Source organism: Hibiscus syriacus, unplaced genomic scaffold (assembly GCF_006381635.1).
Source record: "Hibiscus syriacus cultivar Baekdansim isolate YM2019G1 unplaced genomic scaffold, ASM638163v2 tig00110327_pilon, whole genome shotgun sequence".
NCBI lineage: Eukaryota > Viridiplantae > Streptophyta > Magnoliopsida > Malvales > Malvaceae > Hibiscus > Hibiscus syriacus.
In genome coordinates, this window is record NW_024062684.1 from 584,397 (window position 1) to 722,794 (window position 138,398).

General features: G+C 34.6%; 21 protein-coding genes, 2 long non-coding RNA genes, 2 other non-coding genes and 6 pseudogenes across 34 annotated transcripts; 15 read left to right on the forward strand and 16 right to left on the reverse strand.

Annotated features, from left to right (window-relative positions):
• Positions 1–3,965: 3,965 nt before the first annotated feature.
• Positions 3,966–6,767, forward strand: LOC120118147 (squamosa promoter-binding-like protein 6). The gene is made up of 3 exons (XM_039138272.1): positions 3,966–5,018; positions 5,423–5,559; positions 6,065–6,767. The coding sequence occupies exons 1-3, from the start codon at positions 4,390–4,392 to the stop codon at positions 6,763–6,765; spliced, it is 1,467 nt and encodes a 488-aa protein (XP_038994203.1). The 5' UTR covers positions 3,966–4,389; the 3' UTR covers positions 6,766–6,767.
• Positions 6,768–9,193: 2,426 nt separating this feature from the next.
• Positions 9,194–10,679, reverse strand: LOC120118190 (protein CRABS CLAW-like). 2 transcript variants are annotated; one of them, XM_039138314.1, is made up of 7 exons: positions 10,400–10,679; positions 10,145–10,279; positions 9,940–10,027; positions 9,814–9,862; positions 9,646–9,721; positions 9,490–9,552; positions 9,194–9,380 (listed from the first exon to the last, which is right to left on the reverse strand). In XM_039138314.1, exons 1-7 carry the CDS (start codon positions 10,490–10,492, stop codon positions 9,354–9,356), a joined length of 531 nt encoding a protein of 176 aa, XP_038994245.1. In that variant the 5' UTR covers positions 10,493–10,679; the 3' UTR covers positions 9,194–9,353. The 2 variants fall into 2 exon arrangements, with proteins under 2 accessions (XP_038994245.1, XP_038994244.1); XM_039138313.1 differs by having other exon boundaries at positions 10,397–10,679.
• Positions 10,680–12,097: 1,418 nt separating this feature from the next.
• LOC120118232 lies at positions 12,098–14,076 on the reverse strand (annotated as a pseudogene).
• An 816-nt stretch (positions 14,077–14,892) lies between these two features.
• On the reverse strand, positions 14,893–17,272 carry LOC120118233 (annotated as a pseudogene).
• A 2,100-nt stretch (positions 17,273–19,372) lies between these two features.
• Positions 19,373–20,890, forward strand: LOC120118187 (cytochrome b5-like). The gene is made up of 3 exons (XM_039138309.1): positions 19,373–19,574; positions 20,346–20,412; positions 20,526–20,890. The coding sequence occupies exons 1-3, from the start codon at positions 19,488–19,490 to the stop codon at positions 20,777–20,779; spliced, it is 408 nt and encodes a 135-aa protein (XP_038994240.1). The 5' UTR covers positions 19,373–19,487; the 3' UTR covers positions 20,780–20,890.
• Positions 20,891–21,387: 497 nt separating this feature from the next.
• LOC120118148 (probable 6-phosphogluconolactonase 1) lies at positions 21,388–24,084 on the reverse strand. Of its 2 annotated transcripts, none has more exons than XM_039138273.1 (4): positions 23,999–24,084; positions 23,106–23,300; positions 22,891–23,026; positions 21,388–22,049 (listed from the first exon to the last, which is right to left on the reverse strand). In XM_039138273.1, exons 2-4 carry the CDS (start codon positions 23,276–23,278, stop codon positions 21,558–21,560), a joined length of 801 nt encoding a protein of 266 aa, XP_038994204.1. In that variant the 5' UTR covers positions 23,279–23,300; positions 23,999–24,084; the 3' UTR covers positions 21,388–21,557. The 2 variants fall into 2 exon arrangements, with proteins under 2 accessions (XP_038994204.1, XP_038994205.1); XM_039138274.1 differs by lacking the exon at positions 23,999–24,084 and adding an exon at positions 23,826–23,959.
• Positions 24,085–25,624: 1,540 nt separating this feature from the next.
• LOC120118234 lies at positions 25,625–27,378 on the reverse strand (annotated as a pseudogene).
• Positions 27,379–29,270: 1,892 nt separating this feature from the next.
• Positions 29,271–31,048, forward strand: LOC120118235 (zinc finger BED domain-containing protein RICESLEEPER 2-like). The gene is made up of 2 exons (XM_039138337.1): positions 29,271–30,001; positions 30,088–31,048. Exons 1-2 carry the CDS (start codon positions 29,271–29,273, stop codon positions 31,046–31,048), a joined length of 1,692 nt encoding a protein of 563 aa, XP_038994268.1.
• Positions 31,049–32,744: 1,696 nt separating this feature from the next.
• Positions 32,745–36,710, reverse strand: LOC120118151 (cytochrome P450 78A5-like). The gene is made up of 3 exons (XM_039138276.1): positions 35,739–36,710; positions 34,969–35,661; positions 32,745–32,757 (listed from the first exon to the last, which is right to left on the reverse strand). Exons 1-2 carry the CDS (start codon positions 36,678–36,680, stop codon positions 35,056–35,058), a joined length of 1,548 nt encoding a protein of 515 aa, XP_038994207.1. The 5' UTR covers positions 36,681–36,710; the 3' UTR covers positions 32,745–32,757; positions 34,969–35,055.
• A 3,956-nt stretch (positions 36,711–40,666) lies between these two features.
• LOC120118152 (protein SPIRAL1-like 1) lies at positions 40,667–44,998 on the reverse strand. Of its 2 annotated transcripts, none has more exons than XM_039138277.1 (3): positions 44,865–44,998; positions 40,989–41,250; positions 40,667–40,876 (listed from the first exon to the last, which is right to left on the reverse strand). In XM_039138277.1, exons 2-3 carry the CDS (start codon positions 41,235–41,237, stop codon positions 40,787–40,789), a joined length of 339 nt encoding a protein of 112 aa, XP_038994208.1. In that variant the 5' UTR covers positions 41,238–41,250; positions 44,865–44,998; the 3' UTR covers positions 40,667–40,786. The 2 variants fall into 2 exon arrangements, with proteins under 2 accessions (XP_038994208.1, XP_038994209.1); XM_039138278.1 differs by having other exon boundaries at positions 40,989–41,289; positions 44,865–44,989.
• Positions 42,102–43,948, forward strand: LOC120118153. Of its 2 annotated transcripts, XR_005515721.1 has the most exons (6): positions 42,102–42,285; positions 42,395–42,468; positions 42,558–42,777; positions 43,146–43,312; positions 43,449–43,563; positions 43,646–43,948. It is a non-coding gene; the product is annotated as an uncharacterized LOC120118153 (long non-coding RNA). The 2 variants fall into 2 exon arrangements; XR_005515720.1 differs by lacking the exon at positions 42,102–42,285 and having other exon boundaries at positions 42,292–42,468; positions 43,646–43,947.
• A 261-nt stretch (positions 44,999–45,259) lies between the features above and the next one.
• Positions 45,260–49,545, reverse strand: LOC120118150 (cell division control protein 48 homolog B-like). Its single transcript, XM_039138275.1, has 12 exons — positions 49,291–49,545; positions 49,156–49,200; positions 48,964–49,019; positions 48,689–48,838; positions 48,210–48,317; positions 47,639–47,738; positions 47,171–47,455; positions 46,936–47,105; positions 46,572–46,700; positions 46,155–46,242; positions 46,000–46,077; positions 45,260–45,829 (listed from the first exon to the last, which is right to left on the reverse strand). The coding sequence occupies exons 1-12, from the start codon at positions 49,474–49,476 to the stop codon at positions 45,365–45,367; spliced, it is 1,860 nt and encodes a 619-aa protein (XP_038994206.1). The 5' UTR covers positions 49,477–49,545; the 3' UTR covers positions 45,260–45,364.
• A 106-nt stretch (positions 49,546–49,651) lies between these two features.
• Positions 49,652–49,723, forward strand: TRNAT-CGU. The gene has a single exon. It is a non-coding gene; the product is annotated as a tRNA-Thr (tRNA).
• A 6,925-nt stretch (positions 49,724–56,648) lies between these two features.
• LOC120118157 (ninja-family protein AFP3-like) lies at positions 56,649–70,633 on the forward strand. 2 transcript variants are annotated; one of them, XM_039138285.1, is made up of 3 exons: positions 56,649–56,654; positions 68,804–69,321; positions 70,023–70,633. In XM_039138285.1, the coding sequence occupies exons 2-3, from the start codon at positions 68,838–68,840 to the stop codon at positions 70,394–70,396; spliced, it is 858 nt and encodes a 285-aa protein (XP_038994216.1). In that variant the 5' UTR covers positions 56,649–56,654; positions 68,804–68,837; the 3' UTR covers positions 70,397–70,633. The 2 variants fall into 2 exon arrangements, with proteins under 2 accessions (XP_038994216.1, XP_038994215.1); XM_039138284.1 differs by lacking the exon at positions 56,649–56,654 and having other exon boundaries at positions 68,710–69,321.
• On the forward strand, positions 59,794–60,141 carry LOC120118236 (epoxide hydrolase B-like). Its single transcript, XM_039138338.1, has one exon. The coding sequence runs from the start codon at positions 59,794–59,796 to the stop codon at positions 60,139–60,141; it is 348 nt and encodes a 115-aa protein (XP_038994269.1).
• Positions 66,654–67,001, forward strand: LOC120118238 (epoxide hydrolase B-like). The gene has a single exon (XM_039138339.1). It carries the CDS (start codon positions 66,654–66,656, stop codon positions 66,999–67,001), a length of 348 nt encoding a protein of 115 aa, XP_038994270.1.
• A 12,962-nt stretch (positions 70,634–83,595) lies between the features above and the next one.
• LOC120118239 lies at positions 83,596–84,135 on the reverse strand (the record flags this gene model as incomplete). The annotated part of the gene is made up of 2 exons (XM_039138340.1): positions 83,785–84,135; positions 83,596–83,745 (listed from the first exon to the last, which is right to left on the reverse strand). Coding segments are annotated over exons 1-2 (333 nt in total), but the record flags the coding sequence as incomplete, so codon positions are not given.
• A 2,414-nt stretch (positions 84,136–86,549) lies between these two features.
• On the reverse strand, positions 86,550–88,823 carry LOC120118154 (pentatricopeptide repeat-containing protein At1g69290-like). The gene has a single exon (XM_039138280.1). The coding sequence runs from the start codon at positions 88,785–88,787 to the stop codon at positions 86,820–86,822; it is 1,968 nt and encodes a 655-aa protein (XP_038994211.1). The 5' UTR covers positions 88,788–88,823; the 3' UTR covers positions 86,550–86,819.
• A 96-nt stretch (positions 88,824–88,919) lies between these two features.
• Positions 88,920–88,994, forward strand: TRNAN-GUU. The gene has a single exon. It is a non-coding gene; the product is annotated as a tRNA-Asn (tRNA).
• A 3,330-nt stretch (positions 88,995–92,324) lies between these two features.
• Positions 92,325–93,453, reverse strand: LOC120118155 (F-box/kelch-repeat protein At2g44130-like). The gene has a single exon (XM_039138281.1). The coding sequence runs from the start codon at positions 93,414–93,416 to the stop codon at positions 92,373–92,375; it is 1,044 nt and encodes a 347-aa protein (XP_038994212.1). The 5' UTR covers positions 93,417–93,453; the 3' UTR covers positions 92,325–92,372.
• Positions 93,454–98,256: 4,803 nt separating this feature from the next.
• On the reverse strand, positions 98,257–100,226 carry LOC120118160 (annotated as a pseudogene).
• A 2,498-nt stretch (positions 100,227–102,724) lies between these two features.
• LOC120118240 (14-3-3-like protein GF14 iota) lies at positions 102,725–105,473 on the forward strand. Its single transcript, XM_039138341.1, has 7 exons — positions 102,725–102,800; positions 102,878–103,184; positions 103,262–103,349; positions 103,409–103,518; positions 103,593–103,741; positions 104,954–105,018; positions 105,444–105,473. The coding sequence occupies exons 1-7, from the start codon at positions 102,725–102,727 to the stop codon at positions 105,471–105,473; spliced, it is 825 nt and encodes a 274-aa protein (XP_038994272.1).
• A 771-nt stretch (positions 105,474–106,244) lies between these two features.
• Positions 106,245–108,387, reverse strand: LOC120118161 (annotated as a pseudogene).
• Positions 108,388–110,897: 2,510 nt separating this feature from the next.
• LOC120118159 (PLASMODESMATA CALLOSE-BINDING PROTEIN 3-like) lies at positions 110,898–111,966 on the forward strand. Its single transcript, XM_039138286.1, has 4 exons — positions 110,898–111,021; positions 111,211–111,453; positions 111,526–111,556; positions 111,723–111,966. The coding sequence occupies exons 1-4, from the start codon at positions 110,970–110,972 to the stop codon at positions 111,961–111,963; spliced, it is 567 nt and encodes a 188-aa protein (XP_038994217.1). The 5' UTR covers positions 110,898–110,969; the 3' UTR covers positions 111,964–111,966.
• Positions 111,967–112,951: 985 nt separating this feature from the next.
• LOC120118156 (basic salivary proline-rich protein 4-like) lies at positions 112,952–115,168 on the reverse strand. 2 transcript variants are annotated; one of them, XM_039138282.1, is made up of 4 exons: positions 114,912–115,168; positions 114,210–114,755; positions 113,643–113,720; positions 112,952–113,341 (listed from the first exon to the last, which is right to left on the reverse strand). In XM_039138282.1, the coding sequence occupies exons 1-4, from the start codon at positions 115,101–115,103 to the stop codon at positions 113,126–113,128; spliced, it is 1,032 nt and encodes a 343-aa protein (XP_038994213.1). In that variant the 5' UTR covers positions 115,104–115,168; the 3' UTR covers positions 112,952–113,125. The 2 variants fall into 2 exon arrangements, with proteins under 2 accessions (XP_038994213.1, XP_038994214.1); XM_039138283.1 differs by lacking the exon at positions 113,643–113,720 and having other exon boundaries at positions 114,912–115,167.
• A 1,968-nt stretch (positions 115,169–117,136) lies between these two features.
• LOC120118193 (UDP-glucose 6-dehydrogenase 1-like) lies at positions 117,137–119,136 on the forward strand. The gene is made up of 2 exons (XM_039138315.1): positions 117,137–117,237; positions 117,575–119,136. The coding sequence occupies exon 2, from the start codon at positions 117,595–117,597 to the stop codon at positions 119,008–119,010; it is 1,416 nt and encodes a 471-aa protein (XP_038994246.1). The 5' UTR covers positions 117,137–117,237; positions 117,575–117,594; the 3' UTR covers positions 119,011–119,136.
• A 2,438-nt stretch (positions 119,137–121,574) lies between these two features.
• On the forward strand, positions 121,575–124,360 carry LOC120118163. 4 transcript variants are annotated; one of them, XM_039138289.1, is made up of 3 exons: positions 121,575–122,196; positions 122,524–122,681; positions 122,770–124,360. In XM_039138289.1, exons 2-3 carry the CDS (start codon positions 122,531–122,533, stop codon positions 124,188–124,190), a joined length of 1,572 nt encoding a protein of 523 aa, XP_038994220.1. In that variant the 5' UTR covers positions 121,575–122,196; positions 122,524–122,530; the 3' UTR covers positions 124,191–124,360. The 4 variants fall into 4 exon arrangements, with proteins under 4 accessions (XP_038994220.1, XP_038994219.1, XP_038994221.1 ...); XM_039138288.1 differs by lacking the exon at positions 121,575–122,196 and having other exon boundaries at positions 122,341–122,681; XM_039138290.1 differs by lacking the exon at positions 121,575–122,196 and having other exon boundaries at positions 122,341–122,651.
• Positions 124,361–125,712: 1,352 nt separating this feature from the next.
• LOC120118164 (zinc finger protein ZAT9-like) lies at positions 125,713–127,475 on the forward strand. The gene has a single exon (XM_039138292.1). The coding sequence runs from the start codon at positions 126,307–126,309 to the stop codon at positions 127,402–127,404; it is 1,098 nt and encodes a 365-aa protein (XP_038994223.1). The 5' UTR covers positions 125,713–126,306; the 3' UTR covers positions 127,405–127,475.
• A 1,497-nt stretch (positions 127,476–128,972) lies between these two features.
• LOC120118166 lies at positions 128,973–132,068 on the reverse strand (annotated as a pseudogene).
• A 1,492-nt stretch (positions 132,069–133,560) lies between these two features.
• Positions 133,561–134,339, reverse strand: LOC120118168. Its single transcript, XR_005515722.1, has 3 exons — positions 134,128–134,339; positions 133,777–134,006; positions 133,561–133,664 (listed from the first exon to the last, which is right to left on the reverse strand). It is a non-coding gene; the product is annotated as an uncharacterized LOC120118168 (long non-coding RNA).
• A 1,900-nt stretch (positions 134,340–136,239) lies between these two features.
• LOC120118165 (putative SNAP25 homologous protein SNAP30) lies at positions 136,240–137,938 on the forward strand. The gene is made up of 5 exons (XM_039138293.1): positions 136,240–136,686; positions 137,155–137,248; positions 137,348–137,484; positions 137,567–137,664; positions 137,763–137,938. Exons 1-5 carry the CDS (start codon positions 136,255–136,257, stop codon positions 137,857–137,859), a joined length of 858 nt encoding a protein of 285 aa, XP_038994224.1. The 5' UTR covers positions 136,240–136,254; the 3' UTR covers positions 137,860–137,938.
• The last annotated feature ends 460 nt before the right edge of the window (positions 137,939–138,398 follow it).

Consider the following 138,398-nt stretch of genomic DNA (forward strand, 5'->3'; position numbering starts at 1 on the left):
AATATTTTTAAAAACAATAATTGTTTAAATACTTAAAATTATAACGGATAATCGTTAATCACCAATTTTTAAAGAAAAAAAAATTAGATCCATTGTTTACCCGTTTATTTTGTGTGTGTGTGTGTATATATATATATATATATATGACTGAATGGGTGAATAGGTTGAGTGGATTGTTTTTTCCTAAAGCAAATAGCAGCTTTTGACTCACATTAATGGCTTTGGCAAGGAGATTAGATTGGTGATGGCCTGATGGGGACATATGCACCTTCCACCCTGTGAGTACTTTCTATATTACCCTTTTCCTTGGGAATTTATGCCCTAATACAGTATTAATATACGATTAAATAAATATATTATTGAAAATATTTTACTTTTAATTTTAATAAAAATTTATCTAAAACGTTATTTTTTTATCTAAAATATTAATATTTTTTAATATTTCTAGTAAAATATCTAATATTAATATTTTTCGTAGAAAAATAATATTTATTTTATCAGATATGTTAACAAATCCGATAAAGCGTCTAATAATAATATTTTCGGTAAAAATAATAATGTTTTAGGTAACTTTTTTATTGAAAATACTAAAAAAAATAATAACATTTTCAATAATATTTTTCCTTAATAGTATATTAAGTTACCGCACATTAGACTTTCCCCTTTTCCTTTCTTTTGGATTTTTCTTAAATTTTACTTTTACTATCTAACAATTAGGTTAAATTAGTGAAATAGCAATCTAAAAGAAAAATAAAAATTAAGAAAAATAGGATCATGATAAATTATTTAAGAAAATAAGATGAATGATACAATAATTTATTTTTCTTTTAATTTGATCTTATGATGTAAATAAAAATTACAATTATACTAAAACCGTTGATAATTACCATCGATCGTAACATATCAACGACAAATTAGAAAGGAACAAACATCATATTTTATTCTAAACTAAACACACTGTCATATTAAAACTCTTTTTAATTTTTTTTTATATTAAATCATGTAATTATAATTTTAATGGATTTTCAGAGTTTGTAATATAATTATAGTCAAAACATAAATATTATTAATTTTCTTAAAGTCATATTTTCACTTAAATTGATAATTTTTAAAAAATAGTTTTTGTACTTCTATTTTCTTACATTTTGAGCCTAAGATTTTAAAAAAAGAGCAAAATCGTCCTCAGCTCCGACGATTTTATCACTTACTATAACATTCATCCAATTTCACTTAATAATTTCATATAATCTCTATTTTTTTCAAGTTTAATATTTTTATCATTTACGGTAATAATTAAAAACATTTTAAACAACTTATTAGTATCCTTTTATATATGATTGTAAGCAGGGATGGACTGACGGAGTGCTGGGGTACGGTAACACTCCCATAAATTTTAAATTTTCTTATATATTAAGTATTTTCTTTGTATTTTATAAGAATTATTTAGTTTCGCACCCCTTAAATTTTTTATATAATTTTTTATATTTACACTCCTAACGTAAAATCTTATGTTCGTCTTACTCAAATTTGATTAAATTTTTAATTTAATTTTTTTACTATCAAATAAAGCTTGAAGTAGCTTAAATTATGGATTGAAAAGCAATAATAAAAAAAATCAGAGTATGAAATGCAGCTTTCAAAAGCATATGTTCTTATCCATCTGCAGAATGGACAAGTTGTTGCAGAAACACACAAGGGGAATGCCATTTCATGCAACATTGGTTCATAAAGGGCGAAAGGAAAGTTGTTTGTCAGGTTCGAGTGCCTCCCTGCCGAATGTACCCACTTTCTTGTTTCCCCCCCCCCCCTCCCCTCCCTCGGGTTAATTGCACCAAACCTCTTCAAATTACAATAACTTTTAAAACATTTTTATTAATCAATCGAAGAATTGTATTAATAAGATCTTTTCACCAGTTTAATCATCTCCTGGGTTACATGTTTTTTTTTCTTTGAAAGGGTAGATTTTGTATTCAAACAAGGTTACAAATACAAAACGAGACATAAATATTGGCACCAAAATACAATCGCGATAATCATAATAACACATGCATAACAACCTAGTTGCCAAATAATGAAAATGCTAAAACCAAGCATCAAAGTCACAAGGCGGTAGCAACAATTGAAGGTCCACAAACAGAAAGCCCCTACATACCAACCAGGAGAGCCGAAGCACGACTCACAACATCCTCATTAGTAACACAGCAACCATAGAATATTATAAGCTTGTAACAATCGACAAGTTTGGATTTAAATGTAAACACAAATCTAATGCGAAGACATGACAATTTGGATTTAACACGTTAAAAATAATAATTAGTTTCCTTTATTCTTAATAATCTTATATATTTTCTTTTAACGAAGTTGTTTATATGTTAAATATACTCGTACTTACAATTTGATCTACGACAGATTTGAACTAGCATCAAATTAACTGCTAGGATGAGTTTAGGGACCAAATCAAAATTTAGATAATATTATGGGGACATTTGGTAAATTTACCCTTGATTTTCAATACTTTTTAAAATTGGACACGTGTAAGCTCATCCGGTTGTACAAATGTCAAGCAGGGTCTGGACATATCCCAACATAGAAATAAATAATTCGTTCGTTTTTCCAGTGTCTTTTTATTTGTCGTTGCTGGAAAAAAACACAGCAGTCCTTATGTTTTGAGTAAACTACTTCAAAGGTCATTTAATTAAGTTCTAATGATATTTTTAGTCACTAAACTTTCAAATATTATATAATACTCATTATATTTATTGAACTATTACAAAATGATTTCTTTACATTTATTTTTTATGACCCTATTTTCTAGACCTCAAAAGACATGGTGACGTTGAATAAGTCAGGTTTAGGGTTTAAACCAACAAGTAATTCAATTTCCCTTCACGTCGAATTATTAGATCAAATTTTGGTTTGGTTGATTGTGGAAGAAATTATGTAAAGAAACTTGGATCCTTGTGGTTTCATTGCCAAATTAACAATTTCCCTACATTCAAAGTGTTGAAAACAATGGTAGCAAATTCAAATAAAATGAACTAATTTTTAGTTAGTTTAGTTGGTTTAGCCGGATGAATTGTTAATTATAAAATTAAAAATTTAAATCATGATATTATGAATAGAGAATTAAATTAGGATAATTATTTTTATAATAGATCTTTACAATACATAATCTGAATTAACTAATGAATAAATCAAATATGAATAGTTATATATCGACATTGTTCATATTATCAAGCAAAGAGTCTATATTGCAGAGGCCATACTATCGTGATTGCGTTTGGAGGGTTTATTAGCAAGATTAAATGCTTAATGTGTAAAAAAAAGGTTAAAGAATGTTATTTTAAGAATTAATACGAAATGAGTGTTATATTAAAAAATAATGTTTTGTTTGAAGGTTTTTTTAAATAATAATTAAAAATCCATGTTTTTGAGACAGAATATTAGAAATAGTAGGAGAGGAAATCATGTTGACTCACAGTGTATCTGCTCATACCTTGATTTACAAACCAAAAGTTTCTAATAATACTACAGCTTTACTTTCTCTCTGTCTTTCTTCTGGTTTATCATTTTCTTTCTTCTCTTTTTTCTCCGTGGTAAGCAAAGAAAGGAAAAATCTTGATAACCCTTTTTTAAATTTCGGGTTATGTTTGTTGTTTGATGGGTTTTTTGTTTGGTTTCCTAGAAAACTGTAGGAAAAGGAAAGAAAGTTGGGAATCTTGCGACATCCTTAATTGTTCTACTACAGTTTTCTTAACAGGGACTTAACGTTACACCACATGTGAATTCTTTTTGTCTGTTAATCTCTCTTAACGGGTTGTTTTCATCCTTTATTTTTTCTACCTTTTGTGTGTGTCGATTATGCTTTTGCAACTCTGTTTTCTTGGGATTCGAAATGTTAAAGAATTTGGAGCTTTGGGTTCTCTTAATCTCTTATGCTTCAGCTAACATGGTTATGCTTTTTTCAGTATTTTGTCTCTATGGGATTTGGATTTCAAAGAATCAACCTTTTTTCTGGGCAACTCAATTCATCAGCTTTACTTGGTTCAATCACCATGAACATGTTCATTGAGTTTCCATTTTCTTTCCTTTAAAAAAAAATTCCCCTTCACTTTCTCTGCAACCAAACATAGCTTTGATTTTCTCTCCTCTTTTTGATTCTCTTTTAATGTACTTTTTTAATTAAATGCTCAACGGGATATCTCCAACTTTCCTTTTTTGTAATGTAATGTTAAAATTGAACTAACACACTACTGAAATCAATGGTCCGTGTATCTTTATCACTCTCTTTAGTTTTTTCTTAGCACCTGATAAGCAGTTATTGTATTAATGATTTTTATTTTGAACTTCTTTACCAATTATATGTAGGAATTTACATTGCTCATACTGATGGAGTCTTGGAGCTATGGTTCTGAAGGAAAAAACTTTATTTTCACTGATGAAATGGATTTGGATGCTTTTGCCAGAAGCAGAAAAACAATGCTAAGTTGGGACCTCAAACCTTCTTCTACTGATATTGAAGTTTTGGAGAGCATGGATTTCATGGATTTTGGTATTGCTGATATGAACAAGAAACCCTTTTATGGTAACACCAGTACGGGGATTTTTGGAGCTGAGTTTGGTAATGATTCCACTACTAAAAGTGTAGTTTCCCCTTCTTGTATGGTTTCTTCTAGCTTATATTTTGGTGAAGAGGAATCTGGTTCCAAGCATTGTAGTTCTTTGATGGACTCCAACAGTCAAGAATCTTCACTCATTGATTTGAAGCTAGGGAGATTGACTGATCATAAAGATGCACATGAAGGAAAATTCGCAAAGGAAACTTCCATCGTTTCGAAGAAAGCTCGAACGACGAGGTCGCTTTCCCATACTCCTTGTTGTCAAGTTTATGGTTGCAACAAGGATCTTAGCTCTTCAAAAGATTACCACAAGAGGCATAAAGTTTGCGAAGCTCACTCTAAGACTGTCAAAGTTATTGTTAATGGAATTGAACAGAGATTTTGTCAACAGTGTAGCAGGTTGCTTGCTTTTTTTTAACTATCTTTTTCCTTTCAATTTTGCTATGCTTCTATGTAAAATTTAATGAATATCTTAGCATGTTTGTAGTTTAAGATCATATAAAGGATATCGTTTAACTATTGAAATCGATTTAGAGAATATTTTGTAAATGCAAATGAATAAGTACATGTGTTTATCCTTATAATCGTCATGTATTCCAGCCTGCATATAGGTTGATTCTTGCAGGCTGACTTTTTCTTTTTGGTGGAAGGTCCCCAAGTCTTTACTTCGTTGTCCTTTTCTAGAGATAACTCGACACCGAATATTAGGGTGGACATGCAACATAATTGTTCATTGTTTTGTACTTTAATGGCCTGCATTTCGATACATTTTTGGCTAACCGTAATTCTTGTTGCTACATCAGGTTTCATTTACTGGCTGAATTTGATGATGGTAAGCGGAGTTGTCGTAAACGCCTAGCAGGGCATAATGAGCGGAGAAGGAAGCTTCATTTCAATACCTTCTCTGGAAAATCACATAAGTTGCTGCATTCATACCAAGGTATGAACCATATCTTGCTTTTACATCTCCTGAGTCTCACGCATTTGAAGATATGTAGAACCAGTCATGTAATTTAAACAACCGACTTTACTCTCGGTTGCATTGGTACAGATAGTAACTTATTATTTGCTAGTAAACATGGCTAGGGCTAAGTCGATACAAACATTTTGTGCAAGCCCTCGAAAACTAATATCTGCATACTGGAAAGACAGAAATAATTGGCCTAAAAAATGCATCCTGTTTTAATTTCCAAACTTGTGGTCGTGTAATGCTTGATCAGGAGTTCCGTAAACTAAAAAGTACCATTGTATTCAGAAACATGCAATTGAAAGTCTAATGAGTTCATATATGCATTTTGGTATAGGTTCAATTCGATTTGCAGGTTAAAAATAGAAATACAGAGTTCTAGCAACCAAATTGTGTTAGCTTGCTTTGCTTCCTTCGATTGCTATAGAATTTAATTTTGCAAAATTGTAACATATTAGTAACCTATGTGGATTCTCAGGTAGCAAGTTTCTGGGGACGTCCGTATTGAAACAAGCACCTTTCGTTAACCCAAACACATTTCAAGTAGACTTTCTTCATCCCGAAAGACATGTCTACACTAATCAATGTCTGCAGGTTAAATCTGAAGAGAATCCAATGCATAGTTCTCAGTCGGCATTAGCAATCACAAACGGGCAGTTGCTATCATCATCTTTCTTTCATATGCATGGCATTGGGAGACAACATGTTTCTGGAACATTTTCATTAGCAACCGAAGCCTTCGATGCTCCTAGTGCAGCATCAATGGCTAAAGAGTTCTCTGGGGTTTCACGCTCAGATTGTGCTCTCTCTCTTCTGTCAGCTCAATCCCAGGATTTGTCGAGCCATGCGACAGGAATGCAAAAGAATATGACCGATCAAGTTGGCCATGTCCATAGTTGCTCCGAGAAATCTTCTGCGAATATCTTTTACACGTGTGAAACGAACCCCATGGTAATAAGCCATGCAGGCTCCATCTCTCGTGCTGGTCAAACTGCTAATTTCGATGTTCAAGTTCAAAACTCGGATCTTTTGCACAATAGTTATTGCCTTTCTCCCGAAAACGGAACCACTGTCGATTTGCTTCAACTTTCAACACATCTCCAAAGAGTGGAGCAACAACGGAACTCCATGCAAGTAAAGCAGGAAAACGACGAACTGTTTTATTTCCTCACCACATAATTTGTACGCGAGGGAGAAAGGTATATCCACAAACGTCGGTTTCTACCCTTTTTTCCTGCTTTCAAATATTCTCCATACATCTACAATGTTCTATTCTTCTTTCAGGTTTACAGGAAGAGTTGCAAACTTGCAATGCATTTCACAAATAGGCTTTTAGACATGTTCCAACACCATTGGTGGTACATCTCGTTTCCGGTCGGTATACAACAACGTGAAATCCTGGACATTGTAAATGTATGTCGGTGCAAGTTCGGTAGTATTTTGTTCTTTTGCTATATTACTCTAGTTCCTCTACTGATTCTATGTAGTTAACCTGGTTTAAACTTGATAAATATGATACTATTTGAGCTGGTTTAGTGATCCCATCACTTTGGTTGCACTGAAAGGGCAATATTCAAATGGACAAAGTAAGAGTCCAGTTGGAATAAAGGTCTCCCCTGCAAAAAAAAAGTTCAGACTTTGAATCATTTTGCACTAGCAAGTTGTATATATATAAAATGTGTAGAAGTTTGAGTGGTTCATGTTAATTGGAAGAAGATATGCTTGTCAGTGTGCTGCATGCATATCTTTGTTTGCTGCTTTTTCTGCAGGTTGATATTAATTTTAGTGTTTGAAGCATGTTGTTACTTTAGGGCTGAAAATTCGATAGTTTCGAACACGATACGTGCAGAGTGTGGGTTGTGAATTCAAAAGGTACAAAGAATGCAATGCAACCATGAAATCCCAGATGGGAATCTTATTTAACAATTACAACTTGGGTTTATGTTTACTTCCCACTTGGAACACCTCTTTCTTTTAAGGCCAACTGTAAATCATTCAACCCAACAATGGATTATGGATGTCTGAATTAAAAACAAAAGTGGTGGGGGCAAATAAATTAATTATGCGGTCAGTATATGTTTACATATGTATAGAGTTCTAAAAATTGACCTAACCCACCCATGGTCAGTATAGGTTTAAGAATGTCAAAAGTTCTAGAATATTTGAAAAAAAAATTAAAATTTTGATTTTTTTTTTGTATTTAGTAAGGTTCTTACATAGTAACCGGTAAATCTTATTGTTTCCTGAATAAGTTGATGTCATATGTTACATTATGATATTATTAGATGATATTTTTGAAATATTACTAATTTTAATAAATTTGAAATTATTTTAGAATTTCAACAAATTTTTTAAAAATTATTCTTTAAAAAATATATAAATTTGACGTGAAAGAACTATATTGTATCTTGTGACTGTAATGTCTTAAAAAATATTGTTCAGATTTAACGGAAAAAATTAATTAAAGACTTAATTAATTCAATCAATCAATTCAAGGGTTTAATTTATTTATTTTATCAATTCGAGATTTTAGCTTAATAAAAAAACAAAGACTTAATTAATTTTTTTTCCAAAAGTTTGAGATCATACATGCTACTATTGAAATATATTTATATTATTAACAATTTATAGAGTTGTTTTATTAATGCGTATTTATGAAAATTAATTACTTAATGAACATATGTTAATAATTTATTTTTGTTCGAAAATTCTAAAATTTACCTTTCATAATCTAAAAGGGTCTAATTATACTATTGGTCCCTCTATTATATTGAAATTTAGATTTATTTCCTTTTAATCTGTCATATACTTTATAATGTTTTAAATAAGATTATTAAAGTGTTAATAATATTAATGGTTGGATTATATGAACATGAAATATATAATAAGTAAATAAATATATATTGTTTACTATAAAAAATGGTTAGGTCATATTAAAATGATTTAATAATATTTTTAATTGATAATGGACTAATTAGATATTAATGTTAGCGTAATAGAATATTTATTAGGATTATAGTATCCAAATTACACATAAGTTAACTTTTATGATATACCATCTTAAAAAAATGAATCATTTTATATAAAATAATTATGTACTCATTTAGTTTGATTTTATTGCATACATATTTCAGACGTAGTTACTTGCATTCAAGACTTTTAGGAAAAACGTTATTCTCTTTTCTATCACGCTAAAACCACCTAATGAGTTCATATAAATAATAATATTTAATTTAAATTATATGATTAATTAATTTTGTCATTTGCAATTATATACATATTACATAAAAACATTTTTATTAATTGTATGTCTTCGGTTTAGATTTTAGATTGTATTTTAGACACAAACATTTATTTTGGAAATTATATACATTTGATTGTGTTTAATAAAACAATTATATTTTTGTTTAATTTTTGAAAATAGTAACATTATTTAAAGCATAAATATCATTATAACAAATTATATTTTGAAATTTTAACTTATTTAATATTTTTCAACTGAGTTAATTAACTCGTAATATCAATTATACGCCTAGTATATATATATATATATATATGTGTGTGTGTGTGTAAAATTTGTACCCAGGTGTGCATGAACTTCGCCAGAAACATGCATATACTTAAAATATTAAAAGATGATAGTTAAGAAAGTTTGAGATACAAATCAAAGTTACGTTAAATATGGATTAAATCTTCTTTGTAGCAGTCCAGTCAAGGCCAGCTGCATCTCAAGCTTTGCAACTTGCTGCACTAATATCTCTTCTTCTTCATTCCTTGAAAATTTGATTGAAACCCTAATTAAAATCATCAATCTGTCAGTCATGGGTTTATGGCTACTCGCTACCCCCAGAATCAAAACAATTTTAGTATGTGTGTGTGTGTATATATATGTTGTTTCCTTACATTGCTGCTGCTTTCAGAAACTGATGCTGCTGCTTGTGGAGAATTTGGGATATGCCTAGCCCACTGCATGTTACAGAACAAAAGTAATAAAATATACGAAAAAATCAAATTTATCTCGAAGAAAATGAGGAAATTGTACTGACAATTTGTTCATACATTTTTAGCCGCTGCACTGAAAGCTTCTCTATGTGGAATTTCAGGATTTGCTGCTTTAATGCGCTGTATCTCCTCCCTTTCAATATAAAATTTGTAAAATGTAATTATATATATACATATACATACAGAGGGAGAGATTTTTTCAGAGCAGAAAACAGCGTTGCTTACTTCATAAACCGATTATAAGCGGATGGGAGCCTGTGTTTCTTCTCAGGAGCTGCAAAAGATTAATTAAAAGCAAGTACTTTGAATAGCCGAGACTTGAGAGTATGTAATAAGTTATGGTTTATGTACGTTTTACAACAAATGGCGCTTTGGGAGACGATGGGTCGCTCGATGACGATGAATACGAAGTACCCTTCATGAAATCACCGCTGAAACTCTACTTTCCCCTCAACATATTGTGTACAAACAAATTAATCTCATTGATGATCATATCGAAAGCCGAAGTTTAATTCGATTGGTTCATGGCTTCATGCAGTTACACTTGTAAACGTACCTGGAGAGTGAGGGTAGTTTGGGGATCGAGGCATTCACCTTGCAACGGAGGCCTGGTGCTGAGAAAGGAGAGATTGCTGCAATGGCCGCATTTCACTGTCACCGTGTCTAACAACCTTTTGCATGGGATCCCAACCTATATATTCATAAAATAGTTCAAAAATAACCAAAATGAATTCATCATCATCATAAGAAACCCTAAGCTATATGTTCATCAAATAGTTCAAAAATAACCAAAATGAATTAAACTAACTACAGCCAGAACAGTGTTGCAGAAGTTGCAGCGGACATAGCAGAGATGCTCAGGTTGTGGAACCAAGTCCATTTCAACTTTCTCTTCAAGGTTCATACTATGAAAACACAAAAGAGACTCTGGTGCTATATATATAGCTAGCGAGGTAATTACTCAAGGGTGTGGTGTGGGTGCCTTCAGAAGAAATTTAAGGTTAGGGGTTTTGATCATATAGGAGGACCTGGCTAGCTATAAATGTAACCTTTGGTTAGAGATGATGGTGGGGAAACGAAGCCCTGTCAATAAAGAAGATTTAGTGTTTCTTCCGAGTATTTTAAGAGAAGTTTATAAAGTATCGTTCATTGGATAGCCGGTTTAAACTTCAATAATTAGTATTGTACTTCCTAAAAAGGATTGGAAAACTGAAGAGTTTATGCTTGGTGGGATTTGAACTTATGAGTTTAAATTTAGTCTATGTTCGATTTTAATTTCCGAATTTAATCGATTTAGTTTCTCATATCTTTGAGGAGAGTATCTATTAAGAGAAATTAAAGAGAATACTTCGGGTATTTGACTTGAATGATAAAAGTGGAGGAAATTTTGTTTTAAAGAGCAAACCCTAGCTCAGGCAAGGTAGCTATGAAGTACTGGCATCTTAGCCACAATGTAACTTGTGGATCAAGTCTTTGGGCTTGGCAATGGAGGATTCAACTATCTACACTTCAAATGTTTTCACTAGAGAAAGTGGGCATTAATAATCCATGAACCTGATAACCCATGATTTTCTGGAAAGAGTTTTGAATTAGAGACTGATATGGGGTACCTGTCCATGCATTCCATTATCTGCTGGTGCTATGTTAAAAATGGAAATCCGAAAGAGATCGATGCTGCAATCACATGTCAATGTCACACACACACACGCATTCTGTTGATAGGCACCACCAAGCAGTACTGACTACTGAAAGAGGGGAAAAGAAGTGGGGTTCCTTTGTCCTTTTGTGATGGGACGATTCCTCCATTACCAAACATGGCAAAAGCCTATCCTTGACACTTGTTTTCCTCGCCTTTCTTTGCTAGTATAAATCGACATTCCCAAGGGCCGAGGCTGTGCTTTTATCACTCAATGGCCTGCCCAGTACATGCTTGTTTGGTTTACTATATTTGTTCTTTGTTTACTCATGTCTGGTTTCTGCCTTCCACCGGTGTTTGATCTCTCTCCTTTCAACTCCAATTCTCAATACAAGCATTTGATTCGTTTTGGTTCACAACTCATTCGAGACTTGGTGTGATAGTTGTTGTGATTAACTGATATGGATATTGTGGATGATAATATTTTGGTTGTCATGGTTATAAGCCATTTTTCCCATTTTATTCGGATAAAAAATCGCAATTGATAGCTTATGGTAAAGTTTTTTTTTTTTCCATTTCAGATTTTCTTGACCATAGTTAACTGGACCACATTCATCATTTATAATTTCACCATAAATTATTGGTTATAACTCTTGTCTTAATTAAAAATGATGAATATGTTATAACCACCAAACTTAAATATTACTATCAGCGTATCAACATACGTCATAATTAAATTTACGGTCACCCTCTTTGTTATCTATATCAGGAAACTTTGAATCCTGATTGAAGACCTCCTCCCCCATTTATCTTGGGTAATGCCGGACACTTTTATTTCGACTTCGAATGACTCAATTGGGTATTTCTTAATGTTCAGAATGTTGCTAAAAAATTACACAAATTCAAATGTGTTAAGCTTTGAACACATTGATCAAACATGAACTGAGAAGTATTGAGTTCAATCCAAGTAGCCATGGCATCACCAAGCTTAAGGAAGTAAGGGTCCAGTTCACCAAGCTTAGATTTCACCTCACCAGCAAGTGCAAGGTAAGATTTCTGAACACTGGTGCAGACCTTTGGGAGCACAATTGATTGGAAAAATGGGATTGCTTCTTCTTTCCAGAATATGCCCTTGTACTCCTTTTTTAGGTTCACAAATGGGTTGCTTGCTTTGCTGTGCCAAATGTAGGGTAGCCCAGTTTTCACGCCCAATCCCAAATGGTCACATATAACCTTCATGCACCAGCCGGCCCACATATTGTCATATCGGCCGATCGGCTGTCCATCACGCATGAGTCCGAAATACATTGCCGGTCCGATGAGTTCGCGGTCCAAGGCTAGATTCATACCACACATGGGGAACAGAGTTCCCTTTTGGACTGTCATGATTGCATCAACAAACCTTAGCAAAAGAAAACAAGTAGTGAATAATAGTCCTAAACTACATATTAAACCCCAAATGACTCAAACCCCAAGTAAAACTTGGAGTAACCTAAATCTAAACATTTTAAATTAATCGATGATCTGAACCAGTTGATAAAATCCAGAATGATTTGATCCAACTGATATAAAATAGATTGATCCAACATAAAAATCAATCCAATTGATATGTTTATACGAAATACAAACATTAGAATTTGAACTTGACTCAAAGAATTTTATCCGACTAACATGAATATAAATATGAACGTGATTTAAAATAAATCAAACTCAAAATTATTTGAGTATAAAAATCTGATTTGATTTATGTGAATGTGACTCAATCAAAACCAACTTGGTCATTGAAAGTCCACCACCCAAACCAAAAAGATAATCCTAAGAATGAATTGGAAGTCGTAATGATATAAACTTAAACTTATTCGATAGTCCAAAATGGCCCAAATCTAAACATGAAGCCCAAATGTTAAATCTCAAAATTACTTAAATTCAAAATAAATTGACCGATGAAAGTTTGATTGGATGAGTTAAATTCAAAATTATTTAAATATGAAGTGGAAATTTAAATAGTGGTTCGTTATCGAAATAGTAATCATTGGATAGTGCTAAAATTATCATTCTAAACCGTTATTTTATAATTGTAATACCTACAATGACTATAATAGTACACTATTGTTGTGGTCGCCACAAATACAACATAATTGAAAACATAACTGCAATCCCAATTTAAATTCCTGATATGAAGTGATTTGTATTCGAAATTATTTTACATACCTAGTAATTCTCTCGTGAGGCTTGACATGCTGGGTTGGGGGCATCATAGTCAGGGATGTTAAGCCACAAGCCATGGTAAACAGCAGTCGGAGCACCTTCTCGGAGACTGAACGGATAACCACGTACAAAGTCCGAACCTTCTGTGTACGGATCATAGAGCGTGTTAAAGAAATGCGGAGTCGACGGCGTTAACAGGTTCTTTATGTGCTGCTCCAAGGCATTGATCGCCTTCCCCGACGGATCTTTGGCAACCTAAAATACATAGAAAAAATATATAGATTTTTTTTTTCATAGGGTAAGAGAGATACAAAAAGGAACGTACGAAGCAATCATCATCGATGGTGAAGATTTATCTTTTCTTGGAAACAAGGTAGCCGAAGCATCTACAAGCAGAGTCCTTAAAGGAAATGCAGGAAGCCTTGGGACCTAAGATCCTGTTAATGTCGTTTCTGTTGTAGAGTTCATAGTCGAAGCCATCGGGGACCTTGATTTTCTTCCAAGGGTCACCGTCTTGGACGATGATCAAATGGTATTGCTCGCAAAAGGGTCTCCACATTTCGAGGAAGTCGAGGTTTCGGATGGTCGGAATTACTATGTCCAGCTCATCTTTCAACAGCGGCGTGGGTTTTGCAGCTGCCATGGAAGGGAACCGAACACAGAGGAAACAGAGTTAAAAAAAAGGAACAGAAGGAACTTGGAATTCAAGTCTTCAACGATAAATAGAGATGATTTTTGTCTCTATATATAAAGGATAAAAATATGGGAAAATTATTACATAGATCCTCTGGATTTTGGTTACCCTTATAAAAATGGCGGTTGGGAAATGAAGAAGGTCATGCATCCATGCAATTTCCACGTTAGTCTCCCTTAACAGTTATAACGACATGTACACATTGTGACATGCTAAACCCTCCACTCTTTGAAAACGTTTTTGCTTCGCATGCCACGTGTTTGCTTTGCTTTTCACCTGATATTTCCCCTTTCTTCAATTTGTTTTATATACATTATATTATTCAAACTCTTCATTTTTCATAAAATAAAATATAGTGTCAGACACTTACAGTTGAGCCAGAATAACAAAACATGTACAGTATACAAGACGAGAGTGCAAATAAACGGGAAATATCTTACTTGGCTCTATGCTTTCCCACGGAACTAAGTCTATATTTAGGGGAGTTTATAATTTAAGGATTATGGCATACAAATAAATTTGGAAGTACAAGCCTCTCTCATGTTCTTAATACCTTCATCCCTCACTGCATAGGTAACTTTTGCAAGTACTGTGACCTTTGTTTTGATTTAATACAAAAGGACCTTTTACTATAAACATAAAATAACATTTAAATAATACTAGATTTGTTGTAATATTATAGATAGTACAGTTCGAATCCGGAATTCGTTATCGTCTTGTTACATGAAAAATACTATTTATTAAATGAGGAAGTTTTGGTTTTAATTCATTCATGGTAGTTTGATATGCTAACATGCAGTCCGTTTGGTGCTTCAACTCTTGAGAATTGATGGATTTCATTTCTACCAACTTCCTCCCACCTGCATTTCAAACAACATAACCCCCCCCCCCCCAATTTAACTATGATTAATATGAATTTGAAATTAAAAAAATTAATGAAAATGCAATTGTGGACTAACCTGTAACTGGTAACAAAATAGTGAAGGAAAATAGAAATTTGGAGTATGCCTTATTCCTTTCCAGGGCATAGCCTGCTGCCTCCTCCAAATATGAAGCAGTAATTGTGTGACTCCAAGCTCTTATCCTGCAAGTTCAGCTGAGTTATATAAGTGGTAAAACTAGAGCATCAAATTATATCGAATTAAATATAATGACTGAATCTTTAATTCGAGCAGAGTACAGAAACCGGAACTATAATTTAATCAAAATGAGCTACGGAAAGCATCAAGTTTATAGTAACTCACTAGCCATCTCCATGGATTGAAGGTAAAAGGCTCTGGATAAAGGAATGGATCATAGTTGATTTCCCTTGTATAAACATATATTCTCCATCCTCTCGGAATGGTAAACCCTGTCAAGCAACAACACATGAAAAATTATGTGTAGTGAGTTTTTACTCTAAAATTTAGGTCGAGTTCAAGGTGGATGGAACATCCTCAAATGTCGAGATGGAACAAAATCAAGTGAAATGCTTCGATTTTCGGGTTAGTGGTCAAGAAATCAACTCCCATGTCCATCTCTCCCCGAATCTGACACTCACCTCCAAGTCTAGGTAACATACTAACATAGTAAAAAAAGAATGCAGAATTTTAAGCTCAGAGATCCCTTTAACATACCATTCAACACCGTATCTTCTGTTGTCTTTATCAGTACCCCATTAACAACTGTAGCCAACCTTGAGGTTTCAAATATCACCTGCATGGAAAATAGACTTTAATTAGTTGTATGATGCAATGAAAAGTAGGCGTGCAAAGAGTCAAAATTCTGCTTACAGCACGAGTGAAACTCATAGACTTGTAATCATCCCAATCGATTGATTCGCCTGGTTTCTTCTTTTCTCGGAGAGCAAAATGTTCTTCCTAGGTAAGTAATACTAGAATCATCAAATACACCATAAATAATCAAGAAACCATATCAAAATTCCGAGCAGTCGAAAAAATTGTTACTCACTCTTAGTTCTTCGAGAGCTTTAGGATGATCATGGAGGTACTTGACAGCCATCATCGAAGTCGTCAAGACAGTCTCGTACAGTCTCGTAACCGGAGTATAGTATAGTAATTATCTGATCAATTATCTCTTCATCACTGAGAATGTACTTTGAATCTTTGCTACGAAGAAGGCGGCAAAGTATATCATCATAGGGTATTGAAGACGCTCTTCTTTGTCCCATAATCTGTTTCAACATCTTCACAATTCTTTTCCTGCCCTGATTGAATCAAAACTGAAATATCAGGCAAATTCTTTGAGAATCATACGGAAAAGTTGAAAAGTCTTGAAAATTATACCTTGAATCCATGATGGTAATTTGTCCCTGGAATGTTTATAGGCAGTGAAAGTGTTCCTACTAACAACTTATCAAACTCTGGTTTGAAAATCTCATAGAATGTAGTTGGTTCCTTTTCAACAATTTGCTTGAATGATACCCACAATGCCATCTGATGAGAGATAGATTTACCTAAATTAAGCATATTTCTAGTGTTAAAAAGCTCAAGATCACCATGATACAAACCTCATTGGTCGTTTCCTGGATATCAATGGTTTTCCCATGCCAATTCTGAAGGAAAAATCTTGTGAACTTGTCAATCTTTGGCAAAAGTTCATCTTTGATCACAAGAGGGCCTACGAGAGACAGCAACGAGCCTCGGATACGCTTGTGAGCAGCGCCATGCACGGCTGCGATGTTGCATTTCCCTAGAATATCAAGCATGGATTGAGGGTAACCGGGAACCAGCCCTTTGCCTTCATTCATAAGGATGTATCTATTGAGCTCAGGATCCACGGAAATAACAGTTGGACACCCCAATATGTGAGTCTTGAACACGGTTCCATACCTGTTCCAAAAAAACACAAAATGTAACATGTTTCGTACTTTGTAAGGGAACCACCAATTTATCATGATTGTTTCCATTAACCATGCAACTCAGTACAAAAAAAAAAAAAGCTTACTTTGCTCTCTGCTTTTTCATGCAACTCGGTCCATGTTTGAGAAACTCAGTGGTCTGACCCAAAACAGGCCAACCCATATTCCCTGGGGGCAACCCTTTTCTTCTACTATATCTTATCTCATTCCATTTCAACATGGCAAAGCAAATGCAGAGCCCCAAAGCAAGCAAACAAGCCACTATTACCACCACCAAGACTGCCATTGATGCTCCCAAGAAAAAGAAATGAACCTCAGAGAGAAAGAGAATGCTGTAAATGGTATGGCTTGTTTCAGGCTTTTAAAGAATGTTACATAAAGAGGGAGTGCTGCAAATGGTATGTGCTTTGACAACAACAACAAAGTTGGGTCCAAGAAAGAGACAAAAAGGCAAGTGCTATAATAGGCCAACCATGCACATACCTAATAAGCCCCTCCCTACTATTATCATTACCATATATAATAAATGTAACAGTAAAGATTTACAAGAACTAGACTGTAATCTTAACCAGAGAATCACTAGAGTCTTAATTGGAGGATCTTCTGCCAGAAAAACGTAGTCAAAGAAGTAATCTCTAGTTCACAACAACGACCGAGGACAACTCGGTTTCCATTTGACCCTATCTTATGCCAAACATCAATCACTTGGTATACATTATCCTATTGGATGACAAACCAAATTTGTGATCGTTGCCAATATGTTGAGTAGTACTGTGCGTTACCAAAAGAGACCCTTGGAATTGTTAATGAAAGACAGTTTTGTTGTTTTTTCAAACTCAGTTTCTGCAAATCTGAAGTGCCTAATGTCCTTGGGGTCATTGTTGAAATGTGCTAAAGGAATATAATGAAGTGGCAAAAGAAGAGTTCATAGAAATGGGTGCCAAAATATTTGATAGGGAACCATATCTTTTGCACAATATTTTAACTGTTCTACCTTTGACCTTTTGGATTATGTCTTTGATATATTAGTATTTAACTTCGAACATGAACTGTAAAACATATATTAAAATTAGAAGGAAAAAGGAAAAACAAGAAACAAAGGGAAAGGGTATGTTTTATAAGTTACATACAGGCCAAAGTGTAAGCCCCCGTGCGGGGAAAAACTAAAATGTCAGCCGGTCCAGTCCACCCCTAACGTCCGGTCCAATTGCTTTGGATTTCATTCTCTCCCGTTTGGTTTTTGATGTGATTTGTCATTGCCTTTCGCCCTCTTTCTGCTTCCGTTTGTTGGTGTTCTTTTGGAGGGGGTGGAATTGAGTATGTTTTGTTTTTGTTCGTGTATTTGATTTTAATATTTTTATTTTATATATAATTTTTTTTATAACTATTATATTATTTTTTTTATATATATTTAGGTACGTTATAATTTTAACTTTTTTCTTTATTTTTATTTGAAATCCCGTTACAATTAAAAGAAGAAGAAAAAACCTAATGAATAAACTATGTGGCAACTTGAAGAGTTTTGGTTGATTTTTTTTTTAGAACTTTGATCGAAAAGTTGAAGGGTTTGTTTGATGTAGATTATGGTTCTGAGCTCGAAATCCGTGTTTTTGGCCTTTAAGAATGTCTGTGGTATAGCATCGAAAACACTGCCAATCCTTTTGTCAAACCTCGAAACTTTCTTGACTTTTTCTTAAAATTTCTCGAGCCCTTGAACCAAAGTTGAAATCCTAAAGGATAGTGACTGCTAGTCTACGACTCTACCTTTAGATTAGCCAAACTGTATCAATCCTCATGTGATTCACTGCCAAACCACCTTGCAACATTTGTCAATAGCACTTTGAGATGGTAAATCTAAATTCTACGGATTTTGATTTGATCCCGTTTAATTTGAGATGGTAAATTTAGATCAACTCGAACTTTATAGAGAGTGATATAAGATTAGGTCTAGTTTGAATTTGTAGTGAAATTTTTTCTATCCAACCAAAATCAAGGTATTCTTCTATAAATTTAAAAATAATTACTATAATACTCTTTTTTTCTATAGTTTTTTTATATAAATTATGTCACTATTTTATTGAACAAAAATATTTTTGATATATTTATGTTAGGTCGGGTTGGATGTGAATTTTTAACCCAAAAGTTTGGATTAAATTAAAATTAAGTAGAGGAAATATACTCATCGAATCGAGTTGATTCTCAAGTTGATTCTCAAGTTGATTGAATTTAAATATAGGGTTTACAGCTTTATGGTTTTAAGTCAGGTGTAAGTTGCGAAGGCCCGTTGGGTTTATTATACGACAGGCCACCTCGCAGGCGGCCGGGTTGGTGGTGGTGGAGCCCACTCAGCCCAGCCTTCTTCATCCACGGCTCTGCTCTTCCCAAGTCTTCAAAGAACTGAGGAAAGAGTGCCCGCCATGCCCCCAATTTATTCATAAATAAGCTTTTACTAGTCCGAGACAGGCGCCAAAGGAATCTGAGAAGAAAAAACAGTCAAAGCCATGCCGACCCTTACAAAGCTTTACGCGATGCAGGAAGCCTCCCAGCACAATACCAAAGACGATTGCTGGGTCGTTATAGATGGCAAGGTTTTCCCGCCGCCCTTATCAATTTTCTGTTGGTCATTTTTACAATTAGATCTGTTCTGTTCGTAATTTTATGGCTGATCTCGAATGCTAATTACAAGTTGGTGTATCACTGTCTGCAAAGTTTAGGCCTTTTTTAGATAAAACTTGCAAGACCCGAGTTTTGAAATTTGATCATGTTTATGGGGTTTTGCTTGAAGGTAATGATTATGCTTGTTGGATTTAGTATTTGTATTTTCCCAGAAACTGAACAGCTTTGCATTATCATGTCTTGGATGAACATTATTTATTCAATATGCTCAATCTGTGATAAGCCTTGTCCTGGTGTCTTCCATGGGTTCATATTGATGGTGAAGAAATGTGAAGTTTTTGTTTCCCTCTTTCGCCTCCCGATTCAGCTCGATCTAATCACGTGGTATTCATATGCTCAGAGTGCCTAAAGAATCTAGCTCCACCTGAACGAAAGTGGGATCTTAATTGATCAATGTTCAACTAGCTTCAAGGGGTTTATTTACTAGTTTTAACAGCTGGGAAATGCAGGATGCAACTTGACATCATGTGCTATATGCACTCATTACTATGAATTTGCAATTGTTCCAACAGTTTGGATCAATTCAGTTGTAGTCATGTTAAATTGCAGTCGCACATAATCGTTACGCTCTATCTTCCTTTAAATCACCTGGAAATGTTGGTCAAAATGTCTTATTCGAGTGAAACAAACTCGTCCCTTAACTTGTCTCTCGATACAAAACGAATTGTCTTTCTCCTTTACAGGTATATGATGTTACTTCTTATTTGGACGAGCATCCAGGAGGTGATGATGTAGTGCTTGCAGCAACAGGTAATACCTGTTGTACTTTCGGGCTTTTTGTATCCTACTTAGGGAGGTGAGAGTGTGTAGATTATAAAATAATGAATCAGCTAAATGGCATGCTTCCAATGATTTCCTTGAAGGGAAAGACGCAACGGATGATTTTGAAGATGCTGGGCACAGCGAAAGCGCAAAGGAGCTCATGCAGAGCTTTTGCATCGGCGAACTCGATACGTCCTCCTCCCCAATCATTCCAGAACTTGAAATTTCCTCCAAGAAGGAAACCACTGAGTACCCTCAGAAGCTCATGGACTTGACAAAGCAGTATTGGACTATCCCGGTCGCAATTGTGGGCATCTCCGTGGTGGTTGGGTTCTTATACATGTATAAGAAGTAAACCAGTATGATGTTTCCCCCTATTGGCTACTGAAAGGAAATTGTTACCCAAATTTTGAATAATTAGATGATTGATATTGATCAAGAACATTTTGCCCGTTGTTATCTTTTTATTTTTGAAGGTAGGATTTTTAATGCCCGAAAATATGTCGAATACGAATAATGATTGAGATATATTTAAGTACTTTCCATTATTCAATGCTGGATGATTAGGAGTAGGTAAAGAAGCTAAATTTTAAACTGATGTGAAGAGGCAGATTAGGTATTTAAAGTATTTTAATCTCAATCATCGTCCATCCAATTATTAGTTGAATGCTTGAAGCTAACCTTTTTTAATCATATCGTAGAGCATTGTAAGTCATGAACTTTTCAATCATTCATCTTTAAAGAAAAGTATACTTTGATTATAGATTTAATTATGCTCCCAGTCCCTGTACTCTTTGAACTTTTCAAAATTTAATTCCTATAAATAAAAGTAGAGAGGTTATATTTCAAAAGTTGGGAAGTACGGGGATTAGAAGCATAATTAAACCTCAGTTATGCAAAATATGAAAAATGCTTTTGCACTAATAACCCAACTTTTATTTCCATCTCCTTACAAAAACGGGATTCAACTTCACCTCTCAAAAAGAAAAGAGAAGAAAAAGAAACCAAAATGGTGAACATATAACAAAACAGAAGGGGGAAAAGTAGGAAGTAATCGAGGACTACCGGTTGACGGGTTTGAAAACCCTCCACTACGTACAAACATACACTTTTGGCGAGAAACAAACTTGACCCTACTCGGAAAATCGGAGACTGTCCAGTTTCGAAGCAGCTGGTTTGTCCAAAAACCATACCAACTTTCCCTTCGTCGGTTGTACTAACCTTGCAGGCACTGATGGGTTGTCGGGTCCAATGTTATCGATTGCCAAGTGCACAGCCTCTGCTTTGCTCTCACCTGTCACGACGATTGCAACGTTGGATGCTGAATTGATGACAGGCAACGTGAATGTCATCCTCTCAGGTGGGGGTTTGGGGGAATCGGTGATAAACGTTACCCATTCGTCCTTCTCATCAAGCACTGCATGATTAGGAAACAGTGAGGCAACGTGACCATCAGGGCCCATGCCAAGAAGGATAAGGTCAAACTTGGGGCAGTCGCTAATGTCGGAAACACTGACCATCCTTGTTTTAACTAGCTGCCAGATAACGAATGTGTATTCATCAGCAGCTTCCTCTGCTGAAAATGAATCATTGATAGAATGAACATGGCTGGGAACAATCGGCACCTGCAGCAAATACATGGCATAAGCATAGGAACACATATGTAACGTGGCATAAACTTAACAAAACAAACGGAAGCATAATTCTTCAATCAACCTATCCATTGATGAAAGTATTGCTGAATCATAGAACTTTAAAATGGTGATACCATGACAGAAAATGTGGAAGGAAGCCCCTCTAAGCAATAGCAGAAAACAGTATCATCTTCGACACAAATGTCTTAAGCAGCTATTAGAGGAACTTCGAGATGGTACTGTGAACAAACAAAAAAGGAACTTCAAGAGATGCAAATCTCTCAGGATCGCATCATCAAGAAGCAGGATTGACCATATAAAACATGAAGGCGAATATATGCCAGAGCTGAATGGAAATTATTCCCAAGAGATGAGGATTTTTAGTAAAACCAAACATCTAGCTCCATTTAAAAGAAATAGATAATACTTTATATATATTCATGCCGGTAAACACTTGCACAAAGAGCAGAGGGAAAAAATCTCAATTTCAGACCTTCTAATGGCAAATATGATAACCACAACACAGTGAAGAAGTATTCAACAAGCAAACATCGGAATCACTGAAAATAAGGAACCTCGAACCCACTACTGAATGATCAGCCAGTGAAATATCAACTATTATACCAGTTAACACAAGCCTGTTCCAAACACAGAAAACAACATCATAGATAAGGAATTTTCTAGCACAGGCGTGTGTATTAACTAACCAGGGAAATCCAGGAACAGACAAACACCAAATGTACCAACATCACAACAACAAGCGTCTAATTCTTATCAAAAGTTCCCTTCATTCAGTTCTCGAAAAGAAAAAAGTATGAATCCATATATAAACCTTGGAAAGAAGGCCATCCTTTGCAAGCTTATAATTGCTATCCGAGTGGCTTTTCGCAACGACCCGTTCATCCGCCCAAAATATATACCATTTACCCCAGTCTACAGTCTTGTTATAAGGAGCTTCACAGAGTTTACAACACACCAAACGAAAAGAAAAGTTTAAAGACACCAAAAATCACAAAGACAAAACAAGGAAAAGTGATGGATTGATACCCCATTAAGCCGATGAGAGAACCCCCAGACAATGCAATAGCGAAGACACCCCTCTCTTTCACTGCAGCCTCTGATAGCTCAGCAATATAGTCAGCCAAATCAGTCCTTAGCTCATCCAAATTCTCAAGAATCCTCAATTCTCCTCTACCATTTTTAACCCCAGAAATTGCCATGCTTTTGACAATTTTACCAACTCTAACCTGAAAAAAAAGGGTACCAAATATCAAAATTAAGCATATAATAGAGACAATAACACACAAATCTCCATTAAAAACAATTTTATTTCACTAAAAAAAGACAAGATGAACAATGAAGAGAAAATGTAGCCATTAATCCTCGTAGCTCAAAGTCATTTTAAGTTAAAATTAATGAAGGATCACAACTTCAGATCATGCTAAAAAGTCAACAGAATCTATGATTCAAAAGTAAAAAAAGAAAAACCAATAACACAGTTTAAGATTCATTAAACATAACCCAAAAGCAACAAAGTGATACACAGCCAAAAGCAAATCACTTTATGCATGGAGTTTAAGAAATCGAAACTGAAGAGATGATCATCACAATCAGAGATCAAGCAAAAACCAAAACTTTAGCCAATTTGATGTGTCCCAAGCAGATGAATTTCATAGTAAAATCCGTTATAGTAAGAATATAAAAAGGAAAAACCAAAAAAATTGATTAAAGAAAAGCCTGAAAATTTTAAGAAAGGGAAATGCTTACAAAGAAGAACAAGCGAGAAAGGGACGAAAGGAAGGGTAGTTGCAGAGAAACAAGAATGAAGAAGGTAGATGGGTAATCAACAACAAATGAAACAATAATTATATAATAATAGTAATACAAAAACACAAAAATAAATAAAATCTGTTACAGAGAAGAAGCTGAGGAGAATTTACCTTCTGGGTTTCCACGTGCAACCAATGATATTCAAGGAAAACACACACACAAAATACTAAAAGAATTGTACCTCTGTGTGCGTGAGATTAAAAAGCAATTTATTCAAACATAAACAAACCCAAAATTTAAATTTATTTTCTTTTATCTATACTCTTTGTTTATCCTTATTTTCTATCTGTGAGAGGGATATGAAGCAGAGAAAATCTTTGTTTCCTAAATACTCTGCTATTATTACATAAATTGACGCCTGGGTTTTAGTTAATGTTAACAAACTGATATTAAATTAATCAATTTTTTGATTAAATGATTAAACTTTGATCCCCTTTTCCGAAAGAAAAACAGAGTCCCAAAGATCAAACCAAACACTTGTCCAACTCAGATGCTGACAAATATACCCATGGGACTTTTTGTCTTGTAAAAATAAAAGAATATATTTATTATTATTTATTTTACTAAATCTCTATTTCTTTTTCCCCCATTTAGAGAATTAAAAATCTGCAACCATTGTTTTGCTTTTCTTTGCATTTTCTTGTTTTTTTAAAAAAAAAATTTGGAATTTTTCTTTTTGGTCGTCCCCTCAAAACTGGATTCTTTAGTCTTTCTTGTTAAGTTGTCTGTGTATGAAAGAATAGAAGTAAATTTAATAGATATAAAATTATTAAATATTATTTCACTGGAATTTTCTATAAAAATTAAATCCCAAATATATTCACGGTTAGATGAAGAATTTGGAGCTTCCCAACAATGCTCTGTAGATTATATTTGATAATTACTAAATTCATTTTCCACTTCTATTGCTAAATTATTGTATTTAAAGAAAATCATGGAATAAACCAGACTTATTATACATGCATAATAATTGATGTTTGCTTAAGCTTTAATATATTATATTCCCTCACCTTTTGTTTAACTATTGAGTTCAATGAAGAGAACTTACCAAAGCTAATTTCGTGCGATATCCTTTTCAACCATATCACTACATTTTCCTTTTTTTTTCTTTCGATATTTTTCTTTTTTTTTCAATGTAAATATATAGACCGGAAAGGGTTAATTGTATTATTTTAATACGTATGACATTTAAAAAAAATAAATTTGAAGTTGTCTAAGTTAAACTCATCGTTTATTTTGGTGATTTTTTTGTGTGCAAATTAACTTTGACTTTGAGACTTCATATACGTCGTAGATTATCAAATAATAATCCAATATATATCTACAAAATAGAAGTCTACAAAAATTACGGCTGAAAAATGCAAAGAGTTCATAGCGTGCAGGGTTCTAAGTTGGACAAATTCCTTTCCCTGTTACTTTTTAAAAGTTATTTTAATTAGATATGTAATCCTTTTCATTATTCATATCCACACGGTGTTACTCGGACACGAACACAATAAAAAAAATAAGTCAGACACGAATTTATTCGGTTTCCTTTCAAGTTTTTCGATTGTCGAAAGATTCTTATAGGATCATATCTCTAATTTCTAAACATATGATGAACCCAAAGAAAACCGAAACAACATTAGTTTATGTTCACAGTAATTCTAAAGTTTGGTTTAATGATAATCTTCAATGTAACCATACTACTCGAGTACTACAAAGAAAGTGTTCATACCTTCTGTGCTTCAGTCCGTTCTTTGTTCACTGTTTGAGGTACATCATTGTCATCTTATGCTTATCGAAAGGCAGTCTTAATCTCCAATGCCTTTGTTTTCGGCTTAATGGTCTACCCTTGCTGTCGGGGTCCTGGTTCTCCTTCACATCTGCCAACTTTCACACACAGCTCTCTTGCTCACCCGAATCTAGTAAGAAGACCCCACTCTTTTCCGTATGATTAGACTCTGTGTCTTCAATATAACAAACTCTCATTGTCATATCTTTGAACCGGTCTAAATCATCCGGTACCTTTAGTAGTCTCTCTGCACCAGGAGATGATACCTTCATAACCAAACGTCCTTTTTAGATAATAAATATAATCCTACTTAATCAAGGTAAATTCATTCACAAATAGTAGAACCCATATCCGAGACTCAGCGCGTAAGAACTAGCCACTTATTACCTCAAGACCCAAATCATCTGGTATTTCTCTTCGCTCTCCGGCTTCATCTAATCTTTTCTTATATTCTTGACTATAACTCTGCAGTTCCTCCATGCTGGGACATCCTTTTAATATAGTAAACCCTAGTGATTCAACTTCCAAGTGCCAAGTTACATACATTATGCATCACAAGACGACTGTGAAATCCCACCGAAAATTTTTTATTTTCTAGAGAAAAAATAGGGTTGATTCAACCTTTTTCTAAGTAACTTGCCAAATTTCCTTCTTTCTTCATCAGATATCATTGAGTTGGGTCAAGCACAAAATGGTAAATGATAATTACTGAAATCCAACAAGTGGTTAAAACCGGACGCCGATTCACACAGACCTGTTCCAAGTAAAATATATATATATATAACTTTAGATTCTTCAAATCAATAACTAAAGGTGCTAAGGAAGAAAACTCACTCGTGTGACAATTTGTACCAAAAGTATCCACGAGGTGAAGTCTTGAAAACATAAAGTTTGAAGTCATCGCTAAACATCTTTAGTACATCATGGGCAATTGACAGAACAGATTCACCCAAGGAACACCTTGCAATACAACTCCACCACCGTCCCCTCCATCACCAAGCTACATTAATAAGAAAACAAGTCGTTACCAAAAGCAATGTACACTGTAGTGTATTCCTTCAAACAAAAATCTAAGAAACTACTAGAGGAACTGGACTATTTAATTAAAACAAAACATTACAATGGTCCGTGGATTCTCGCATCAATGTGAATGAAAAGAAGAAGAAAAGTAAGAAACTACAAAGGAAACCTGACTGTTTAATTAAAACAAAGCATTTGATGGTCCTTCCGGTGCTCATGAAACTAAGAAACTATAAATAATGTATACCTTGGGTTCGACGTCATAATCCTCTTCTTCCCACCCATCTGTGGTTTCTCCATCATCTTTATCTGTTTCATCTGCAAACAGCAACAAGTTCAAAAAAAGAAAAAAAAAACATTTACTGACACGGGAATTTTACCGAATGCCCAGAAGAAACAAGAATAATGAAACATACAAAAATATATAGGTCTTGTTCTTCTTCTTCTTCCCAGTGATCGTTTTTATTATGGACGGAGGTTGTGCTGTGTAGCAGACGGCGAGTGAAGGAAGAAGCAAAAGAGAAAATGGGGTTTAGTTCAAGGGAAGCAACAGCAGAACGAGAAGAAGAAGAAAAAGGATTAAGGGAAGTGGGGTGAGGTAAAGGAGAGAGCTTGCAGTATAGGAAAATGAAGCAACGATGCCCAGGAGAGGTCTTTGAGAGCTTCGTAATAGAGACCGGAATATAATTCCACCATTGCTCATTATTCTGTTTTACTTTTACCGTCTTCCTCCTCGGCTGCTTCTAGTTCTCACTTCATAAACCGACTTTCAGCACCTATTATTGGCTCAACTAATAACAATGGCGTTTCACTCTTTGTTTCAAGGTAAAATGTGATTATATATTTGTTTGTATAAATATTTAAATATCTCGTAAATATTATGTTTCAACTCAAAATCTATAACTATCATTCCATTTGATTTGTATAATAATTATTTTAAAAATTTTAATATTTACTTTATAACAATTCAATTAATTTAATAAATAAAATAATTATTTAAATATAATATACTAAAATCCATTAAACAACCTTATTAATAGGGATGGCAGACGGGTACAGTTTCGTAGATTTCATACTGCACCCGCTCCAATTGGGGCGGGGATGAATATAATTTTAGCGAGTAGTGGGCGGGTTTGGATTTAGAAAGTTGTACCCGTCGCGGGTAGTGGGTTTGAGACATTACCCGCCCCGCATCCGCCCACCTAGCTAAATATCCATTAAATTTTGGACCATTATGAATTTAGGTGTAATTTTATAGACTAATTTATAAATACTAATATTGTATAAGATATAACTTATAATTTGACCAAATATTAGAGATAAGTTAAGTTTATGCATAATTTTTTTCCTTTAAAACCTCTCATTAGTCATTACTTACTGCGCCGATCTTTCAAACCTCTGGTCTCCAATCTCCAGTTCAGGTATGTTTCTTCCCTTTTTACTTAAATTTAATTTTTGTAAAAACCATTATTGGCATCTTCAAAGGCAACCCTTCTCTAGGTTCTACGTATTTCTCAGTTTCATAGGCACCCCTTTGATAATTTTATCTTTATCTATTTTGGGGTTTTTGAGTTTTAACTCTTACCAAGCTTTACTTTTTTGTTCATATTCTTCTATGAGAAATATCTATGTTCTCTCCACAGTATTTTAGAGATGAAGTTATTTTATTCTTTAAAATTTTGCCTTTTGTAGTTGAAAGCTTCACCTTTTATGCTCCTTTTAGATGTGAATTTTGATGTTTGCACATGGTGGTTGGTTGTTTTCTTTAAGCCAAAAGCCCTGGTATGGGATTGGGATTTCAATTGAAACTCAATGTAAAGCTTGTAATAAACATGGCTTCCGGTAAAATTAAAGTATTAGACTTTAAGTCGGTTGTTGTATAGCTAATACAGCTTTATTGTGCTCTAGGATTCGGTAGCCTTAAGCTTCTTTGATTTTGAAAATGAAAGGGGGACAAGGAACCCGGTAGTACTTATGACAATTTATTTGATGAACTTTTAGTTGCTTGTTAATTAATTACTTCCGTAGTTATTTCTTTTTAAGCTCCTCTGCATTTCGTTTTAAGAGTTTAATTTTTATTTGCTCGTACTGATTTTTAATTATTTTTTAGATTCATCTCAATGTTTGTTTTAAGCTTAATTTCTTAATGTTCTGCAAATCAGTATCTTATCACTGAGCACCCACGTTTTAGGCTAACAGAGTCATATCGTTCTTTAATTACTGAGTTTCCTGGTCCTTCCGTTCTTTAATTGCCGAAGAAAAACAATGGAAGCATTAAGGGAGTTGTCATGGATCTTCTAACCGGAGAAAGTGCTTAAATTATTATGGATGATATCTCTTGACTTTTTATTATTTATAAACAAATAAAGTGTGTATCTAAACCTTGTCATTGTGAACTGATGCTTTGTGTTTTTAGTTTCGGGGTGCTTTAAGCCTGCTTTGTCATCTCTTAAGTTATAGTAATATTTTGCAAATAACGGGTTGTAAATATTTTGTTGTCTTTTGTCTGTTTGTGGATGTGTGATTAATATGTGTTTTATGAATCTTATATAACATGTTTTATTGTAATTGTAATTACATAATACATAATGACAGACAAAAATGAACAACACAATACTACAACCACCTCATCACCATCAATCTCAAAGCCAACCACTACAGCAAATTCTACCTCAATTTCTGACTGTGGTGACAAAAGTCCAAAGCAAACTGATGATGCAGATCTTATGGTCATTCCCTTAACTTTGAGGCATACATCAAGAACTTGGATTCACTTTACAAGAAAACGAGTTGGGAAGGAAATAAAAGTTGAATGTAACTATTGCAATAAACAACTTACTGGAGGACCAAGAGCGGGGACAAGTCACTTAACCGAGCATGCAAATAAATGTGTCAAAAGAAAATGCCTAGATATTCGACAAACAAGGCTATTTGGAACACAAGCTAAAGATGGTGGTTCGAATGACATTCTTTCTTTGGCACCATATGAATTCCGCCAAGATAAAGGGAGAAAAGTCTTGACAGAAATGATCATTTTGCATGAACACCCTCTTACCATTGTTGAACATTATGGCTTTAAGAAGTACTCCAATACACTTCAACCAGGCTTTAAAGTTTCGTGTCGTAATACAACCAAGAAAGATATCATGCAAAGATACGAGACTGAAAAAGAGGGCATAAGTGCATTGTTGAGAAAAATGAATAGTAGGATCGCCTTGACCACTGGCATGTGGACCTCAAGCAATCAAAGAAAGGGATACATGGTTGTCACTGCACACTTTATTGATAATGGATGGAAACTCCAAAGTCAAACACTTAGGTAATATTATTTTAGAAGTTTGTTCCTTTATGAAGTTTCACTTTCTTTTATTTCATGTGTTAATGCATGTCACATTAATATGATAGGTTTTTGTATGTCCCGGCACCTCACACGGCTGAGGTTCTTGCTGAACATTTGAAAGAATGCATCCACTCTTGGAATATTGATATCAGGTTGTCTTGTATAACTGTGGATAATCGCACAACTAATGATGCTATGATTGATATTTTGTGTCAAGAGTTTCCTTATGGCTCGCTAATGTTGCATGGACGTTTTCTTCATATGCGTTGTTGTGCTCATATACTTAATTTGATTATTCAAGATGGGTTGAGTTCTGAGATAAAAAATGGTCTTGATAGAATTAGGGATAGTGTTGCCTTTTGGACTGGTTCAGATAAAAGAAATCAAAATTTTGAACAAGTAGCTAAGCAAGTGGTTCCTGAATGTACAAAAAAGTTACAACTTGATTGCAAGACTAGGTGGAATTCGACTTATAACATGTTTATGGTTGCTTTAAATTATAAGGAGGTATTTGTTGTCTTGAGTGGTCGTGAAAGTTTGTTTAAGAATCTGCCACTTAATGATGATTGGCAAAAGGTGGAGAAAATTTGTGAATTATTGGAAGTGTTTAACGATATTATACTTGTATTTTCTGCCTCTAAATATCCCACAACAAACAATTATTTTCCATGTATTTGTGGGGTTAGAATAACAATGTCGAATTGGCTTTCATCGCCCTGTGATTATATAAGAAAGATGGTGCTAGTAATGTTGGAGAAGTACAACAAGTATTGGGCTGATGTTAATGGTCTTATGGGCGTGGCCACTATACTTGATCCGAGGTTCAAGCTGAAATTGATTTGTTTCTATTTTGAAAAATTTTATGACGCGTTTATTGTTCAAGCTGAGATTGATAGAATTGAAGGTCTTCTACATGAATTAGTGGATGAGTATGGATATAGAAATGGTAAGAACCAAGCAAGTAAGAGCAAAATCAAATATGTTGGTTTTTTCAATACCAAGGGTAAAGGAACAATGTTAAACTAGTTTGCTGAATTTGTAAAGTAAAATAATGATGCAATTTCAGAAAAAAATCTGATTTGGACATGTACTTAGAAACTGCTAACATACCATTTGTTGATGATTTTGATATTCTTAACTGGTGGAAAACAAATGGAAATAGTTATACAACTCTCCAACAAATAGCAAAGGATATTTTGAGCATTCATGTCTCCACTGTCCCATCAGAATCTGCATTCAGTACAGGTGGAAGAGTAATTGGTCCTTATCGTAGTCGACTACTTCCAGAGACGATTGAAGCATTAATGTGTGCTCAGAATTGGCTTTGGGCCGATATTAAAGGTAATATTATTATTTAGTTTATATTAGTTGTCAAATTGTGCTTAATTATCTTATTAAAGTTTAGTTACTAACTTATATTAATTTTACCTTCTATTATATATGTAGGTAGTAGTGAATTTAAATTGGAGCGCTCTCAATTGGAGGAAATAGAGAATGATGATTGTAATACTGGAGTATCAGATGTCACAAGTATTGCTTGAAATTTGAGAATGTTGTGCCAAATAACAAAAATATTATGTGTTTGTCATTTATGTTTCTAGGCTTTAATTATGTCTTTTATTATGGTGTTTTATGAGAATAATGATTGTAATATTGGAGTATATTAGATGTCACAAGTATTGTCTGAAATTTTAAAATGTTGTGCCAAAGAACAAAAACATTATGTGTTTGTCATTTATGTTTCTAGACTTTAATTATGTCTTTTATTATGGTGTTTTATGTACTTTAAGATCTATATTAACATTTAACTCAGATAATCCTTGGTTTATTTTATTATGTTTCTTAATGGACGTGTTTGTTTTATGTTTGTTGCTTATGTATAACTTAAGTTTGCTATCAGGCGGGTCTAGTCGGGTATGTCTCTAGTTGGGTAGTGGGTGTGGGGATGGATTTGAGAATGTACCCGTGTGGGCGGATGTGGATTTGAAAATTTTTACCCATCATGGGTGGTGGGCGGGTGGTGGATTGAAAAATATTATGTGGGTATGGGGATAGGGGAGGGGGTATCCGCACCCGACCCGCCCGTTTGCCATCTCTACTTATTAATATGAAGAAATTCTATTTCACCTAAAGATTCAGATTTAGATAATTGTATGTAACATTCAAATAATAATAATACTACTAATAATAATCATCATCATGTGTACTTAACCATTTGCAAAATCTTAAATTGGGGCATTTACTGAACTGTTGAATTTGGGCCTTTCCACGTTAAAACCAAGTTGTTTTCTTGGTAGACTCAGTGTCCAACTCCCTATTAACTGCACAAAATAGGCCCTAAAACGTCTGCATCCGTATATTATTTTATCAGAACAAAAAGGGTTAATTTCACTATACATGTCTAAATTATGGTATACAATTATAAACCGATTCATAAAGTTTGAAACATCTCAATTGAATCTTACAACTAATTGTTTGTTTCAATCAGGAATTTGTTTTCAAAAAGAAAATTTGAACCTACATGGATATTTTACATTGGTTTAGGAGCATATGATTCAAATTTGATAAAAAAAAATACACTTAAAGTGAAGGATGAATTGAAGTAATAAGAAAACCAAAGACTAAATCGTAAAATATCATTTTTTTATTTTTTAAATTGATAAAATTTGAACTCACTAATTCAAATTAAGTGAAATAATTTAAAAATAAATCAAATCAACTTTTATTCACCCATACTCTCAGTCTCAGCCAACCAAAGGTCTAAAGTTGAATAACTTTTGTAAGGGATGATCAAAAAGAAATCCCAACATCCTCTTTACCTAGATTATGGGATCACCCCCATATTATAATATATAATTATATGCGGGTAATTATTCAACACACCATCTTAAATTTGTTTTATAAAAAAAAAGTTATCTCAGTAATAATATATAGATCAATTGCATAGTAATTTGCACTAAGCTTTGTCTATATGCACTGATTTGCCCAATGTTTAGGTTTTCATACGTGCACCTTGAGACAATTAATGAGTTAAATATGTGTATAAATGCATACTTGTTTAGATATTTGGTTCTGATTATGTCTTATCTTTTATTTTGGGTGCATGTTCAAATCTTATTTTACCCTACATCAAAAGTGTTTGTGCAAGGGAATGATTGGAAGATTCTCTCCGAAAGAGAAATATATGGTTCCCCGGCCCTTTATTTACCACCCATATTCCCGTTGCTGATCTGCAATGTGTGTATATGTCTATGATGATTATGGTAATGAAACGAAGCTGCAAGTTCATATCATTCGATCATGCACGTCTCTTTTAATCATCTCATATACCATACTTATCATACTATAATTAGAGTAATCATTTGTTTCATTATTTAAAACATCATATTACCAACTTTACAATACTAACGCCAATAATCACATTCTTCATTTTTTAGAAATAAACTTAAATAATTCGACATTAAGTCTTCAACCTATAACATAAATACATGATATTACTGTCCTATGTTCTAGGCTAAAGGACAACTTAAAAGAGTAGGGAAAAAATAGAGAGGATAAATAGACAAAACCCAAATTTTACGAGTTTCCGTTCATAAAGAGTTAAAATGTTAGTTTTAATCTTATTATCTTACTAATCGTATTGAATTATCGTCTTATATGTTGATTATCAACAATATATTTTAAATCTACATTAAATGTGGATGTTTATATATATAATGAAGAATTTCGAGTAACATAATATAATATAGCTTTCTTAAAGCAACTTGAGAGCCGGTGAATGAGCTCGTAAATCTCCAGTAGCAACTAAAAGATTTGCATCAAACACTTTTTTATTAGTCTAAGATGAATACAAGATAATATATGTTCAAACATTCTCAATCATTTAATAATAAACGTTCATACACCCTACATATGCAATATTCAAACTCGGAAACTCGGAGAATAACAATAATACTCTAATTACGGTGGTCGTTTGATTTGTGCATTTAGATTAAACACTTAAAAGAAAAGATGAGATTTTATATTAGTCCATTCTTGAATGGTGTGTGTTTCATTCAAATGGATTGAACTACATAGATTATTAAATATAGCATTATTACGTAGTTTTTTTTTTTTTTGGCATGTTTCCCAGAGTTTTATCTCCCTGAGTTTGCATGGCTAATGGCTTGAATTACGGATATATTTATTTCATACAAATTATTTTACGAAAAATATTTTTATTATAGTTTAATAATTAATTTAAGAAGTTGATCAATGTAAAATTAATCAGTATAAATTAAAAGGAAAAAAGGTTTTTTGGTAAAATTACTTGCCAATATTTTGTTCGACACTTCGTTTTTTATATCTTATTAACTGTTTTTTTCAACTCTCACCTCTTCTTGTCTCATTATCATCGCTCTCTTTCCCACGTTTTATCAACTACTTTCAACGGTAATCTCATCATTGATTCTTAAAGACTATATATATATATATTGTCTAATTACAGAAGATTAATGGTGAAACTGATTTTTTTTTCCCAAAAAGAAAAACTCATAATATATCAAAACAACTAAACTCATTTTAAATTCATTTTTTTTTTATTTTTCATAGATTTGAGTCACTTTCTTCTTCATTGATAGATTATTTTTCTTATAAATATGGTGTTTATTAAACTAACATATTATTCATTTTTTATTATTTTATGATACATTAACCTACATAGATGTAAATGAATATTAAATCCATTGAATATGAAAATCTGAGAGAAATAATAAATTTGTACTAATATAAATAACTTAATATTTTTATCATAAAAAAAATTGTGCTCATTTTAAATAATAAGAGAAGAGATGTCATAAACGTCTTACTCGGTGGAAATATAGCCATCATTTTGTCCATAGTTTTCACAGTACATAAAAGGGCAGTCCCAAACTAGACAAAATATTATATATACCCTCCTAGCTTACCACTTCTTCAAATTATGACATCAAAAGCTTAAAAAGCAGACAAAACATAACCATAAATTCCTAAATGCAGCCCCAAGGGTTCAAGTATCAAGCAATCCTAGGCATTGCCTTGCAAACCAGTGGGCTCTTCATTTCCATGGAGAGTTTCAAATGTTCAACCAAGTCAACCCCTTTGTCCTCGCACGGAACCCATTTGAAAGCTTGAAGCAGCTGAGCTAACCAGAGATGAACGGTGGCCAACCCCATGGCTTTCCCTGGACAAACCCGTCGACCGGAACCGAAGGGAGCCAGCCTAAGATCAGGTCCCATAATGCTCACATCTTCTTCCATGAACCGCTCGGGCTTAAACTTTTCCGGCTCCGCCCAGAGCTTCTCGTTGTGTGTGATCGCCCACATGTTCACCATTGCCGTTGTGCCTGCTGGGATTAAATAGTCACCTATATGAGCATCATGGATGGCTAAACGTGCCCATGAGAGGAGAGGACCGGGTGGATGAACCCTGAGAGTTTCCTTCACTATGGCTTGAACATAAGGCAGGTTTTGGATATCGGAATCCGAAACCAGCTTCAAGTTCCCGACTACAAAATCGATCTCAGCTTGAGCCTTGGCTTGGATTTCTGGGTGTAAAACCACTCTAGCTAGAATCCATTCTAACAGGATTGCTACAGTATCAGTTCCCCTAAATATCATTTCCTGCAAATGATATAAAAATCATTGACCAAATCAACAATAAGAAAATATTGCGAGAAAGAAGAAAGTGAGAAGCTTACCCATAAGACAGCAATCATGTCTGACTCACCGAGTTGTTCATGTTTCTCCAAATCAAGCAATACATCAACAAAGTCCCCATCTTTGCTACCATCATCTCCATCAACCCTTTCCAGCCTATGTTCTTCTATGATCCTTCCAACGAAGACATTAACTTTTGACACCAGATTTCTACATCTTCTCCTCACACCTTGTAAATCAATCCAGTAAAGTAGAGGAAAATGGTCACTCCAATTGAATATTCCCAGCAACTCGTACCCTTCACTCACAAGCTCCTCAAGCTCAAACCCTTCATTAGTTTTCTCAAACTCATAGCTTTTACCAAACACAGTGGACATCACGTTGTTCAATGAACCAAAATGAAGCACCTTTTTAACCAAGACTTCACCTTTGGATTCCATCCAACATTTTATCTCTTCAACCATTTTAGCACCGATCTCACGCCTGAATCTTTCATGGGCAGCGATTCTCTTTGGACAGAATAAATGTGTGGCTGAGATACGTCTCAAGTTCCTCCAATACTCACCATAAGGAGCAAACCCCATTGCTCTATGAAACAACAGCTCGTAAGCCGACTCCTTGACCGGCCTATCGGCAAAAGCCGAGTTGTTGAGAATCTCCCTCGCGGTTTCCGGGTCACTGGAGACGATAAACCGAGTGAACCCGACGGAGAAAGCCATTAGCTTGAGTGCGTTAATGGCTTTAGCGAGTTTAGCCAAAACTCGGTGAGGGGTGGCGCCGGTGAACACAGTGAGTAACCCGAGAAGTGGGATCCCGAGGGGACCGGGGATGGCAACGCTCGCCTTCGACCTATAACGAGCCCATGCAAGCCCTCCTGGGGATAGCCATAAGGCAACTGCTCCGAGCAATAGAACAGCCCAGAGAAAGGCTTCGAAGCTCAACAGAGGTGATTGAAACAACAGTAAACCATGTCCGAACAACATTTCTGGCACTTCCTCTGATATGGGGTATTCAACATTAATTGACAAGCGGGGAGCAAAGGGTTTTACTTGAGCTTTCTCGGGAAAATGAAGAGTTTTACTTGGGATAGTGCAAGGGACGAAGGAGTTGAAGGGGTTTAAATAGAGAAGGGACGGTTAGCAAAAAGCAGATAATTTAACCATGGTAAAAGGACTAATCATGGTTAAAAAGTATATGAGGAAATTTCCGGTTAATTTATGGTTTTAGTCCTTCTATAATGCTTTCCAAATTTAATCATATATTTAGATTGGGTCAACTTCATAACTGCTATGCTCTTCTAATAACTTGCTGCTTAAAATCATGTCACAAATTTCAATATTCTAAAAAAAAAACTAAATTTCAAAAGAATGATTTGAGATACAAATATTTTTACTAAGAAAAGAGAGATAAATTCCAAGTAAGGTATGATGATTAAATTTGGAAAGCATTATAGAAGGACTAAAACCATAAATTAAATTACACAGGCCATTTAATTATAGGTTTAATAATAAATAAATTATTTTATTTTTAGAATTACAAATAAGTCACTTAATTAAAATAAAAGTATTATAAATAATAGCTCATGATATAATAATAATTTTAAATTTAAGAATTTATACAGTCTATCAATTCGATCCCAATTAAAAACAATTTAATGCATGCAACTCTTCATATTTAAATATTCTATTAATTTTAATTTTCCTGTGATATTATCAAAGTAAACGAGTCCATCAAATCAAAGCAATAGTTGAATAATTATATTTTGTCATTTTTTAAATATCTTAACTTGAAATATATTTAAATATTTCACTATTAATTTAATATAAAAATATATTTTACTCTTAATTTTATTTAAAAAATATATAATATTTTAATATATTTTTAAAAGTTAAGATAATAATAAAATATATTTTTAATTTAAAATAAGAATAAAATATATTTTTAAATAAATATAAGAATAAAATATTATATATTTTTAATTTAAAATAAGAGTAAAATATATATTTATATATTAGATTAATAAAATATTTAAATATATTTTAAGTTAATATATTTAAAAATATATTTTTAAGTGATGATAAATATAAAATATATATTTTTAAATTAAAATAAAAACAAAATATATTTAATAAATTAAGATAAAAATAAAAAATTTAATAAGTTAAACAAAAATAAAGAGATAATTTTAAATTTTAAGATATATAACATATTATTAATTTTTAGTAAAGCATTTGCATACTAAGATACAAGATATATACCATTTGTTATCCATAATATATCAAATAGTTACTTTAATTCAATGGTTTGGCTTGCATTACCTCACTCAATGGTCCTATGTTTGAATCCCCACTTGCTTTTTTGTTGCTTTATTTTCTTCCAACCAGAGGCACATGACACTTCATTAGTAGGTAAATTTATTTTAATTTATTAAAACTAAGATCAAATTGAAAGAATATATAAATAACATAGACTATTTGTGTAATTATACCATCCATGTAAGCATGTTAATGGATAACAGTTCACATGTGTTTTTTGTCACGCCTGTTAACGACGAGTGACCAATTTATAACAAACGATAACGTTAGTGACCGATTTATGACTTTTGAAATATCAGTGGTGAAAAAAAAATTATCCAAACATTAGTGACCATTAGAGTAGTTTACCCAATTGAGAACAAACAATTCCCATAATCTTTAAGAAAAGTGGGAATCCCACTTTTGCTATCAGACATTTTCCAAATGTGATTATATGATTCCAGGCTTCTCTTCTCTCCCTTCCATTCCCAGGCTACGTGTGTTTTGTGATTACGTAAGAAATATTTGACATGATGGGGATGAATCTTAGGCGTGTGATCTTTGTCCAAAGATGATAATGATCATCATGTTTACAGTTGCAGCAGAATAGAAGAGACCATTAGGGCTTTCACGTGGGTGTGCTTAGTGGGTATATTATCACATTATAAATTGGATTGATTTTCCTATTTACTGCTGAAAAATTCTTGCTCGTATTAATGCCATAATCTCACCATCTTACCTAATAACAGTTTTAAATTGTAATCGATTAGATTTGTTATACACTTTCTTAGAAACGATTCTACTAAATATAATTCTGATTTTATCATCTTAACAGTTGATAGATGAGGCAGTTTGATATGCACCATCACATCAACCAATGATTAATAAATTAGCATAACGCATCTAATAATCATCCTACTATATCTATTACTAATATATAACATTTTATCGCCCTCTCTTATTCGACATCATGATGAATTTTAAGTGATATTAGTAGTAAGAAAAATGTTATAAAGTTTTTAGATTAGAACAATAATGTCTATATAATGCGTATTGTCAATAGATTAAAAAAATTAAAGAAATATTATCTTATAATCATTCTAGATAATTTAAAAAAATCTTCTCATTATGTTCCTTATACAAGAGAGGGTTAAAAGAAAACATGTTTAAAACTCATCTTTTATCATCATCGTCAAATAATGATTTTTTAATCATATTTGAAAGAATATATTATTTAACCATCATCGTCTAATCTATTTTATAAGAGATAACCGCATACATTCATCATAAACTCACATTTTATCTGCTATCCATTAACAAAATCAAGAATTTACGCTAACAAAATGACGATAATCATGCTATTGAGAATGGAAAGTTGGAGAAAGATAATGTTGATAAACAATTGATATAAATATTATTATATGAAATTTAGTTAAGTTGATATTATTACTTAATAATAGGTGTTGAGAAAAACGAAATAAATTATGCGATGATGAATATAAAGATGAAGAAATAAGCAACGTGATGTATTAAAAGAATCCTTGATTTTCAAAGAAAATGGTACACAAGATGAGAAGAATGTTATGTATTGTTTGCTTTTCATAGGATACAATTCTTTTCTGTTTCATTTTTCATGGAATAAGATTTGCTCTACTGTCATGGATTCGTCATGAAGTTTATTTTCATTGTTGTTCATGGGCATAGGAGTGTCCTCGGTCCCCTAAACAAAGATAAAATTAGCTTTTAAGTCCTTCAAATGTTAAGAGGTTATAAATCAGTATAATTGTACAAATGATAAAATTAAGTTGAAAATGGTAAGTTCATCATACTGTAAAATTAGATATAAAAGGATGCATGTAACTCTGAAACCCTACAGCTGGAAGCCGATAACGAAGCAGCAAGAGTGGGAGAGAGAGAGAGAGAGACATCCGATGCAAGAACAACATAATTGATTCGCAGAGCTGTAAGATTTTTTTGTACGACGGATTACGACTGTGTGTTTTGTTTGGTTTCGGTGGCTAAACCCCATTGCTCCACCTCCGAACACCGCCAGCCCTTGTAACTTTCAATGCCACTCTTGCAAGTAAATGATCTCCTTTCTTTTACAATTTCTGATCACTCTGTTATTCACGTGATTACTGTGCTTATTGGTCCCACAAAAGAAAATTCTTTTTCAAAGGCAATGGCTCTTTCAGCGTGCTCATGGAACAAGTGATGAGGTAAAAGATTCAAAGGCAGCTCAGTCCCACTTGTTTAAGATTATTCATTGTTATAATATTAAGATACGCATTTAGTATAAAAAAAAAGGATTTAGGGTTTATAGTTCAATTTGATATTAATATAAATTTGATTTATAATAAATCATAAAAAGTATTTTTGTCAATTTAAAATTTTCTCTATATGTGCTTTTATATAATCCATTGAACTATAGCTAAAGTGATAAAAAAAAAACTTGTACGAAGTCTTTCATTAATATCAATTCCTACTTCTACATAACTCGTAACCCTACTCTTCTATCAAATTAATTTTTATCTTTTTTGTATTTAAAAATTGTGTACACATAATTATTTAAGATCAAATACATATATTCTTTTATTATTCATTTAAAATGAAAAATACTTAATTAAAATTTAATTTTTTGACTCTATTATCATCATAATAATAAAAAAATTAACTATTAAATCGAAATGTGATTAACTGCATAAAAGACCAAACTTTTGTCCAAAGGCACAATTTATGTTCGAACATTATATGACAAATCAACAAACAATACTCCCATTATCAAGGCACAATCTTCATTTACTACCTCCGTGCACCCCACCGAAAAGGTAGTCCAGAGAAGATCCGCCTCCAGGGGCAGAATGAACCTTGGTGGAAGGTCGACCCTGCATCCGTGACAAACACGTATTAGCATAGGATTTCGATGACAAATAACCGTCTCGTAAGCTTAAAATCTTAAAGGACTTGTAAAGCGATCATAATTTGTGGGCTATATACCGTAATGAAATTGCCAGTGTTCTGACCATCAGAACGCATGTAATTGTTTGTGGAAGAACTGTTATTAATACCAGCAGGAACTTGCTTGGTGACATCTACTGATTCAGGAGCAGAGGCAGGTTTAAGGACAGCTGGTGCTTCGACCGGAGCGGCTTGGGAGTTGTTTGTCACTGGTTTCGGAGCTTCTCCACTCCCAAACAGATAGCCCAATGAGCTCTGCCCACCACCACTGCCAACTCCACGACCCATCTTTTCTAACTTACTAGAACAGGGAAGAGACAAACAGCACAAAGTAAAGAGCCTAAAGTCCATCGAGTTAAAAAAAGTAGGAAGCCATAGGAGCAGATGAAGATGGTATGAATATAAATCAACTGAAATTATACCACTAGAGGACACGAGTTTTTCATTAGAAGCAGAAGACAGGAAGCAAACCAAGCATATGCTATTCCTAGACTTTATACCACTTTTCACTTCTGCAATGCAATGCTAGCCTGCTAGAGTTTAACAACACTACCAAACAAGATTAAAATTCCCAAATGATAGCCTGCCAGGCTTTAATAGCACTTCCAAACAAGATTTAACAACCCTTTTAACTTCTATAATGCAATGCTAGCTTTGCTAGGGCTTTGCCTCAAGGTTAGCTCCCCGAGTAAGACTCAATGAAATTCCCCAATACTCAGCCATTAAGAATAGCACTACACATTGTGAGATCCTGTAAACATTTGTTACGTTACAACATAAGTTGATTTCGAGTTTAGCACACTTCACTCAAAACCGAGCCGATTTGATGCACGGTAGCTCAATTGCATCCTTCAACAAATCACATCAGAAAAGTGAAAATCCTAAACATCTAGGTGTGTTCCGAATGTGCATCGAAGAAATTAAAAGATTATCATAAATTACTTAATCAAATCAAAATAAGACCATTTTTATTCCATAATTTCACTATTGTATGTCATTTTATCATATAATTACCCTCTAAAGATAAAATAAAGGCAAGTAACTTAGGGTCGGTTTGGAAAGGGAAAACATTTTACGGAAAATGTTTTCCCTATTTTCAGGTGTTTGGTTCGCGTAAAACTCTCAGGTCCACGTAAAACGTTTTACAGTCAATGGAAAACTTGGCTTAAACACGGTATTTCGACTTACCGTTTGGAAAAGGGTAAGTCGAAATCCAAAGCTTTCTCGCGGCCCTTGCTCCACAGAGAACACCGTAAATTCTTTCTCCCGTCCTTGCTCCACACCGGCGACTGTTTGGAATCCTTCTCATCGGTGAGGCGGACGGTCGTCTTCTCAGGTATGTCTCGTTTATTCTTCTCCCTTTTCTTTTTCCTTATAAGTCTCTCATTTATCAACTTCCCCTCATTTTTGCTTTTGAGCAAATAATGAATCTTTCAACTAAGCAGAGTGTTAATAGAGCTATGAATCCTTGGGCTCTTCATCTTCAAAAACTGGGTCTGGAGCTTAAATGTCCTCTCTGGTTTGTTCTCTCTCATTGTGCTGTGTTTTCTTTGTTTTTTTAATTTGAGGTTTTGAAGTTGATATTATTAAAAATTGTTATCTTGATAGTTTGAATTTGTTTAAACGACCATTGTTGATGATGTGCGAGCATCTGTTTTGCGAGTTAGTACCATTTCTCCTTCTATCTTTATCTTCGCTTCTGAAATTTTTTGGTTTTCATTGCTTTCTTTTCATTTTTTTTGGTTTTTAAATTGTTATAGTACGTGCATAGCCAGAACTGAGTTTGGCTCAAAGTGCCTTATTTGCAAAGACCAATCTGCAGATCGAGGTAATTTTCATTTAATTACTTCTATTTGTTTTTTTTTGGTAAAACTTTGTTGGGAGCTAAATAAGGTTAGTATCTGGGTTATCTTATTTCTAAACCCTATTATTTTTGTTTTGAACCATTTATAAGTTTTGAGTAGTTATTTTTTAAGTACTGTATCTTTGAATTGTTTGTGTTTTATCATGTTGAAAGGTAAAACTGATATATTTTTCAAGCATTGATTTCTTTTAATCGATCTTTTTCGTGTTGGAAATGGACGCATAGTATCTTACATGGAGATTATTTCGTTGATAAGATATCCTTGAATAGGCTTTTTATTTTAACAACAATGAACTCTTATTGTATATATTTATTGTTTAACCTTGTTGCAGTTCCTTTTGATCAAGTTTGCGAACATGATTGGTGCAACTGTATCCAAGTTTTGGAAGCCGGATGTCACTCATGTGATTGCTTCTACAGATGGGAATGGTGCATACACCAGGACACTTAAAAGTTCTCATGGCCATTTCAAACGGGAAGTGGATTCTTAATATAAATTGTAAGTTCAATTGTTCCTTTTTCCACTCTATATTCATAAGCATCTGTTTCTTTTACTTTGTTGGATGCGTGCTGGTTGAAGTTCAAACACTAAAACAATAAGTTGTATCGTCACCACTGATATGTAAGCTTTACAGGGGTAAAGGAGTGCTTGAAAGCCATGCATTCTTTGAGTGAGGAACCTTACAGTTAGTCTCGATAACCACAGGTGTTGTGATGGCCCTAAAACTGGCAGACTCGGTATAGAATGATGTAAGTTATGTCTGCTAGTTTTTAAAGTTGGCAACACTATTACCTTTTGCTTCGCAAGCAAAGTAACTTGTTCCTCTAGCAGGCACCATAGCTCTTCGATAGCTTTAACTTTTATTTTGTGGGCGATTTCGTGTCTGGTTACAAGGAAGATCTTCAAAATCTGGTTGTCACCGAGGGTGGTATTGTTCTGATGAGAATGGAGGAACTAATCGAACATAATAACAGCGGTGATCAGACATCTCAAGCAAAGATGGTTGTTGTGTATAACCTGGATGCTCCCCAAGGATCCGAGTTAGGAGAAGAGGTTTCAATTATTTGGCAGAGGGTTAGTGAAGCACAGGATTTAGCCTAAAAAATTAGAGGAACAAGTTACTTTTAAATGTGAACTTTAATGTGTTGTATTATTATTTACTTAGACAATATTTTAGCTCTAATGTGTTGTATAGATTTCAGTATTTGTATTGTTGGTTTGATGTGTTTAGCACTAATTATGAATTAGACTATATATTATTACGGTTGGATATTATTGTTGGTTTAATGTGATAAACCCTTTAATTATATATTTTGATAATATTATTATTAGTACAATGTTATGTACTATTGTTGTTTTAATTTGGTGTACTATTAATTAAACATTCTTAGGATTTATAAACTTTTATAATATATTTTTAATCGATTATTAATATTATCTAAAATATATATTTTTATAAAATATAATTATATATAAAAAATGAACCTTTAAAAATAATAAATAATAAAACATATTTAATATGTACAACTTCTTCGTTAAAAACAGATTCTGAAAACAGTTTTAAGGAAAATTATCCAAACAGTATAAAACATTTTACATACCATCCAAACACTAAAAAATGTTTTCTGATGTAAATCATTTTTCAGATTTTATTTTCCAGAAATTATTTTCAGTAAAACAAACATACCCTTATATTTTCGCAGAATTTCCAGTATAAGCAGGCATTAAACATAAAAAAAAGTAAAAGTAAGAAAACCTAATCATTTCCAGCTCCTCAAAAACGATCCAGTAATATGATTACAGCAGCATCGACACAGTCAAACAAAATAGAAGAAAGCAAACGTCATAATCCAAAACCCTTAAACTTTCTAATTGCACATCCATAACAAGAAAAATCAAACAAATCAACGAAACATAAAAATGAGCAGCCAAAGCCAAAAACAACAAATCATATCAAGAAATTGACGGTTGAACTCAGTGAGTACAACACGAAACCTTATAAACGCGAAGAAGAATAAGGAGAGATCTAGTGCTAGGGTTTTGAAACTACCTGAAAATGCCTTTGGAGATCAGATCTGGAGAAAAGAGAGTGGAAACAACAGTTGAGAGTAACAGCTACTGCCTACTGAAGCAGGACAACGAAATGCGAGCGTTTTTATATAGGACTGAATTTATTATTTTCTTTTTTCGAAATAATACTAATAAACTAATAATTTTAAAATTTTAAATTAAATGTAATCAGTTCACTGCTAAGTTCCGCTAATTCGTTTCCACTACTTTCTTGACAGATTTAATTGCAATATACACCCTCAACCTTCCTTTATATTTTCAATTGATCATTTAAGTTCAAATCATTTTAATAAATCTCAAATTATCATCAGCATACTATTGATTTTTAGTTGAAAGAAAAAAAATAAACTTTGAACAAATAAAATAAAAAGTTTTCATAAATTAACAAATGTTACAAAAAAAATACAAACTGGTTATATAAGATGACATCAGCATACTATTGATTTTTACGTAACCACTGCATCATATGGAGTTTGCTCATTAATCATTATGCTTGAATATATATCTGCCAGCAACAAGTAATATGACACCCAGAACACCGATTTCAATCGGAAATGTCCGGCTCAATGAACTTCTACTTTTTTGCCCAACAGCTTCTCGTCGGGTACTAGGTTCCGTCTTGGCGGCAGCGACTGGGGATGACATTAAGCCATGGTTCTTCATAAATGATGAATAAGATTCAATTTCATCTCTTGTTAGTGCTGGTTTTAGGGATTTCTTCGCTGTTTCGAAATGCTGATTGCCGACTTTGGCGGCAGATATGTTTTCCCTCAGAGCTACTATTCCAGCTTCCCGACACAAACCCTCCAATTCGGCTCCTGTGAAGAGCTCTGTATCTTCTGCTATTATTCTCAGATCAACGTCATCCCCAATTTTCATGTTGCGTGTATGTACTCTGAGGATCTCGTACCGAGCTTCCATATCGGGTGGTGGTACGTAGAGCACCTACATTTTCATGATAATAGAAGTTAGAAAGTTAATGAGCTTAGGTGTTTTCTAATGCCTGACACATAACTAGAACCTTTGGAACATCTAACTCGATATTCCTATGGCTAGCAAGGATCGAAAAACAGTGACGTCAAAAGTCAGACAAGTGATATAATAGGGTTCTTTACCAAATCAAATCTTCCAGGTCGCATGAGTGCAGGATCAATTGCATGAGGTCGATTGGTAGCAGCTAAAACGAGAATCCCCTGAAAAAGATTCGACTCAAAACCACACAAAGAAGACATCCAACGAACATGATAAAGTTTACAGGACTATCACTTACGTTTGCCTGTTCTAAACCATCCATTTCAGTCAGTAAAGTGGATAGAAGCCTCTCTCCAACAACGCTACTGTTCTTCGAACTCCCACCACTGCTGTTTAAGGGAGAAGACATAAGAAATCGGTTTGAAGTATAAGAAATTTTAAAGCAAAATGATAAGAAGAATTCTAGACACCAAGCTTGAATGTAATCTCAGGTTCACTTGATACATTCATTAGCTTACAAAGTACATCACCGAATAAAAGAATTATGTCAGTCTAATTGTCATGACCAAAATAGCACATGAAAAACATAATTTGACACTTTTGCAGAAGTTTGCGCGCACAAAAAATTAGAATACGATAAAATCAAGATTTTACAGAAAGTGCTTTTGCGTCCTTCCATGACAGCACTCTATTGAGTGAAATGCAACATACTAACCGTTTAGCAGCAACAACATCAGCTTCATCAAAGAAAATTATGCTTGGTGCTGCCAGACGCGCTCTACGAAATGTATTTCGCAACAAAGATTCACCCTCTCCAACATACATAGAGTATAGCTCTGCACCACTGATTCATAAATTATGAGTAGATCAGTAGCAAACTGTTAAGTCTTTAAACAGGCACAAGACTGAAGCCGAGAGGCTAAAAGGCTAAATGCGAACATATCAAACATATTAAAAACATAACACTACAGACTAGAACAAGATAGTTTGTCGAAGCTTAATTAACCACTGACAAAATCTCAAGGCCTTCCATACATGTTTATGGATTGCAGAATTTCATATGACAAAGATAATCTAACCTCAAAGAGAAAAAAGAAGCTTGGGCAGCATGAGCGGCAGCTTTAGCAAGAGTCGTTTTTGAGCATCCAGGAGGTCCATGCAGAAGAACTCCACGCATAGGTGATATCCCAAGCCTTGCAAAGGCAGCTGAATGTTTTATAGGCCACTCAACAGCTTGCTGGAGCTTTTTCTGTTCACGAATTAAGTAAAATCAAATCCAAGATTCCCAATGCAAAACAAACATGAAATGCTCACCTTCAAATCTTTGAGTCCTCCGATATCATCCCAAGACACATTCGGAACATCCACTGTTACACCTCTTGTTATGCTTGGGCCAACGACAGACTTAGCATGCGTCCAGTCTTCCACTGTTAAGCTAACTGCACCTAGATTTTCACCTGCATCTGTAGACCTTTTAACTGCGGGCATGGTTGCCTCGCGACATAAAGCTTCCAAATCAGCTCCAACATAACCATTGCAAGATGCAGCTATAGCTTGTAAGTCAACACTGGGATCCAAAGGAACCTTCTTCGTGTAAAGCTGAAAAAAAATGAGTACAAAACTTTAAGACTTCAAGCATTCTGAAACAGGATGCCAATCAAGCAACTAGTACGATGACAACTCATGCTTACAAATTTTCATACATTTAAAGCTTCTGACTGATTAAAGTAAGCGAAGTAACATGTATATGGAACATAATAAATGCAAGGGAACCAGCCTTACCTTGAGAATTTGAAACCTTTCTTCTTCATTAGGTGTGGTAACTTCAACTTCGTCATCAAAACGCCCTGACCTTCTTAGAGCTGGGTCGATTGCGTCCACTCTTGATGCACAAAAATAACGATCAGCAATGACTCATAGAAAGTTCAACCTAAAATGTTAAAGGACCGACTGCAGCTAGCTTTCTGTGACTTAACCACCAGACCATCAGTTATGACATTATACACTGATTCTTTTAGCAAAATCAGGAATTAAACAAAGTAGATAACTGACTACAAAATTTATAAGCCTAATACATTTAAATTTATAAATATAGCATTAAAGCCCACAACAAATGAAGGATGAGAATGCTTAATAAGCCACTTGGAGAAATGTTTACCTAAAGTAGTGGAAACTGGAGAGTGGTCAGCATAATACATTACTATATATAAGCATAAGAAGAAAAGAAATGTAAATAACATATGAATCATTATATAAAATCTCCATAAGCTTTACAATAAGTTCCTTATAAACAAAGCCGACCATTACACTTACAAATAGAACCGAGCCTTGTAACTTGTGTTAGAGAACCAACCTGTTAGTTGATGCAACCACCACAACTTGTGGCACAGAACTTGGCGAGGGTTTATTGGAGTCCATCAGTGTAAGAAGCTGAGAAGCTAGACGAACATCCTGCTCGCGTCTGCATTAGATGCGTAGTTACTTCCACGATACTTGATGCGTGATTCAGAAAAGTTTCATTTGGTTACATGCAAAATGCAATGCACAGATAAACCATATATCCTCACAAACACTATTATGCATCGATTTTTGCAATTACAATCAAAATATGATTGCTTTTTTTTCTACAAGAAAACCATCAGTAGCAACAAATAGGACGATGTTGATAAAGGAAATGGAATTAGAACTATTTGTTTAACACAATATCCAAGTATAAGCCATCGACTATGATACATTCGGATACGATTACCAAAAGAAAGATGCAGATTAATATGAGCAATTTTCTCAAAATAAAAAGAAATCACTCATTCTAGCTCCGACCTTTTACGATACCTTGAATCACGTCGAGGGCAGAGAGCATCTATTTCATCTATGAAAATAACTGATGGTTTGCCTGAACTTGCATGCGAAGATGCCTTTGAAAAAGCTTCCCGCAAAATTTTCTCACTTTCTCCAGCATGTGCTCTGTGAACAGAATGTGGACTGCAAGACAACCAAAAAAAATATAACAAACCCAAACTCGAAAATGACAAAAAAAAAACTATTCAAACACTTACACACGTATGCAATTCTGTATCATAACAAGATAAATGCAAATACTGCAGTACCTGAGAATAATTAAATGGGCACCGGATTCTCGAACAATTGCACGTACCAAGCTTGTCTACCATTGCAAAGAAAACCAAATTACTTCCAAAGATAAACACAAACATCATGTCTGAGTTTTCAAATTTCAAAAAAACTGATTACAAATTTGAAGAATAGAGAAAGAAAGATATATGGATATGACAGTTACTTACCTTCCCGGTGCCTGGGGGACCATATAGGAGCAAACCACGAGGCCACTGAAAGAAAACTCAGAAATCAATAACTCAAAACCAAAGTTAAATCTTACGAAATTTATTTTAAATCCAACAAAGATAGAAGCTGGATACTTTGAGACCAAGTTTCTTTGCTTCACAAGAGTAGAGAAGAGGGAAAACGATAAGTTCTCTCAAGGCTTGAATAGACTTGGCGTTCCCGCCAATAGCTTCTTCAGCTTTCCACTGCCCCTCGCTTACGCTACTGATCTCACCGTTACCGATACTGCTGTTGTTATTGCTGCTACTAACAGTAGCCATTGAAGCGCTGTAGTCAGCAACTTTGAAGAAGGAAAGAAGGAGAAGACAAAGTTGGGGGCGTTTTGAGGTTTTCGTGGTAAGTAAATTTCTGTTGATGTTAGGGTATATTGTTAATTTGATCGCACCAGTATTTATTAATTAAAAAACAATACTCAACGAGGAAATACCAGCAGTTGCCTCCGTAGCATAGTGGTAGTGCGTTCGCTTCGTAAGCGAAAGGTCGCGAGTTCGATCCTCGCCGGGGGCTGGATTAGTATTTTCAATTCAATTTTCCTGTCATTCCCCGCTACCTTCATTTTTCATTGTTTGGACAAAACATAACAAAATGCTAAATATATCTTTTTGTACTTAACTTTTGCATTTATGTGCAATCGGGTACTTAACTTTCTTTATTTTCAATTTGGTATTTGTTTTATCTTCGTTGTAGGGCATGCTAGATTGCACTTTTGGAGTTCTTCACAATTTTCAAAGTTTTATATCCTCCGCTAGCTATGATCCTTAGAAATTTCAAATTCCTTTATATTTTTTTATCTATTTTTTTATTTTTTTTATTAATTAACTACTTTCTTACCCCTTAAAATTTTAATATAACTTCTTAAGTTCGTACCAACTAACATAAATTTATGCGTCAATTCATATTCTCATGATGTAGTCTATGATAAACCCACGTAATTTGTGATCTATTATCTGACAAATAAATATGTTTTATCTGTTGATCTTTAAGTAATCATTATGACTCCATATTTAACACCAACACTAAAAATTAATAAATTGAACAACCAATCTTGCATAAGTTTGACAATAATATTTTGAAGCCCTATATCCTTCACTAAGAGCCATTTGACAAACATCTTGTAATTTGGGTATGCGTTGTATCAACCCATAATTAAAAATAAAGTCTTCAACCCACCAATAATAACATATGATTTTTGATTGTATCTCACAATACCATCAAACTTGAGAACAAAACAATTGAATGGAAGGTTCAAGTAATGTATCCAGTATGGGCCTTTAGCCACATGATGAACCAATAAATATAAAGATTACAATAGAAGCACGAATAATATAATCAACAACAAATCTGCAAAAAAAAAAATCACCAGTCATATTCTTCGTTCATCAAAATTAAGCCAAGCAAGTAAAAAGATAAGAAGAATACAATTTAACCGTCCAACATCTTTATGGGTGAATAGGGATGCCACTGTCATCTCCTAGGCCTCGTCACTCACCCTCTGTTTTTGTCGTATTGCGGCACTGCCGATCATGTCTCACTCTTTCCCTGTTACCAACCAACACGTGTCATACCTTTTCTGTAGGAGAATCTTTCCAACATTTTGTCTACTCACTGACGTGTCCTCCTACCAATTTATCATATTCTAGATATATACTTACCGGCATTTGGATCATATTATGTGAGATTATCGGTTAATGGAACGTGATTCCCTATTTGGATGGTGAGGATTCTTAATTTCGGTAATAAGTTATTTTTAATAATGGTATTTTAGGAGTTTATTATCGAAAATGTGATTTATTATTCGTTTAGGTATTGTTACATTTTCAGCGTTTTAGATTAAAATATCTTTAAATTTTTTTCTCAAAAATATTTTTCTTCTATCATTGAATAAAAAAAAATCTACGAATGTTAAATTACAAATTTATCCTTAAACTATTTTATATTTATAAAAAAAATCCATAATTAGAATTTTATATGAAGTTTAGGTGTTAAAATAAAATTGTACACTTTCATTAAATCTATTTTTCTTTTTAATTTTGTAAAAATAAAATAAAATTTATGAATTTAATTTTTTTTAAAAATATATATAAATTAATTATAGTATAATTCAACTTGTTAAAAAAACAAATATATAATAAGGACAATTTAATAAAATATACATTCTAGTAATCTTTTAATTCTTTAATTAAACACTGTAATATTACATTACTGCTAAATGAACTAAACACAATAATGTAACATTCCCAGTAATGTGTTAAGTAATGTTACGTTCCAGTAATTCTTTTTCTATCGATAATCTTATATTATATGAACCGTACCCTAAAAGTTGATCCTAAATCCCTAAATCGATTGATTTCAAGCTCAAATTAGAAAATAAAATAAGCTTTTAATTTAACAACAGCTCAGCTATGTCATCATTTAAATTAGAAAATACAAATACATATTAAAGTTCTAACACGTGGCTTTTATGTGCCAAAAACCATCCTTAGGACAATGGTAGTGGGGCAAGTGGGGACTAAATGTGGTAATTTCTTTAGACCATAATAGCAAAAGTACCATTGGTGGGGACCACGACCCTTTTGGTTATGAGAAAATCGCCTCAGTGACCAAAAAAAAGTTATAATATACGATTTTAACCAACTTTTTTTGGATTTGCCAAAATGACCAACAAAATCGCAACGCGAAATAAATATCGCAACGCGATCCCCAGAATCGCAAATCAGTTTCCAGAATCGCAAATCAGTTTCCAAAATCGCAACGCGATTCTTGAAAATCGCGATGCGATAGTACAAATTCGCATTGCGATTTTCCAAAATCGCAACGCGAATATGAAAATCGCAACGCGAACACATAAATCGCAACGCGTATCCGTAAATCGCAACGTGTATCCGTAAATCGCAACGCGTATGGGTAAATCGCAATGCGTATCCGTATATCGCAACGCGTATCCGTAAATCGCAACGATAATACATAAAATCGCAACGCGTATCCGTAAATCGCAACGCGATATTTAAAGCGCCATTATAATCGCTACGCGTATTTTATTTTCAAATTACAAAAAGAATATTAAGACAAAATCCCGTAATCGCAACTCATAACCTAAAACCTAAAATCACAACTCAGTCCCATCTCCATCTCTCACTCTCTACGGCGAAGAAATCCGTCCCCATCTCCGAAGATTTCCGTCCCCATCTCCGGCGAAATCCCTCACAACCATTCACGGTCAGAAATCCCTCACAATATTCAGAAATGGAAAATCAACCTCCGAGGGTTAGTTTTTTAATTATTTTTATTTTGAAATGTTTGCATTATTGTAGGTTTTTCATATTGAAACTGATGATAAGTTTACTGGTCATTTCAATAATAGATTAACCATTTCACTTAGATTTCATTTCGCGTTACGATTCTGTCGTTGCGATTTTCATTTCGCGTTGCTATTCTCTCGTTGCGATTTTCAAGTTAGTATTTGTCTTTGTCTTTGTTCTGTCTTTTGGTTGAAGTAATGCAATCCATTCAAGTTTCAATTTGCAGAAGAGTCGCAACGAGATAATGAAAATCGCAACGAGAGAATGACTGTCGCAACGAGAGAATCGCAACGCGAAATGGAAATCGCAACGAGAGAATCGCAACGCGAAACCAAAATCGCATTGCGATTTTCATTTCGCGTTGCGATTCTCTCGTTGCGATTTTCATTTCGCGTTGCGATTCTCTCGTTGCGATTGTCATCTCGCGTTGCGATTCTCTCGTTGCGATTTTCATTTCAACCAAAAGACAAAACAGTGTTGCAAATTTTAGTTTAAAGAATAAACTACTACTTTTTATGTTTATTGTTTTTGGTATATCTTCACAGTGTAGTTTTTGGTATATCTAACTTGGTATGTTTATTGTTTTTGTAGAAATTTTTTTTCGGCTCAATTGACCTTGAGAAATAAAGTTAGCCTGGCCACTACAATTGCAAAGAAGCTTTCACCTGCTCAAAGACAATTGTTTGAGGAAACCTGCTTCGGGCCATGGCTGAGAGTACAGCATCCGGGTGGAGATGCTAATTTGACCCATTTGTGGCTTCAGACCATGACATCAAATCTACCCGACAGTATACAACGTGGTGAGGAAGAGATATGGTTTCATTTTCCACCAGCGTATACTTGCTTTGGGCGGAAGGAGTTCTGCTTAATCACTGGTCTACGATTCGGACACGATGATGTAGGCCGGTACACTCGTCATATCGCCCGCCCATCATGGTTATCCCGGGTTTTTCCGGATGAGTCAATGGAGAAGCCGAACCTACATGTCGACGACCTGAAGAAATTATTTAATAAGAAGCTGGTTTCACTCGGATGGAAGACGTCGATGTTGTCCGAGTATGCCTTCTACTACTTGTGTATGCCGGCTTTTTAGGCAGAGAGGCCAGACAACCTATTCATCGGGAGCTAATAATATTGGTAGAGGACCTGAATGCATGGAATCTGTTTCCGTGGGGTTCGTATATATGGAAAGCTACCTGGACTAAGTTGTCGTCTGCCTTTGATGACCGCAAAAGTTTGCGGGGCGATGGGTCCAAATACACTTTGTCAGGCTTTGTTTGGGCCTTTAAGGTAAGAATTTCTATATAATGTTTCTAAAATTATAATTAATTATTTAACAATTACTAATTTTGTTATTATATTGTTTGTAGATTTGGATATTCGAGGCTTTCCCCAGCATGCGTACATATGCAATAAAAACGTCAAATGATATTCCCAGGGCTATTTCCTGGAAGAGGAAAACTCTGTTGGATTGGGAAGACTTAATACCATATGCCACAATAAATAATGTAAGTTAACACAAATACTTTCATATAATATAAACAAGTTATTAATAGTAGACGTTTAACTTTGTTTGAGTTTTTATATTTAGGAGGCCAACATTCCATTACAAAGACTGACACCCACGGAGGAAGAGCTTGCCACTGATTGGTGGCAAGCTAGTCAGAATTTTTTTGATGGCACGGATGATGAGCAGCATCCACTTCCTCCAATTCGAGAGCCATCACCTCACCTAGAGCCATCACCCGATCGACCCGACTATACATCTCTAGAACGAGAGCCATCACCTATCCCGTCACATCATCGAGCCTCTTCTCCACCATCACCTCATGATAGGCGACCGGCAAAGATGCCACGACTCCTATCTCCCTGTTCTCCACCTCCACCTCAACGGGATGAGTCAAGGGAGTTACGTGATGAGGTCAATGCCTTGCGTGAGGAGATCGGTACTCTACGCGATAACGATGGTGCATGGCGTGTGGAGGTGTCAACTTTACGTGGTGAGGTTGCCGCTCTACGTGAGATGATAGTATCGTTGCAGAATGAGGTTCATACTCTACGCAACGAGGTAAGTTTAAGATTTTCCATATTTAACTTAATGATAAATTTACTCGTAATTTCACTTAGATTAGCCATTTCACTTAGATTGCTTAGTAAATTTGTTCGGTTGCTGCCAATTCTGCTAAACTGTGTATTCTTTAACACTGTGAAATAGTATTTGTCTTTGTTTTGTCTTTTGGTTGAAAGTAAATTTGTTCGGTTGCTGCCAATTCTGCTAAACTGTGTATTCTTTAACACTGTGAAATATTTGTCTTTGTTTTGTCTTTTGGTTGAAAGTAAATTTGTTCGGTTGCTGCCAATTCTGCTAAACTGTGTATTCTTTAACACTGTGAAAATAGTATTTGTCTTTGTTTGTCTTTTGGTTGAAAGTAAATTTGTTCGGTTGCTGCCAATTCTGCTAAACTGTGTATTCTTTAACACTGTGAAATAGTATTTGTCTTTGTTTTGTCTTTGGTTGAAAGTAAATTTATCCATTCAAGTTTCAATTTGCAGAAGAATTTATAGTTTACTTTCGCAACACGAAACTTAAAATCGCAACGCGAAACCAAAATCGCAACGCGAAATGAAAATCGCAACGACAGAATCGCAACGCGAAACCAAAATCGCAACGACAAGATCGCAACGCGAAACCAAAATCGCATTGCGATTTTCATTTCGCGTTGCGATTCTTTCGTTGCGATTTTCATTTCGCATTGCGATTCTGTCGTTGCGATTTTCATTTCGCGTTGCGATTTTGGTTTCGCGTTGCGATTTTAAGTTTCGTGTTGCGAAAGTAAACTATTTCTTCTTCTGCAAATTGAAACTTGAATGGATTGCATTACTTCAACCAATAGACAAATCAAAGACAAATACTAACTTCAGGGTATTAGTTTGAAACATATTTTTCTTTGTTATCTGATGCATTTTGTGAAGTATGATAGAATAATGACTTGGGTGAATACAATGCAAGTTTGAAACATATTTGTCTTTGTTTTCACTGTTTAAATATCATGTCTGTTTATTTACTGATTTTTGTATTTAATTATTTAGCGGCCCGATAGAGTGGATGCTTTACGTCGGGTTATGCTTGCACGACGGAGTTCACGCATCAGACAGCGTGCACGTGCTATTAAGTCTCCGTACACCCCAATAGTGCGAAGACACCGCAAGAAGAAGCCCGACTCGCCTGTCATCCCTCAAGAGTCCACTCCTATCGTTGAAGAGGCCCCCCATATCATTCCTCGAGAGTCCCCTCCCACCGTTCAAGAGGCAACTGTCATCGTTGAAGAGGTCCCTCCCACCATTCCAGAGCCCGATTCACATGGGGTAATATATCGAAGTATTGAGAAACCCCCACCGGTTCCGGACATGATGGATGAGAGTTGGCTCTCGTATGAGTTACCGGCCAGTACCATACCGGTATCTGAAGAGGAGAGGGAACAACTACCGGACACAATTTTGGATAACACCCTTTGGGCTAAGACCGCAGTTGATTTTTATCTACATGAGCGGAGCAAGGGGTGTTTCACTGACATATGCAAGCTCACCGATGATATCTTTTTGTTGCTTGAACGGCCTTGGTGGGGCGTATTATTAGGGGTCGAAGACAATGGCTATTTCGATGGGGGGGTAAGTCTTATATTTTTCTTATATTTCAATTTGATTAATTTTTTTTTTAAATTTATGTAAGTCACTAATATATGTCTTTTTTTGTAAAACAGCATATCGATGCGTGGGTGACACGTCTTCTAATAATAAGAAAACTTAAGAAAATAAAAATATACGATATACAATAATGCCGACGTCTTTTCACGCCGTTCACTTGAAGAATGCACGAGATGAATCATTTGATTTGGGCAATGGACAAGCTAAACTTTATCCTGCATGGTGGGAGGTCGATAAGGTTAGTATTTTTATCAATAAAAGTCCTAACTTGAAACATTTTGCAATCTTTTATTCTCTTTGCAATCATACGCCACGTACAGTTTTTGTCAATCATACACCTTGTTTCGAAACGATCTTTGCTTGATTTGTTAACTTTTAGTTGATAGCCATCTTCCACACATTTCGTATATAAAGCTATCTTCAAGTCTTCCTTTGTATCAAAACAATCATCTTTCTTGATACGAATAACTTTTGTGTAACAATCAACTGCTTTCTTTATCAACTCTTCTTCCGGTATCTGAAGTAATTCTGGCATATTCCAGTTATACGCCCGTGGCATTTTCTTTTCTTCGGGGACTTTTTCTTCTTCTTTTTCTTCTTCAGGATTATATGAATTACAGAATGGATGTTCAACATGTTCATTCACAGTCGTAACTTCCTCCTCATTATCATCAACATTACATTCTTCGGCAACGGCTGTTTCATCATCAAAATTCGGGTATTGACCAATATCAATATCATTACACGCATGGTCTGTTTCTTCTTCTGAAACATCATCAAAATCCGTGTATTGACCAATATCAAAGTCCGGATATTGACCAAGACCAAATTTCGAATACTGACTAGTACTCACAATTTTTTCTGTTGGCTCATCATCGTCTAACTGGTCAATACGAAAACCGGAATTTGGTGCTGAAAGTTGATTGGGATTTGGATTAGAGAAAGGTTGTGGGTTTTGAGAAAAACTTAGTTGATTACTACCCGCTACTGACCCAACAATACTACTTCTAGGTTCAACAACATACAATGTAACATCATCTTGTGAAACACTAATGTAAGCAATGAATCGTTCAACATCTTCATTGTCGGTTAACAAATAAACTTTACCATTTCTCTGATAAGATAGCCTAAATCCACTTAGGGGCTCTAAATTCAATTTATTTGAAACACGTAGCATTAGAGTTTCATAAGTTAACTTTTGTAAAGACAATTTTAGTTGAAGATTTATGGGTAAAGGCATATATTGTAAAACACCATTAACATTATCCCATGACCCTCCAAAACACAAATCTATCCAAACATGATCAACATTAGATGATTTCATGGTTGTAACTAAACAAACGAGATGCGAAACTAAGACCTGTTGCCGGATGGGGAAGGATGTCGTTGGATATAGGAACGGATGTCGCCGGAGAGAGTGATAGATGGAGATGGAATGAGTTGCGATTTAGGGATTTAGTTTATGATTTCAGTGTTATATACCCAAAATTTCAGTGTTGTGATTTACAGATTCTCGTTGCGATTTACGGATTATCGTTGCGATTTACAGATTCTCGTTGCGATTTACGGATTATCGTTGCGATTTACGGATACGCGTTGCGATTTACGGATTATCGTTGCGATTTACGGATACGCGTTGCGATTTACGGATACGCATTGCGATTTACGGATACGCGTTGCGATTTACGGATACACGTTGCGGTTTACGGATACGCGTTGCGATTTACGGATACGCGTTGCGATATACGGATACGCATTGCGATTTACCCATACGCGTTGCGATTTACGGATACACGTTGCGATTTACGGATACGCGTTGCGATTTATGTGTTCGCGTTGCGATTTTCATATTCGCGTTGCGATTATGGAAAATCGCAATGCGAATTTGTACTATCGCATCGCGATTTTCAAGAATCGCATTGCGATTCTGGAAACTGATTTGCGATTCTGGGGATCGCGTTGCGATTTTTATTTCGCGTTGCGATTTTGTTGGTCATTTTGGCAAATCCAAAAAAAGTTGGTTAAAATCGTATATTATAACTTTTTTTTGGTCACTGAGGCGATTTTCTCTTTGGTTATTTACTTGCCTCGTTTACTTAATATAAACGAGAACCCACGTGGAGATTTGTCAAACATCTAAACCAAAATACCACGTGTTATCGCCACCTGTCCCTTTACAAAAAAGCTTTTCTCTTTCGCCTGTCATTTTCAGGTAATTATACTCAGTTTTAAAATACGATTAAAAAAATATCTTATTAAAAATTTAAATATTTTTGATAAAATAATATCTAAAAAAATATTTTTCTTATCGGAAATTTTAATGTCGTTACTTAATTTTTTTGTAGGAAAATAATATTTTTAATATTAATATTTTTATAAAAAATAATAATGTTTTAAATAACGCTTTATCGAAAATATTAAATATTTTAAGCATCATCTAATATTAACATTTTTGATAAAAAATATTTTAGATAGTACTTTACTAAATTTTTTAAAAAATATTAATATATTTACTAATATATTTCTTTAATCGTATATTAAATTTATCGTACCTTAAACATCCCATATTTCTCAAAGGTATTTACTTTAATAAAATACTTATTTCCTTTTCCCCATTTAATAAATCAATTTCTTTGATTGAACGAGAATCTATGTTTATGAGTCAAATTATGGTTTTTGTCCTTTTATTTTCCTAAATTTTATATATAGTCATTATATTTTAATTTAACATAATTTAACTCTTGTAAAATTGTTAAGGCTTAATATATAATCTGTTAATCAAATTTACTATTTTTAATGTCGTTACTTAATTTTTTGTAAGAAAAATAATATTTTTAATATAAATATTTTTATAAAAAATAATAATATTTTAAATTACGCTTTATCGAAAATATTAAATATTTTAAGCATCATCTAATATTAACATTTTTGATAAAAAATATTTTAAATAGTGCTTTACCAAATTTTTTTAAAAATATTAATATTTTCACTAATATATTTCTTTAATCGTATATTAAATTTATCGTACCTTAAACATCCCATATTTCTCAAAGGTATTTACTTTAATAAAATACTTATTTCCTTTTCCCCCTGTAGACACCCGTTTTTGTCCGAGTTTAAAAAAATATTATTTATTTATTATTACTATTACTATTATTATTTATTATTATTATTATTATTTATTATTTATTTTTTATTTTTGTAGGTGCCATATTCAACCCCACCATTCTGTTAAATCCCTAAAAATCTGGCTAGTGCAACTAAACTCAACCGAACGTGGACTCCCGGGAACGTGCGCGCCCACCACCTCGCATGTCCAGTGCAACTAACCTCGCATGTTTGCTTCTTTTTCGCTTAAAAAAGGGAAAGTGGGAAGCTGGCCTTGACTTTAAATAATGTTGGGGGAGAAGACATGAAGGGGATACGAAATACGGGGGGCAGTTTTCAGCAAAAAGGAGGGGAACATCAGGGGAACTTTGATTCAATCTTTTTCATTCTCACCTGCGACTCGTGCCTTGGAAAACCCAGCTTTCCCTCAAGGCTTACCTACTCCTGGGAAAAAGGGGAGGCTCAATGATTCTTCTCCTCCATGACCTCCCCGAGCTTTGGTATTCATGGCGTCACCAAATCGTGTCTTTATCTTCCATGGGTTACCGAGACGTTGCCCCGGACTTAAGAGGCTTTGGTGACTCGGATGCCCCCGACACAGTGGCGAGTTACACTTGTTTCAACATAGTCGGCGATGTGGTTGAGCTGATAAACTTGGTGGCTCCCGATGAACGCAAGGTGTTTGTGGTGGGGCATGACTGGGGAGCTTACATGGCTTGGTACTTGCGGATGTTTAGGCCTGGTAAAGTGAAAGCTGTGGTGAATTTGAGTGTGTCGTTTATTCGGCTTGGTCGGGAAATCAACCCCCATTGATGCCTGGAGAGCTATCTACGGCAACGATCATTATGTCTCGAGGTTTCAGGAAGTTGGAGAAATGGTGAAACGCTTTGAACTGATTTTCCTTTATTTTTTTTGCTTACGTTTGATATGATACATTGTGAATGTGTTGTTTTCGTAAACGTTTATGCTTGATTTATTAGATCTATTGGTATTTACTGCCCATTTGCAGTTGAAATTCCCAGATCCAATGTTTTTCTTTTACTTTTTATATTTCTAGCAAGCTTATGCATAACGAGGCAATATTTATGTTTATTTATTTGCAACGTTGAATTGTATCTGCTGAAATATTTTACCCTATACTGAAATACGTACATACTTGCATCCATACCTATATACGTGAAAGGTTTTGTTATGTTTATATATGCAGTGCGTTTTAGTTAATTGTTTAGTATGTTATATTGTTTTTATTAGACGATGTCTGATTAAAATTCATTTGATGTTTATTTTCCTGTATCTATGTGTAAACACTCAATTTCGTCCCGGTTTCTTTTTTATATTTGATATTTCTTTATTATTTTTATTTTACAATCTAACACTTTTGACCATTTTTAGAGAAATTTCAACTGATTAAAGGTAAGTAATTCGAATCGAGTTTTTTAAATTTAAATTTCAATTTTCGCATTTAAAGACAATCGACAAATTAATTGGTACCGAAAGGGCGGTTCAAGGGTGCTAATCCTTCCTTGACCGTAACCGACTCCCGAGCCCGACATATTTCTGGTGAAACGCAGATCAGGTAAGATGGTGTCCGGCCCACCTAAATTCGTTTTAAAGTGGTCGGTGGCGACTCTAACCCAATCAATTCAAGTCGAAGCCCAATTCTGGGGCCCAACCGAAAGACGGTTGCGACAGCTTGGCGACTCTGCTGGGGACAGGTAAGTGAGTCAGGCCAGAATTAATTTTCAGTTGTCTTTTTATGCGAAAATAGTAAATTTAACTTATTTATTCGATTCCATTTATTTACCTTTGATTATCCTTCAAGTAAATAGTTGTACTAACGTTTGTTCAATGATTTCAGATTTTTTTAAAATTTTCATCTTTGGCTCTATACCCGAGTTCCAAACCCTTTTAAGTGGGGGTGAAAGCGACGCATTCGTGTGAATTTATTCACCGCATATGCCTAGCAAGTAGCCTTCGGGATTCATATACCTTATGTCTTCGTGTGAATTTATTCACCGTGCGGGCATAAGGGAATGTTTCCTCTCGAGTTTAACTTAGTCCACATAAGCTTGTAATGGGCTTAGGACTAAGGGTCTGGCAAGCCCAAGGGGACACCAGCAAGGAGAACTCGAGTACCTTTTTAGAACCTAAACCGGGAGATTATGGAGAATTAGAGCCCACCCCAAAACCTCATTCCAAACCCTATGCTGCTTTATTTCCTACTTTACTTTCTGTTCGAAGCATGTGAACTAGGCAAATATGCGGTTAGGATTTGTTTGAAATTAGCATGCGGGATAGAGATCATGTCTGGGTAGGAATACTAAGCATGTTCGGGTAGATATCATGTGGGGTAGGACTTTTCATTTTCATCTTTTTTTTATTATTATCCTTATCTCACTAACTTTTTTTCTCCTTTCATTTTTGTTCTTTTGCATTTTTTTTTATCATTCACATCATTAAAACGAGGTGTTGATCCACAAAAAATGTGTTTGTTAAAACATGAATAATCTGTATTAATGGACAAAGGGGTTATAATACAAAGAGATAAAAAGCTCAGAAGTCCAACCGGTATCAAAAAATAATTAGAGGCAAAGGTTTCAGGGGCAAGACGAGGAAATAGTTATTGACCCGGAGAGTCCTTTCAAAAATTACGAGAACAAGATGGTGAAACCCTAGCTAAGCTGGAGACCATTGTTGATGAATTCCAAAAATAAGTCGACAAACTTCGGATGGAGGGCTCCAATGGCACTTTCGTTTGGAACGAGCTCGGCATAGAGTGAAGGCCGGAGATGCAGTCATTCGAGACATTTTTTGGGGCAAGCAACTAATCACCCGCACAAGTTTAGCCAAAGGAGTCGGAATGGTTCGACAGGATATTCAACCGATGAAAAAGCGGAAGACGAATCAACTTTCCAGAGACTGTGCGGGATCTATACCATCAAAAAGTTTTTTGTCTCTTCAGACGTAACATTTTTGTCCCCAGTGAGGATTATTCAGAATAATAGGCACATTTTTCGGATCAATGCCTCGGACATTTCATGCATCATGCATTTAAACATTTTGCATTTTGTTCATTTCTTTACATTCACATTAATTATCTTCACATGTTTCATCAAAAATGGGAACATTTCGACCCTATTCCCATGACCTACAAAGAGCTCTACAAATAACTTTTTGACACACACATGTGGTGTCACCGTATCCAGGGAAATCCATGAAGCCCCGTACCCCAGGTAGTATGATGAGACGCTCGTTGCGAAAATCATAGCGGAGTCCCAGGGCACACTATTGAGAATTACTCCACAATCAAGAGAATCATACAGAAAATACGTAACAAGAATCGGATCAACTTCAACAATTTGGGGGCATCCAAGTGAGGAAGATCATTTCATCATTTGAGGCATTCTGTTTGAATCTGTTTTTTCATCATTTCTTAAGTTTTTGTAAGGACTTTTGAATAAATTTATGTTACTTTAAAGATGATAAGCAATGGATCACATTTGCAAACTTGCAATTCTTTGAATATCATTTGAATTAAGAAACTCTGTGAATGGTTCAAAGTTACGGATCTTTAACAAAATAACATGTTTTAAAACAATGAATTTGACTTTACCCAGAATATACACTCAAACACCATACCCTGCTCTTGTAATTAACCAATATACCCTTTTCCTTTCATAAGGTGCGGACAGCACGGGGCATCATTTGCATATGACAATTACTATGTTTTTTATTTAAGACGTTCAATGACGATGATGATCTTTACAAATGAAAGAGTCGAGTAGGTGAATCCAGTTTAGGTCAGTTGCTTGAAAATTGAACTCTAAAGATGAGATTCCTTGACTTTCAAAAAACACCTAGGCTATAACAGGTTCTTCTTAACAATCTTAGGAAATTAAATCCGTAAAAACTGAGCTATTTCGCTAAGGCAATTGGTTATAGAGGAAACTTGAAAGCCCTGGCCTTATGATTAGATTACGTTCAAACCATGACATTGCTCGGACACTTGGCAATTCGGTGTTTGCTCCACTGCTCTTGTCAGGCTGAAGACTCTGTGATGAGATGAACCCTTCAGTTAACTTGATAACTGTGATTATAATATTAAGCTGTCCCTCTAAAGCAATTGGTTAAACGCCTCGGCTTTATGGATTCAGCTAGTCAGATAACGACAAATTAAATCAAATTTATCTAAGCAAGAAATTTTCGGTAAAATGGACTAAGGGAGTTAAGGAACACCTGTTATAGTCAACTACACACGAGCACTCAAGAATTTCATTTTTAGACCGATGTTTTTGCACTGCCTTTATTAGAGGAGCCTACAAAGCTTGAATAAATAAAAGATTTCAGAGGACTGAAATAAAAGGTCTAGTAAGTGATCATGCTAGTTGTGTCATTTTGTCCGCACCCAATTAAAGTGCCAAAGCATGTTGCGATATTTCAAAAAAAATGACATTTTTTTCCAAAACCTTATAATGGAGGCCAAGCTAAAGCCAACCCATCCATTTGACACTGGTCCAAGAGCTGTAACTCTGAAAATGTTAAAAGAGCTATTGATTCCTTTGATATTCTTTGAACTCATGTTTATAATTTGATTTAATTGCGAATAATATTTTACAGCCTTTTTATCGTTTTCTCTCCTGAAACAAGAAAAATGAGAAAAATATTTTCAAACAGAACAATCTCAGATATGAAATGTCTGTAAAGCCCAAGCTCGAGAAGCAAATGGGGCACGATCGATTCCATGGACCAGATTGGCAGACAAATCACGAAGAGATAACACATAATTCATTCATGTTGCATGCATCTTAGATATACTTAGGTGCGTCACATTCATCATTTTAACATACACGTTTTTGCAGCTTTTAGAGTCAAGTTTTGACTTCAGGATGAAGGATACTCGATTCTCAAGCGCCTTCAAAGAAGGATGGTGGTTGTTTAACTCAGCAGTAAGGAGCTACACCTCAACCGACTTGATATCTCAGAACCAATTTCAGATAGGTTCGAGAACCAGTTCAAAACAAATCCAGTTCGACTCAAACTCATCCATGAGCATCATGTTTCCAGTTAAAACTTTCAAGCCAGATTTCAATTCCACGACGGAAGATATCCGACTCAAAAATTGGCGAAAAGGGTCATCATTCATTTAAAGGAAATTTACAGCACAGCTTAAGTCAAGAAAAGTTATTTGTCAACAAACAACTTCTCAATTTCAGAGCCAATTTCAACTTCACAACGAAGGATATTGGACTCGAGACAACGCAAGTTCAACTTCACGACGAAGGGACCGCTGGTTGTCAACAAACAATTTCCCAATTTTGGAGCCAATTTCAAACTTCACAATGAAGGATATTGGACTCCAGACAACGTAAGTTCAACTTCACGACGAAGGGACCGCTGGTTGTCAATAAACAACTTCTCAATTTCGGAGCCAATTTCAACTTCACAGCGAAGGATATTGGACTCCAGACAACGTAAGTTCAACTTCACAACGAAGGGACCGCTGGTTGTCAACAAACAACTTCTCAATTTCAGAGCCAATTTCAACTTCACAACGAAGGATATTGGACTCGAGATAACGCAAGTTCAACTTCATGACGAAGGGACCGCTGGTTGTCAACAAACAACTTCTCAATTTCAGAGCCAATTTCAACTTCACAACGAAGGATATTGGACTCCAGACAACGTAAGTTCAACTTCACGACGAAGGGACCGCTGGTTGTCAATAAACAACTTCTCAATTTCAGAGCCAATTTCAAACTTCACAACGAAGGATATTGGACTCCAGACAACGTAAGTTCAACTTCACGACGAAGGGACCGCTGGTTGTCAATAAACAACTTCTCAATTTCAGAGCCAATTTCAAACTTCACAACAAAGGATATTGGACTCCAGACAACGCAAGTTCAACTTCACGACGAAGGGACCGCTGGTTGTCAACAAACAATTTCCCAATTTCGGAGCCAATTTCAACTTCACAACGAAGGATATTGGACTCCAAACAACGTAAGTTCAACTTCACGACGAAGGGACCGCTGGTTGTCAATAAACAACTTCTCAATTTCAGAGCCAATTTCAACTTCACAATGAAGGATATTGGACTCCAGACAACGCAAGTTCAACTTCACGACGAAGGGACCGCTGGTTGTCAATAAACAACTTCTCAATTTCAGAGCCAATTTCAACTTCACAACGAAGGATATTGGACTCCAGACAACGCAAGTTCAACTTCACGACGAAGGGACCGCTGGTTGTCAATAAACAACTTCTCAATTTCAGAGCCAATTTCAACTTCACAACGAAGGATATTGGACTCCAGACAACGTAAGTTCAACTTCACGACGAAGGGACCGCTGGTTGTCAATAAACAACTTCTCAATTTCAGAGCCAATTTCAACTTCACAACGAAGGATATTGGACTCCAGACAACACAAGTTCTACTTCACAACGAAGGGACCACTGGTTGTCAATAAACAATTTTCCAGTTTCAGAACCAATTTCAACTTCACATCGGAGGATATTGGACTCGGAACAATACTTGGATTTCAACTTCACGACGAAGGATATCCAATTCCAAGGCTCAACTTCACGACGAATGGGTCATATACGATTCCAACTTCACAACGAAGGGTATCGTACCCCAACAGTTTGACCCAACTTCACGATGATGGAGTCATCTCTATCACAATAACCGTATCACCCCTAGATGACCAGACCTTTTCATCACCTATGAGTAGTGTCGTTCCCCAAATCAAATCAGAAAAAGGAAAACCGGACAAAAAACTGGTTGTCTTTTTCATCTTTGCCCTATCCTTGTTAACACAAGAATGTGCAAAGAGGGGCAGCTGTAGACACCCGTTTTTGTCCGAGTTTAAAAAAATATTATTTATTTATCATTACTATTACTATTATTATTTATTATTATTATTATTATTTATTATTTATTTTTTATTTTTGTAGGTGCCATATTCAACCCCACCATTCTGTTAAATCCCTAAAAATCTGGCTAGTGCAACTAAACTCAACCGAACGTGGACTCCCGGGAACGTGCGCGCCCACCACCTCGCATGTCCAGTGCAACTAACCTCGCATGTTTGCTTCTTTTTCGCTAAAAAAAGGGAAAGTGGGAAGCTGGCCTTGACTTTAAATAATGTTGGGGGAGAAGACATGAAGGGGATACGAAATACGGGGGGCAGTTTTCAGCAAAAAGGAGGGGAACATCAGGGGAACTTTGATTCAATCTTTTTCATTCTCACCTGCGACTCGTGCCTTGGAAAACCCAGCTTTCCCTCAAGGCTTACCTACTCCTGGGAAAAAGGGGAGGCTCAATGATTCTTCTCCTCCATGACCTCCCCGAGCTTTGGTATTCATGGCGTCACCAAATCGTGTCTTTATCTTCCATGGGTTACCGAGACGTTGCCCCGGACTTAAGAGGCTTTGGTGACTCGGATTCCCCCGACACAGTGGCGAGTTACACTTGTTTTAACATAGTCGGCGATGTGGTTGAGCTGATAAACTTGGTGGCTCCCGATGAACGCAAGGTGTTTGTGGTGGGGCATGACTGGGGAGCTTACATGGCTTGGTACTTGCGGATGTTTAGGCCTGGCAAAGTGAAAGCTGTGGTGAATTTGAGTGTGTCGTTTATTCGGCTTGGTCGGGAAATCAACCCCCATTGATGCCTGGAGAGCTATCTACGGCAACGATCATTATGTCTCGAGGTTTCAGGAAGTTGGAGAAATGGTGAAACGCTTTGAACTGATTTTCCTTTATTTTTTTTTTGCTTACGTTTGATATGATACATTGCGAATGTGTTGTTTTCGTAAACGTTTATGCTTGATTTATTAGATCTATTGGTATTTACTGCCCATTTGCAGTTGAAATTCCCAGATCCAATGTTTTTCTTTTACTTTTTATATTTCTAGCAAGCTTAAGCATAACGAGGCAATATTTATGTTTATTTATTTGCAACGTTGAATTGTATCTGTTGAAATATTTTACCCTATACTGAAATACGTACATACTTGCATCCATACCTATATACGTGAAAGGTTTTGTTATGTTTATATATGCAGTGCGTTTTAGTTAATTGTTTAGTATGTTATATTGTTTTTATTAGACGATGTCTGATTAAAATTCATTTGATGTTTATTTTCCTGTATCTATGTGTAAACACTCAATTTCGTCCCGGTTTCTTTTTTATATTTGATATTTCTTTATTATTTTTATTTTACAATCTAACACTTTTGACCATTTTTAGAGAAATTTCAACTGATTAAAGGTAAGTAATTCGAATCGAGTTTTTTAAATTTAAATTTCAATTTTCGCATTTAAAGACAATCGACAAATTAATTGGTACCGAAAGGGCGGTTCAAGGGTGCTAATCCTTCCTTGACCGTAACCGACTCCCGAGCCCGACATATTTCTGGTGAAACGCAGATCAGGTAAGATGGTGTCCGGCCCACCTAAATTCGTTTTAAAGTGGTCGGTGGCGACTCTAACCCAATCAATTCAAGTCGAAGCCCAATTCCGGGGTCCAACCGAAAGACGGTTGCGACACCCCCTTTAATAAATCAATTTCTTTGATTGAACGAGAATCTATGTTTATGAGTCAAATTATGGTTTTTGTCCTTTTATTTTCCTAAATTTTAGATATAGTCATTATATTTTAATTTAACATAATTTAACTCTTGTAAAATTGTTAAGGCTTAATATATAATCTGTTAATCAAATTTACTATTTTTAATGTGAGATATGAATTTTTATCTAATTTGGTATCTTAAATTTATCATTTTTCTAACATGATACATGTATTTTTATCCTATTTGATATTTAAATTTGATACTAATTTTTTTCTCTAATATAGTACATCAAAGAGGTGACACTTTTGCCATATGTCACAACCTCATTGTCTTTTTTAATATACCATCATTATACATAAAAATTATCTAATTCAAAACATGTCAACTTTAAAGACTAAATTATATTAAATAATTTATAAATACCATATTAGAAAAGGTGAAAAATTTAAGTATCAACTCATATATTTAATTATTTTAAATAATTTACATCATTGGCTTTTCCAGTTTGAAATATTGACCTATTTTTTCTTAAATAGAGAATTTTCTCATCAGTCTTCACCATTTAAAGGATTAAGTGAAGTTGTGAATCATTTAAATTAAAAATAACTTTATAAAAATAAATAATAATAAATTTCCGATCAGTATATAAGAAGATTAATTAAAATGGTTATATATTTGTCTGATTAATGATATTATAAAAATAAATAATTAAATTATGTCAGACAAAGTTAAAGAGATTATATTCAAGATTTTGAGTATAGTATAGGGACCAAAACCAGAATTTGACCCTTTTCTTATACATGGTTAATGCTAACTCAGATCAAGGACTGGGTTTTGCTTCTGTTTCATAGGCGAAGACAATAGCTTTATTTTCAACAAGGAAAAGAAGAAGAAAAAAGTGTCTTTTTTGTTGGGTGTTCTATTCTCTATCTCATGTTTCCGTCAAAAATGGGGTCACAAGCAACTGAAAACACAAGTAGTAGTGTCAGTAGCAGCAGCAAAGAAATGGGGAATCTTTCTTTGCAAACAGAGAATTACCCCAAAAATCTATTACAAAGATTCATCCCAAGGGAGACCCAATCTTCAACGAGAAGTGAAGAAGAAGCAGAAGAGCAAGTGGAGCTGAATCTTGGGTTATCATTGGGAGGTAGATTTGGGGTCGATAAGCATGCAAACAAGTTGAAAAGGTCATCTTCAATTGCTGGTTCGATACCAATTTTTAGAGAAATCGATGGTGCCAATACTACTCCGCCATCTGTTCCTCGCCCAACTCTCATGAGAGCCTCTTCTTTGCCTACTGAGACCGAAGAAGAGTGGAGGAAGAGAAAAGAGTTGCAGACCCTAAGAAGGATGGCAGCTAAGAGGAGAAGATGTGAGAAGCAAAGGAGTTCAAGAGAGGAGAATAAAGCACTTCAGGGTACTTTCTGCAGCATTATATATGGGGGATTGTAGGTTTCTTTGTTTAGATTTTTTGATTTTATGTAGCTTCATTTGGTTGAGGATTTGATAACATTGCTTATAATTGTCACTAAACTTGTTTGATGTTCTTAAATATCTGCTAAACTTGTTGCTAGATCATATCATTGTTATGAGGAATGTTGCTTAAGATTCAACTTTATTTTTAAGCTATTGTATTGTATGCATTTTTTGTGCTCGGCACAAATTACCGGTTGCTGGTTAAACACACTGTGAATCATCATTAGAAGAGAGATAACTGATTAGTGTACTAGATTAAGGTTTAATCGATATTGTGAGGAGAGCAATCATCCTTGATTATTCAATAAGTGTGTGTTTACAGTTGTAATCGTCCTTGATCGGAGTTGCTTTCGATGCTCTTTGGATTTGCTGGTGAATTCCTTGAGAGTGATTGCATGGTTTTGAATACCCTGAATGTCACTTGAGCTGTTTTAGTTGATGTTTGGTGATAAAATGTGGAAGATTTTTAAATCCAACTCATACATGCTGAACTTGTTTCGACCAATTTGATATATAGTAGCTAGCGACCTAACCATTTGGCATGTTGGACATTGGTGTTGAGAATCTATGATCAAAATACCGATTACTCATTTGGTAAGGATCAGCTGGTTTTAATGCTTCCTATGATCACATTCATTGCAGGAGCTAGAAGTAGTGGTGAAGCAAGAAGCTCCGGTAGTTCCCTATCCTCGCAAGATCCTGGCAATCGAGAGGCTACAGGTTCTTCGTGGACAGAGACTGGCGAAACTCTACATAAGACGATTGAAAATAAGGGTAAAGAACGAGGGAACTTGATGGAAGATATGCCTTGTGTTTTCACAAAGGGAGAAGGTCCTAACGGGAAAAGAGTAGATGGCATTTTATACAAGTATGGAAAGGGAGAGGAAGTGAGGATAATGTGTGTATGCCATGGCAGTTTTTTGTCTCCGGCAGAGTTTGTCAACCATGCAGGTGGTGGCGATGTGGATCACCCTCTTAGGCATATAGTTATAAACCCTTCCTCTGCTCCCCTTTAGTAATGTCTGCAATAGTTGATTTATTCTTGCTGGTGTTTCATTGGACCAATTTTCGATTGCCCCTCTTTGGATTCTGTGGTTTCCTAGAAAAAATATATATTTATTGCAAATAAGGAAAATATATTGCAATGGTAAACCTGCCTCAGTCCACATTACAACTGCAAAGTTTGTTATGATTTGTACACTTGAACTGTTCCTTCCGGATCAAGTCATGCACCTAGAAACTGTATTATCTTATTCACCCTTCGGCCAACTTGACTCATAGCCGGCCTGTTTGTGAGACTATTGACTGTACGCTTGATGGCTAAGGGATACCAAATGATCACGAGGATCTGTTGCAGAGCATGCAGGCCCATGAGACGATATCGAAACCCTTTAGATACGAGGAGAATGAAGGATAAAAAGATTCTGAAAGCTTTCTCATCTGATATCAACTCGAGCAGCATGATGCCATAGCTGTAAACATCAGCCTTTTCGGATGCGTGGCAGGTCATAGCTTACTTGGATGCAACAAGTCCGAATGTGCCAGCTACACCGGTTGTTGCATGGATTTCAGAGGTTCCCAAAAGCATTGCAACCACTGTCCAACTATATGTTGCTCTGATTGACATCCCGATCCAGCACCTTCGAGGTGCATTCTTCGTGTAGATAAGCAAGTGCATGGGCGAAAATGTAGTTTTACCATTTTACCAACATATAATTTAATATTTTTAAAGGGGACAAATAGCAAAGTTTCTGCTTTTGGGGATAATAGTGATGGGGTAGGTAGGGACTGGATTATAAATCTGGAAATTTCTTTAGACCCATAATAGCAAAAATGCCATTGGAGACCACCTGCCTCGGTTGGTTTACTTCAATGAGAAATCTCAGCAACAGTAAACCTGTCTCGGCCAACATTACAACTGCTAAGTTTGTTACACTTGAGCTTTTCCTTGTAGATAAAGTCATGCACCTAGAAATTATATTATCTTATTGAAGAAGGTTGAATTCGTTTCAGCCTTCGGACAACTCGACTCATAGTGGGCCTGCTTGTGAAACTATGGACTGTACACGTGATGGCTAAGTGCAGCAGTTCTACCAAATGATCACGAGGACCTGTTTCCCATAACCGTGTAGTGAACACATCCTTTGCCTCACCCTGTCGCAGGCTCGCAGCAGCATGTAGGCCCAGGAGACGATGTTGAAACCGTTTGCATGCGAGGAGAATGAAGGATCGAAAGCTTTCTTATCTGATATCAACTCGAGCAGCACAATGCCGTAGCTGTAAACATCGATTCAAGATGCTCTAGATACCGACAATTACTTCCGAAACGAGCAAGAATCGACCTGTTTAGCCGATTACTAGACAAATGAAGCCCCTTCAAATTATGGAAAATACGAAAGTAATCAGGTATAGACCCTATTCCCAGCTAAATTCAGAACCCCCAAGTCCACAAGTTTTGACAATGACCCCGGAATCTCCCCTTCGAGTTCATTAAACCCGAGACTCAAAACCTTCAAATTTCTCAACCCCACAAATTCATGAGGCAGCTTCCCAATAAATGAATTCCCTTCAAGGTCAAGTTGTTCTAATTTCTCCAAACCTCAGATTTCTGAAGGAATTTCATCACCAAATTCGTTAAAAGAAAGAGATAAAACTCTAAGCTCAGTAAGTTTCCCAATCAAAGGTGACAAGTTCCCCATCAATTTCCGCTTTGAACATGTTCTTCTCCTCAATCCAAAACCAATAAATGGAAACTTAAGAGAGCTTTGAAGATCAACTAAAGCAACCTCGAGTAAAGTTATTACCTTCACAACAACCACCGGATAAGTCAATGGAGATGACCCGAGACCTTGAATTGCATGAAACACCAAACCAAGAGCAGTGGTTCGGGTTCTTTGAAAAATCCCAGCTTGAAAGTTTCCCAGATGGATCAAAAACAGAGCTTTTGAACGCCAACAAGATCCTTCTCTCGGGAACCAACTTCCCTGAAACCAAGCAGAAGACAACAAACAAGACCAAACCTTTACACAACAGATGACTTCTCTCATGTTTGTTTCCCAACAAAGAAAGGATCCATCTGTGCTTGAACCAGTCCACCAAAAGTCCCAAACAAACCACTCTTTCTGCTTCCCGGAGGAATAAAAAACTGATTTTTTTCCCCTGGAAACAAATAACAAAAATATTGAGAGGGTCTTTGGAGATGAAACATGCGTTTCTCTGTTTAATTTTTGCTTTATGGGGTCGTGGTGTTGGAAAATTTCGCTATCTTTCTCCCTTTTTGTTACCACATTTTAGTCTTTTTTTTTCCCAGGAAATGAAGGGGTGGAGGGGCCACCACGTAGGGTAAACGGGTGAGGGGAAGGGGTGATGGGGTCCATTTACCGGTCAATTAATGCATCATAACCTTCAATGCACAGCGGCTCCGGGGAAGACCACATGGAAACTTGTGGGGTCCTCTTTGTTTCTCTTACGTGGAATATCTTGCCCACTCACTAGAAGCTTGCGGTGTCGTTAACTTTTCACCGGAAAATAAGCAAAAAGGTAAAAATGAAAACTACGTGGGAACTTCAATTATATTTATAGTGTGTACGTATATTGTTAGTAGATTAAAAAAATATTAATTTAACTTCATACAATTTAAAAATAATAATATTATGTTAATTTATAGTTGTATGTTCTATGTAAGTGACAAGGAAATAAAATAAAATAAAATACATTATATTATATTTGTTGGAATTTTTTATATAAATAATGTTAACAATTATTATAATGTAACATTTAGCTGTAAACATGTGAAGATGGGATGGGCAAATTGAAATCTTAAAAGACACCGCCACACACCATTACAACTAAATCTTATGACATTAAATGTTTGATTGGGTCATCTCATCTTTGATTGGTGGATCAAAGGCTTCCATTTAATTTTATGAGTAAATTACACGTGTAGTACTTAGTTTATTAGTTTCGTTTTGTTTGATACTTAAATTTTTATTTGTTTTATAATTATACCTAACATTTATTTTTTATTTGAAATGACCATCAAGCTCAGTTGGTAGAGCACAAGGTTCTTAACCTTGAGGTCGTGGGATCGAGTCCTATGGAGGGCATTTCATAATTTGGAGGTCTCCTACGGAAGCTGCTCTCAACCTAGTGTTGGGGGGCAGCCTACTATCTTACATCCCCTTATCCCATTACATATGGGAACAAGGGACAACCATTTTTTTATTTATTTTTTTATTTCATTTTCGTATCTCACCATTAAAAACTTAACATAATTGTTGCACGTGACATTTTATGGGTAAATTATATTATTCATCACTTAACTATCTTCTCACTCCTATTTTGGTCACTAAAGTTTAAATTTTTTAATTTAACCACTGAAGTTTCAAGTTGCTCATGTTTTAATCACACTAATTTATTTTATTAATAAATTTTATGACATGACATTTTTTATTATTATTTATTTTATATAATTTAATTAAAAAATAAATTTGAAAGTTAGAGTCATTAAGTTATGACTAATTTGAAAGTTAAATAATTAAATTAAAAAATTAAATTTTAGTGACCAAAATAAAACTGAAAACATAGTTGAGTGATGAATGATATAATTTACCTATAAAAAGTGTCATGTCGCAGAAGTTTTGCTACGTTGTAACGACTAGGTACCAAAAAGAAACAAAAAGTAAACGTTAGGGATGATTTTGAAACAAATGAAAGTTTAAGAACTAAAACAAAAAAATTGATAGTTTGAGTACTAAACATATAGTTTATCCTAATTATCTCTAAATACATATAAAGGATCATTATAGTAATTTTCTAGGTTGAGTCAAGTTAGGACTTTTTATACCTTGAACTTGATTCATCTCTAATCCCAACTCTTCTCTACAAAACTTATTCTGACCCGTCCTAAATTTGAATTCTAATAAAAGTTGGAATCTATAAGTTTTTATCGGAACCTATCATATTTGAATATTTTGGTCATATTTAAATATAATATTAATATTTTAATAACTCAAATAAAGGTTTCTTTAAGTTCGAGGATTACTATAAAATTCAAAATTTTGTTCATGTTCCTGACATTAGCATTCATTAAATCGGCATTCACGATGCCCGTTGTAGACACTAATTTTTTGCCCAACAATACTATCCTCGTATTTCTCGGTAACAAGAATAACAACCAAGTCAAAATACTAAATCAAGGCATTTGAGTCCAAGTGGGACTCTAAAACTGAATAAAGGAGCGTTTCAGTTTGAATAGGACTCTACAAATCTATCTAAAAATAGCCAGTTTCATAGCTATAAATTGAGGCAAAAATAAGGAGGAATGGGGGGAACGGAGATCAACCCATAACCAAGCTAGAGAGTGAGGGAAACCAACAAGACACGAGAGAGGGGATACTCATCTTTGGACGATCTTCACCGAAAAGAAGAGAGGTCGTCGGAAATAAGGTGCCGAAGCTTCATCTCCAGATCCGCATCGGCCTAGTCGACGTTTGACAGAGCAAGTGCCTGATTCAAGCTCATAAGGCTACTGTTGGAAAAGTGATTTTCATAACCTTAAGCTTAAGGTTATATGTATGTTCTGGAACGCATAATTTAGTGGGAGGGGACCCACAAGCTAATAACATTGATTTGTGTATATTGACGTGTTTTCCCTTTAATTATTGTGTTTTCCCTTTAAATCTATTTGTGTAAATTGAAGAGTTTTGGATTTTCTAAGGGTTAATCCTTGTTTAGTCATGCCATCTTTCAACTTCATTTATTTTGGTACTTTTTATTGATTGGTTTATTTATTTTATTTTATATTTTTTTTATTTTTTACTAACGTTTATTTATCTGTTTTATCTTTTTATTATATTAATATTTTTTTATTTTTTTTATATATATATTTTTTAATCTAACAATATTTTTGACTTTAGGGATACTTTTCAACTAATCAAAGGTAAGCAATTCGAATCGGTTTTTTTTTAAATTCTAATTTAAATTTTAATTTTTCGCAATTAAGACAACTGATAAATTAATTGGTACCGAAAGGGCGATTCAAGGGTGCTAATCCTTCCTTGACCGTAACCGACTCCCGAACCCGATACGTTTCTGGTACAACGCAGATCAGGAAAGATGGTGTCCGGCCCACCTAAATTCGTTTTAAAGTGGTCGGTGGCGACTCCAATCCATTTCCCTAAGTCGAAGCCCAATCCCGGGGGCCCAACCGGAAAGACGGTTGCGACAGCTTGGCGACTCCGCTGGGGACCAGGTAAGTGAGTCAGGCCGAAATTAATTTTTGGTTTTTTTTTATGTGAAAATGTTAAATTTTAATTTTAATTTATTTATTCGATTCCAATTATTTATCTTTGATTATTTTGTTTCAAATAAATAGTTGTACTGATGTTTTTTAATGATTTCAAATTTTTTTCAAAATTGTCATCTCTAAGCTCTAAACCCGAGCTCCAAACCCGTTTTAAGTGGGGGTGAAAGCGACGCATTCGTGTGAATTTATTCACCGCATATGCCTAGCAAGTAGCCTTCAGGATTCATATACCTTATGTCTTCGTGTGAATTTATTCACCGTGCGGGCATAAGGGAATGTTTCCTCTCGAGTTTAACTTAGTCTACACAAGCCTGTGATGGGTTTAGGACTAAGGGTCTGGTAAGCCCAAGGGGGCACCAGCAAGGAGAACTCGGGTACCGTGTTTTAGAACCTAAACTGGGAGACTTTGAAGGAGTTAGAGCCTACCCCAAAACCTCATTTCAAACCCTAGGATGCTGGAATTATTTCCTGCTTTACTTTCTGTTCAAAGCATGTGAACTAGAAATTTATGCGGTTGGGACTTGTTCAAAATCAACATGCGGGATAGAGATCATGTCCGGGTAGGAATAATAAGCATGTGGGGTAGGACTTTTCATTTTCATTTTCATTTTTTTATTATCCTTGTCTCACTAACTTTTTTTCTCCTTTCATTTTCTGTTCTTTTGCATTTTTTTTGATCATTCGCATCATTAAAACGAGGTGTTGATCCACAAAAAATGTGTTTGTTAAACGTAAATAGTCTACATTAATGGACAAAGGGGTTATAATACAACGAGATAAAAAGCTTAGAAGTCCAACCGGGATTAAAGAATACTTAGAGGAAAAGGTTGCAGGGGCAAGACGAGGAAATGGTTATTGACCCGGAGAATCCTTTCGAAAATTACGAGAATAAGATGGTGAAACCCTAGCTAAGCTAGAGACCATTATTGATGAATTCCAAAAACAAGTCGACAAACTTCGGATGGAAGGCTCCAAAGACACTTTCGTTTGGAACGAGCTCGGCATAGAGTGAAGGCCGGAGATGCAGTCATTCGAGACCTTTTTTGGGGCAAACAACTCGTCACCCGCACAAGTTTAGCCAAAGGAGCTGGAACGGTTCGACAGGATATTCAACCGGTGAAGAAGCGGAAGACGAATCAACTTGCCAGAGGCTGTGCGGGATCTATACCATCAAAAAGTTTTTGTCTCTTCAGACGTAACATTTTTGTCCCCAATAAGGATTATTCAGAATAATAGGCACATTTTTCGGATCAATGCCTCGGACATTTCATGCTTCATGCATTTAAACATTTTGCATATTGTTCATTTCTTTACATTCACATTAACTATCTTCACATGATTCATCAAAAAATGAGAACACTTCGACCCTATGACATATAAGGAGCTTTACCAACAGTTGTTTGACGCACATGTGGTGTCACCATATCCAGAGAAATCCATGAAGCCCCGTACCCCAGGTAGTATGATGAGAACGCTCATTGCAGCGGAGTCCTAGGGCACACTATCGAGAATTACTCCACAATCAAGAGAATCATACAGAAAATACGTAACAAGAATCGGATCGACTTCAACAACTTGGGGGCATCCAAGTGAGGAAGACCATTTCATCATTTGAGCCATTCTGTTTGGATTTGTTTTTTCATTCTTTTCTCAAGTTTTTGCAAGGTCTTTTAAATAAATTTATGTTGTTTTAATGATGGCGAGCAATAAATCACATTTGCAAACTTGCAATTCTTTGAATATCATTTGAATTAAGAAACTCTGTTAATGGTCCAAAGTTACGGATCTTTGACAAAGTAACATGATTTTTAAAAAAAGGACTTTGACCTTATCCAAAATATACCCTCAAACACCATACCCTGCTCTTGTAATTAACCAATATACTATTTTTCTTTTCATAAGGTGCGGACAACAATTACTATGTTTTTTATTTAAGACGTTCAATGACGATGATGATCTTTACAAATGAAAGAGTCGAGTAGGTGTATCCAGTTTAGGTCAGTTGCTTGAAAATTGAACTCTAAAGATGAGATTCCTTGACTTTCAAAAAACACCTAGGTTATAACAGGTTCTTCTTGACAATCTTAGGAAACTAAATCCGTAAAAACTGAGCTATTCCGCTAAGGCAATTGGTTATAGAGGAAACTTGAAAGCCCTGGCCTTATGAGTAGATTACGTTCAAACCATGACATTGCTCGGACACTTGGCAATTCGGTGTTTGCTCCACTGCTCTTGTCAGGCTGAAGACTCTGTGATGAGATGAACCCTTCAGTTAACTTGATAACTGTGATTATAATATTAAGTTGTCCCTCTAAAGCAATTGGTTAAACGCCCCGGCTTTATGGATTCAGCTAGTCAGATAACGACAAATTAAATCAAATTTATCTAAGCAAGAAATTTTCGGTAAAATGGAATAAGGGAGTTAAGGAACACCTGTTATAGTCAACTACACACGAGCACTCAAGAATTTCATTTTTAGACCGATGTTTTTGCACTGCCTTTGTTAGAGGAGCCTACAAAACTTGAACAAATAGAAGATTTCAGAGGACTGAAATAAAAGGTCTAGTAAGTGATCATGCTAGTTGCGTCATTTTGTCCGCACCCAATTGAAGTGCCAAAGCATGTTGTGATATTTCAAAAAAAAAAATGACATTTTTTACCAAAACCTTAGAAAGGAGGCCAAGCTAAAGCCAACCCATCCATTTGAACGCTGGTCAAAGAGCTGTAACTCTGAAAACGTTAAAAGAGTCATTGATTCCTTTGATATTCTTTGAACTCACGTTTATAATTTGATTCAATTACGAATAATATTTTACAACATTTTTATCGTTTTCTCTCCTGAAACAAGAAAAATGAGAAAAACATTTTCAAACAGAACAATCTCAGATATGAAATGTCTGTAAAGCCCAAGCTCGAGAGGCAAATGGGGCACGATCGATTCCATGGACCAGATTGGCAGACAAAGCACGAAGAGATAACACATAATTCATTCATGTTACATGCATCTTAGACATAATTAGGTGCATCACATTCCTCATTTTAGCATACATGATTTTTGCAGCTTTTAGAGTCAAGGATAATTGATTCGTAAGCGCCTTTAAAGAACGATGGTGGTTGCTTAGCTCGGCAGCAAGAAGCTACCGATTGAAAATTTTCTCTCGAACTCACAATTTGCTCGAGAGTAAATTTCAACTTCTCAATGAAGGATCTTGAATCCAAGACAACACAAGCTCAACTTCATGACGAAGGGGCGGCTGATTGTCAACAAACACTTCCCAATTTCAGAGCCAATTTCAACTTCACATCGAAGGATATTGGACTCCAGACAACGTATGTTCAACTTCACGACGAAGGGACCGCTGGTTGTCAACAAATTTTCCCGATTTCAGGGCCAATTTTAACTTCACAGCGAAGGATATTGGACTCCAGACAACGCAAGTTCAACTTCACGACGAAGGGACCGCTGCTTGTCAACAATAATTTCATAATTTCAGAGCCAATTTCAACTTCACAGCGAAGGATATTGGACTCCAGACAACGCAAGTTCAACTTCACGACGAAGGGACCGCTGCTTGTCAACAATAATTTCATAATTTCAGAGCCAATTTCAACTTCACAGCGAAGGATATTGGACTCCTGACAACGCAAGTTCAACTTCACGACGAAGGGACCGCTGCTTGTCAACAATAATTTCATAATTTCAGAGCCAATTTCAACTTCACAGCGAAGGATATTGGACTCCTGACAACGCAAGTTCAACTTCACGACGAAGGGACCGCTGGTTGTCAATAAAAAAAATTCCCAATTTCAGAGCCAATTTCAACTTCACAGCGAAGGATATTGGACTCCAGACAACGCAAGTTCAACTTCACGACGAAGGGACCGCTGGTTGTCAACAAACAATTTTCCAATTCTAGAGTCAATTTCAACTTCACAGCGAAGGATAGTGGACTCCAGACAACACAAGTTCAACTTCACGACGAAGGGACCACTGGTTGTCAACAAACAACTTCTCAATTTCAGAGCCAATTTCAACTTCACAACGAAGGATATTGGACTCCAGACAACGCAAGTTCAACTTCACGACGAAGGGACCCCTGGTTGTCAATAAACAATTTCATAATTTCAGAGCCAATTTCAACTTCACATCGAATGATATTGGACTCCAGACAACGTATGTTCAACTTCACGACGAAGGGACCGCTGGTTGTCAACAAATTTTCCCGATTTCAGAGCCAATTTCAACTTCACAGCGAAGGATATTGGACTCCAGACAACGCAAGTTCAACTTCACGACGAAGGGACCGCTGCTTGTCAACAACAACTTCCCAATCTCAGAGCCAATTTCAACTTCACAACGAAGGATATTGGACTCCAGACAACGCAAGTTCAACTTCACGACGAAGGGACCGCTGCTTGTCAACAAAATTTCATTCAGAATCAATTTCAACTTCACAACGAAGGATGTTGGACTCGAGACAACACAAGTTCAACTTCACAACGAAGGGACGGCTGGTTGTCAACAACCAATTTCCCGGTTCCAGAGCCAATTTCAACTTCACGACGGAGGATATTGGACTTGGAACAATGCTACTTACTTGGATTTCAACTTCACGACGAAGGATATCCAATTCCAGACTCAACTTCACGACGAAGGGGTCACCAACGGTTTCAACTTCACAACGAAGGGAATCGTGCACACAAGCAACATCCATCTTTAGATTGGATTTTAACTTCACGGTGAAGGATATTCAACTCAAAGAATGAGTGTCTGTCAACACACTTTCCAGTTTCAGAGTCAATTTCAACTTCGCAGCGAAGGATATTGGCCTCGAAACAACGCAACTTACATTGGATTTCAACTTCACGACGAAGGATATCCCATTCTCAGGCTCAACTTCACGACAAAGGGGCCATATACATATACAACTTCACAACGAAGGGTATTATACCCTAATAGGTTGACCTTACTTCACGACGAATGAGTCATCTGTAACACATCAACACCAAAGTCTTCAGGTCAAGTTCCACCTTCACGACGAAGTATCTTGAGCCAGAAGACGATCCAGGAGTCACTTTCCAAAAGCTTTGAGTTTGATTTCAACTTCACAACGAAGGATATCGTACTCAGAAGTTTCCAGTTCAACTCGACCTCACGACGAGGGAGTCATTTTGTGACTCAATTTAAATTAACAGATCAGTCATTGCATCGGATTTCAACTCTACGGCAGAAGACGTTCGATATGGACAAAATTTGTGTCTTTTTATCTTTGTCCTATTTTTCGTTCCACGAAAAAGGACAAAGAGGGGCAGCTGTAGACACTAATTTTTTGCCCAACAATACTATCCTCGTATTTCTCGGTAACAAGAATAACAACCAAGTCAAAATACTAAATCAAGGCATTTGAGTCCAAGTGGGACTCTAAAACTGAATAAAGGAGCGTTTCAGTTTGAATAGGACTCTACAAATCTATCTAAAAATAGCCAGTTTCATGGCTATAAATTGAGGCAAAAATAAGGAGGAATGGGGGGAACGGAGATCAACCCATAACCAAGCTAGAGAGTGAGGGAAACCAACAAGACACGAGAGAGGGGATACTCATCTTTGGACGATCTTCACCGAAAAGAAGAGAGGTCGTCGGAAATAAGGTGCCGAAGCTTCATCTCCAGATCCGCATCGGCCTAGTCGACGTTTGACAGAGCAAGTGCCTGATTCAAGCTCATAAGGCTACTGTTGGAAAAGTGATTTTCATAACCTTAAGCTTAAGGTTATATGTATGTTCTGGAACGCATAATTTAGTGGGAGGGGACCCACAAGCTAATAACATTGATTTGTGTATATTGACGTGTTTTCCCTTTAATTATTGTGTTTTCCCTTTAAATCTGTTTGTGTAAATTGAAGAGTTTTGGATTTTCTAAGGGTTAATCCTTGTTTAGTCATGCCATCTTTCAACTTCATTTATTTTGGTACTTTTTATTGATTGGTTTATTTATTTTATTTTATTTTTTTATTTTTTACTAACGTTTATTTATCTGTTTTATCTTTTTATTATATTAATATTTTTTTCTTTTTTATATATATATATTTTTTAATCTAACAATATTTTTGACTTTAGGGATACTTTTCAACTAATCAAAGGTAAGCAATTCGAATTTTTTTTTAAAATTCTAATTTAAATTTTAATTTTTCGCAATTAAGACAACTGATAAATTAATTGGTACCGAAAGGGCGATTCAAGGGTGCTAATCCTTCCTTGACCGTAACCGACTCCCGAACCCGATACGTTTCTGGTACAACGCAGGAAAGATGGTGTCCGGCCCACCTAAATTCGTTTTAAAGTGGTCGGTGGCGACTCCAATCCATTTCCCTAAGTCGAAGCCCAATCCCGGGGCCCAACCGGAAAGACGGTTGCGACACCCGTAATGCGATTAAAAATAGAACGTGATCGGAATTTAAATCTTGGATTCGGATAGTTCAAAAAATGCATCACTAATGTGAAGATAAAGCAGTTGGTGGAAATAAATCTAATGATGCTAATGTATCAACGAACTAGAGATTAAATTTACAGAGCTATATATTCAACATAAAAACTACCTCAAAATCAGTAATCCATCTTCAAAACCATATGTATCGGAGAAGATGATTCTCCCTTTCCCAGCCATTGCTTCATTTGACATTTCTCTTTGTTTTCATTGGCAAAGGACTCGATCTCCGACATAATTACGCTATGATACAAGAAAATACATGCGGAAGTTCATGATGAGAGAGCCTTACCTGTTCCAGTGCGACACCAATGCCAATTGCAGCATTGCCATTGCTGTCGACAGCAAGGAAAACAAGAACAGTTGTCGAGCCAAGAAGACGGTTTCGAGGGTACTGCAGATTCCCGGGGCTCTTGTTCTTGTTCGACTTCCTCTTGTTGCTGCTGCTGTTCGTCTTGGGGCTGTTTCTGCTGATGTTGGTCCCCTTTTTCTTTATTGGAAACAACATATTTGTCACCTTCCAGACTGCAATGAGAGTGTATATTGTTTATGACAGTCGAAACTTATGGCATTCATGAGCTGATATGGGTGCATTGAGTACAATATGCAGCAAAAATGCACGGAAATTCCAAAAGAAACATCACTTTCTCGTGGATCGGTTTTTTTCTAATACATCATACATGATTAGCATAGAGGTAATGAGAAACATAAACAGAACAAGAGTGACGGTACCATATGATGGCCGTGCATCTTTATCCTGCAACGAAAACGGAGTATATTCCTCATCGAGCAAGCATTAGGCTTGAAATTTCTATACGATTATACATGTAAAGGTTATATATGTATTCATGGAGAACAAGAAACCGTATCAGGTTATACATCTTGTTTTGCATGGAGAAAAAGTAATATTGAGTACATTATGCAGCAATAAAGTGCAAGGAAATTTTCAAATAGAAAGATTTCTTTCTCATAGTTCCGTTTATATCTAATACTCCATATATGGTAGACATAGAGGTAAGGAGAAAGAGAGAAGCATACAGGGAACAAGAGTGATGATACCATCTTTTTATGCTATGATTCCGACAGGAGCAGAATGCCCTGCTAGGCTGCTACAATCGGAATAGTAGCATGATGGCCATGCACCCTTCTTCTTGTATGAATTCCTCATTGAGCAAGCATTAGGCATGAAATTTCTATATGACTATACATAAATGTTAAGGTTATATATGTATCAGGTTAACATTAACAGCTACATAGACTCCAAGGCATCTTGTTTAAAGCATGTATAACAAGGTGAGCATATGATAGTCAAAAATAGGATAATTGCTGATAGAGAATGTCATTAACTTACACTGGAAAGGCAAAGGAATATTCACTGGTTCCAGTTTCATTAGAACGACGAGAAGTGCTGGGTGAGTTCCAGAATGTCGTTTCCCCGTTTTGTTCTTCAGCACTTGGGTATGTTTTATCCTCTGCGGTATAATCTGATATCTTGTCAAATTCAAAACTCGTTTTGTCAGGCTCCACTGCATATGCAACTGGTGAAGTAATTAATGTAAATAACTCATCTTTGAAAAATTCCCCATATTTTAAGCTTAGAAAATGATCTCTGGAGAAACTAGTGTTCCCTACTTGGATGCTAAACAATGAATCGTTAGAAGCAGTACTCCAATCTGCAGGATTTGTTGATTCACTTTTATCAAAGACCGAAGACGGGATCCTATAAGGATCGAATCCTTTTAGGACTCTGTCCATCACTTGGATTGGAGGAGATTGTGTCAGTGTTGATTCATCCATATGACTAGGAACTTTAGATTCAGGTGTTGAACCACCAGATACATGATGTTCATCATCATGTTCAGCATAAGAAGTCGTAGCTGTGCCTGATCTGGTCTCTGATAGGTTTGTATTAGCTTCAACCTGATCATCTATAGATGAACCAGGTGAGGATGAAGAGGACGACAGCCTCAGCCGTTCAGATGAGATACTTTTATTACTTTCATTTGCATCAGACACATCTGGGTTAACGTAAAAAGGGTCACATTTTCTTCCTCCTGGATATGCTTCTAAAGGTTTACTTCCAGTTTCAACATCAAGTTCTAGTTGTTCGTTTAATTGATCACTAATTCCAGTACTCTCACTCGAATCCCTCCTATTTCTGTTTCCGGCGATAAGTTCTGGTTGTCTCAATGAATCCTCATTGATTCCACTCCCAACACTTCCTTCTACGTCTATTTCTGAACTCTTACTGGCTCCATTCTCATGGTCAATGTCCATAACTTGAAAGGAACCAAGTGAAATCCCAAATTAGGTCACCATTTCCATGAGCAGTTAAGAGATTGACATTTCAACAGCTCCAAGCATTACCTAGTAACATAAAAACCCAGGAAGCTATAAAATGAAATTTCTTTTTGAAGAATATATATATGTATACACACAGAGCCTAAGCAATGCATCAAAGCTTAACATTTCACAAAACAAAATATTTTATAACATTAATTCAGGAAAAAATAATGAATGCATTCTTCAAATTGAAGTTTTTAACACCCTTTTTATCAGGAAATTGGGGAAACACTCATACAAACATGAAACCGCTGGAAATTTAAAATCGTATATATGAGAAAGAAATCGAAGAAATTTCGCTATCGAATTTGAAACTTGTAAAATTCGATAACATTTTTTTCACTAAATTCATCGAACGAACAAATTTGTCTCCGCATTATTGAAGAAAAATGAAATTAAGTTCCAAATTAACGAGCATTTTCATCACGAAGATAAGTTGCACTGTTACAGTTATCATCAAATCACTATATGAAATAATGTTTATAACAGAAAATTTTCAAAATAATAATAATAATAATAAAGAAAATAATCGAGAGAGTAAAAACAAAAACAAAAACAAAACTGACTTCGGAACATTAAAGCCCCTGCTGAAATCAAACTCGTCGGAGGCAGCCTCTGACCTCAACCGCCTTTCTGTTTTCAACAAGTATTTGAAATTCGTATTTGCATATTAAATTTTTAAATAAATAAAAAGAAACCAGAGATTAACAAAAAAGAAAACAGAAATTAAAATGAAAGAAAAGAAGAAAAGAAAAGAAAATGGTGAAGATAGACTGGATGTGGAACTGTGGATGGAGTAGCGTTATTTTCTGAAATTTCTGATTTTATTTTGTATTTTGTAACTAATTTCACCACATCTACGTTTCGCGCCATCTTTTATCAATTTATTCATTACTTGTCTAATTCTCAATTTCATCCTTCCACTTTATAAAATTTAAATGTTAGTCCTTCCATAGTTCCATTTTGATTTATTAGAATTTAATCACCATGCTCTACAAAAACTGAGAAATTTCTTTTGTTGGTAAACATATAAACTTGAATCATATTTTTGCTAGTTCTTTATATATAAATTGTTGGATCGTTAATTTTTAAGTCTGTGATTTAACAATAGTGTCTAATAGGAGTAGTATTTTTTTTTAATTGGACTAATTTCTCAATGAATGATTAAATTCGGAGTCAAGTCGAATCAGACCTTCTCTCAAGACTAAATTTTTATTATTATTATTCACGAGACTTGATCGAGACCTCGCTTAATGGACATTTCAAGTTCATTGTCTCTAGACCCAACTGAAAGCAAGTAATGGGATTGTTGAAGAAAGCGAAGAAAAGTATTGGAAAACTCTATTCTACTGCAAAAGGAAGAAAATGACTCGTCCATACCAACAAATCCACACAAACCTCCACTGGTTTCACAGTCCTTACATGCAGGAGTACAGTAAGAATCATTATACTGCAAAGATACCGAATTTTCACTTCATGGGATCCCCTTCATCTCAGAACTCGTATATCGATGTGGATGATGAACACTGGAGCTTCGGAAGCTCCAAAGAATAGCCTGAGTCTATTCCCCTCAATGAATCATAAACACAAAAGGTGGATGTGGGTGCATTTTGTGGCAACCCTATTCCATTCACCCCTTTTCAAGAATACAAACACGATAACCAAACCAGTATTGCACTAGTCCTCACTTTGATCAAACAAGGGATACGTCGTAGAGAAACTGAGCAGGACAATGACATTGGAACCTGTTAAGAGTGAACGGGCTCATTAGAACCAAGCTAAAGCTTCTGGAATTCTGCAATGAAGAGCAAGTTGACATGAGAGGGTCTGCAACAACAATAGTGCTGGTCAGGTAGTCGATGGAAGAAAGTGTAAATGCCATTGCCAGTTGAGAATTGTAGAGTACCAGCATAACATTTTACCTATCTAGCAAAATATGGGGGAAAACAAATTTTACTTTTTCATTGCATTTTCAAACTGATTACACTGAGTCGGGACTTCCAAATTCTCTCAGTATAGAGCAAATAATCTCTGTCATATTCTAAAAGAAGGAAATGTAATTCACCGATTCACCTATCGACTATGGTATAGAATAAATTGATAGAAGACCAGGAGATGTTTCCTCCCAAATAAGGCTTCTGGTTTCTAGGCATCTCAGTATTTCAAGTGAGCTTCGAGTTTCCAGGACATCTACATATTTCAAGTGAACAAAGTAGCACAAAGTTCATGGTGATATTGATGCCTTGAGACAAGTAGAACTCCGTCAGCTTTGATGTTTCTCTCAGTTTCAGAAATACTACCGATATTTATGCATTCAAACCAGCCCAGTTCTTGAAAGCAATAAGTGCCTCCATCTTCCTGAAGCTCCTCCTCCTCAACTTTGACACTTTAAGCTTCTTATGCTTCTCCATGAATGCTTGCTTGTACCTCCACTTATCCACAAAAATTTTCATTTCTTGAGACCTCTCCACGACTTGCATCACTGCATCGAAGAAACCTCCTTTAACGAGAGCATATAGGAACGCATCAACCAAGTTGTGATCAAACTTGATGCCCTTCCCTTTATCACCCGAAATTTTCCATTTAATCTCGTTCCATAGCATCAAAACACTGAAATATTTCTCTGCAGTCACATAACCATTAATGAGGGACAAATATGTTTGATCATTTGGCTCAAACTGCAGGAAAGTCATCCTTCTGAAAGTCCTCCTAGCATCTTCCAACCTCCCAGCTTTACAGAAAGCATGAATAATTGAGTTCCAGTCATGAGTTTTTATTTCAATGCGAGGGTCTTCAACAACTTCATCTAGGAATGCGGCCATCAATTCGGGTCTTTGGTTCTCCATCAGACCCGTCATTATAGTAAGATAACTCCCTTTCAAGTCATGTATCCTTGCATCTCTCATATCCCTAAACAATGTAAAAGCAGATGGAAAATCCTGACTCGTCATCGATGCTTCTATTAGCATGTCATACATTCCTGCATCCAACTGAAGCCCTGAAGTACTAATATCCATTACTAATTGAGTTGCTTCGGCAGTTCTAAGATCCTTGCTGTAAGCTTTTAAGATAGGCACATACACTCCAAGCCCCACGGAACCACCCTGAGCATTCATTTCATCAACAACGCTATGTGCCTTATCTGATAAACCGAGATTAATACAAGCGCTAATGATGCCATATCCAATAGACTTGTCAACCTCAAGCACATGAAACTCCAACTTTTGAGCTTCAATGATCAACCTAGCTAAACTCTTCACAACTCCATTCTGAATATACCCTTTAACCACTTGACAAAAAGTTTCATCATTGAAATGCAAATCTTTCCCATTACCTTCCCTCAAACTACGCAAAATCGTAGCTGAAACTAAGTCTATGTAGCCCGACTTAACGTACCCACCAATCAAGCTATTGTAAAGCACTTGTTTATTTGAAAAGCCGAATTCGGACATAAGATTTTCTAGCTCATCTATCTTCTTTTCAAGCCCTTTCAATGCAAACAAATATGAAAGGAAACCAAAACTAGATTCATCTGGCCGAATACCTAAGACAGACATAGTTGCCACTACTTTTTCAGCATCCGAAACCGATTCAAGTTCATAGCAGCAACATTCTAGAGCAGCATTACAAGCAGCCAAATCAGGTTTCAAATAATTCAACCTTTCATCAATTGCAATCCTACAAGATTCCTCAAAAACCCTCAAAAACGCAACAAGTCTACCACTTTTCCTACTAATATCAACAAGTATATTACCCCACAAGCCAAAAGGGACAAAATACCTGTTCTTGAACATGCATTTTACAAGAGCAAAAGCAGGGGCGGCGGTGTTGGCCACACTCATGGAACTCAAAAGGGTAGTCACGGTTTCGAAAGACAGCAACTTTGGGTCCTTTTCGATCACAAAAACCACAGAGGCAAATGCCCTTTTCAGATTTTGGGTGTCTTTCAAGGATGATAAGTGGGTAATAAGGGAGTTCGTGAGGGGCTTACTGGGAAAACTGCAGCAAGCGGTGAGGATTTTAAATGATTTCCAGGCTTCATCGATGTTTTGGGTGACAAGGGATTTCTCAAGGGTGGTTTCTAGAGTGTTTTTTTGGTCTTCAGTTAGGGTTTTGGTTTGAGAATTTGTAGAGTCCTGGGTTTGTTTTGATTGCTCGTTTGGTCTTAAGGCAAAAATTGAAGGTTGAAGAAAAGAGTAAAGGGTGGGGATTTCAGTTGTAGAGGATGAAGAGAAAGCTCTGAAAGATGTTGAAAACACTGCTTTTCTCCACATCTCAGCGTACAAACTGCAAAGATTGTATCGCTCTCGTTCTATCATTGATTACACATAAACTGCGAATTGTAGCGGCACTGTTATTTGTTAACTATGTGGATAATTTAATTTTAAATCGATATGTTCAACCTAGCTGGTATAGCTCAGTTGGTTAGAGCGTGTGGCTGTTAACCGACAAGGTCGGAGGTTCAAGCCCTCCTTCTAGCGTTTACAAATATTTGTGATAGTTGCAAAGAAATCACTATCAGCAACCATTACCGTTGAAACATTTCACGCGGAAACTGTTTTGCATATCGTAGAACTTCTTGAGTTACCACGCTGGCTTGATCTTGATGCATTGAGTTCAGAAGTTCTTAATCAGTTTTACGATTCAACAGCTCTAGATATCTCATATGGCCGATTTTACGATAATAAATGATCTCTTCATTCGGACAGTCTATCATGGATGGATAAGCATTATGAAAGTTAGTTGACAGAGCAATACAGTTCTTTTTGCAGTCTTTGAAAAGCTGATCTACTTGAGACTATGCAACACACCGTGTTCTGTATATTGGTTTCTATTTCGATGCATCTACCAGCAGTGTGAGATTAAAAGTGTGCCATGATTGTTCGTTGCCAAGTTGAATGCTGGTGAGGAGAGGGAGAAGAAAACTCCAGAGAAGTTCAGTAGTACTTGAACTGGTAATCCTTGCTGACCTAAAGTTTCATTTTTTTCTGGTTTACACTACATTTGTAGGGGTTTTCAACATGCATTTGAACTATGCTTTCTACCCAAGGAATGGTCAAGTTCTACTCGATATTCAACTTCTCCTGAACCATGCACAGAATCTAGAGTCTATGTTTATGGTTTTCGAATCAATATCTGCCAGTGTTCCCTCGAAAATGATTCGAGAATGTTTGACCGACAACAATAGCAAGAGCCATCATATGAAGGGTAGCTTTGAGTTTAGAGTATGTATCAGTTTCAAACATGTTTGCAGGAAGGAACACAAGAGACAATGGCAACAATGATCGGCACAGCGTATGGGAAACAGGAACTGACAATGTTCCATATGTATGGCAAGTTTGGTTAACGTATCGACTAACATCTTCAAACAGACACTATGTAGCTTCACCTCCTCAATTGGTGAGAACAAGTGGTAATCAGTAGTAATTATTTTATGATTTGGTTCTGATTCTTTTATGAACAAATGATTTGGTTCTGCATCAAATTCCCATGAGAATATGTAGAGAACAAATGATACAGCAATCAAATATCAGGATTCGAACACCGAACTAGCTGATTACCACTTCTCCTAGCGGCTATAGGAACCAACAGGCCAAAGGGGGGGGGGGGAGGACTCACCTGAGAAAGTTGAGAGAAGAAATTGGGTCTGTCGACCGTACTGTCTCCTATTTGACCAAACGTTAAAGCTATAACAACAGCAGCCGAAAGATTTGTGATTGTATAATCAAGGTAAGTGTGTTGAGGGAGGCGTCCTCGTCTCTCGAGCAGAGTGATAATTGCAGGCCATGTGCCCAAGAAGAAAAGAGCTAAAAGCATGCATGCTATGGCGCCTCCTTTGCTCTCCACTACGTACATGATGGTCTTCAACGAGAAAGCTCTGGTTCTGGTATGATCCTGAAATGGCTAAAAGCATGAAAACATGCTAGTTTTAAAGGCATTATCTTCTACCAAGCTCACCAATGGGGTCTGTGAAAGAGAATCTTAAAAAAAAGTATCTTTTAAACCTACGTTGAATTCTGGATCTGCAACAAAATAATAGAATATAAACTAGTGGTTGCTCCAAAGTAGGTATTTTGACAGTTTCTGCATAAAAATAAAGTAGCGTACTTGGTTACAGCAGATTCATTTGACCTCTACCAGTTTTAGATATGCTCGCGTTTCTTCCTTCTCTTCACCACAGAGTGGGAGAAGTATTGAAATTGTATACTGTGAAAGTCAATAAGACCGGAGAGATGGACTGAATACTGATTTTTATATGACTCCAACATGAGTGGTGAATAAAATTATGTCTCAAAAAATTTGAATTTTTTAAATTCTATTTATTAGAATTGAGTTATTTAAACTATTTGAGTTTATTTTAATATTTGTTCTAATTTCAAATTTAAATTAAACTTGGATTTATAAATTTCAAATAATCAAAAATTAAAACTACATCGTTTTGACTTTTAACAAATTAATTTAATTATTTTATGATTTGGTTCTGATTCTTTTATTTCTTTAAATTTACTTAATTAAATTTGAATCACATCCTCCTCAATCATCATAGAATATAATGTAGCTTCAATTTTTCTTTTTAACAATAAGTTTCTTCAATTTCGTGTTTTATCAATCATATAATAATATAACTTGACCTAATAATTTCATTAACAATAAATGTGATTAGTAGATACAATAGGTTGAGATGAAATTAGAATGTTTAAAAAGTTTGGGAATTAATTTAAAATGAATGTCATAGTTTAGGGATAAAACTAAAATATTTAAAAGGTTACGGATTATTTTAAAATAAAAAATCATAATTTAAGATCATATGAACATGCATTGATGAAGCAATATTCTTTGGGGTTTGTGGCCATGTCATGTTACATAATTGGAAAGAACATGTTCATACGCAAACTGTAATGGAATGCGAATAAAATTAGGGGATCCAGGTTGGCCATGTCTGGTAATACATCATCCCTTAATGAAAAAAGTTTCTATACACGGCCGTCTGATTGGTGTATAACTCCAAAGTCAAACATAACATAACAGAGAAATACAGCTGCCTATTTAATGTTTAAGGACACCATTAACGACCATCACAGCAACACCAAGTGTTATCATCTTTAGAAGATGACACAGTACGAAATTCTCTGTAATTGGAGGTAGAGATTGAAGGAACAAATGCAAAGATAGGTATATTTTAGTATTGGAACCTATAATATTTTCTGTCAGCCCACCTATTCTGTTGGTTGAATAAATAATGCCAATATTTAATTTTATTCGATTGTATTAACTTTAAATTTTTAGAATCAAATTCCAAATTTTATATAATAATAAAACCTTGTATGCATGGACATTTGACTCAAAATTAATAAGTTTTAATTCGTTGTTAAGATTAAACTTTTAATTGATAATTTAAATTTGTGTCGAATCAAATAATATCTAATTGAGTTGAAATGATAAAATATTTAATTTAACTCGAAAATAATAATAATATAATATATATTTAGATGTAATTATTATAATATTCATCTTTCTATATATTTTTTTTTTGGGTGGATATGAATTTTAAAGTATAAAAACCATCAGATATAAATATTAAAATCGGATTAGGGTGGAATGAAAAACCCAACCCATCTGTCAGTCAGCCTGGAATGAGCAGTGAACCCAAAAAGCTTAAATCGATGGTTGTAACACAAGTTTGAGTCTCTTTGTAAACTATTACCTTTGACCATATTAAAGCTATAAAAACGTATATTCATAATATTATTATCTAGAATAAGAAAAAGACTGATTTATGTACATCAAAATTGAAAGTGAACAAAATTGTAGTAGTAAAACAGAAATTAGCAACAGTTTTGCATTGTTTTCTGCCTTAATCAGATTTCCGCACAACAGCCCGACTGGACAAACCCTGAAAACTCATCAGGCACACTGATTTTTTTCAATTTACCATTTTGCTCCCCCTTGAGTTCCACCATATAAAACCCGTGCGGTCCACCTTGATACTCCGACCCGGTGACCAAGACCAGATCCCCAAGCGTAATCCCGCGCGACCCGACCCGAACGACAGGGTCCAACTCCGCCCAGTCTATCAATTTCCCGTCTTTTCCAATCCCAGCACTCGATCTCGGGCACCGACCTGGTTCCCAAACACCTTCCGCCACCCTCCATTGACCCGACTTGAACTCGTAAACGTCAGCACTCCCGTCGAACTGACCTTGACTCTCCGTACCGTACCCACTCACAACCCAGAATTCGTCTTCCCCGATCACTACGCCTTCACACTCGTCACGCTCTTTACTCAGCTCACCCAGCTGAGTCCACTCGTCGTTTATCAAATCATAAACCCACGCCGTTCTCAGCGCGTTCTTGTTCTCGTCATGCCCGCCCGCAATATAGACACGACCCGAACATGCTCCAACCGCAAAGAAAGACCTTTTCGATGGCATATCCTTCCCTTGACTCCATTGCTGAGCCGTGAAATCGTAGATAAAAACGTCGGTAACCGGGTCGTAGCTCACTGGGTTCCACCCGCCCAACACCACAAGCTTCCCCTCACAGCTTGCTAATTGACAAAACGAAGGCAACCCGATTGGGTATTTGGGAACAGGGGGAAGTTTGTACCAACACCTATTCACTGATTCAAACACGGCAACTACATAACTCGGTAACTCACCCGGTATTTTAGGTCCGTTCACGGTTCCACCGCTAATGGCTTGAACCAAGCAAGCGACTTTCTGGGTGTACCCTAATTTTTTTCGGTGATAGTAAAAATCTTGGCTTTGGAGCAAATCCCTCCATCGGTGACAGACTCGGGAGGCGACTCTATGAGCTGTGTAAGGTAGCCGAGTTAAGCACTCAAGACTGAGTTCATCGGGTAAACCCGGAACCAACTCGGTCGAAATATCACAACTTTGCATTTCTCAAGTTTCTAGAAGCTTTCAGTCCCAAAGGCCATGGAAGCATTGCAAACCAAACTGTCATCCGCATCTTATTTATAACAGACGGTTTGATAACGGACAAAATCCACAGCGCTGCTTGATGACACGTGTTCGTTGCACGGAATTTTTGTACAACTTGATCTGATCTTTTGATTGCTGGTTACGATACAGCGGATATGTATCAACAAGAACCTACAAGTGGCGCCAGCTGATTATTGGTTAGGCTCATGATATCCATTGCCTGATTCCGCTTCTGATTGCTCTGATCAACGTGGTGGTAAAGAGATAAACGTCTCTCGCACGTGCTTACGTGTCTCCAAGTTTATTCAAAACAAATTTATTATTTTATGTCGTTTTTCATATTAGTTTCTTTAAAATATTATAAATTCCGAGTTTAAAAATAATTTTTACTTTTTGAATTCAAATTCAGATTTATCTTTGAATGAGTAATTCATATTTCAAATTTCAAAGTTTAAGGACACGGTAAAAATATTATATGATGCAAGCATTTGTATTTCTTTAAAATGAATTTATTACATACTATCTATAAACATTATATATGTGCCATTTTCTCAAATAGATCAATTTAAAATATTTAAAAAATATAACTAAGTAAAATCATCAAAATTCAAATTAAACTAATTGAGAGTATCAAAATTTTCAATTTAAATAGATAATAGTCAATGCCTTTATCAAATTTATCTTCGTCTATAAACGATTTTATTAAAATTATCTTTATCCGTCGACACTTTTATCTATTTGTAACTTTACTAATCTGATACCGTACTTTGACTTGAAATCTATTTTTAACATTTATTGCATCTAATTTTATTTCTTATGTTATTTGACATTGAAACAATTTTGTTTATAATAATAAATTGAAGACAAAGTCATTAGTCATTTCATGTATTGCTTTTGTTAAAAGGTTTAACACTTTTTTAACGAAATGTTTTTCTAGAAACGTCGAATTTTATATTCTTCTTTTTTGAAAATTATCTTAGACAAATGACAAAATTAATATACGACGGGCTAGCCACGATGTGGAAAGTTTCCTAGAATATCTTGGTATGGCAATTGGTAAATGCATGCCCAATTGACAATTTGCTTTTGAGATTCTTAATGTGGAAGATATGAATAAGAAAATGATGGTCCAATTAACTATAATGCGACATCGGAAATAAAATAGTAAATTATACAAATAGTCTCCCAATTATAAGATATTATTTTGTTGAGTTTCTCGATTATTAAAATGATCGTCTAAACTATTTATATGTTTCAAATTTATCATTTTTTGTTAAAAAATTGATGACAAACTGAGTTAGACGTTAACATGCTGATTGAGATATGACAATCATATTTTAGTGGTGTCTATAAGCACCGTTGCTGCATTCAAGTACTAATTGATGACATAATGTTTCGAGCATTAACTCAACAACATAATATAAATGAAGACTCGATCCACAAACTACAACTCAAACGATTTTGGAATCATATTTTATCATATCATAGTCAGCAAATTAATATAAAGCTCAGGCGACCGTCAATTTTAATAGAAAATGATGAGTTTGAAACATATAAATAGTTTGATGACTATTTGAAACTTTTAATAGTCAAATGACTAAACAAAACAATACATCATAATTGAAAGGTTATTTGTGTATTTTACTTTAAATAAAATTAATATATTTATTTAATAAAGTCTCCATTCAGGAGCAAACTTTGAATTTTAAAATATTATTTGAATATAATATAATGATACTATATAAATTTTATCTAAATTTAAATTGTAATAAATCGAAGTAAAACTTAAGTTTAAATTAATTTAGTGATAAATTGTAAATGATTTACATTTGATGATGCTAAACATAAGATGTCGAAAATTCCCAAAATTTTCAACACCCCACCCCTGTCATACAAAAATGTTATAATAAATATCCTAAATTGAAGATGGGAGTTATATCCAAGTCAAGTAGTTAGCACTTAATGACAAATGCAGCTTCAACTATTTTCTCCTTTTTCTAGAATCTTAGGAGAAAATTATTTGGTAAAATATACATTCGGGTACTTGATTTTAATTTCATCATTCAATTTGATACTTTCTTTTTATCAAATCAGAGTGCATGAATTTGGATTATCTTATACAATTTACCACGAGGTTTAACATAGTTGAACATTTTAAGAGGTAAGGTTCAAATTAGAATTAGAATTTAATTATTTAGTTCAAATTGATAAACTTTTTTCCCCTTCAGATTCGAACTTAAAGTATCAATTTAAACTAAAATATAAAATTTAAATACCAATTTTAAATTCAATATCAACTTCAGACCGGAAAGACTAATATAATAGTTATTAGCATGATCTAAATATATATTAGACAAAACATATATTTACGAGTAAAACAATTTTGTGGACAATACTAAATAATTGAAATTAGTTAACAGGTCAGATAGCTTACTTGCCCAATTATTTATAGATAAAATTCTTTTAAAATGTATTTTTTTTATAAATAAATAAACCCAAAGGTCAAAGAGAATTACTTATAAATCAATGCCATGTGCTTAATACATGAGATTAAATATGTTTTATTTTTCACTACTGATGTATAACAAAAGTTAACAAATATCGATGGTCTTATTTGATGGATGATCAGTGTAGGTAAAATCGCATTTAGGGGATCAAAATCAAATAATTAATTCGAATCATAAACATAAATGAAAGGATATATATATTTTTTATATTTTGTAATGATAATAATAATAAAGTATGTAATTTTTAATATTTTAAATAATAAAGAAATAAATCCCATATTTCATGTTTGATTCAATCGAGTCGAGTTTTTTTTTTTGAATATTTTTATTTCCATTCATGATGAATGTATCTGATATTTTAATTTTATACGTAGAAGTCAGCTTTTGCAATAATGTTGCTTTGGAGGATTCAAATTTTTGTAAGATTTGCAAGTTCATCCTTTGCTGAAAGGCAAAAAGTGGTCCCCAAAGCTCCCATTTGCTTTGTAATGCAATTGGGCCACCGTCCCCGTTTTACTTTTTAAAACGTAGGGGACCAATAATGTTCTTCTAGAAACATTTTATTTTAATATACTAATAATTCATTTTACTTGTAAAATTAATTTAGTTATTTCTAACCTTTAAATTTAAAGGCCCTTCCAAAATAAATATATATTTTTTCAAATAAAAAAATAAATAATTCAATATAAGTTATTTTAACATAATTCTTTTGTTCCCCCAACATCTTAATTCCTAAAAATATACATTTAAAATTTTGATTTCATCCTTGACCGAACTCTTTATCACTTGAATTGAGAGAAAAAAAAAGCTAGCCTTGAAATTGATTCAGTACAACATTGCAGGAGCCAGTGTTGTTGTAGATGTTACGGTCACTAAACTCTAAAAAGATTAAATTGTCATTAAACTTTAATTTGCATAACGGTTTATCATTTAAAAAGTTTCAGTTTTGTTACTAGACATTGATTTGTTTGTCGTTGAATCACTAGCACTATGACGACATGGTAGTTTCTTTTCAATTTTATTTCTTTTGTTTATCATATTAGTCAATTGTCATCTGTTATTGATTTTTATTCACTATAAAATCGATATCAAAATGTTTGTATTTTAATATTTTCCCTCATCAAATTAATTTCACATAATATCAAAATTAGTATCCAACGTTTATCGAAATGATCATTTTAACTCCTATTTTTTTTTGAAGTATTTTGGCCCCTGACGTTTCATTTTAGGACAAAAATATCCCTAACATTTGAAAGAATAGTCACTTTAATCCTTATTCATTTTTCTGGAGTATATTGGCGCCCAACATTTCATTTTAGGGTAAAAAACCTTATTTTAGAGCGTTAATGGTGTGTTAACTAATGTTTTTCATTTATAGAGGGGGCTTTTTGTCCCAAAATAAAACGTTGGGGGTGGGCTAAAATACTGTTTAAAAAAAGAATATGAGCTAAAATGATCATTTTAGTAAACGTCGGGGGACTAATTTTAACATTATGCCAATTGATTTTTCATTAAATCTACTCAAAATCGGAAAAAAATCCATCTAAAGTTTTGATATTTTAATACTTCGATCTCTTCTAATGGTTATCTGATGAAATTAATTTTGAGGTATATTGTTCATTTTCTCGAAAGAACGCTTCTCACCATTTAGATTTTGAACAAACACCTAGACCATCAAATCCGAGCAATTCCCAAACTCCAAAAGTGATAGATTTTATGTTTAATTCCTTGAGCTTGAGAGAGTTTTGAAAAAAAATATAAACCGATAAAGTGATAAAGGACGATGAAATAAGTTTGTCAATATCTAAGATGGCCACAAAAGCATCAATGTCAAAAATTTAGTACTAAAATTATTTTATTTTAAAATTCAACGACTAACAAGATAATTTTTTTTATTAAGCTAACGTGATTATAAGGTAGTATCTGTCCTAAGTACTCTTAATAATTTGACAATGAACACTCATCACGCTTGAGTCATTGGTGTTCGAACCTGTAACCTCTAGGAACAACAACGATTCTTTTAACCACTGGGATAAGTTAGTTCGTGCACTAACAAAATAATTTACTCTTGAACCATAGAATAATGTATATAGAAAGGATCATATAATCATAAAATTAAAATTTTATATCAGAATTTGACACAAACGTCAAATATATTATTAGTATTTATTTTATATGAATATACACATTACAAAATATATCAAAGTATCATATTATATATTCATATTCGAATCGGGTTGAACGTATGCATATATGATCAATCAGATATGCAAAGCAATTCTTGAACCATTTTAGTCCACCACATATAGACTAAATGTCGAAGTGTATCCAACTGACCGTTCCCAGTTATCCAACAGAGACCATGCAAAATACCCTTTAACATTGTAACCATCTTGCCAGCATCATAATAATAGTTAACCGCATCCGATACGAATATTTTTTTAAATACGAAATGAAGAATTCGAATAACATATGATATACGTACTCGATAGCAGCAAGCAGGTTGGTTAAGTAATCAATGTGATATTTGATTCCTTTCTCATCCTTCAAAGCATCTTCAATTGGGATCGATGTGCATTTTGGATCATCCATTCCTATAATAAAATCACATAAAGAATGTATGTATGTATACCATTTTCTGTGATAATGACTAAAGGGTTTCCATACTTCTTGATTTACTTCATTAGGCTTCTCATGCCATACGGTGCAATGTATAACCGTATAGAATTTGCCTGCAAAGGAAGTTAAAAGAAAGCGGAAACGATATCAGATTTGCTATTTGATCATATAAATAACGAAAATTTTCGGTAGGAATCAGTCGTTACTGAAACGATATACGAAAGTTCGAATCGAATTACCACATCTATAGGTTTCCCGGCTATTTTGAAAGCTGCTTACATTAAGAACAAAGCAGTGTTTCAGTTAACAGGCAAAGGATAGAAACATAATACTATTGATCAGTTATGAAATGCAGTTTACTTACGTATTGCATAGGCTTGGCATCCGATACGACATCATTAAGTAGATCGCCGATCGAATTACTTTTGTTTTCACTTGCATAATATGTAGTGTAATGGTTGTTGCTGACAAAATCTAATGATCCCTTTAGAAGAGCCGACTCGGATGCCGTAAAGGTTGGCAGTCGAGTTCCAACTTGGCTTCTCATTGAGCTCGGATAATCTCCGAAGATCAATGAGTCAAGAAACCTGCAGGGGATTACGGTGTAACATAACTGCAAGAGAAAGAATTTGCGAGAATAAAGAATAAAGATGATTGCAGTTACCAGCCAATCTGAAAATCTTGGACCCTTTCAGTTGCTTCGATGTCTTCTGTTGCATTTGTCTCTGATACATACCACATAACGTCCAACGATATCCCCATCGATCCATTTTGTTTATCCTGCATAGCATGTTGCAGACAATGTGAAACTACTTATGTTGCCTGCGTAGTCATGGTCCGAAGTGGAACCGAACAGTCTAAAGTAACCTGACTTTTTTACCCCGTAGTTTTTCCTATAAACATCTGCTGCTGCTACATGAGAGAGGACATTGTTAGCAACAATGTAAGGTTCGGTAGAAGAGTTTCCACCCATGCAGAACCATGCCGAGCAGCCACCTGGTGCTTCGAATCCTGTATAATAGCCTTGTATGAGAACAAATGAGGTTCATTAAATTTGATCCAATGCTTCACCCTGTCGCAGAACTTCTCGAAGCATGTATCAGCATACATAGTGAAGTCAAATCTGCAAATGTCCAGGGCCATGTTCATTACTCAGTAAAGAACGTCGTTTTACATAATTGAGCGATCGAGCCAACCGGTGTACTTGTCCTCCAATTCTTGAGGGAGATCCCAATGGTAAAGTGTCACATATGGTTCAGTTCCTGCATCACAACACACACAATCATACACATATAATGTAAAGAATACCTTTAGCAAGCAGAGCATTGATGAGATTATAGTAATGATCAACACCTGCTTAATTGATTTCCCCACTACCATCTGTTCCAAGAACAACGAAATGGTTACAGATGCACAGGCAACTTCCTTCAAACACAAAATGTGCGAACTTACTAGGGAATATCCGAGACCAAGCTATCGAAAACCAAGAAGCATCCATCCCCATATCTTTCATGAGTTGTATATCCTCCTGTAGGGAAAACATAATCACATGCCATTGAAACTAAAAGCGTATTTGATGAGTAAACAGCAGATGTTTGGTAGACTTACGAGTTACGACAAAACAGTGGTATTGATCTACAGCAACATCGATTACTGCCATCGACATAACTGGATAAGGGTTGCCACATTTGTCTCTGCTCTGCTAAATGGACCAATAAAAACTCAGGTACTAAATTGATATTGAAACTAAATTTAGGTACCAAAATGTATTTTTACCTTATATAAATAACTCGTACTTACCCTTATTTCCTTCTTGGCCTAGACTATTCTGGCCTCACGTCCCCTCCCTCTCTCTGGCTGCTGCGATTCAAATCTACGCTAAGGTAACATCTCCACCTCCTTAAATTATCGATGTGAAACCTTTCATTTTTTTATATATTTCACCAGCTTTACAAGTTTTTTTTTCTTTTTTTTTCTGGGTTGTTCTTATATTTCATTTTACCTCGACTCTGGGTTTTGCTGCAAAACGATGCGGAACTCAGTTCTATTATACTTTTAGTCTCGGGTAAAAAGTGTTTACTTTCTTAATCTGAAAACATTGAAGAATATTTAGCACCAGAACGGGAGTGATCAGCGCCTACTAGTTTGTCAGAAACCTTTTCTGAAGAAATGAATGATTTAGCACCAGAAGGTCTCAAGACTGCGGATTGCAAACTTTTCTTGATCCGGTAATCTTCTAATTAATCCGCAAAAACACCTTTTGTCACACACATGCGTGCATGCACAGCCTACATAAAATGTTGAACGTATTTGTGAACCTCTTATTAATCGGTTTCTCATAAACAAAAACCTAACCAGATTTTATAACATGAATCCTTTCAAGTTTCCGATGCTATAAAACAAACCGGATATTAGGTATTGACACTTACCAAAGTTTCGAATTCAAATGAAGTTAGCAAATATAGGTGAAGAGATGATGTTTAGGTATTATGTCTTATAACTGATGATGTGGCTATTTTGGCAGAGGATGAACAATTGGCGGCATCGCAACGTGAGCTATGCTCTGGAGTTTCAAGTGGTTCGATATTATTGACCGAAGGAGGAGCATGGTGGAGGATTGTAGATTAGCTTAGAACGAGGTTTGCTGCAACAGTAGTTGCGATTCGTTTTCTCTGTCAAGGTATTTGTAGCTATCATTCATCCACATATTTTTTGGTCTTAATTTCGAGTTTGTTGATTTCTTTATTATTTTGATATTGAACCATCGATGTTATTGCTATGCAATGGCCATTGCAAAATAGATATGGAACAATCGATTTTCCTAATGGTTTTTCTTTTTCACGTACTCTGGCTCTGCTTGTAAAGTTCTCCATTAACAATGCTTGCATGATGGATGGAGTCGAAGCGAATCGAACCTTAAGTTGATATCTCTACTAATTACTTTCTCTCAAGTTGGTCTCTAAACAATGTTTTACTCACAACTTCAATTTTATCCGTTGAGTTCCTCGGGTAAGGTCATTGTTTTTGGGTTTTTAAATGATATTATTTATTAAACATTTGAGTCATAATGCTGATTTGATTCGCATCCTAATAAAAACTTTGTTTTCTTAATCTCTCTTCATATTTTTAGATTTCCATCTTTTATGTTAATTTTTTTTGTTTAATTAATATTTAAGTTTATGGCAATAAAGCCATAACGAGAAGATTATGTGAGAAGGATCGAAATTTTTGTGTTACATCGCCATTCCTTGTAAAGTTGAAGCGACCATATAATTCCTTGCATGAGTTACCCTTTTCCAAAATTTGAAAATAAACTATTCAAAATTGTTTTTAACGAAACTACGTATTTATTAAATCAACCTACAACCCGAGAGCTACATGGACTTGATGCCTTAACCAAGGACAATAAAATACATACATAAGTACACCGCATATAAGCATAATAAAATTCATTCGAACGGGTTGGATGGACATACATTCTAAAAACTCAAGAGTCAACATTCGATATATTTAATAAAATATAATGTGTATTTTAACCATTGTTTCAAAAGTAGACATGTAGACCTAGAATCTCATGTTTGTAGTGACCGACTCTTGAAAAATTATATTATAAATTCAAGGAACGTGAAACTTCAAAAATATAATATCAAATTATTAATAAGAAACATAAAAAAATCTTTAAACTATAATAAAATTTAAAATTTTCAAGAACGTGATCATCTCAATACCCTATTTCAATTCATTACTGTGTAAACTAGAACTTATTGAGTGACTTTAGTAGTAAAATAAAATATTGTTCTCTTTAGAGGATTTAAGTTCAAACAATTACGTTTAAAGACGTGTAAAGATTAAGAAAAATTTTGAACGTATACGGAGTTATAAGCATCTCATATTAATAAAAATCTTAAATATTATAAACTAGGAAAGAAAGTTTGGATGTAAAAGTTCATATTAAAAGAAAAAAAATGATCGGAATATTGAACAAGTCCAAATAAATGAATAAAACAACGAAAGTGGCGCTCCACCATTCAAAGTTTGGTCCTAGTTAGAGTCTCTTGTATAAGATATCTTCTTTCCTCACTCCCATTCCGCCATTTCCCTTTCCATTCTTTTGAAGAATACACTCTTATTTCATCCACAATGTCTACTTCTGAGAAAGAGAGAGAAACCCATGTTTACCTGGCCAAACTTGCCGAACAAGCCGAACGTTACGAAGGTAATGAACTCCTCTTAATTTGAGATTGTATAAGCAAACGATTCAAGTTTAATATGTTTCTGGTTCTCTTCTGGTAGAAATGGTGGAGAGTATGAAAAAAGTGGCGATATTAGACTGCGATCTCACCGTGGAAGAAAGGAACCTACTTTCAGTAGGATACAAGAACGTGATCGGCGCACGGAGAGCTTCATGGCGGATCATGTCTTCCATCGAACAGAAAGAGGAATCCAAAGGAAACGAAGAGAACGTTAAGCTGATCAAAGGGTACCGTCGAAAAGTCGAAGAAGAGCTTTCCAACATCTGCACCGACATTTTGAGCATCATCGATAAGCATCTCATCCCTTCTTCTTCCTCCGGTGAAGCCACTGTTTTTTATTACAAGATGTAAGTTTCTTTCTCCCCCCTCCGTCTCAGTCGCTTTTATAAAACACAATTCCATTCTCGCGCTCCCATTCTTTCAGGAAAGGCGATTACTACCGGTATGTTGCTGAGTTCAAGATGGATCAAGAAAGGAAAGAAGCTGCTGAGCAGTCATTGAAGGGTTATGAGGTAAGTTGATGTTTACGTTGTTGTTAACATACCGCAGAGACCTAAATTTCTCCATTTAGGCTGCTGCTGCTGCTGCAAACACTGATCTGCCTTCAACTCATCCGATTCGGCTTGGCCTGGCCCTGAACTTCTCTGTGTTTTACTACGAGATAATGAACTCACCTGAGAGGTATAAGCTTGTTATGGTAATTAGGTGTTTGAGTTGAAGCATTTGGTGAGATTAATGGTTTGGGGAAATTGCAGGGCATGTCATTTGGCAAAGCAAGCTTTTGATGAAGCCATTTCGGAATTGGACACATTGAGTGAGGAGTCGTATAAGGATAGCACCCTCATTATGCAGCTGCTCAGAGATAACCTCACTCTCTGGACTTCTGATTTGCCTGAAGATGGAGGTTCATTCTTTACTTTTAGAATAAAATTAGTATTAGATGCAGGGTTTTAAATAGAGGGATGCAAACGTTATAGCGGCCGCTATTTCGCAGTCGCACCACCTTTCAAAACCGCTATTAATGTATTTAGCGGTGGGTACCGGATTCACGTTGATAGTTGTCTATTGCGCCTGCAATTTAACATGTAACGGTAGAAAACGCCCATCACGGAAAGCTATAAGCATTATTCTACCGTTACTGTAAAAAAAACTTAAAAAAGATGATTTTTTTTTGTGTTCATCGTTGTTGAACCTCATTTTTTCTCTTTCTTTTTAAATCACCGTTTTTGATAAATTCTTACTGAGATTCAAAAAGAAAAAATAAAAAAGAATAACGATATTTTACCTGTTTTGTGGATCTCATTGAAGTGGAAATTGCTGGAATCAAAAACTTTTGATGCTTAAATCTCTCTTCTAGACTAGAACAAGTCATGGTTTTAGAGTTTTTTTGCTGTTGATTATCTCAAAACCTTAAGAGAGTAAGGGAGGAAGAAATGAGGGAGACGGTATAGTACTCCATGGAGAAGAGAATTAGAGAGACTCTAGATTTTTCTTCTAAGTTATTAAAGTATATGTTGATTTTTCAATTAAAAGAAATTAGACTACATGGGTCGTTCTACACACACTAAGCCCGTTTCCCATTTTTTATTTTTTAAAATATATTTTTAATGAATATATTAATTTGCTACCCCTCCTATTTTTAGAATTTATAATTTAATCATTAGTTTAGAATGTAATTTAATTTAGTCCTAATTTTAGTAATTTAAATAATCATGTATTCACAATGTTATCATTAATTAATTATTTTATCCTATTACAAGATTTTTAAAGTCTTCTATTTGATTAAACTATATATTATATATATGTGTGTGTGATTTTTGTTTAAAAAACATTCTAAAAATCATTAAAAAAATGATTCTTTATGACTATAATTATAATTATTATGTTTTAGGATAAGTTGTGCGAAATTTAAAATAATTCACGACCACGGCATCCGCAGTGATCGCGATGACATCCGTTATATCCGTAACCGTGATAAATGCAATGCGATCGAAAATACAACCGCGAACTCTATTTAAATCCCTAATTAGATGTTTTCCATGTTGTACGAGTCAATCATGAAGCCCTGCCCTACATGCTTCATCTCAACTTTGGTAAGCACATGAATTTCATGCAGGTGAAGACGGCGTAAAAGGAGAAGATGGTAAATCCACAGCAGCCAAATCTGAGGCGAAAGCCGAGGTAAATATGCCATCTCCTACTATTCTATTTTTACGGTTTAATTGCACTAGATGCCCTCAAATTATGACTCAATTTTCAAATAATCCTTGAAACTTCAAAACATGTTAATCGAGTTCACAGAGTATCAAACTCGTTTGAATTAGGCTCTCTTATCAGTCTAATATCAGCTTGTTAGACATGATGCAGAACATATTTAAACACATCGAATTTAGAATTAATTAAAACTATATCGATACCTTTTCTTACCTGAAAATGTTCAAAAATTTTCAGAAAATTTGAAAAGAATGTGGGAGCTTGAATTGGGGGGGGGGGGTTGTTTTCAAGTGCTCTTTGCCTAAATTGGCTTCTTATGAACCGCTCTTACAAGACGATCGGATCAACCGGTTTAGCCCATTTTACAATGCTGAACGATCATTCATTTGCAGTACCACCAAAAACCAGATAATGAAATTTGATCATTTGATTCAAACCATGTTTTTTCTTCCACTATTTTCATTTTCTTTGCCTTTTTTATTTAATTTAATGTTCTCTAATATCAAGTTACTTGTTGAAATTATGGATAATTTTGTTTTTAATTTCTCTATATTGTATTGTTTTCCCTTCGCTTTTGGCTATATATCGTGTGATATTATAAATGAGGATTAATATTCGATCAAATTGATTCAGTTTGATCATTGAAATTTTTAGGTTCATCATCCTCAAATTTGAATGTTTGATCTTTTAGATCATGTGCTACTTTAAGATTTTATACACAATCTCAAAATGACGTTATTAAAAGGACTAAGAGTAAAAGACAATGTTAAATTTAAAAACTAAAAAAAAACAAATCAGGATCAAAATAAGAAAATTATCCAAATGAATTATAGTTTTAAAAGTAATTATATACATAAACTGGATTAAACATCAGATTTCATTAATTGGACTGAAAAATAAAAACAGAAAAATGTAAAAGTAATCATTAGCTTACTCTCTTTTTTTTGGCTTAGTGTGATGAAAATAGATTATAAGATAATAAATACTTTTAGCAATTAATATAAATATTAAAATAGCAATTAAAAATTTAAAAATGGTTTAAATTATATCTTCAGAAAAGATATTTATTTATCATTTAAAATTAAAATTTCAATAAAAACTATTTAATATTATTTTAAGTCTAGACTTTAGATAAATATTTTATCTATAAAAGGGAAATTCTAAAGGAGCAAGAAGCTGTCAAAAGATGGGAGTAGAGCCAAAGTAATTACTTTCCATCAAAATTGCAACCTAATATTTACAGTAATAATCAGCAATATCATCAAGTTATATTATCACGGTTAGAAATCATCAGATCACAAGCAGAAACAAAGCCTCCCCTCCCCCGAAATTAATCTAGGCTTCTTCCTTGACAAAAAAGCTTTGTGGCAAGCAAAAATCTTCCTCGTGATTTAGGATATCAATCTCTTCATCATCTGGTTTCTGAAATTTACAAAAGAACATATTAGCTTAGCAATAGCTACTACTACCTTTCAAGATAACCAAAAGCAATTTTCCGTTAGAAAGGTATTAATTAGCATTCCAATCTTTTAAGAGGTACTTTCCTTTACCTTGGGTATGTGCCAACATAGGCATACTTGATTTTACTATGTAGATGTCAAACATGTGTACTTTAAAAAAATGAAGAGTATGGGTAGCAAGGACAGAGCCAGGATGGAACTCCAAGGGGCAAATATAAATAAGAATCTAAAAAGTATTTGAACCAAAAAACTGTTGGTGAAAACTTAATATGTTTAGTTTCAAAACTAAAAGGGGCCTAAAAAGCAATTATACCCAGAAAATGGGGGGATAGGATCTAATTCACCTAGTTTCAAAAGTAAGAGGACCTACAAAATAATTAATCCCAATTTTTTGGGGGACCATGGCTCCTCCCACGTTACAGATACCTCCGTCCCTCAAATGGGTAGCAAAAATTTGCTCATCTAAGAGTATACAAGGCAGATACCAATTCTTATGTTGGAAACATAAAAGAAGAATCGCTTGCAACAACTTTGTTTTCTGTTTCCATCCATTATCACCATGTGAGCCAGACTAGACTTGCAATTATCTCTATCCAACCACAATGAGTGAAAACAAAGCATTGGGACTAGCCATTTTGTCAATTTATACAGACATGGAAACATCATCCAAGACAGTAAGCAATGCAATACCTCAGCTTCAATGGAATATCAAAGAAATTAATGGGCATGAATATAAATTATCGAACAAGTAACTACCAGCACTTCCAAGTTGTAGAAACGATCTAGCAACTGCAAAACCTAGTCCGGAGAAAAATTACGGTCAAGGCTGCGACAAAACTTAGCAAACCAGTGAGAGAAAATGAATTACAATACTTAAGACTGGAATAGGGGATCGTTACAGAGCACAAAGAACGGGAGGCAAAACAAACCTTTTCCGCAGGAACGCTATTAGACCATAGAGAACAAAGTGACGATGCACGCCTGTGTGAAGCAAATTTGATTTCAAGTTATGCATTCATGTAGGCAGTTAAAATCAAAATGAATCCTAATTGTTTTACCATGTCCTGCTTGAACTGCTAGATGCACCAATTTCTTTACCATATATAAGTTATTTGAACAATTTAACTAACTCAAGGGATTCAAGTGCGCTTAAGTGTCTATTATCCTCTAATTTAATAGGCTATCAAAAATGAAGAAAAAAACTTAACATGGATCCATAATCATGACAAGCACCGTTAGATTCTAAAACTACCAAAACAAATACACTATATAAAAGCTAACATTTTCGCTACCAAGATCAGCACAAGAACATATTTAGTAAAGGAACATATTTTGTTGTTTTTGATGAAAATATAGCTTAAACCATTTTCCACCACAGCAGCAAGCAAAATGAAGGGAATCAACATTGATCATATCACTAGCATACAACCTTGATTGTAAATAAAAATTTCCAATAATACATTACTTTTAGAGTCCAGAAAAAAAAAATTATGCCCTTTTTCTTCAAGCTAATTCCTAAGAATCAATATCTAAACTGAAATAAAACGAATTACTCCTTACAAAAACAGTTAAAAAGAAAACGATAAACGTGCCTGGTAATTTGACGGGAGGATAAATTTCAAGTGCTTCCAATAGCCTCAGCTCCAATTCTACATCATGTTGCTCCTATTAAATCAACAAACAAACAAAAAACGGAAACTGTATAAATAATTGAGCAAAACGGAGAGAAGACGAACGCCGAGGAAAGCGAGAGAAAGAGAGAGAGAGAGACCTTGGGAAGAGAAGAGGCGGAGGACGGCGGGGCTTTGCAAGGAGAATGTACGGAAACGCCGTCTTGTTCCTCTTCCTTTTCTCTTCCACCCTCCAACCCCGCTTTTAATTACTATATTTTTGCAGCGTGAAAACCGAGAACACTTGCTGAATTTTATTTCTACCTCTTTTCCAGAATAAACTTGAAATTTAAACAATTAATTCTTCTTATTTTTTTGGGCTGGATCTGAAATGTATTTCCCAATGACAATTTATTCTGTTCGTTTCCACTACTATGATGACCCATTGTTTGGTATATATTTCACGGATGAAAAACACCTTGGGCTGCCGTTTAAGGCCTTATGCCTTAACTATAAATTTTTTAAACTTAAACTAAATTTTAGTTTTGATTTTATTACACATTTTCTTAAAAATAATATTATTACTAAATTTATATATCTATCTTGTTTCATTGAATCATTAAATCATTTATAGTAATATAATATGAATTTTTCTTTCTTATTTTTTTTTTAAAATCGTCAATTTATTCAATCATCATTATAAATCAATAGTCATATGTCACATTTTACACTTTTTTTTTACAAAATTAACTAAAAATCAAATAAAATTCATCTAAACGTTTGGTGTTTTAATATTTTGATCTCTTTTGATAGTCATTCTATAAGACTAATTTATGAGGTATGTTGTTTATCTTGTTTAAAAAAATTCTCACCGTTCATATTTTTAAAAGAAAAAACTACAAAACCCTCAAATTTGAAAAATATTAAAATATAAGATGATAGGTTTTTTTAATTTCATTAATTTTAAAGAGGTTAAAGAAAAATATAAATTGGTAGTGTTAAAAGATAATGAGAAAAATTTATTGATATTTAAAATAATCATAAAATTCATCAGAGACTAAAGTTTTTTGAACACGATAAAATAAATTAAAAAAAGAAAGACTCTCACATGTCATGAGAGTGATACGAATAAAAATTAGAATTAATTAGTTTAGAAAGCAATATTGAACAAATCTCTTTTTGTGTATATATATATGTATATAAAGAAGACTCCCACAGGGAGAGAGAGGGAGAGAGGCATCTTGGCCTCTTGGGCATAAGCTAAAAAGTGAGTAACAATGAGGTGGTCCAATTATTCCATTCTTAAATGAGTAAGGAATTTCAATGCCTTTATCTAACATTTTTTCATTATGCATCCCTCTTGTTTTTCTGCAACTAATTTCTTTTCCTATCATTAATTTTAATAATATTAAACACAAGTTAGAAACGAACATATATTACATTTTATATTAAACTAATCGTATAATTTCATTTTAAATTTTCACAAAAAAATTATTTAAGACCAAGTAATTTTGATTATATTTTAAATTTTATAATATAATTATAATCTAAATGTTAATATTGTTATTTTTTATAAACTCAAATATTTTTTAAGAAAATATTTTAGTTTATACACTTTTATTTTCTTACATTTAATCTAAATTTATAAATAAAATAGAAATAAATTTAAGAAAATAAGTTTATATTACTATTTCACTAATTTAGCATTTTAGGTTGATTCTTGAACAAGTGGGGGAGGGGGGGGGGGAATCAAGGCACGAAGTTCACAAAATTTGACATCTCACCAAACATGGAGCGTACCTTACAGTACTCGCCCCATGTAATATCTACATTCTACACAATAATAATATATTTAATATTTACATGGTATCTTACTTTTTACTCTTCGTAAAATATATTTAATATTTAATGTTAAAATTTTTAAAAATATTAAGTGATTATGAGTACACTCTAACCTTTATTTTTTTTTAAATAAATTCAACTTCTTTGTAACATATTTTTAATTTTACCAGTCTTTGTGTTTTATCTTTTTGAATAAATTCACTCAAAATTTTTAAATAGTATTATCGATATAGAATATGTTATCTTATAATAACTGAAATTACTCCTTAAATTCAATAAATCATAAATATTATATTATTTAAATAAAATAAAAAATTTAAATTATAACGGTGTTGAATTTAATTGAACATATATGTATTCAAGATAAAATAATTTTAAATTTATGTTTAAATATTAAATATGATATTATAAAATAAATAAATACAAAAACGAATTATTAAATGTGAAATGAATAAAAAAATACTAAAAGAAAAGAACTGAACAATGAAAAGAATACCGCATAGTGGTAAGTGATGACAGCACATTGATAAAGGATCTGAAAAAGGAGTCCTACACGTAGGACCCTCAACTTCCCCCACGGCTTCACAATCACAGTTCTGCTTGAACCTAAACCAGGTCAAGTGTTGGCTTGAGTTTATGACCGTTTGATAATATATTATATATAAAAACAGAGCATATTCAAAGTGCAATAACATGAATATTTAAGTCAAATTACATGCCAAAAACACTTTCTTTAAGACATTGCCCAGTTTCCCACTTTCCCATAACACTTCATTTTTTTATATATAAAATTTAATACATATTAAATTTTAATATTACGAATAAAAAATATTTGATAGTAATATTTGGTAGCCTCATATTATTGTAATTGAAAGAGGGTTCTATACTTCCTTCAGTATTTGTCTAGAAATCTCTCCATATTCTGCTCTCTTTTTTTCTGCAGCTGTCTTTGGTAATCTCTTTAATTTTCTCAAAAACTTTCCCTCCTCAAAATCTTGCATGCATCATGGCCCTTTTCATTTGTCTAGTGCTGTTCCTAGCCATGACTGGCCATTCAAGTAAGTTATTTGGATTTTTGTAGCTTTTCCCTTTCTTTCTTTTTCTCTTAATTTCCAAGCTTTAAGGTTGGATGTAAAGATTTATGAGATGGGTTTCCCTTCTTTGCTGGAAAAACATATAGATGGCTTCATAAAGATCATTATTTTCACGGAAAGTTAACATTTTTGCTGTTTTTTATATGCCAATAGGTGCAACTTATTGCTTATGTAAAGATGGAGTTGGTGATCAACAACTTCAAAAGACCCTGGATTACGCTTGTGGAGCTGGAGCTGATTGTTCTGCGATTCTCCAGAAAGGTGGTTGCTATAGCCCCAACACTGTCAAAGATCACTGCAACTACGCTGTCAATAGTTATTTCCAAAGGAAAGGTCAAGCTCAAGATAGCTGTGATTTTTCAGGCACTGCTGCTGTTAGCCCCAATCCTCCTCCAAGTAAGTCTCTTGAAACACTTTCTTCCTTCCATTTTTGGGGTTTCCCTAACCTTTTTCATGTGTAATTTGCAGATGTTGCTTCAACTTGCAGCTTACCATCAAGGTATGCTTTCATGGAAGTTTTTCCCCCATGAACTATTCTCTCTGGTGTTTTCATACTTTCAATCTTTCTTTTGGGAAAAGCATCTTTGTTTATGCAAATGAGCTGCCATGATGTTGAAATTTCTAAAGCTATTCGTCTTTTTTGACATTACTTTTTGGTTTTGCAGTAGCACAGGGGCAAACACAGGCACCACACCTACCGGGACAACCACCACCGGGTCAACCACCACCGGCTCAACCACAGGGACTCCAACCACCGTGTTTGGTGGTGCGGGGACAACACTGGGTCCGACGGGGACAACAGGCATCAATGATCCAGGCAGTGCTGTGGGTCTCTTCACTAACAACTTGTTTTGCACTTTTGTTGCTACGACAACCCTCTGGATTTTAGGGTCATCTTGGCTTTGAATTGAAGAAAAGAAGGGGGGATTGAAAAGGGATTTTTGATGGGATTCTGGTGTAATATTAACCATTGGTGTGTGTTTAATGATGGGAGCATCTATTAGTGACAATGACAAATCCCCCACCACTGCCATCTTCTTCTTCTCCGTCTTCTTCTGTATATCTAGAGAGGCTACTTTTATTTTTAATGGAAATTTGTTTAATAAATTATATAAATGCACTTTGTTTATTTCAAGCTTTAACAAGTGTGGGCTGTTCTCTTTTTGGTTGAATTGGTGATGTATGGATCGTCAAATTTTTACTAGGATTTGATGTGAAAGTAAGCTTCTTCTATCCGCCTCTCATCAATAAAAAATTAATTTTTAAATTAAAACTCATATTCAATTAATTTTTAAAATAACACTTTCGTTTATCTATGTCATGCGTCTTTCCCGAGTTACGCATTTACATTGAGAAACTTTTGTCGTGATTTTTTCTATATAACGTCAAAAATGACCAAAACTTGAAAAAAAAGTGTATATATATATATATATATATGGATATATTACAAATTACATTATTAAATTTTATTCTATTATTTTACTCATTAAATTTTTAAATTTTCTCAGTAAACTTATTACATTAAGTTTTTTTGTTATTAAATTTTATTTTCTTTTATTTTAATCATATTGTTGTTAAATATTTAATGACTTTAAAAATATCATTTTAAAAAATTAAAAATTTTACCAAAACGACGTCTTTTTGCATTTATATGACAATCTATTTTAGCATTATTAACTATTTAATGGCTTGAGTGACAAAAAAATCAAATATATTAAATTCAATGAGAAAATTAAAAAGATATAAAGTACAATGAACAAAAAAAAAGAGAGTAAAATTCAATTATCAAATTTGTAATTTACCATATATATATATATATATATATATATATATCAAATATATACTCGTATCCAACCAAATAAATTCGAATGATATAGCAAGATTAAGGAAATGCTATAAATAACAGCTGCCATTATGTCAATGCCGATGGAATCAGTACAGAGAACTGAGGGAATCAAAAGCATGCAACAAATTAGACCTAACTTATTTTGTTTTACAGAAACATTTTCCTCCACTAGGTCAGAATAATTTCTACAGGTCTTTGCTAAGCATTCATGAAAATAAAGGATTAAAGCACTCGCCCTTCATCATGCTCTACCGGTGGTTGTCCTGCCGCCAGTGGTGGAGGCGGCGGCAGTTGAGCATCGGCCGCTTTCGACGGTGTGCTTCCAATGTCCATCGCTGCAAGTCCTTCTAACTCCAGGATTGCATCAATGGCACTGCTGTTGCTTCCATTAGTGAACTGAGGCTTTAGTGCTTCGACTGCTTGTTTCACTTTCGATTGCTGCAATCATACAATAATCAAAATCATAAATCAATGAGTTCGCCCTTTTTCCTTTCTTAAAGGATTCATAGTTCGTAACCATTTGTTTAAAGTATTCGTATCAAACACTTATTCTCTACTTATATTCGAACATATGTATGGAAAACACTTGCCAAAGTTAACATTCAACACACCCGTTTCGTAGCATAAGTAAACAAAAGATCATACTCCCATAATCTTATTCAAATATGCGTATGATGTAACCATACGAGTATATTAGAAGAAAAAGAAAACATGTCATAAAAACATCGAGTTTACTTACAAAGAATTCGAGTTTTTTCTTAAAGTCTTCATATGCTGCTGCTAAAGCCTTCGATTCGGATTCGGATCCTTCAGTCGTCTTTTTATGTAAGAAAGAGGGGTGGAAATGCCAAATGTAAGGAAACAACAGTAGATTTAAAGCGAAATGCAAAAGCAGAAGGTCTACTCATATAACATCCTATTACACTATTACTGGCCTAAAATTTATTTGTGCGTTTCTTCATCCATTTACTGCGACAACATTTTTGGGTTAAACAACTTGATGGTCCCTATACTATATATTGAGAAGAAAATTAGTCCATTTATAACTTATACATCTAATTATGAAGCGAAAAGATAAAATTTAAACAGGAAAACCTTGAACCGTATAATATTTAAACAAGTTCTACTAAATTACCTATTTATACCAGAAGTAATCTATAATGACTAAATTGCTCGCTTATGATAGAAAGACTAACTTGCTATTAAGCTTATACTACAAGGACCCATTAGATAGTTGAACCAACATTCTTGTGTTGCTTTCTATAACTTTCTTCTACCAAAGACCAAACTAACAAATATGGATTACCTTCTTAGGGCGGCCAACGGGCTTTCCGGTTGTTTTCATGGGCTTAACGGTGACTCCAGCAATCTTGGGTGGTCGACCTCTCCGTTTTCCAAGGGACACGACGGCAGCAGCTCGAGCAGTGCCCTTTGGCCTTCCTCTGGGACTCGGAACACCAACATCAGCAGTTACAGCTGCAGAATCAGCATAAGGAACCGCCACGGGTTGACCATAGTTCGGTATGACCGCCTGTGCAGGTAACTGGATCGAGGCCTTAGGCGGCCGTCCACGGCCTCTTTTCATAGCACTAGCTCCAACCACAGACCTCACCGTCTTCGGTTTCTTCGGTCGACCAGGACTCTTTTTATGCCCACTTTTCGGCGGGCGACCACGGCCCTGACTCCGAATAACCCCAATTTGGCCCACGGGTCCACTCTTTCTGGGCCTTCCGGGGGGCCTTTTAGGCACATCGGAAAACGGAACTGCCTGCTGCTGAGGGTTGAAGTCGGCTGCCTTGGGCTTAGGAGGACGACCGCGGCCTCGTTTGGGTCCGGTTGAAACATCAGAAGCCGCCAAAGGAGCTTCAGATCCAACGGTGGAAGCAAGCTTGTAAGATTTCTTAACCATAACCAAAACGCCACTGTTTTTCAAGCTCTTCAAGTGGTGTGTCAACAAGGCCGAGTGTGACAGCGGCAGATCCTCGTAAGTTGACTCTATGTACTTATCTATGGCCTTTTTGCTAGATCCGTCGCTCTCTTTCAAAGCCCCGATGGCCTCGCATATCATGTCGGAGTAAGGAGGGTGGCTGAAACTCGGTGGAAGACCGCCGGCGATCGTCGTCGTTTGGGAGGTGGCTATGACGGGAACGATGGGCGGGGGAGGAGGGGCTAGGGATATTGAAGACAAAGAAGGGTCCATTTTTGGATATGTAAGAAAAAGATATCTAGGAAAGCGATAAATGCGAGGGAGAGAGAAATGAACTATCGGAGTACTATTTTTCTCTGAAAGGAAAATAAATAATTGGTCAATTTTTTATAACCAATTTCTTTATTATTATTATTATAATGTGATATTAATCTTTTACTTAGATTATAATAATTTATTTTATATTTTTACTTTATTTTCATTAAAAAATGAGTATAATTGTTCAAAATCAATCATTGTATTTAATGTAAATTAAAATTAAAATAATAATTTTATCTATATATTATGAATTTAATCGATAAAATTATAACCTAATGCTATTCTTTTAATTTGGACGGTTAACATTGATGATAAATTTATTAAAATTATAATAATGGAAAACGTTAATTTAAGGACAAAAATAAAAGTAAAAAAGTCCTTTAAAAACCACCATTTCCTTTGAAATTATAATTGTTTGCTAATATTATATGAAATTTTTTAAATTACAAAAAGTTCTAAAAATCTAAACAATTATTGTAAATTGTAAACTTTTAAGGAAATGCGATAATGAAATCGTATTTTGTTCACTCAAAATAGTAAAATTTGCATCGTATATGTATAATAGAACCAAAATTAAAGTTTATGTGTATAATTATAAAAAATCAAAATTCATAAAGCAGTTTTGATATTTATCTTTAAATATAAATAATATAGAATTAATTAAATCAAATTCTTTTAGAACATAACCTTATTTTCAAGTTATAATATTAAAAAATATATAATAATAATCATTTTGACATTTATTTTTTCTTTTAATATTTTTATTTTAGGGTAAAATAGATTTTGGTTGGATAGAAATTATTAGTTGATTAATAATTAATGTTTGATGTTGACGTGATAAAATATATGTGTCCAAAGTATTGACATTGGACTGTCATGTGTCTAAAATTATGACATTACACGTAATGTGTATCTAAAAAGTGATAATATGATACATATTACATGTATAGAGTTAAAACGTAGTAAATACCACATGTGTAAAGTGTTGACGTGACACGTATCATATGTAAATAAAATGGTGACTTGGTATGATCATATGTCCAAAATGATGATGTTATACATGTTATGTGTTCATAGTGATGATACATTTATAAACGAATGTAGTGATACAAATTAAGTGTTCAAAAGTGATGATATGTGTCTAAAGTGATGATGCGACACACATCATGTATCAAGAGTGATGTTGTGACATATGTCACTTGTCCAAAATGATGATATGATACATATCAGTACATCATCACTTATGTATATGTAGTAGTATCACATTATCACTTTGAATACATAAAACATATTACGTTAGCGATAAACATTGATAGTTAGTTAATTAATGATTTTCATCCAATGAGAGACTATTTTGCCTTAAAATTAAACGTTGATGGGTTAAAGTACTTTAAAAAAGAATATTTGTCAAAATGACTATTTTGTCAAATGTTATTTTAACTTTTTACATTATACCATTTTAAATTTGTCCTCAAACTTTTGAATATTACAATTTCTTTCTCAAACTATGATTTTAATTATAAATCAATCCTGAAATTGTTGAACATTTCAATTTCATACCAAATTGTGATTAAGCTATATTATTATATGTTTAAACATAAAATAAAATTTAGATTATACCATGGTTGAAATTAATTACATATTTGGATGATTTTTTGGATGAAATTGGAAGGTTCAAAAGTATAAGGACGAATTTAGAATGAGTGTTATAGTTTAGAGATAAATTTGAAACATTCAAAAGTTTTATAGTTAATTTAGAATGAGAGTCGTAATTTAAAGTATTATTTAAATATTCAAAACTTTAAGGATTAATTTTAAATAAAAATAAAAAATTAGTTACCTGTGATGCAATTAAATCATGAATGTATAAAAAGAAAAGTAATACTAGCCATGGAAAAGGAATGCAATTCACTTGAACGTTAGTTGAGTTCAGTATATGAAGAGTGGGGAGGTGTTTAGATTTCCTCATTCTTCGCCTGAAGAACTTTTCTCATTTCTCTACAGCTTCACCCATTTTCTCTCCCAGCTTTTTATATCTCCTTCTTTTATTCATCTTCTTTGTTTGATCAGATAGCTGAATCCCATAAAGGTAATCTAATCTCCCATTTCATTTTCCTTTTGATCTTCCGGGTTTTGTTTAATTGCTGGATTTATTATTGTTTTCCGTAGCTTTCTTTCGGTGCTTACTACAATTATGGCTTCCTGTTATAGTCCTTTAATGCGTTGTTTTTCCGTTTTATCAGCCATTGTTCGTCTTTCATTGTTGATTTGAATCAAGCTTTTATAAAAACCCAGTTTTGGTTTATGAAAAAGAATTCATTTGTTGGGTTCATTTAGCCGGAATGAGATTCGATTTATCTGCAGAGTAATATAGCTTAGATCTGAATATTTGCTAATGTGGATGTTCAATCAATTACTTGTTTCAGGAGCAATTTTCTTATAGAAAATGGTAAAGATCTGTTGCATCGGAGCTGGATATGTCGGCGGTCCGACCATGGCCGTCATTGCATTGAAATGCCCCAACATTCAAGTGGCTGTGGTGGATATTTCTGTAGCTAGAATCAATGCTTGGAACAGTGATACACTCCCCATCTACGAGCCAGGCCTCGACGAGGTGGTGAAGAAATGCAGAGGCAAAAACCTTTCCTTCAGCACCGATGTCGAGAAACATGTTTCCGAGGCTGATATAGTGTTTGTTTCAGTCAATACCCCAACGAAAACCCAAGGTCTAGGAGCGGGAAAAGCTGCTGATTTGACCTACTGGGAGAGTGCTGCTCGTATGATCGCCGATGTAACAAAATCGAACAAGATCGTGGTCGAGAAATCGACCGTCCCGGTTAAAACAGCCGAGGCTATTGAGAAGATTTTGACCCACAATAGCAAAGGAATCAACTTTCAGATCCTTTCCAACCCTGAATTCCTTGCTGAAGGGACTGCGATTTCGGATTTATTCAACCCCGACCGTGTTCTTATCGGCGGCAGGGAGACACCGGAAGGTAAAAAGGCCATTGAAACATTGAGGGACGTTTATGCACAATGGGTTCCGATGGATAGAATCTTATGCACCAATCTCTGGTCTGCTGAGCTTTCCAAGCTCGCTGCCAATGCCTTCTTGGCTCAGAGAATCTCGTCGGTTAATTCTATGTCGGCATTGTGCGAGGCGACCGGCGCTGATGTGAGCCAAGTGTCACATGCTGTCGGGAAGGATACGAGAATCGGGCCTAAGTTCTTGAATGCTAGCGTTGGTTTCGGTGGATCTTGTTTCCAAAAGGATATTCTAAATTTGGTATATATCTGTGAGTGCAATGGCCTCCCTGAGGTAGCCAATTACTGGAAACAAGTCATTAAGGTTAACGACTACCAGAAAACCCGGTTCGTTAACAGGATTGTTTCCTCAATGTTCAACACGGTCTCAGGGAAGAAGATCGCCATTCTCGGATTTGCCTTCAAGAAGGACACCGGCGATACTAGGGAGACCCCAGCCATTGATGTGTGCAAAGGCCTGATAGGGGACAAAGCTAAACTGAGCATATACGACCCTCAAGTTAACCAAGACCAGATTCAGAGGGACCTTTCAATGAAGAAGTTCGACTGGGACCATCCAGTTCATCTTCAGCCGATGAGTCCTACCTCCGTCACTGATGTTAGTGTCGTTTGGGATGCATACACGGCAACAAAGGATGCTCATGGGCTTTGCATTCTCACCGAGTGGGATGAGTTTACAAAACTCGATTATCAAAAGATTTTCGATAACATGCAGAAGCCTGCATTCGTGTTCGATGGCCGGAACATCGTCGATGTAGAGAAGTTGAAGAAAATCGGGTTTATCGTCTACTCCATCGGGAAGCCATTGGATGACTGACTCAAGGACATGCCTGCAGTGGCATAAATCATTTTTTAAGCAGCTTGTTTGAGGTTGGACTATGTCAGATAAAATTCGAAAGACAAATAAACCAACATTACGTATATAATATTTCCAATTGCACTCTCTCTCTCTCTCTCTCTCTCTCTCTCTCTCCATCCGAGACTATTGTTGTCTCTGGATCTGTCATTTTAGCCGGTAGAATCTCTGATTTGTATTGGCATTTTTAGAGTAATAAAATCTTTACTAGTAAATTTTTTCTCTCTAGGTTTTTAAACCGGAAATTATTTTTTTATTGATAACAGATTCATTAATTAATTAATTTAAGTCTAGTATTACCAAATTTTATTATAGGACAATTCTCTTATCTCGTTTTTTTATTTTCACAATGTCATAATTTAAATGATTTAATAGCGATGAAAATAATTTTTTATAATGATATTTTATGAATACGTTTGCAGTAATATCAGCAAAAATTCTTTTATATTTCTCTTAATTTTGAAATTAAACAAATTTATTTCTCTTAATTTGTTAAGGAGAAAGTGGGTAGTGGATCTTGAGCACATACCAAGGGAGGCCAACCGCGTTGCTGACTTTGTCGCCAAGCAGATGTGGAAGCACCAAGAAGATACATTTTTCCTGCAAAAATTACCTAAAGGAAGCTGAGGAGTTGCTTTCAGCTGATATAACGGGCAGCTAAGCGGTCTATTCACCTGTATTCAACAAAAAAAAAACAAATTTATTTATCTAAAATGTTAACATTTCATTTTCAAAGTGAGTAGACAAATGAATAATTGTAATGTGAATTTCAATTAATATAATAATAAAATTAACACGTCATATTAATTTATTCTTAATTATAAAAAATAAAAAATTTAATCCTTAATATTTACTTAACATATGTAATGAACTTTTTAAGATCAAAATCAAATTGATATATTATGTAAATATTGATAGATAAATTTATTATTATATCAAATACATTATTTTAAAAATTAAGAAGTTTACACAATAAAATCCCTGTTGGATCTGACAATAAAGAGTTGGATGTTTATTAAATAAAATTTCAAGTTCGAATTTTATGAAAGAGAGAGAATTAATTTATATACATATATATAATTTAATATGATTCAATTTCAAATATAATCAAAATCCATAAAATTAAACATCAACAGGTTTTAAAATAAAGAGTGTTTATGTTTAATTAATACAAGTACTAAAGGATTTACCTAATTTAGGTTGAAGTGACCGAAATTATAGTAATTATAAAGGTGTACTACCTTTTACCTGATTTTAGGCAATAATATGAACCGAGTACTCCATAATCATTTTAAGCATTGTGTTTTATTTTAGGTTTTAAAATATTTTTTTAGAAATCAAATTTAAATCCTTACATTTTATGTTTGGATTATATATTATGTAATTTTAATATTTATAGTTTTATGTAAATTCTTTTAAATTGTATGGCTTGAAAGAAAATATAAATATAAATTGAGTATTTTGTGACCCGATTAATAGATATTCAATCGTCATGAGTTGAGACGTAGACTATATTTTTTTATTAATGAGGTAATCAAATACCTAAAAATATAATTATCTGATTATGAATACCCCTAATAATAACACAATGCTAAATACCAACACCAATATAGACTATTGTAAAAATATTATTTAGCCTTTAGTCAACTTAACGTGAACACTCAATTCATCATCACATATGTATAAAAAAATATTTATATTCAAAATAGAGTTAATTGTATCATTAATCCTCAACGATCTTCATTTTAAATTGTTCCTTAGAGTTTTAAACATGCTAATTTCATCTTCAAATTATGAGTCTAATTCTAAATTAGTTTTCACACTTTCGAATGTTCCAATTTCATCTCAAAACTATGAATTTCATTTTAAATTGGTCCCAAAATTTTTAAACGCCCAATTTCATCTCAAACTAACGGTATATGCTAATCACACCCCCTTTAATAAAATTGTTAGATCGAGTTATATTATTATCTTTTGAAGTAGAAAAAAAAATTAAGTTAAACTATGGTTGAAACTGAATTATATATTAGGATGAGTTTGGGGATGAAATTGAAAGATTTAAAAAATTAAGAAATAGTTTAGAATGATGGTTATAGTTTGAGGATGAAACCGGAATGTTTAAAAGTTTAAGGATTATTTTAGAATGAGAGTAATAGTTTAAGGATTAAATTAAAATATTAATAAATTTAAGAATCACTTTAAAATTAGTGTAATAGTTTGAGGACATATTATGTAATTAATTTATTAAAATATAAAACATATTTTTATATTAATTGTATAATAAATTATTGTGGACAAACAATTATATAATATAAATGCAAATATAATTAAATAATTGTATGTTCTATAATGGATAAGGAGAGGTTTCATATTCAAGTCTGAAATTGAGATCAAAAGTCAAACCTGTTTTTTTCCCTTAAAAAATTAATTAAAAATAATAATTTTTAATTCAACCCAATCTGAATCCGGTTTCTCAGTTGGACCGCTTTTTGTATAAAGAAAAGCCCGTATCCTACATTTCTCCTTATCATATTTGCCACCTCTTTCTCGATCCCCAAATTAAATCGGAAAATCGATCTCCGATTTTCTCCTAATTTCTTCCTCTAATATATAAATCACGTAAATATCCGTTCAATTCTCGTTCTTCCCTTTCGTTCGATCGTTTTCTCTGCCCGGCCGTAGATTTTACGTGTTTCTAGGGTTAGGGTTCTTCAATCACTTCGATTGATCCCTTTTTATCCTTCGATTTCTCATGGGTTTTCGTTTTATTGTCTATTCGTGTTGATTATCAATTTTATTTTGTCTAATTTTGTTCGATTTTTCTCGATTCGTTTTCCTTTTAGGGTTTGTATTTGTTTCGCATGCTAGGGTTCGTTTCTACCTGAAATTCTTAGAGGGTTTCGGTGTTTTAATCTGTGGCGTGATTTTTCGGGGTAGTTCTTTGTCTTGATTTTGTTGTTTTCTCAGAGAACCGGAATTTAGGGTTAGGTTTTTCTTGTAATTTGAGAATTTTCCAGACAGTCAAATTAATTAGGGAAACGCCTCTCTCTGTAGTGATATCAATTTTAGTCCGAAATTAAGTCATCTCAATTGAGGTTTCGTTCTATTTCTAGCAGCCCAAGGTTTCCAATTTAAGACAATTTGGAGGTAATTGACTTTAATAATTTAAATTTGTTCAATTTATGTGTTTAATATGTTAATACCTGATTTAACGGCATTGCTTATTAACCTTTCAGCTCACCAAAGTAAAAACTAATTAATGTTAATAGCATGATGTTTCCATGCAATGTTATATAAAAAATTCTCAGTAATGTCAAGCAATGTTTATTAGTGAAGTGTCATTTAACACAAGCTTAATCTTGAAAGTGATGTTTTTGTCTTACTATGTGTCACTGTGCATTTGCTGTTATGTTACTGGCTTGCATCTAAATTATTTTTATACAATCTATTTATAATTATTTGTGTGTTCCACAGGTGTTAAATGGGAGTTAAGCGGCCTTTTAATGACGAGGAGCTGCAAGGCCAAGAACTTCCTTTCAAGAGTCCGAGACAGTTTGGCTATATTGACAAGCTGGCTCAGTTTGCTGATACTATTCCCCATAGTAATAGTCCTCAAAAACCTTGTATTTCAGGTAAAGGGTAACTGTTGTTCATGTTTTATGTGAATGATTCATATTCTACTGAATGGATTTATACTGATGAAATCTTTGTGTAATGCAGTAGAAGTTGAGGGTGGATTTTGTAAACACCATTGGTATGAAGAATTTAAGACTGATGCTTTGGATGATGTTACTAATTTGGTTGATGTGGATTCCGAGACTACTGCTCCCTTATCTTTGGTTACTAGCATTTCTAGCGAGGAAGATACAGGCACCGGTGTAGTAGATATTTCACCCGTTTCATCTGAATATTTTGACTCTGGTTTCCCTCGTCGAATGTTTTCTCCTGTTGAGGATGACTATTATTTCCTCTTGGATCAGCCTCCTCGAAAACAAGTTCCGATTGGGCCAGATCATCAAGCCAATGTTCCATCATGGGGTTGGCATGTAAAGAATAATAAGTTTGCTGATGCTTCAGAAACTGCAGATAATTACAATGAAGATATTAAGATGGGAACATGTATCATTCCAATGCCTGGCTCGGATTTGTCTGCAAACAGCGGTGGTAATGTTTGTGCAGGCAGAGCTGATTGTAGCTGCCTGGATAGGGGATCCTCAAGATGTGTGCAACATCATGTTAAGGAGGCACGGAAACTATTACGAGAATCCCTTGGGCATGAAAAATTTGTGAAACTGGGGTTTTATAACATTGGAGAGGATGTAGCATTTAAATGGACTGAAGAAGATGAAGAGATTTTTCATGAGGTTGTTTACAGTAATCCTGTATCATTGGGTAAGAAGTTTTGGAAGCAGTTGTCGTTGGTTTTCCCATCACGATCCAATAGAGAGCTCGTCAGCTATTATTTCAATGTCTTTATCCTTCAGAGGCGAGCTATTCAGAACAGATCCAATAGTCTGGACATTGACAGTGATGATGACGAGTTTTATGGAAATCAACAGTCGTACAAAGTTCAAGCTATAGAGGAAGATGAAGACTCTGCTATTGAATCTCTTGCTGATCAGGAAGATCTGGCAAACTATCGAGATGACAATGACGTGGATGATGATGATAGTGGCAATTCTGGTGGTGATAGTGGTGTTGGATATTATGGCAGGGCCACGACAAGAGAGGATTATGGCATAAATCTTTCGTTAAAAGGACATGTTTTGAAGCCATTTGATGAGAGCAGGTTCGGTCCTGTTTTTCAACAGGAGGACCAGGGTTTCGGAATAATGGAGGATATCAATGTACAGGATGACTCATGTATGTCTTTCGAGTTTCAGCCAGACATGGTTGACTCTCATAATCAGATTGGCACAAAGGTGAACTCGCATGTTAGTGAACGATCAATGACTGAGCTTAGCAAGTCTTTGCAGCCGGGTAAACTATATGAGGCTAGTGAGCTGGTGAGCGATATGTATTTGTTGGATACATGTGATGCCAAAATCTGGGACACTAGGTATCCTACATCTTCAACAAAAGGGTTCGATCTCCAGCCGACATGCAACATAATCGAAGAGATTTTCGGACTAGACACTTGAGGTAAGAACAAATGGTTTGTTCTTGAAATGTCCAGAATCTTCTCATTAGTTAAAGGCCAAGGTTTTGGTCCTTCAACAATCATTTTTCCTTGTAAATTCATCTACCTAATGTATTTTGCTTCAGCATGTCAACAAGTGCTGTTAATGGAATCTTTTCTTCTTCTGTATATATTGGACTTGTATAATAGTATCCTTAAATTTCATCAAATTGGTATAACATTGTCACTAAAGTTTATCAAAATTATTATAAAATGATTATTAAATTTATCAAAATTTTATCACGGTTATTGTTTATAATATCTGTGACATATATATATATATATATATATTATAGGATCAAAGTGTTCCTATCAGCGAAGTGCTCACTAAAAATTCTAGTCACAAAGCAAATTGCATTGTACAACAAACATGGTGGGACATCACATTGACATCATGAGATGGCCATTGACTGAGAAATTGCAGCTTGAATTTTCCAAGTGGTCCAACAAATTGTGTGTTTAGGGTTTGGTGAGATTTGGCAAAGATTTCGATGATCAGGTTTCTTTTTGCGTACATGACTTAGTTTATCATTTTTGGCATCAAATTTTCATTCTTCTGGAAAAATACTACTTTTTGTGAGTGAATCTCGTTTTTTAACATTTGGCTGATAATGGAAACCAATCAGTAGTGGTAGCCATGATTTAATGTCTATAATGACTCTCTTCGATATAAAAAGACGTCCCGATGAATACGTTGATTCAGTAGGCTGTGGACGGAAGAAGTTGGTCTACTGTGGACGGAAGAAGTTGGTCAACAAAATGATTCATACCTTTTGCATTAAGAGGAGGGTTAGTGGTGAGTTGCAGACGTATGTGTTCTCTAAGGTGGACGCGTGTTTACTTTAAAATCTATTTTTTGTTAATTATTTATTTTATTAATAGTGGTTATTTTAAAATTTTATTTGTGTTTATCTCATACGAAAAATTTATGTTATTAATAGTTTTATATATATGTGTTTATCCTCTAAAATATTTTTAGATTCGTCGTAATTATTCATATAATTTTCCTTAATGGGTTTTAAAAGAACTTGTAAGAAAAGCGCAATGAAAAAAATTATACGAGTATTTACAATTTTTTTTATCTTGTGTTATACTTGATTGAACAAATTTAAAGAAAATTGATCCCCTTTGACTGATATAAACTTGGATTTTCAAATACATATTTTATTAGTTGAAAGATTGATATTGAAAAATAACCGATTTTGCTAATATAACATTTTAAAATAGATTTTTAAAGAAGAGAATCTAATTATATTTAATTTTTGAATATGATCAAAATAAAAGATAGGGGAGGCAAGCACAATGTGGCATATTGGCATATTACATGAACTGATGTGTTCTATGGAGGCAAAGGATGATGAGTTGGAGGTTCTGCCCTCCCAGCCTTGTGCGGGCTTTACAAGCAAGACAAAGTTAAGGCATTGTTTCGATGTTACAACCGAATAACTCCTCACCCGTTTGGGATCCTCTAAACAAATCTCGACCGTTCGTTTCCCATCACAGGATTGTTCTCACTTGAATACACGTGTTGTCTATCTTTTCTTCCATTTTAATCTCTTTTTTTGGGGCCTTCCATGCATGGAATTCTCCTCCAACTACAACACAAAAACAAAGGGTATCTTGAGAGAGAAAGAGAGAGTCATTGTTTCTTCTTCTTCTTCTTCTTTGTTCTTCTTCTTATCAGCCTGTTCATCGTCATCATTAGCGACCCATCACCTTTAAAAGTTTGATTTTTTCTAAAGAATTTTGGTTTCATTGGAAGAAGGTGTTTGGGATGAGAGAAAATGGGATTTAAAGATTGTATCTTTTTCCTGTGGGTCGGATTAAAACAGAGAACTGTCACATCTCAGCTGCTGATTCTCGTTTGATCATCATCATCTCCACTGAAACTAAAGCAAGCAACTTTGTGATCTGTTCTTTTTTTTTCTCTGCTCCTTGATCTAGATTTTGATTCTTTGTTCTTCTTCCACAAGATTACTGAAAAATGAAGTCTTTTTGAAGATTTGAGGTAAGAAATGAATTGCTCTTCCTGTTTAGTTTACTGGGTATTTTCAGCTTTCCAGTGATCATTTTTAAAAATGGAACAAAATCAAGAGAAGAAGTTTGTTTGCAAGTATTGCAACAAAGGGTACCCTTGTGGCAAGTCTTTAGGGGGTCACATAAGAACTCATAGGAATAATGAGAATTCTTCTGAAGCTGGTGGCCAATCTGCAACTTATGATCTGAGGGAAAACCCCAAGAAAAGCAAGAGGCTTTCAGAATCAGGCAATGGCTCTTTGCTCAAAGAGACGATGATTTGTAAAGAATGTGGTAAGGGTTTCCATTCATTGAAAGCACTCTGTGGTCACATGGCTTGTCACTCTGAGAAAGGAAGGGCCATTCACAAATTTGAGGATCATTGGGATAGTCGTTCAGACACTGAAACATCAACTGCTCCAGGTCAAAGGAGGAGATCCGGGAGAATAAGGTGCAAAACAAGTGGGGTTCAGGTTCAAGTTCACTCTAACAATTCAGTTTGTTTAGCAGATGGTTCATCATCTGTATCAGAGATTGAAGATCAGCAAGAACAAGAAGAGCTTGCTGTGTGTTTGATGATGCTTTCAAGGGATTCTTCTGGTTGCATGAAAGGGCTGAACTCAGTTGCTGACTCTTCAGATAACAACTCTGTTGTTTTGGAGGCTAAATCATCTTCCATTGATGTGAGGATTACTTTTGAGAAACGAAGGGAAACCAAGGTGAAATCTGGGTATTGTAGGAATGGGGTTGTCAAGGATGTTGAATGTAAGAAACTTAAAGTGAAGTCTAGATCTGGTAAAATTTTGAGTAAATTCAAGTGTGTGAAAACTGAAGTAGGTGATAATCAAGCCGATAGCTTAGCAAATGGATCTTTTCATGCTCAAATGGCTGGTACCAAGGTGACCAATGGCAATTCTGAGAAGAGATTGGTTTCAAAGAAGAACAAAGGGCATGAATGCCCTTTCTGTTGCAGGGTTTTTAAGTCAGGCCAAGCTTTAGGAGGTCACAAAAGGTCCCATTTCGTTGGAGGTTCAGAGGACACAAAATTGGTCATGAAACAAGACTCACCAGAAGCTCCATTGCCAGCTCTAATTGACCTTAACCTTCCAGCTCCTGTTGAAGAAGATACAATGGGGAATTATGGGTTCATCCCATGGTAGGAGGATTTTACAGTGTGTAAATGAACAAATTTACTTCTTTTTGGTGCTTCTCTTTGGTTTTCTAATTCAAGATGGTCTGTGTTCACCATTTTTGCAATTAGATTTTCTTGTTGGCAGCAATCATATATTATCAACAAATCTCACTGTTGAAGTGTTTTTCTTTTCGTTCATAGTTGAAAGTGTTGTTAAAGAAGGACCACCTGCTTTGTGAGGAAACATTAAAGGAAGTTTCATGTCATGGAGTGGAAAAGAAGTTTCCTCTATAATTCACATGCCCCTACGCCTGTATTGCTGCTTTATTCACAATTGAAACATATATATATATATATATATATACACTGTTTGGGAAAATGCCATAAGATCAATTTTAATGCCTCTCCTTTTGTCTCTAACAAACATAAGTTTATCTACCGACCTGTATCAGGTCAAGTAGTAGGAAGAATTTCCATCTTTCTTAAGTCGGATTTCGGATTAAAAAAAAACATAGTTTAAATTCATATAACTATCGAACATAAAAAAATAAAAAAAAATCTCAAAGTATTTTTTAATTGGGTTTAAAGTGGAACTGTATCGTAGAGTTGTGGGTTTTCTTTTATTTAATGACCCAACTACATAAAAGAAAGTCCAAATTGGGCTGAAAAAGCTTATTACTATCTTTTTAGTATTATTTTTAGGTTTAAAGTGGATAAACCCCTCAAACTTTTGTGAAAAAATTAATTAAACCATTGATTTTTTTTATTCAATTGAGCGAGAAATTAAAATACTTGAGTCTACAAATTCACTTTTAAAATAAAGAAAACAAATATCAATTTTGTAAATTCACTTTTAAAATTTAAAAACTACTTAATTGAATTGGTATAAAAGAAAATAACAATGTTTCAAGCCTGAATTTTATTAGTATACATATCTTATGAGTGGATTCTCAGTCTAAATTATATTATGATTTAATTTTTATTAAGTTTAAATATATGTAAAAAGATATTTTATGATAGTGTTTAGATAATTTAGTAATTATGATTATAATTGTATCTATACACGTAGGGACAAAAGCATATAGTAGGTAGGAGAGGTTATAGCCCTCAACTTTGAGAGTTTAATTGTATTTTAAGTTACTAATCATTTTAAAACCATTGAAATTAAATTGTTTTTCATCTCAAAATTTTGTGATTTAATTATTTTTAAAACTTGTTAATTTTAAAATTAATAAAAGTAAGCTTTGACCCCTAAATTTTATCAAAATTTATGGGTTGATTATTTTTTTTAACAGTTTCAATTTAAAATTTAGTAAAATTAGACTATATTTCCTTAATTTTTATGATTTAGTTATATTTTAAAATTTTATTCGTTTTAAAATTAACTTAATATTCTCATAATCATCATCTGTATATGATAAACTTGAAATTATAAGTATAAAGTTGATAAGTAGTATTTATATACTCTAAATATATAATGGGAGAAAATATGTGTATAAAAAGAAAAGATGAATAATTTTATAGAAAATATAGGAATGAATTTTTGGGTCAATTTTTTTAAATAAAAATAAAAAAATTAGGAGAAACCTCGCAGTCACAGCAAGTGGGAGAGACTGGAGAGGTCCACCGCATAAAAGTCCAACAGCCTCCAGATGACGCATAACATAGTTTACCTAACTCCCACGCCAGGAATTCCCCAAAACCATAAAAGATCGCCGAGGATATGGAAATGCCGCAACAAAGCGCCAGGTCAGCTCTCCTGCCACCGTGATATCGGAATTAATCGTACGATTATCAGCTCCTCCGTCTACGACTTTGAGACTCTATTTTCATCTAATTATGCTACTAATCTTTAGTATTTTTTTTGTTTATATAATCATTGATTTAATGAATTAGCTAATAATTAAATAGAATTTCTTTTTATCTATTTCAATAAGAGTCAATTGAACTTAAAATTAAATATTATTAAGCTATCTTTCTAGATTAAATTTAGTAATGAGATGTCAACAAACAGTTCATATCAATATATAAGATTAGAGGCTATACTCCTTTACCTATATACCTATACACTGAAGAAAAAAATATTAAAAAATTATATAATCTTTTTTTGGGTGTGGTATCATCTTATTCAATAATAATTTTAATACGTTAAATATAAATCTGATTTTTATAGATTTAAATTAAATATATTTTAAAGATTATATTCTATATACTTCTTTCATATTTTAATTAATAAAATAGATAGAATATACTTATACAGAGATAATAGGGCAAGTCATAAACTAGCGGCTCTAAACAAATCATTTAAACCTAATAATGAGCAGGAATTTCGATATATATCCACATGCATAAGGATCAAATACACACATATATACATACATACATATATATATATATATATATATATATATATATATATTACATGCATATGTTATATTAGAAGGGCTGAGGTTAGATAAATCTGCCCATTAAGAGAAGAGAATGAACTCAACATGTGAGCAAAATACTATTTGTGTAAGTGAATATTATGACATAATTGAAGAATTGTGTTTTCTGGTAAAGGACTCACTCTTATATTGAAACAACCTTAGTTTGGCACTTTGCAGGGTCTTGAGCTGATCTTTCGGGTAACGTCAGTGACCTTCGGTTCATTTCCCAAATCAATGGATAGCCTGTGTTTGAAAAACTAAGAAAAGGGTTACTGTAAATCCTCTATGAAACTGGTAACATATTCCGATTCTGGAGGAAAGTAGCTTTAGGTAAACTTTTTTATCACGTACAGTACAGAAAGGAGAATTCTTCTATTTCCAGCTCCTATCATGGTGATAGTGATGGTATATTATAAAAGAAGATCCTCCCTTTCCAATCTAGAAAAACGCAGAATCAAGGAATCCTTGTTCAATATATTCAGGTCCAAATTCAAAAAGATCTTTATATCAGACCACAGTGTAAATTAATCTATTGCCGGTGCATAAAGATAGTAGTAGTTGGGTGAATTTACAGGTTTATCAAAATCAAATGTACTTTACTGATAACCCCTAGGCACCTTATGATGTTATGCTGCGAGGGAACAAGTAAATAAACTACAAAGAGGACCGTGCATACCACCATACCATTGTACATATATATCAGTACATATTATATCCATCAAAGTTATCCGAGAAAGATTAGGACTGGTCAAAAAATGTGAAAAGAGGGTTCTATCTCATGCTTTTGGGGTTAAATAGCCAAACATTAATCACATTGTTCCTACAAGAATATTCCAACTAAAATTATCAAAAATGAAGGGGAAAAAGGAATCCTAGACATTAAATATTTTGCTAAAAAGAAGGTTAACACGTATATATATATATGTGTGTGTGTGTGTGTGTGTTTCATTTTTTAACAAGGAAACTATAACGAAAATGTCAGTAAGAAACCAGAAAGAACCATTCCAAATTCATGAAACAATGAAAACTTCCCACAGAAGCAACACTAAAACCCTATAAATGGCGATATGGGGGTGAATGCAGAACAAATGACAGACGCTTCATAGAAAATTAATGGAAGACGGTCCTAAATTATTCTAATTTGCAGTATCTAAGATTTTTGTTATGGAAAGGGGATTTTTCCAGCTATATTAATTCCAGCTTTTTGGCTTCAAAAACAAATTTTAAAAAATCTGAAAGCAAAGCACGCCATTCCCGCCGCAATAGCGGCGGTGCAGAAGGCCACTTCGTCGATAGCCAAAAGGTAACTTTTTAATTTTGGTCCCCAATTTGCCTTAACTGGACCTATTATTTCTCCAAATTTACGAAAATACCTCAACCCTTTCGTCCCCAACTTGCATGAAACGACAAGGTTGTTTTGACAGTTTCAGTGTACGGAGACCGAGAATTGCAACTTCTCAAATGATTCTCCCTCACTCTGATTTAAGCATGACTTTTCGATGCCGTGGCTTTTATTACCACCTGCCGTATATGCCCACCGAAATTGTATTTAATAACGACTCAGCCCCACGAAATAACACACACATACCAAAAAAAAATAAAAGATAAACGTTTTTTTGCTTTTTCATTTTCATCGTCGGTTCACTAATACTCACGGTATCTCAGGCGGTTTCCAGCCGAAGTCCGTTGATTTCTCCGGCGGATCCTCGCTGGAGATCGAAGACACCGAAGGATTCGATGTCGGCACTTCAGCTGTCCCCCCCGGACTCGATGCCGTTCCTGAACACGAATCAGCAGCAGCTGCACCAGAGCTCTTTGATGAGCCGCTGAAATTTCCCGCCAAACCAAGCATGGGGTCGGTCCGGTGTAGTTCACTAAGCGTGGTCTGATTGTAGAATATTCCAACCAAACTCACTCAGTATACTGCTTTCCCAATCGAAGAAGTAATTGACGCTATCCGAGACTGAGTCGGGTTTATACTCAGTCCCAGCTGGATCAATCCCCTCTTTACCTTCCTCCATCCTCTAAACCTTCATCCAAAGGAAAAAAGAAAATCAAAGGATTCAAAGCATCCAAATGAAATCTAAAGAAATGTAGAGAGACCATGAAATTAAGGGAATGAGAGAGTTTCTGGCTAGGGTTTCTGGCTAGTTTCTTAGTCCTGTCATCCAAAGAGAAAAATAAAATTGGAAACTGAAAAGTAAACGCGAGTAAGAGAGATTGGGGGAGAAATGGAGAAGAAGATAAGTTAGAAAAATCGGCGTAAACCGAAAATGGTTACGGGAGTTTGATATTTAGAGGAGGGAGAGGCGGGTGTGCGTGGGACCCATGCGCATGAATGAAGATAAAAAATAGAAAGAGAGATACTTTCCGACATGAAGCACCATGTTTTATTTCCTCTATTGTTAATTGGGAATTAATTACTGAATGTGATTAAAGTACATTTTAATTTCAGAAATTATTTATTTGTAACAAAGAAGATAAGTTAGAATGCCTATTTGTAACAGAGACTGGATTGCTAGTCTAAAGATGTTTTCAAAAGACAGATCAAATATGTGATACAAAGCACTAAAACTGAACATGTATGTCTCCCCTGCATCAACACACATATTGGGATTCGGTTGTCATCCAGCATATGTTTACATCAAAATTACTGTCCCCTTTGAAACTTGCAGACCCTCAAAGCTTTTTCACTCGAATGTGAGCATCCTTTGATTCAGATTAAGAACATCTCGGTGAGAGGCAGGCGTATCTTTAGATGACAAAGCCTCTAAAGAGCCTGTTGGTTTCCAAAGAACGCAATTCGTTTAATGTAAGCATATGCAGGGTCACAATCAAGTCTCGATACTTGCAGTGATTCAAACCAGACTTCCGAATCTTGGTCATTACACAATACCCTTGTTGTCTTCCACGACTACAAGAACCTCTTGACTTTGAAGTACATCAAAAGAATGCACGAAAGAATATATAACAAAACTAATATGGAAAAAACGATGTAAATTAAACTTCAAATGAGTGGGAATTCAAACCTTTTCAGCATTTTTCATTGCTGAATAAGCTTTGGCATGATCTCCGGCATTGAAAGCACTTACATCAAACTTTTCTGGTGCAACTTTAGTAGACCATAGTCGGAGGTTAATTGTAGTTTTAGTTTTATAGCCGGGAATCGGGACATCATAAGCAACAGCGGTTATATATTCTCCTCCAATCCATTCCTTGACTCCTTCCGGGCTTGAAATGATTTCACCATAGAATTTTACAGGGTATGACGCATCATTTCTCTCAAGTTCCCATGGATTTCCCATCTGCCATGAGACAGTCAGTAAAAAATAATCTACACTCGTTCACTCCTTGAATAATCACTGTCTTATTACTAAGCAAAACAAGAAAATGTCCTGATGTGACGCATTTGAGCATACCAGTATCAAACCGGCTCGTGTAGGACACTACAAGGGTATGTAATAGATGACATAGGCTTGTAATGAAAACATACCTCGAGCCAACTTTCAGCAACTTCCTCCTGGCCATCTTTTGTAATATGCTGCTTGAACGATCCATATTTGTAGCTAAGTCCATACCCCAAGCAGGGTAATTTAATGTTGCTAAAAGAGTCCAGGAAGCATTGAAGCTAAACGTCCAGTCCACCATTTCCAAGTGCAGCATCTGGTTCCAGGTGAGCAATAGATTGAAATTTTCAGTAAATTTGAATAAAGCAAAAATGTTCAAAGCTTAATGAATTTGCTTGAAAGGATCTAACCTCCCTAGCTATATCTTCTAAACTGTGCCCAAGTTTCTTCAAAGCTTCTTCATATGCTCCTGTAAGCTCTAAATTACCAATGGCATTCAACAAAGCTCTACTCTGCATCAATCGGTGATCGGGAACATTTAACAAACATTTGGAAAAGTAAATTCGGTTCCGAAAAAGCAAATCATTTGCAGGAAAAAGTAGATAAATTTATCATCAAACTAACCTGCAGAAACTCCATTGAAAGATAATATGCTTGCTTTATATTGATTTTGTCATAGTAATCGTATGTAGCATTTCAGTTTATGATAAGCAAATCGCGAATGCTTTCAGCCGTCGCATAGAACGCCTTGGGGAGCTTGAAATGGTTAGGAGAAAAAGATGGTGTGAACTCGTTATGGTATTTGATACTTGATGCAATGGATGCAGGATCAGGAACAAAGATATCTAAAGAAGCTGCAAATCACAGCAAACACATCACATGAATGATTCAAATGACCAAAAACGAAGTTCAACATATAAATTAGAGAAACTACTACGAAATTTTCAGTAAGTTATTAAAAAAAGTGAAAGTAACCATCTTCAGTGACTTGAGCTTCATCTTTGAGGATCTGCTCTTGGTCGCTGGTAACACTTTTGATAAAGAATTTTCTCCTCGAAAAAGTAAAGCTTGAGCCTTTCCCGATGAAGATAAATTCTTGATTCTTTGCCTTATAGTTAAAACCAATGAAAGTAGAGTGAAAACTGGTTGCAGAGGAAGGTAGAGACGCCATTGGTTTCACTACCCTTCCATTCAGTTGCATAAATGAGTGGAAAAAGAGAGTGTTGCTTTTGTCGTCTTATCCTCAAATTTGTTGATTCTTCGTCTCATATTCTACACGAGGGAATTTTGAAACTATATAAGATATACAGTATATGATTTACATGATGTAGTTATTAGGGTAAAATACACCCCAAGTCGCCCAATATTACTTCGGTTACAAACATATCTTTTTTATTCTAAAAGTTATAATTTAGTCATTTAACTAAAATATTGTTACAAACATGACACTGACCATTAAATATTGGACAAATAGTGACGTACTTGGTAGAATAATAGTTTTAGTTTCCAAAACGTATACTTTCTATTAATTTGGTCCAAATTCAAAACAATTCAATAAATTTTGACCCTTCAAATTTAAGAATTTTATTAATTTAGTATTTGTTCTCCCAAAAATATTATATTAATTTCCTAGTATAAGATAATAACTTGTTGTTTATGATAGAACGTGATTATTCAACTGATGCTTTAATTTGATGGACTCGATTTATTTTATAATGTCAAAAAGGACTAAATTGATAGAATTTTTAAATATGAAATGTTAAAATTATTAAATTATTTCGAATTAGTACTAAATTGATAGAATCTATAAAATTTGAAAACTAAAATTATTATTAAATCGAGCCACATTAAACGTTTGTTTTAAATTTTAATGATAAAGTGACTTATTTATAATAATATTTTTAACTAATTGACTGAATTATAATTTTTAGAAAGAGGGAAAGTGACTCGTTTATAACTTAAGTAATAATTGGTAAACCTGTGGTGTATTTTACCCTACTTAGGGGACCATTCTCCATTCTCAAGTGGAGGGCTAAGCCTTGTCCTAATAAAAGATGTTTTGCAGAAAAGCTAGAATATGAAAGTGATGCTTCTAAAGAGAAAGTTGCACACAATCTGTTGGTAAAAAACCTCTTTGGCCCCTTTCAATTTTGAAATTGTGCAAATTAATCTCTCTAAAAAAGAGAAATAATTTAATAATGTCAAATTCGAAAATGAATAATTGAAAATAAAATGTTTTATGTCAATTCTTTTGAATTAGCCAAAAAGAAGCTACAAAAGAGCACTAGAAGCAAACCCAGAGGGTTTCATTTTTGAATCCCCCAAGCATTACAAAGAATCAAGTTTACGGAATCATTTCTAACCACTCTTCTATATATTTGTATGTCAATTTTACATGATATCGATTGATATAATAATAAATTTAATCTTTAACGTTTATAAATCTATCAATTTCATCTTAATTCTGAAAAGAACTTATATAAAATAGATCCATCTAATTGTATCCAAAAATCAAGTGAATCCTAATTTGGGGAAATCCCTTGCTATTATGGCGAAGCCCATGAAAGAGCAAAGCAAAATCTAACATTAGTGTCTTCTCGAAATGGGAAAATGCAACAGAAATTCAAACTCCAACGGTTTTGGAGATTAATTCAAAGGAGGGGAGGGGGAAGGATTACTCTGTTTTCCCGGGACGCCTACCATCTGTTTGATCAAAGGTGGAGGAGAAAACAAATAAATGATGATCCTTGTTAACAAAATGAAATTCTCACACTATCACTCTTCCTCCATTTCCGAATAATTCCTTACACACAAACCCCTTTTCGTTGTTTGTTTTCTTTCTGGGGATTGTGTGTATATTTTGATTTCCTCATCATATTTTTGTTCGATTCCAAGTTTTTCTCAGGTACCCTTCTGTTTAATCTGTTTGCATTCGTGTTTTTTTGTTGATCCCATCTCTTCGACTGTGATATGTAGTTCATAGTTGAGTTCTGGGTGCTTCACTATGTTAGTGTTAATTGCTTGGTTTTTTCAGGTACCATTTGTTGAGTAAATCAACAGGGTATATAGATCCCTAAACAGACAAATTTCACACTCGACAAGATGTTTGGGTTTATGAAATCTAAGCAAAAGCCAGCTGACTCACCAGCTGATGCCGAGGACAAGAACCCGATTTCACCTAGAAGGACTACCTCTGATCCTGTGCTGTTATCAGATTCCATAGAAGATGACAATGGTAAGGGCAGAAAAAAGCGAACTCCGGCATCCACTAGGGCGTCACGGGCAAGGAATCACGATAAATATAAGGATGATTTCCGTGACTCCGGCGGGCTGCAAGCCCAGACCATGGAAGACCTCGAAGGGTACGCCGTCTACAAGGCCGAAGAGACGACGGACAGTGTCAATAACTGCTTGAGGATTGCCGAGAACATCCGAGAGGATGCTTCGAAGACTCTCGATACTTTGCATCAGCAAGGCGAGCAAATCGAAAGGACCCACCAAATGGCTGTCGGCATAGATAAGGATTTGAGTAAGGTAAGCTCTATATAACACATCTGTCGCGTGATACACCATGTTGTTAGCTCCATAGCTTTCCCGATATAATCGCTCCAGTAGAGAAGAGTATTTTCTGGCATTACTATTGAAAGAAGCGTTAATAATAGAAAACCAGTGTCTACAATATTCTTGTGGTCTTGTGGATCATATTATGCTGCTATTTTGTTTCCTTGTACAAAAAGCAACTTCTTTTTAGCTCTCAACCCCCTAATTAGTGTTCTTGTTCATGTATTATAAGTTGGGGAATAGTAATTTTAGGCATTACCATTGACAGAAGTGGCAATAATCGAAAACCTGTATCTACAATATTCTTGATATTCTTGCGGTATTTCGGATCATATAATGTTATTTGGTTTCCTTGTACAAAAAGGCAACTTCTTTTTAGCCCTTACTCCCCTTCTTAGGGTTCATAATTTTAACTGGTTTTTATAACTTTGCAAATATCAGGGTGAGAAGCTTTTGAATGATCTAGGGGGTGTGTTTTCTATGCCTTGGAAACCAAAGAAGACTCGAGATATTACTGGTCCTGTGATCACCGCAGGTTTACATTTCTTCTCTTCGAAGCATTGATATATTCGAATACTTTACTTTCAGCATCGAATTGTGGTATGATTGATTGTTCATTGTATTGGCTTGGTAGATGATAACAAGAAAAACAAACCCGGGACAAAGGAGCAGAGAGAAAAGTTGGGTCTGGATCCTGTACATAAGTCTAAGGGCGGAAGTAAGACAACTATGTCGGAACCAGAACCGACCGATGCCATACAGAAAGTTGAGGTAAGTATCACGGCGTGCATACAAATTTCAATAAAACTCAACAACGATTGTGATGAAGATTGATCGGTTTGTCCATCTGCAGCTCGAGAAGAGAAAGCAAGATGATGCGCTTTCGGATTTAAGTGATATCTTGGGTGATCTAAAGGGCATGGCTGTCGACATGGGATCCGAACTCGATAGGTCCGTTAAATCGTTGCTCTTATCACGTCGGCTTTCCGTTTTACTTGAAAAATCTGCACTTCTCATGTTATTATTACATGAAATTGGTGATTTTGCAGACAAAACAAAGCCCTTGATCATCTCAACGATGATGTGGATGAACTGAATAACCGAGTGAAAGGTGCCAATGCACGCGCACGTAAATTGCTTAACTAAAAACAGTTGCAGAGCTTACCAAATTCTATTTTCACAGTATTTAACAAGTTTTTAACATTTCCTTTTCTCGAATTTTCCGAGAAAGAAGATTATGACCTTTACGTTTCAATACATGAGTCATTGACCCGTGATCGAACTTGTATTAAAACACCAGTATAAAGATGCTATATTTTAACATGCGACATACACATGTCATATACATATTTGTATTTGATATTAGTCTTTCGTGACATTTTAAATGTTGAATTCAATCATTAAATTCTATATAACACTTAAACTGTAAATTTAGTCACTGTACTATAATTTGATCAATTCTGGATTTTTTTTTAACTTTAAAATTTTAATCCAAAATCAAATGGTATAGAGAATACATTAATATATAGTGACTTTTAAATTGAAAAATATTATGGACTAAGAATGATCAAATTAGAGTATAAGGATTATATCTATAATTTACATATAATACAAGGATTGATAGTAAAATTTAACCTCATTTTAAAACATTTTTTTAATGTTCAAGATTGTCACCGTCACAAATC

Excerpts from the sequence above, each read along its gene's own strand:
- LOC120118151 (XM_039138276.1), bottom strand. The coding sequence starts at position 36,680 with ATGTTGTTCGGACATGGTTTACTGTTGTTTCAATCACCTCTGTTGAGC. Across the intron at positions 35,662-35,738 it reads ACATGATTGCTGTCTTATGG|GAAATGATATTTAGGGGAAC; the intron begins GTAAGCTTCTCA and ends TATCATTTGCAG.
- LOC120118240 (XM_039138341.1), top strand. The coding sequence starts at position 102,725 with ATGTCTACTTCTGAGAAAGAGAGAGAAACCCATGTTTACCTGGCCAAA. Across the intron at positions 103,350-103,408 it reads AGTCATTGAAGGGTTATGAG|GCTGCTGCTGCTGCTGCAAA; the intron begins GTAAGTTGATGT and ends TTCTCCATTTAG. Across the intron at positions 103,519-103,592 it reads ATAATGAACTCACCTGAGAG|GGCATGTCATTTGGCAAAGC; the intron begins GTATAAGCTTGT and ends GGGAAATTGCAG.
- LOC120118238 (XM_039138339.1), top strand. The coding sequence starts at position 66,654 with ATGATTCTTCTCCTCCATGACCTCCCCGAGCTTTGGTATTCATGGCGT.
- LOC120118156 (XM_039138282.1), bottom strand. The coding sequence starts at position 115,103 with ATGGACCCTTCTTTGTCTTCAATATCCCTAGCCCCTCCTCCCCCGCCC. Across the intron at positions 113,721-114,209 it reads CCGTTGGCCGCCCTAAGAAG|ACGACTGAAGGATCCGAATC; the intron begins GTAATCCATATT and ends TTACATAAAAAG. Across the intron at positions 113,342-113,642 it reads AGAAAAAACTCGAATTCTTT|CAATCGAAAGTGAAACAAGC; the intron begins GTAAGTAAACTC and ends GTATGATTGCAG.
- LOC120118157 (XM_039138285.1), top strand. The coding sequence starts at position 68,838 with ATGTTTCCGTCAAAAATGGGGTCACAAGCAACTGAAAACACAAGTAGT. Across the intron at positions 69,322-70,022 it reads GGAGAATAAAGCACTTCAGG|GAGCTAGAAGTAGTGGTGAA; the intron begins GTACTTTCTGCA and ends CATTCATTGCAG.
- LOC120118187 (XM_039138309.1), top strand. The coding sequence starts at position 19,488 with ATGCCGACCCTTACAAAGCTTTACGCGATGCAGGAAGCCTCCCAGCAC. Across the intron at positions 19,575-20,345 it reads GGGTCGTTATAGATGGCAAG|GTATATGATGTTACTTCTTA; the intron begins GTTTTCCCGCCG and ends TCTCCTTTACAG. Across the intron at positions 20,413-20,525 it reads TGTAGTGCTTGCAGCAACAG|GGAAAGACGCAACGGATGAT; the intron begins GTAATACCTGTT and ends ATTTCCTTGAAG.
- LOC120118154 (XM_039138280.1), bottom strand. The coding sequence starts at position 88,787 with ATGTGGAGAAAAGCAGTGTTTTCAACATCTTTCAGAGCTTTCTCTTCA.
- LOC120118165 (XM_039138293.1), top strand. The coding sequence starts at position 136,255 with ATGTTTGGGTTTATGAAATCTAAGCAAAAGCCAGCTGACTCACCAGCT. Across the intron at positions 137,249-137,347 it reads TGGTCCTGTGATCACCGCAG|ATGATAACAAGAAAAACAAA; the intron begins GTTTACATTTCT and ends TTGGCTTGGTAG. Across the intron at positions 137,665-137,762 it reads ATGGGATCCGAACTCGATAG|ACAAAACAAAGCCCTTGATC; the intron begins GTCCGTTAAATC and ends GTGATTTTGCAG.
- LOC120118235 (XM_039138337.1), top strand. The coding sequence starts at position 29,271 with ATGACAGACAAAAATGAACAACACAATACTACAACCACCTCATCACCA. Across the intron at positions 30,002-30,087 it reads CTCCAAAGTCAAACACTTAG|GTTTTTGTATGTCCCGGCAC; the intron begins GTAATATTATTT and ends TTAATATGATAG.
- LOC120118163 (XM_039138289.1), top strand. The coding sequence starts at position 122,531 with ATGGGAGTTAAGCGGCCTTTTAATGACGAGGAGCTGCAAGGCCAAGAA. Across the intron at positions 122,682-122,769 it reads TCAAAAACCTTGTATTTCAG|TAGAAGTTGAGGGTGGATTT; the intron begins GTAAAGGGTAAC and ends TGTGTAATGCAG.
- LOC120118148 (XM_039138273.1), bottom strand. The coding sequence starts at position 23,278 with ATGGCAATTTCTGGGGTTAAAAATGGTAGAGGAGAATTGAGGATTCTT. Across the intron at positions 23,027-23,105 it reads TCTCTCATCGGCTTAATGGG|TAAACTCTGTGAAGCTCCTT; the intron begins GTATCAATCCAT and ends TTTGGTGTGTTG. Across the intron at positions 22,050-22,890 it reads AGGATGGCCTTCTTTCCAAG|GTGCCGATTGTTCCCAGCCA; the intron begins GTTTATATATGG and ends TATTTGCTGCAG.
- LOC120118236 (XM_039138338.1), top strand. The coding sequence starts at position 59,794 with ATGATTCTTCTCCTCCATGACCTCCCCGAGCTTTGGTATTCATGGCGT.
- LOC120118147 (XM_039138272.1), top strand. The coding sequence starts at position 4,390 with ATGGAGTCTTGGAGCTATGGTTCTGAAGGAAAAAACTTTATTTTCACT. Across the intron at positions 5,019-5,422 it reads TTTTGTCAACAGTGTAGCAG|GTTTCATTTACTGGCTGAAT; the intron begins GTTGCTTGCTTT and ends TTGCTACATCAG. Across the intron at positions 5,560-6,064 it reads GTTGCTGCATTCATACCAAG|GTAGCAAGTTTCTGGGGACG; the intron begins GTATGAACCATA and ends GTGGATTCTCAG.
- LOC120118155 (XM_039138281.1), bottom strand. The coding sequence starts at position 93,416 with ATGCAAAGTTGTGATATTTCGACCGAGTTGGTTCCGGGTTTACCCGAT.
- LOC120118190 (XM_039138313.1), bottom strand. The coding sequence starts at position 10,492 with ATGAACCTTGAAGAGAAAGTTGAAATGGACTTGGTTCCACAACCTGAG. Across the intron at positions 10,028-10,144 it reads AAACTACCCTCACTCTCCAG|AGTTTCAGCGGTGATTTCAT; the intron begins GTACGTTTACAA and ends AGGGGAAAGTAG. Across the intron at positions 9,553-9,645 it reads TCAGTGCAGCGGCTAAAAAT|TGGGCTAGGCATATCCCAAA; the intron begins GTATGAACAAAT and ends TGTAACATGCAG.
- LOC120118164 (XM_039138292.1), top strand. The coding sequence starts at position 126,307 with ATGGAACAAAATCAAGAGAAGAAGTTTGTTTGCAAGTATTGCAACAAA.
- LOC120118152 (XM_039138277.1), bottom strand. The coding sequence starts at position 41,237 with ATGGGTCGTGGAGTTGGCAGTGGTGGTGGGCAGAGCTCATTGGGCTAT. Across the intron at positions 40,877-40,988 it reads ACACTGGCAATTTCATTACG|GGTCGACCTTCCACCAAGGT; the intron begins GTATATAGCCCA and ends TCACGGATGCAG.
- LOC120118193 (XM_039138315.1), top strand. The coding sequence starts at position 117,595 with ATGGTAAAGATCTGTTGCATCGGAGCTGGATATGTCGGCGGTCCGACC.
- LOC120118159 (XM_039138286.1), top strand. The coding sequence starts at position 110,970 with ATGGCCCTTTTCATTTGTCTAGTGCTGTTCCTAGCCATGACTGGCCAT. Across the intron at positions 111,454-111,525 it reads TAGCCCCAATCCTCCTCCAA|ATGTTGCTTCAACTTGCAGC; the intron begins GTAAGTCTCTTG and ends TGTAATTTGCAG. Across the intron at positions 111,557-111,722 it reads ACTTGCAGCTTACCATCAAG|TAGCACAGGGGCAAACACAG; the intron begins GTATGCTTTCAT and ends TTGGTTTTGCAG.
- LOC120118150 (XM_039138275.1), bottom strand. The coding sequence starts at position 49,476 with ATGGCTACTGTTAGTAGCAGCAATAACAACAGCAGTATCGGTAACGGT. Across the intron at positions 49,201-49,290 it reads CAAAGAAACTTGGTCTCAAA|TGGCCTCGTGGTTTGCTCCT; the intron begins GTATCCAGCTTC and ends GTTTTCTTTCAG. Across the intron at positions 47,739-48,209 it reads GTGGTTGCATCAACTAACAG|AGTGGACGCAATCGACCCAG; the intron begins GTTGGTTCTCTA and ends TTGTGCATCAAG.